Here is a 106,062-nt window from a genome sequence, read left to right on the forward strand (position 1 = left end):
CTTGCAGCAAGAAGGTTCTGGGTTCGATTCCCGGCCCCAGTCTTTCTGCATGGAGTTTGCATGTTCTCCCTGTGCATGCATGGGTTTTCTCCGGGTACTCCGGTTTCCTCCCACAGTCCAAAAATGTGTGCATGGTTGCGTGCCCTGTGACAGACTGGCGACCTGTCCAGGGTGTACCCTGCCTCTCGCCCGGAACGTTAGCTGGAGATGGGCACCAGCAACCCTCCTGACCCCACTGAGGAACAAGGGTGTAAGAAGTTGGATGGATGAATTATTAACCTACAAATAAACTCTGTAAATAATCCATCCATTTTCTTACACCCTTGTCGCTCAGTGGGGTCGGGAGGGTTGCTGGTGCCTCTCCAGCTAACGTTCCGGGCAAGAGAGGCGGGGTCACCTGGACAGGTCGCCAGTCTGTCGCAGGGCAACACAGAGACACACAGGACACACATCCAGGGTCGGGCGGCGGGGGCAGCAGCTTCAGAAGGGAGGCCCAGACTTCCCTCTCCCCAGCCACCTCTTCCAGCTCCACCGGAGGAATCCCAAGGTGTTCCCAGGCCAGCCGAGAGACATAGTCCCTCCAGCGTGTCCTGGGTCTTCCCCGAGGCCTCCTCCCGGTGGGACGTGCCCGGAACACCTCACCAGGGAGGCGTCCAGGAGGCATCCTGACCAGATGCCCGAGCCTCAACTGGCTCCTCTTGACGTGGAGGAGCAGCGGCTCTACTCTGAGTCCCTCCCGGATGACCGAGCTTCTCACCCTATCTCTAAGGGAGAGCCCAGCCACCCTGCGGAGGAAACCCATTTCGGCCGCTTGTATCCGTGATCTCGTTCTTTCGGTCATGACCCAAAGCTCATGACCATAGATGAGGGTGGGAACGTAGATCGACCGGTAAATCGAGAGCTTCGCTTTTTGACTCAGCTCTCTCTTCACCACGACGGACCGGTACAGCGCCCGCTTCACAGTAGACGCTGCCCCAATCCGCCTGTCGATCTCCCGCTCACTTCGTCCCTCATTTGTGAACAAGATCCCCAGATACTTAAACTCCTCCACTTGAGGCAGGTCGACCCCCCTGACCCGGAGAAGGCACTCTACCCTTTTCCGGCTCAAATACAAATAAAAAAATAATAATAATGCAAAAATATAAAGTAAACTAAGAGTAAATTCATAAAATTCAAATTGATAAAAATATATAAATAGCTCCAAAAATGCAGCCAAAAAACCCCACTTAGCTCTCAAACTTTTGATAAAAACAGTTGTATTTTTAAATTGGTGTTTCCATTACGTGAATTTATTTTCAAAATGTCAAATTGCGCAATTATATTGCCAATAGAAACACAGCTAATGAGGTTTGTGGTTGTAACTTGACAAAATGGAAAAAGTTCAGCGAGCCATGAAGACTTTTGCAAGGGACTGTATTCCCTCTATTTATACAACAAGCCGTATCATTTGCTTTATTGAGTGTCTGTCTATAATCCGCGTCATGGTCGGACAATAAACAGATAAGAGGAAGGAGCTCACTCAGCCGAGAGGCCTCATATAGGAGAAATGTTATGTTAGCTGCGAGCAAAGAAAGAAAAAATCCTCGCCTGAGACCTGGATTTTGTTTTTTTCTTTTATTTTGGTGAGTTCCTCAGAAAATGCTGAGTGGGGAGGAATGCATCTTGCAAGTGAAGCCAAGTTTTTCCTTCAATAAATGTCTCTGTGTCTTCATAGTTAATAATAACTGGAGAAACTTTGAAACCATATAAAAGCTGAAAGATCAGAGTCCATACCCCGATGGGAACAACAAGAACTCATAATATTGGGGCTTATCTTCAGAGTGCAGTAGTAATTAATTACATTTTCTCTGGTACATTTACATGAGTAACAATAAATAAAATAAAAAAGCTTTTTGGAGTATTGTTACAACTTCTACTTCAGTAATTTTATTACGAAGTATTTCTACTCTTACTTGACACCAGACACAGACACACTTGCAGGTTTTGTTAAAGTTTTATACGTTTTATATGAAAAGAAACAGATTTGGATATTTTGTAATTGTGTATTTTTATGAAATATTTTTATTTAAAATAACATTTCCAAATAACTTCATATTTTGCTCCTTTTTATTATGTAATTTTTAAAAATATTAATACCTAATTGTTATTTTCAAAAAGTTATTTTATTACTTTTTGATTCTAGACTCATATTGTCCTTCCACCTCACAACCATTGGATTTTGTAGTTATGAAATTTAAAAAATTGCTCTAATATGTACCTACAAACAGAAAATACACTTCAGGTGAGCCTATGATTTCATATCTGCAACACAATAATCTGGAAATGTAAAATCTCAAACCAAAGATAGTCATAAAACCTAATTAATCTTGAGCAGCTGTGGGAAAATCTATGTAACGACTGATTTTAACCAAGTTCCTGCCTTTCTGAACTGCAAATTGAAGCCATGTGCAGAATCCTCCCATGTTTTCCGTCCAATCACAGCTGAGGTGGAGCAGCAACGTCCTTCCCTCAAAACTAGGTCAGCAGGGTGAAAAAGGAGTTTGTGTTTTTCTTTGTTTTTATGGCCACAAATACAACTGTGGATGTGAGTTTGTTGTCTCTCCTCCATTTCTCTGTGTATACAAAACATGCTGCTGCTGCTAAATGGACATGAAATGCAACATAATAAGCCGCATTTTAAGAAACATGCAACACAGCAGCAAGCAAGAGACACGTAAAAGCAAAAATGTTTTTCAAGGAAGCGACATGTACGGATCTGCAGTGGTTATGTAAGGCGCAGAAAACCGCCATCGAGTGTTGCAGCATCATAAATCAACTGGAAATGTTTCTGAAAGTTTTTAAAAAGTACAAAGATTTTCCTGCTTTCAAAAGTATTATCGGACAAGATGTGCAAAAAAGTGTTAAATTAAATATTTGCAGGAGTTCATCGATATTTATTTGGTAATTGTGTCTCAAGTGCACAAAAAGTATTTGTGTGTAAAGCATCAAGACAAACTGTAATAAACCAACATTTGTTACAGTTCATGGCATTATGGAGGTTTTAAGTAAGAATATGGTAAAAATGTTTTTCAGCAGACAGTATTGAGAAAACCAGAACTGATGGTTAAAAAAATAAAGAGATTTAAATTAAATCTGTTTTAGTTTAGTTCCAGCTAAATCGATTCTACTGCAATAAAAAAAATTCAGTTTGTTTTATATTTTTACTAATTGCAAACACTGGTATAGTATTTTAAGGTTTCCAATTTCATTTTTGTTTTTCAAGAAGCAATGAATGTTCAAGATGAATTGTTTGGAATTGACAGAGTGATTGTTTTCTTGTAAATCAGCAAACTAACTGCAGAAATCGGCAGATTGTGGTGAAACCAGAAATATCTCACTGTGTCATTTCTTAATGTCTGGGGATAAACATTTACGTTGCTCACTGATGATCCACATTAGTCAACTTAATCATGTTTGTGTGGGTAACAGCAGGGAAATTACCACTGAATGTGACAAATAGTTCCTTAAAAGACTTTAAGTTGATCACATTAAGTCAATGTGAACTTTTGAAACCCGGCACTCACCCTCAGATCAGCCGACTCTGCATTTTTACATGCAAAGTCCAGATGAAGCAGAGAATCATTAATATTTAATGATTTATTAGTAGCTTTATTTCAAATCTGACATTACCAATTTCATCAATGAGAAAAATTACACTATTCTAGAGTTAGACTGAATAATCATGTAAAAGTGCTGCTTCAACATATTTTCACTCAAGTGGTAAAAATGTATTTGTTAAAAAGGCAAATCAAGGTAACTGATCAAATCATCAATCACTGAAAGTGACAACATGTGAAAACGTTTAATATCTCCACCGTCGCCATCTCTGTCAGAACAAAGATGCCTTCACTGACACAAATACATTTCTGTATGTTCATGTGACCTTCAGGGGGAAACGCACAGCCAGATCAAACAACTCCCAGCCGGAGTAACAGTGTCTACAGACTGCTTATACATGCGGCACCATTCCAGATAAATGCCAGTTTACTCATGTGTCAAACGACTTGATGTCGGAGCTGCAGCACAGCAGAGGCTGGTCTCTCTGAGCTTCCCATGTTTTATTACAGACAGCGTTATTCTCTGTCGTCTTTCTGTAACCTTTGCTCGTGGTTGTCCCTGATGAAGTCCAACTACTCCCACAAACCTTTTGAAGTTTATCCATAACATTAAACAACACTTTGCTTTTGTTTCTTTTCTCTATTTTACTAAGCAACAGATATTTTTAAGTCATAAGTAGAGTTGCAAAACTTTGCACTGTAACTACTGAACTACAGTTCAGTAGTTAAGATTTATCTCAACTTAAATTGATTTAAGTTGAGATAAATCAACTTAAATCAGTTTAAGATGATTTATCTCAACTTAAATCTATCTTATTTAAGTTGAGATAGATAGTAAAAAAGTCTTCTATTAGCTGCATTTCTGCTACAAATTTGCGAAAAATATCAATATTCCGCTATTGTCGAAAAGAGCAGAATTTTGCAGTTGTTCATTTTCTTCTTCTTTGATTTTCCTGGCGGTTGGTAAACAGCTTTGAGTGTGCATTACCGCCACCTACTGAATCGAAAGCTTAACGTCTATTATACTGAAAAGCTCTGATTTTACAAAAATGCCTGACTTAAAATGTGATTTGAGTATAAGCGAAGTAACTCTGCTAAATTAAATTGTAATTTTTGCTAAAAAAAAAAAAAAAATCGAATTTAAAAATTGAATACGTTTGTTCACTCAATAAGTCATTAGAAAACATGAGGCGCCAGCCGTCACCCTCCAACTACTTCTTGTCTTCTTCTTCGTGGGTTGCGCCAGCAGCAACATCCGGTTGTTGATCACGTCACTTGCCACACAAGTTACATGTGGCATCAAATTAGTGGTTATTTCCCTGCTTTTAATCACATAAACATTTCCATTGCAGTTTTGCAAACTAAAACAATTTTGATACGGTCAGAAAAAACAAACAAACAAAAAACTAATCCTAGCGGCAAAACTTTTTTATGAAGAAACAAGTTTTTTTTGCTAAACTGGCATGTTTCCATTAAGCGGGTTTATTTTCGAAATGTCAAATTATGCAAACTGCAAAAATTGTCTGAGACCATTGTTTATGAAAAGGTTGTCATTTTCACCTTGTTTAGCACAGAAAAGTCTCTGGTTTTAGATTATAGTACAAAGTGGACCAATCACTATGTGGTGAATCTGGACCATTAAATGGTGAATCACTAAATCAATCAGCCGCAAAGACGCCTGGAGCCACAATCCAATGGCAAAGAGTCAAACACTAACAGGGACGAATACGTTTTACCTTCTCTCAATAAATAGTGAAAGTTGAAAGAACTGCAGCTGGAATCCTGCAGAAGATTTTATGAGAAGAAAAGTAAATAAGTGAGGTGAGCAAAGTTCCATAAAATGAGGGCAAAAGGAACTGGGATAAAGGTGAGTGGACTGGTGAAAATGAACAGAGATGAAGTCAGTCAAAAAGATCAACAGGACAGATAAACAGATCAATGCTGGGGATTCATGTGACCTGAAACCTCTGGTGCACAACTGGGACTCAGACTCAGAGTTAAACCAGCAGATTCGCTGGTTCTTGTAGGCTGCATAAACGGTTGTAGAAATACAGTTTACTTCTTAAGGCCTTTTGGGTCGATCAGAGCAGAACTCATTGATTAGACTTGGATTGTAGTCGACCACAGCTGAGCAGAAACATAAACATCATCTGGTGTGAAAATATCTGAAGAATGTAAAGATGGTTCACCAAACATTCATGAATGCTCTAAGAGATCCTGATTACATTCATTTATCGCCACAGCGAGGATTAAATCTCAGGTCTGTGGAAGAAATATGTCAAAACTTCCAGAATAAAACAAAATCTGAGCAAAACGATAAGAAAAATACATTGATTACTTGTTTTAAATGAGCATTTATATGTGAATTTGGTCGGCCCCCCCCGATCTGAACTCGAGTGGTGTTCTGTTGTTGGACTTTTGTACTCATCACGGATTGTCCGTCACGAACACCATGTTCAAGCATATGGGTGTCCATATGTGCACTTGGCACCCGGACACCCTAGGCTGTAGTTTGATGATTGATTTTGTCATAGTTTCATCGGGTCTGTGGCCGTATGTCTTGGACACTCGGGTGAAGAGAGGTGCGGAGCTGTCCACTGACCACTACCTGGTGGTGAGTTGGCTCTGGTGGTGGGGGAGGAAGCCGGTCAGACCTGGCAGACCCAAACGTGTAGTGAGGGTCTGCTGGGAACATCTGGCGGAGTCCCCTGTGAGACGGAGCTTTAACTCCCATCTCTGGCAGAACTTCAAACACGTCCCGGGGGAGGTTGGGGACATTGAGTCTGAGTGGACCATGTTCCGTGCCTCCATTGCCAAGGCGGCTTATCGGAGCTGTGGCCGCAAGGTTGTTAGTGTTTGTTGCGGCGGCAACCCTCAAACCCGTTGGTGGACACCTTCGGTGAGGGATGCTGTCAAGCTGAAGAAGGAGTCCTATCGGACCTTTTTGGCCTGTGGGACCGGCGGGTGAAGCGGCATGCGGCTCTGGTGGTTGCTGAGGCAAAAACTTGGGCGTGGGAGGAGTTTGGAGAGGCCATGGAGAAAGACTTCTGTACGGCTTCGAGGCGATTCTGGTCCACCATCCGGCATCTCGGGAGGGGGAAGCAGTGCAGCACCAACACTGTTTATAGTGGGGATGGTGTGCTGCTGACCTCAACTCGGGACGTTGTGGGCCGGTGGGCGGAATATTTCGAAGACCTCCTCAATCCCACCAACATGCCTTCTGTTGAGGAAACTGAGTGAGCCTGGGGACTCTGAGTTGGGCTCTCCAGTCTCTGGGGACGAGGTCGCTGAGGTGGTCAAAAAGCTCCTCGGTGGCAGGGCCCCGGGGGTGGATGAGATCCCCCCAGAGTTCCTTAAGGCTCAGGATGTTGTAGGGTTGTGTTGGCTCACGCGACTCTGCAATATTGCATGGACATCGGGGACAGTACACCTGGATTGGCAGATTGGGGTAGTGGTCCCCCTGTTTAAAAAGGGGGACCGGAGGGTGTGCTCCAATTACAGGGGGGTCACACTCTTAAGCCTCCCTGGTAAGGTCTATTCAGGGGTTCTGGAGAGGAGGGTCCGTCGGATAGTGGAACCTCGGATTCAGGAAGAGCAGTGTGGTTTTCGTCCTGGTCATGGAACACTGGACCAGCTCTACACCCTCAGCAGGGTCCTGGAGGGTGCATGGGAGTTCGTCCAACCAGTCTACATGTGTTTTGTGAACTTGGAGAAGGTGTTCGACCGTGTCCCTCGGGGGTTCTTGTGGGGGGTTCTCCGGGCGTATGGGGTACCGGGCCCTTTGATACGGGCTGTCAGGTCCATGTATGACCGGTGTCAGAGTCTGGTCCGCATTGCCGGCAGTAAGTCGGGCTCGTTTCCGGTGAGAGTTGGACTCCGCCAAGGCTGCCCTTTGTCACCGATTCTGTTCATTACTTTCATGGACAGAATTTCTAGGCGCAGCCCAGGTGTTGAGGGGATCCGTTTTGGTGGCCTTAGGATCTCATCTCTGCTTTTTGCGGATGATGTGGTCCTGTTGGCTTCATCAGGTTGGGATCTGCAGCTCTCGCTGGAGCGGTTTGCGGCCGAGTGTAAAGCAGCCGGGATGAGGCTCAGTGCCTCCAAATCCGCGGCCATGGTATTGAGCCGGAAAAGGGTAGAGTCTATTCTACTGGGTTAGGGGGGTCGTCCTGCCTCAAGTGGAGGAGTTTAAGTATCTGGGGATCTTGTTCACAAATGAGGGAAAAAGGGAGCGGGAGATCGACAGGCGGATTGGGGCAGCGTCTGCCCTGAAACAGGCGCTGTACCAGTCCGAAGAGAGAGCTGAGTCAAAAAGCGAAGCTCTTGATTTACCGGTCGATCTACGTTCCCACCCTCATCTATGGTCATGAGCTTTGGGTCATGACCGAAAGAACGAGATCACGGATACAAGCGGCCGAAATGGGTTTCCTCCTCAGGGTGGCTGGGCTCTCCCTTCTGAAGCTGCTGCCCCCACAACCTGACCCCAGATAAGTGGCAGAAAATCTATGGATGGATGTGAATTTGGTCTGTATTTGAAGTTTTTCAGATGTTAGTGTTAAACTTTAGCATATTTGCACAAAGGTAACCTGGATATGAGCTCCATTAAACATCACTCAATCATACATATAAATACATATTCAAACACAGAATAGGCAATTTTTATATTAAAAAAAAATTATAGCATCAGACTTGTCTTCACAAGATGTTTGTTTTTACATTCCTAAATTGGTGTCATCTTACTTAAGCGTGTTTTCAGGTTCAAGGCTCCACTGCAGTCCTACTATCACTAAATATTTATATATAACAAACTTCACTTAGTTATACATTTTCAGAAGAATCCACTAATGCATTTTGAATTTCAAACACCAGTGTGGTGTGATGCATCAGACTATAACAGGCTGAGTGTTGCACAACTGTTCCTGTCCTGCTCAGAAATGCTGCAGCGGTGATGTCTACCAGAACGCTACGAACTAAATATAGAGTGAAAGAATGAAGATGCAGCAAACAGACTTACGATAGATAGATAGATAGATAGATAGATAGATAGATAGATAGATAGATAGATAGATAGATAGATAGATAGATAGATAGATAGATAGATAGATAGATAGATAGATAGATAGATAGATAGATAGATAGATAGATAGATAGATAGATAGATAGATAGATAGATAGATAGATAGATAGATAGATAGATAGATAGATAGTTGTCTGCCATCTGCTGCCATCTGCTGGTCAAATAGCCTCTTTACACGAGTAGTTTAAATGATCAATATTTATTATACTGCCATCTGCTGGAGAAAAGGCTGCATTGACGTTAATTAATTCTATCAAGCTTCATTATTAAAAAATAAAAATCAAATTCTGTCAGAGGTGGATGGAGTCAAAGATAGTAAAACGTTAAGAGTATTAATTTTTATTGATAATGTCTGTTAAAAAAATTTAAAAAAACTCAAGTAAGAGCATCATTACTTCAACATGTTTAAAAGTACAAGAAACGAGTCAAGAAAAGTATTTAATCAGATCAGAAGTTACTCAAGTACTTCTGATCTGAAAGTCGGATTTAATATTTAAAAATGATGCCATCAGTCAGACAAAAGTATACATTTATATTTATATGTATAAGAAATAAAAGTTCATATATAGTAATTCTGGTATAATTATACCAGAATGTATTAATATAACTACCAAAATTGTGTAAATTCTGGTATATTGAAGACTAAAATGAGACTAAAATGAAAATTTTAAAAAGTAGAAACGCTTCCATCAAAATGTTTTCATATAAAATTAATAAAACTAAAAGCACATCATGTCTCTCTAGCACAGAACTTACAAGATACTTTTAGTGGCAATATGAATATAATGTTTACTGTATCTTTCTTGCAGTTGACCTCAAAATGGAGCCATTTTGAGGTCAACAAAGCTGCTGTATGAACAAGAAGTCTCACTTTGACATAAACTGCAGATCTGTGTCTCGTGAAGTTTTGGTAAAAATATGTTTCCTGTTTATTTAGAGAAGTTACTCACAGAGGGCAGAGTATCTAGACATTTTACTCAAGTAGAGATACTTCAGAATAATATTATTAAAAAAGGGGAAAAGTACAGTGCTGTCAATCTACACCTAAAAGTTTTTTTTTGTAAAAATTATTTTGCATTTAGAGTAATTTATAAATAAAATGTTTTTATTGTATCAATTTTTTTCTTTTTCTGAAACCTAAAATTAAATAAACATTTCCAGTTATTTAATTTTGACTATTACACATCAACAATAAGGAGGAGTTGGAAAAACAAAGTAAAATGTGTATTTATTTATTCTTTTAAAAAAGTGCAAAAATGTTTTAGTTCATCTTATTTTATTTTATAGAATAAAATAAAAATAATCCTTTATTTGGGGAAAAAGTCTGAAAGTAGGTTCACACAAAGATAAAAATATAAAAATAAGAAATAAAATGTAAAATATAAAATATTTGTAATTTATGAATTAGAAATCTACTTTTGTAAATTTAATTTGTAAGTTTTATCATTTGTTATATACAAAACTGTTAATTCAATTTAATCATACTTTATTTTATAAAATATAAATCTCCTTTATTGTTCTACAGTCGGGAAAATTCAGCAAAGTAAGTTGACACAAAGATAAAAATATAAAATAAACATTCAAAACAAAATCAAGAATAATACAGTGAGAGCAAAATTGCAACATAAAAACTGCAGTTATGAAAAATAATTAACTTTGATCCAAATAAATGTGCAACTGAGTATAATAATAATAATAATAATAATAATAATAATAATAATAATAATAATAATAATAATAATAATAATAATAATAATAATAATAATAATAATATACAAAGTAAAAGCACAAGTGTAATGTTATTTAACTTTACAGTTTTGGTCCAAAATGACCAAAATCTGCTGTGTCAGTTGTACAATGTGTAACATAATTCATTTTTTCAAGTTTTTTTTAATTAAACTTTTGTTTAATGAATAAAATATCAAACACATTAACTTTTTAAACATAAACAAGTTATCATTTTAAAAAATCAGTTGCATTTTTCTTTTAAAACAGTTTTTTTTGTTGTTGTTTTGTTTTGTTTTTAATTTATGACAAAACTGTGCTCCTAAAGTAAAGTTACAAGAAAAAGGTTTATAATCTGTCCCATTTGAATCCATCCTGCGTGTAGCAATCCACAGAACGCCTCAGACGTCTCTAGATATTACTGCGCGATCCGGGCGGCGGAGGGATATCTGGACCTAATTACCGGCGGTGAAATCAGAGTTTATTGAAGCGCAGCTGTGATTTTGTTGTTTTTTTTATATTAACTGCGCTCAGACGAAGAAGTGACGAACCGAATATCTCCCTGTCAAGTGTGAGGTAAGAGTTGTTAATGTCTGCGAGTTAACGTCAGCTGCTGACTCAATATGAGATAAAAGTTGTCACAAAGTGAGTTTAATTAAGCGGAGCGGCTTATTGAGTCATTAGTCACCTGCTGCTACCTGTCCGAGCAGAGGAGAAATGAAGCAGAATGACTCAAAATGTTGAGCTCATACTCTCTTACAAAAATGACAACTTGTGATTTCCTTGTAGAGGTTGGATTTGAGGCGGAAGACGTTTTGTTCCCCAGAAAGATGTTTTTACTGTTTCAGCATTCAGGATGCAGATTAAGCATTTTCTAAGTTAATTTCTGCTGCAAACCGCCAACATCTGGAATGTTTTCGTTCAGTTTTTTTCCTGCTTTGCGCCAGACTAATGAAGATAATTTACATGTGTAACTTATTTCCCCAAATAACTGTTAAATTAAAGCTTATTAATTTAACAGTTAACTTGAATCTAGACATTACTTGGCGATGAGAGATTCCCAAATAATGAATGCATAGTTCCCTTAAGTCTGAGCCGTAACCGCCATCTTGGTAGGCAATAGCAGCACAAATCATAAATGAACCGAAGCTTTGAGACCAACTAAAATAAATTATAGAAAAAAACCCAAAAGTTTAAGATTTAGTATTTGTAATGTACTTATGTTGCTTATAAGTTAGGAACAGATTGTTGTCATAGCATCTGTCATGACGGTTAGTTATGGGTGACTACTAAGATGGCCGTCAGCTACAAAGTTTCATGTGCAACGTCGCATGAGAAATATGTTCTGATTTTTTAAATTATTTTTAAAATAATGAAATGTAAGTTTTGTTTTGTTTTTAAAGTAGGTTCTTTTATTACAAGTTGTTTTAGGATCCACTTGAAAACGAGACCTGGGTCAAAATACACCAATATTAGCAACAGCAAATGATATTAGCAACAACAAATGTAGCACTGCAGTATGTCAGAGGGGGGCGCTCTACGAAGTAACAAAGCTGGAACATCTTTGTTTTTTATATCTCTAAAATCATGACTGAGTATTTTTATCCCCATTTGCATCAAAGCGTACGTCTAATGGAGAATTGGCAGATTCCAATTTCTTCCAACTGACTGGTGCATTTTTAAAATGTTTTTTCTTTTTTTTGTTTTGAAAATATCAGTCTTGAATGCTTGTTTGCCAGTCAGAGATGTTTTATTAACACCAGCAAGTTATGAAAAACAAATGTAAATGTTGTTTTTCTAAGTGTTTTTAAAAGTTGAACCACAAGAAGCTGATCTGTTGGATGGGAAAAACAGCTGAAAGGATTTGCATGGACAGGAAGTAATAAAACATAATTTATTTTGTTTTACCAACAAGACTGAAGATTTGATATCAGCCAAGTTTATATGTTGGAGAATCTTAAATGTTCAAGTGAAACTTTGTATTTTCCTTCCAAGATGTAATCGGGTTGCAGATTCTTTTAGAGCCTGTCTTTATTTTCCGTTTAAACAGATGAAATCCATCTGAATACTTTAACAGATGTAGCTAAAGTGAGCTGACCAAAGGGTGAAGGATTGGCCGGATTGCGTAGGACGCTCATGTCTCCTTGTGTGAAGTGTTGGTTCCGGTTTCAGAACCAGATGACTGTGTGAATGTAAGCGGACTCATCCTGTCGTCTTCGCAGTGAGGCTCTGAGTCACAAATGCTGATGATGTCAAGCTGCTCGTGGTGTCTGATCTGCAGGTCGCAGCTTGAATTATGGGCTTGAATTACAGCTCAAAAGTTTGTTTCGTTTGTGCACAGGTGGACCGGTTTGAATGTGTGCGATTTCTTGTAATTATTCTCATATAACTCCGTCATAAACTGGCAGGTAATCAGGGAAAATCAAAGGTTTCTGTGAGTTTTTTAAAAGTAATTTTGGTAGGTCAGCCGAGGTTGGGCGATATATTTTAAAAGATTTCTTTTTTTTTTATGTTTTTAATTTTACAAAATCAGGATTTTTTTTTTTTCTCACCAATACACTCGTTGGGTTTTGATAGTACAGAGTGATGTCATCGCCCCTGTGGCGGCCATCTTGTTTGACCAACATGTTTAACAGCGTCTGTTTGTATGGACTCTGAATTCAGGTCAACTCTGACAGAATATTAGGGAAACTATTTTTTTAATTCAGAGAATAAAGTCTCACTATTGGAACACAGTCGTAGTCATACAATAGTCAAAATGATGTGAGAATGAAGCATTAAATTGATCAGAATAAAGATTTAAATTTGGAGAAGGAAGTAATTTTGAGAATTTCTACATGAAACAACATGAATGACGAATATTAAGCATCTTGTGAAACTACGTTTGGTATCGGTTTTACAGTTGAGGTAATTTGAAAACGAGAATCGAATTATTTTCAGCAGTAAGATTTAGAAACCGCATTTCAAATGACTATTACACCTCAGATCCTAATGAAGCTTTTTGTCCTCATTAAAGCAACTTTTTTCTCTTAATTTTAAGAATTTTTTTTTCTTTCTGGGGAAAATTGCATCTTTATTCTGCTAATATGACTGTTCTTGTAATTAAACAGAAATTCCTGTAACCTGGCCCTATTTCTCCATCGTACAACTCTTGAGAAGGAATTGAATTAAAAAACACTTCTTAAAACTATCTTCTGGAATTGAAAGCAGAGGCGAAATTGATTTGAAATATTTTTGTCTTTCCTGTTAAACACCGTACTGCTCAGCTCTAGCTAGGAGTTGGATGATTGTATCTATTATCTCTTTTTGTTTTTGTTGTTTTGACTGAAATGGGGGGAAACATTTTCTCATGCTTTCTTTTTATGGTGAGAAAACATAAAGTCTGAATCTGAGATGAACCATCGCTAACTTCCTGGTTGTTTTTTTTTGTTTGTTTGTTTTTTGACATCATTCACTGTAGAGTTAGAAGTGAGTTTATGTACAGAGGCGAAATAAAGGAGATTCTTGCGTCTTCATGAACTGCCTCTCTGCACTTTTCTCTTGTTTTGCTACAGCTTCAGAACAAAAAAGAAACTAACGTTGCATTTCTTCCACTTGAACTCGCCTCCACCTTTTGGTTTGTCACTTACAACTGAAACCAAGAGTATCGTTTTATTGTTTTTCCTTCTTGAGAATTCCTCAAGAATCCTGCAGGCTGCAGTGTCCGGGAATTTCTGACAGTTTTTTCCTTCCGACTCGCAGAGGAGTCATGTGTTTGGGATTAAACTCTCATATTTAACACTAATGGAGCTTAAAGACTCCAGAAGCACCACAGGATTGATGCTTTTATCAGTCTGATGACTTACTTTCCTCCTGTATGTGATAATTATGGCTAAAAATCAACAGGAAGTAGTTTAATAATAGTTTAATCCGCCTGATGGAGCACATGAAACGTGTAACTTTTGGATTATTGCTGAAACGATGCATTGTGATGAATCCATTATTGAAATGATAAACTAATTTGGTAATTGATTAACTGGAGCACAGACTCGGTCGGTTTTCTGAAAGAACACATTCAAACCGGTAATTAAGTCAAAACTGTACAAAAACTGTACACACATTTTGTATTTTAAATGTAAAAAATATAGTTTTAGCTTCACCTGGTTCCATTTCTTTAAATAAAACAAAATTTCATAACTTGAAGTATATTGTATTCTGAAAAAACAAAATGATTAAAAAAACAGCTGACCAAATGTACTGGAGTTTAGTTTAGGTTGCTAGGTAACGGCCTGGGCTTTTCTAGGGTTGCTAGGTTACAGCACACTCCCCATGAACTGAAAAGCAACTTGACAACTGGGAGGTTTTTGAAACTACTCGTTTTCCAGACACCAGAAAACGTTAACTTATTGCTAAAGAATGGCTGGATGTTTTCTTTTAGGCGCTTTGATTTTTGTTTTAGAAGCAGTTGAGACCCAAATGGCAACATAAAAACATTAAAAATGTGATTTTTTTTTTCTATCAAAGGTTCAGAAATGGTAAATATTCTGTAAAATTATTCTGCAAATGAATTTTCTTTGTTAAAACGGATTAAATTTATATACCACCGAGCAAAAACAGCCTAAAACTGCCAGTTATTTCCCCCTGGTTTTTGGTTTTACAGATTTTCTTTTTTTTCTTTTTTTCCATAATGTTGAGGGAGGATCGTCTCTGTGTTGAGCAATTTTGTGATTGCTCATGATTTGACCCAACTCGTCCTCCTCTTTGGTGAAGTCAGGCGGTGTTGTGAGCGAGTCACATCCTGCAGACTGTTGACCCTGTGAGAAAGTGGCAGCCAGGATTCGGTCGGCTTCCTGGAATCCACAGTGGGATTCCCCCCTCCCAGCCTCCCACTTCCCTCCTCCTCCTCTCCACTTCCTGCTCCACTCGGGTCTTTGTCGCTGCGCCGTCTGCTCGTCGCGCTCCCTCAGGTCATCCTGAATATCAGGGGGGAAAAAAAAAAACACCTGTCAGGTGTAAGGGGTGCTGCTCTCCTATTGGCTGGGAGGAGTTTACGGGGGGAACTCGTCATATTTCCCTTTAGGGTCTGAAGCGCTGGTTAAAGCAGCGGAGGAGGAAATGTTTTAGATCCGAACCGGTGATCGGAGGGAGAAAACCGTCAGAAATAACCTGAGGTAGGTGGATTTGTTTTAGTATTTAGCAGCTGCTGAACATGGAGTCCGTTTGTTTCTTACCTGCTGCTTTGTTTATAATCTCATTCTGACGTGAATCATTCACAAGATTATCTGACTTCATTTGTGTGTTTTTTAACTGTCAGGAGCTTCAGGAAGAAATTTACTTTGAAACTTGTGACCGACTTTTGCACTTTCTCCTGAAACGCAATGATTTCAGAAAATAATTTAATAGTAAGTTGGATTTGAAATCGTCAGATTTGGGAAAAAGGCTCAACATAAAGGATCCCAAAGCATATGGAAGAATAAAAAAGCTGCTTATTATGAACAGAGATGCATGAAAAACCGTTAAGATGATGTTTAAGAACAAAAACTAATTAATCTGACTTGTCTATTCATTCTGAAGTCGATGTTGATATAAGAACATTTTTCTAATCCTCAGTATAAATTTTTATTTTCTACTTTTTCTTTGTAAATTTCTATATTTGCAATAATTTTAAAATGTTTAATTTCTATATTTACCGGGAAATTCATATTTAAACTTTCTATTAAATTATTTAAAGGTATTGAAATATCAGGGTGTTCATCCTGAAAAACGCGATTTATTTATATTAGGTTTATTTTTTAAACAATTTTCTACAAGCTGGAGGGAATAATGAGTCTGAGCTGCTGTCTAGTTTGCTCTTCAGATGTTTAGTTTAAATGTTTTACGGATTAACTAATTTATTTAATTAGTAGATTTAAGATAAAGAGCAAACAGACATGAATTTTAAATGTTCAAACCCTCAGTTCATATCAGGAAGTTTTTCATTTTTTCTTTGCATTTGATATGAAATGAATCTTTATTTTCTCAGCCTACAACATGTATGGCACATTAAATTGGAGCATTTCCCTGAATAGTTGACCTGCTGAGTGACTGTACCGGTACCGACCCGGTCGGCTCTGTAATTTCCGGTCTCATTGTTCGCTTCATCACTTTGCGTAAAACTCGAGCGATGACGGTTAGCTACTGAAATCTGCGTGCAGTTGCTTGCCGGCGCCCTGCAGGCTGTTGCAGACGAGGTGAAAGCAGGCCGGGACTCGTTTCTTTCTTTTTTTTGTTTTTGGGTCTGGTGAAGGTGTCGGCAGGTTGTTGTTGTGACGCAGCAGGAGGTTCTGCTGTCTGGCCCAGGTTCGGACTGTGTGCTGTCACACAGGGAACAGATGGTCGCTCCGCGCTCTCTATTGACTTTCTGAGCCGGGCGGCGGGGGCCGCTGCAGGCGAATACGGAGTCTGGTTCAAGGTATTGATTCCCCACATGAAAGTCCAGCGGATCCTGTTGTATAAAGCCCAGTTTAACCTCAAGAGGAACAGCAGCTTAACGATGTGAACACATTGGTAAACGTGCCACCATGGAAAACTCTATAGTGAAACATAACTGGGAAATAATTGAGTTTCAGGCTGATTTGGTCAACCAAAAAGATTATTTTTTCCATTTCTGATCTTTTTTTGGTAAACTGATGCCAAAAAACGCCACAAAAATGCCAGCTTTGACATGTAAATGGGACCTATTGTGCAAAATTCACATTGTGCACATTTTTATACTTTTTTTACAGCCCAAATACTTAAAAATTTATATATCTGGCCAGATTTTTTTTGGCAATAAGTTAATGTTTTTTTTTGTGTCTGGAAAATGAGCATTTCCATCCTAAAAAGTTGCATAATAAGGGCAACCTAGCAACCCCAGCAGAGCTCTGCCTGTCTCCTACCAACCTGAGCTGAGTTCCAAGACGTTTACCGCTGTGTGCGCTGTACAATGGCTGCTGGGTGAGACAAGTGTTTTGTTGACTTGCCATCCAGAAACCACCTGCTGCATTCTTGTCATTTGTGCAGGAGGCCCTACTAATGCTTTTCAAAGATGTACAGTTGCAGAACTGCGCATCTGTTTGTGGCTATTTTCACATGAGTGTAAATGTTGGGTTAGAGGCGTGGCCAACAGCAGCTTTTTTGCATTTAAAGTGACAGGAGGCCCTAAAACGGTTGATTCTGAATAAAATCTCACTATTTGGGAATGATTTTGTCCAGAAACGTGATGAACATGTTTTGTATAGCCAACAAATCCTAGCCTGTTCAAGGAATGTTGAACTTTTAACAGGTTGCTCTGTTTTCCTCCGGTTCAGCACTTTTTCCTGGACAGACTACAAACATGGCCTCCGTCGCGCCGTTCAGCCGCAGGCAGTGGGCATCGCAGTCACTCAAGGTCACGGCCAAAGAGCTGTCCATCGTCTCCGCCCGAGGAAAAAACACCGCCATCGCAGAGCGCTTCTCCAAGTAAGTCCTCCTCATCAGACTTTTTCCCCACTTTATAAGGGAATTAATCTGCCAGTGGAACTAGAACATTTCAAAAGAAGCTCCTACCCACTGAAGTTTCATCTTATTTCAAGTTTACTAAGATATTTGCTCTAAAAATTAGGCCAGAAATACTTGGCAAGGTTTTGTGTTTTTGCAGTGTAAACGTCTGGTTCTGATCCAGGAGTTTAATAATTCACCAGCAGCTGAACCGTCACGTCGCTCTGAACTCATCAGCTGCTGAAACTGAATCAGATCCTGCTGCTCGGCTGCTTTCAGTTCTGTTCGCTCAGTTTTACTTGGGGTTCATCAACACTTTCTATTTAAAAAAAAAAATTGGGTTTCCTTGTAGATATTTTGATGTTCTGTATAATATAAATATGGCACCATTTAAGCTTCTCCAGCTGCAGGTTGCCTCCCGACCTGCATGTTGGCGTACGAATGAGAGCATTTATGTTTTTTGTAATCAATCAATCAATCACATTTTATTTGTATAGCACATTTCAGCAGCAAGGCATTTCAAAGTGCTTTACATAATTAAAATAAAAACAGAAATAATCAGTGAGAAAGACAGATTTAAAAAATAAAAATAAAAACAAAAAACATTACATCATTAAAACGTCGAAAAGAAAGAAGAAGAAATTAAAAACATTAAAGACATAAAAACATGGAAGAGTAATGAGGAACTCCAGACACAATAACGCAATGTTGAAACGCCGGTTAAATGAGAAATGTTGAACATCTTGTAGTCATACTTTGGTATCAGTTTTATGAATAAGAAAATATTCAATCTGTTAACACATCAGCATCAGATTATGTTTACTTTGTCTCGTTTAGTTTTTTTTTCTTGGCCTGGCCCTAATGTGTTGCCTTTAGGACCAACTATGTAGCTAAATGTTGAAAGGTCAATATTTGGCTACATATTGAGGTCAAATATTGACCATAGCATGTTGTTTTCCTCTGTTCCTGTTTTTCTGGTTTCCTCTGGTTTCCCAGTAGCTGCTGCATCAGTTTTCATGGCGTTTCCAAAGAACTTGACATGTTTAACACTTGAGATGCTTAAACTCTCAAAAAGATTAATGGAAGACTTGACATGAAGGAAAACGGAAAAGTCCGGAAAATAACTGCTATTAACACAATAATATAACTATTTTGTCGTGTTCATGAATCAACTGATCTGCATAAATATGTAAACAAAGCAAAACTAACTTTTATTGTCTAAAAGTTGTAAACATCTTTATCTGTTTATTCATCAGTTTGTTTGTCTCTTCGGTCTGGTTTTTGCAGATGCAACATTCAGACATTTTGTTTATATATTTGAAAAAAAAAATGGGGTAAAATGTCGCAACTCTGGATATTTTAAATCGGGGAATGCACTGAAGAGACTGGAGCTCCAACTTTATCACAAATATATTTAAGTTTAACTTAAGTTTGTTTATTAAATAATTAATTGGATTACTTGTGACCAATTAATGCGATGGATTTAAGTTTGACTACGTGTGTTTTGTTTTTTTTTTGTTTTAATTTGTGAAATGATTTTGTGTGCGTTTTAGAAAATCCAGTTTTCTGTTGGGAGAGAAACGCATCATTTTCTGACTATATTTCCGTTACCAGTGTTTATCCAGACCTGGAAATTACTTCAGGCGATTTTTAAAAACTTTTCCGTTATTTTAAAAACGTGCCTACCAACCGGTTGCTCCGGTTTTCCACAAAACTTTATTTTGTAGAAGTGCTTCCTGTTGGTGCTTAAATTGGCTGCAGTTTCTCCTTCTTACCACTAGGGGCCAGTATTGATCTGCTTGCAGACGCAGCAGTTTGCATAAAACCACCCGACAAACTGTTGCTTTAAATATTTTTATTGCTTCGTGAGCAGATTATAAGACATGGAAGGTGCATTAATCATTTGAGGGCATTTAAAGTAATTTTTTTTATTCTTCTAGTTTTTAAAATGTTACTTTTTAAACGGTAAAGTCTTTAAATGATTCCTTCAAATGTGAAACGGTTCTAATTCTAGTAAAAAGGTTAGCTTCTCAAATATTTAAAGTTTTTTTTTTTCTGGCACCAGTGGTCTTTATTTGCAGTATTCAGACCGGAACATGTCAAGGACTTTTGGTTTCCATTTGAATTTAAAGCAGTTGGTGAAACCAGATATTCCTCCATGTTTCTGGGGAAAAAGGAAAATAAAAGCTGCTCAGTCATCCACGACATTCAAAAAACCTCCAAAATGCATCTGCTCATGGAAACTCTGGAAGAAATCTAAACTAATCAAATAGAAATGTGCAGAAAAACAAAGTTGGCTGGGGAAAAAAATCTTAACAACTGTCAAGTAATGTAAATATTGGCCACATTCGCTAATAAACAGTCCAGATGACGTCTTTACGATAATAAACATATAAATTCCCTAATAGTTGCACAATATATTCAACAAATTTTCTTTAGTTTATCGATTCAGTCATCTTAAAGTTGCAGTTTTCTTTTTATTTCTTTTTATTTGGATGGCACCTAAAGTCTACATGATCTGTGGATCAGCTGGTTCTGGTCTCCATGGTCCATTAATGTCCGCCATGTTGCTTTTTTTCCCCTCCAGGTACCAGATGGCGGCAGAGGAGGGAAACGCAGAGAGGAAAAAAACGGTTGGTGATGAGCTTTATTTTTAATCGACACACATCTTTTGGACCTTTGTAGCTTTTTGGAGTAAAAATATATCAAAGCTGCAACTGCAGTGAATAAAAAGACAAATGGTGCCGACTTTTTTTTTAGATCAGGGATTCCCAAAAAGCATTAACTTCTGGTTGGAGACCAAATTTGTAAACCTGCAGACAATAATGCAACATGTTTAAACTATCAACTTTTTTTTCTCACTGTTCAATAATTATTACATTTGTTGAGCATAAATGCCGCCTCATACCTTCTGATTTTAGTCGAACATGAGTTATGGATTTAAAAAAAATAAAAACTCGTCTTTTTTGCACTACACTGCAAAAACACAAAATCTTAGCAAGTATTTTTTGTCTAGTTTTCAGTGCAAATATCTTATTATACTTGTAAAAAAGACAAATTAACCTGGAAGAAATTTTTCAGCTCATTTTAAGTAAATAATTCCTCATTTTTGACAAAAAGCACTTGCTTTATTGTCAGATTTTTTTCACTTTTAACAAGGAAAAAATGTTGTTGCAAGTGAAATAATCTGCCAGTGGATGCATTACTTTTTCATCAATATTATTCAGTTAAATCAATTTCTGATATCTTGCTAAAAAGTTACTTATAAGTTTGTTTTACTGCAAGTGTATGAAGATATTTACACTAGAAACCAGACCAAAAATACTTGGTGAGATTTTGTGTTTTTGCAGTGTAACTTTGCACAAATATGACTGGCAGCCAAACGGACAGATAAATAATTTTATTTCTTACATTAATTAAAATACGGATTCTATTTTATAAGAAAAGAACGTTATAATTAAATGAAAAGTGGAAAATTGAACTCAATTTGACACTAAATGGCAACAATTTAAGGAGTTTTTTTTTTTGCTTTAATGCAAACCCCCTTCATTTTTTTCTTTATTAAAAAATAGTAAATATACTAGTTTTGCATGTGCTTTTTGTTCTCAAACATGCATCATCGAGTTCATTGTGTATATGTTTGTTTTACCTTTGTTCTGTATGCAAAAATATCAATCAGAAAATCTATTTCTGTTATATCTTCCCTCTTCTGAGGGCCCCACTTCGAAAACCTTTTTGTTTTTAGATGACTGATAAAATCCTAACCAATGCAGCTGCTTCAAAGCAGCTGATAACGCTCAAAGTTCAACGACCCCAGAGTCGCTGACTCCTAAAAGCTTTTTCTTCATCGACGTGAAGCGGCGTTTCTGCAAACACAGGCTGCACTCAGTTTATGCTCCCACCGTAACAAGATGGCCGCTTCCCTCGACCTCTGTGTGGTTCTGACTCGGCCCGGCTGATTCGCATCAGAGTGAAATCCGTCCTGAAACGGATCAGGTTTTGCACGTCAGCTGAGCCACAGTCGGCACGTCGTCGGGTCAGCTGAGGTTTCATCTCACAATCAAATCAAATCAAATCAAATTTTATTTGTATAGCACATTTCAGCAGCAAGGCATTTCAAAGTGCTTTACATAATTAAAATAAAAACAGAAATAAACAGTGAGAAAGAGAGAAATTTAAAAAATAAATAAAAATAAAAAAAAACAAACTCCCGTTGTCCTTTGCGGAATTTAACTAACTATAGAGGACTCCGCCGTCCTTTGCGGAATTTAACTAACTATAGAGGACTCCGCCGTCCTTTGCGGAATTTAACTATGTCATAGAGGACTCCGCCGTCCTTTAGCAGGGGACGCCGCCGTCCCACACAGAATTTAACTAACTTAGAGCAGCCAGTTGAACGGTTTTGTTCTGATGGGTGAAATTAACCAGTCGGTTTTAGTTATTGCTACAAAACTCTTGGGCTTCAAAACAAATCTTAAAATACCTTTTATAGATCAAAGTACCACAGTAGTTGTAGATTATTTCACTTGTTATAACTTATGAAATGGTACATTTTCATCAATATGAAGGTATTGTGGTCACACTTTATTTGAAGGGGTGCATAAAACATGACACTGTCATAAATATGACGGACTTTATGAATGGCTGATTGTTGTCATGAAGTGTCATTCGGTAAGTAAAGACATTTTAATGCAAAATTGCTTTAAAAATCCCATATTTGCATTAAAGCGTCATTTACCAAATAATGCAAAGTTGACACTTTTAAAGCAACTTTGCATTAAGTGTCATTACTTACCGAATGACACTTCATGACAATCAGCCATTCATAAAGATTCATGTTCATGATGGGCGTATGTCATATTTATGACGGTGTCATGTCAGTCTTATGCACAACCCGTCAAATAAAGTGTTACCTGTATTATTTATTCCAAACAAGCTGCTATATCTTACTTAAAGTTACTTGTAAGCTAGTTTAGTTATTCCAAGTGTGTTAAGATATTTGCACCAGACACGAGACCAGAAATACTTGGTAAGATTTTGGTTTTTGCAGCAACTATGACGACAGCTCTCCAAATATTATCTCACAACCTAAACAAACATAAATATGAACAGGAAGACTCCTTAGAACCTGATTTATCTGCACACAGTTATCAAAACAACTTCAGTTTTAAGTTTTTGGTTTCAAATCTTGAAATGAGTTCAGATTAACTCGGTTTGTGAGTTATGCATGCTCATCCTGTTGGAGTTTGAAGAAGTCAGAGATGGGATGTTGAATTTTTATTTTTTAAATAAAAGTTTAGAAAGCTGCAGGTTTTCTCCATTTCAACATGATCTGTCTAATCTCACAGCTACGTTCATTTAGAGGCCTAAACAGGAAAGGTTTGCTGCAGATGTTCATTCATACGGCTGTCATTGTTGCGTTTAAGTTTACGTTTGTTTTCTGGCATTTCTTCCGTCCGAATCCATTGTGTTTAAATTAAATAATTTCCAAAGGAGGATTATCAAACATCCAGGTTCAGGATCTTTGCTGTTCTTGGAGTTTTTCTGCTGTTTTTGTTTCCCTCCCTCCAGGTTTCCAGCGTTACCTTTTCCTCATTTCCTGGACTTTTTTTTTTCCCCTCTCTGACTGTCTCTGTTTCTGATTTTCTCCCCACCGCCTGCCTTCACCTCCCCCGCGCTTCAGTTTCCTTCTTCCCTGCGTGTTGTAGGGGGTGGGCGAGTTGCTTCACGCTGCTTCATTCTGATCATTTCTCAAGCCTTTCACATCTGGGGCGGCTTGTGGCGTTTTCCTCCCACAGACACGGCGTTTTACACGACCGCGCGTCGGCAACCGGACAGCCGGGGCGTCTGCATCACTCGCAGGTTTTTACATCTCTGCTTTCCATCGATTAGAAAGTTTTTCTCCTTTCCTTTTTTTTCTTAATAAGTCTTGCAGCTGCAAAATCATGCTGAGCAGCTCAGCTTTTTTTTTTTTTCTTATTTGACTTTTTAGTTTGTGGTTTCTGTTTCCTCTTCATGTCTTTTCCTCCTCTGCACACTTTCTTTTTCGCAAACCGACTAAAGTTTGAGCTGCTTTTAGAGAATCAGGTGGTGAAAGTCCAACGCTGATGAACATTATTGATCGAGCTGAACCCCGACGCCTGGATTTCTGTCTACAAAGGTTTGGGTTGATAATGAGTCATGATGGATCGTTTTGTTTGTTTAGCTGGCAGAGAAAAATGAGCCTCTCTGCTCCGTTTGAGTGTGTGCGCATCTGAAAGTTGTCTTTTTAATGCTGCACAGCTGTAATTTGAAGCTGATATGAAGATGATATCTGGTTTTGTTGATCTAAAAGATGCTGCAGCGTCATCTATTCTCCACATCTGCAGGCAGAACGTCTTTGTGCGACATACTGAGAGGAAACAATGCAGACTATTAGCTCAGTTAGTTGCAGAGTAAAACTATTTTAACGTTGCTTTTCTGCATGGTCATTACACACGGCTGCAGCTTTTAATGGCGTCCAGATGAGCAGGGGAATTAAAAAGGCCAATAAAAGAAAGCGGGAGCATGTTGGGGATGTTTAATTCTCGCTCATGTTGCAACACAACCTTCAATGAGTTCTCAGTCGGGGTTTTATGGGACCAGACCAACACCAAGTGGTGCAGACGTGTGAGGTGGAAGTCTAATTATGCATGGTTTCTCCAGCAATCCGGCGCAACAAATTGCGCATTTTTTAATCTCGATTTCGATCCAGCTGTTCTGAGGAAATGGTGGAGGATGGGAAGAGTTTGATACAGCTGCAAACCAAAACCGAGTGCACCAGTCACCGAAGCAGTCCCGTCTGTCCCGTCTGAGCTGTGGACCTCTGCAGCTCCTCCAATCTGTTGCCATGGCAACTATTGGTCATGAACGCCACACATTTGGTGTTTTTTATAAAAAGAGCAAAGGAGAACCTTAACCCCTCCTATTGTAAAACATGGCGGTGGCAGCATCATGATGTTTGGATCAGGGCTGAAACGATCGGATTCATTAGTGACTTTATTGAAATGATCATAAACAAACTTGGTAATGGATTAATTGTTAATTGGAGAATACAGACAAAAAAAAGCTATTTACTGAAAAATCAGGATAGTCAGAGCATGTACAAAAAAATTAACATTTTGCATTTAAGAAATAAAATATTTGTAAATGTTCTTAAACTCCTCAAGTAGCATTTTAGCTTCACTTTGTTCAAAATCTGTTAATTCCCCTATTAAGCACCTTTTGCTGTCTGATTATTTAATCCAAAAAACGATAAACCGATCATAAATGCACTGTATTGATGAGTTGAGCAGAAGAAAGGGATGAAATTTTCATGTAAAAGTATTTTATTTTATTTTTTTGTGCAAATGCAACAAAAATAACGCCATGTTTCGATTTAGGCATTTTTTTAAATGTATAAATAAGGAACTGAATTTTGTTTCTAAATGCATGATAAATTCAAGTTTACTTTTAATTTTTCTAAAATCTAGAAATGATATTTGGAGCTGCATCTAAATGCATTTCTAATAGTCTAAAATAAGCCTAAGTGGTTAAATGTGCCATTTTCCCAATTAGAATAATTGATTAGTAAGGTAATCTTTAGCTGCGGCTCTAGTTTGGATGTTTCTCTCCAGCAGATGAGCTGGTTGGAAACATGGACGGAGCTAAATATTGACTCCTTCCAGCAGGACGACAGCCAGAGCTACTATGATGGCCTTAGTTTAGGTTCATGTCAGGTTTATAAATGAACTTTCAGCCTCTTTGCTGTGATGATCTCACCGGGTTCTGGTAAAACGTGTGTCGACACGGTGGAGATCGGACAGAGATGCAGATTCTGGTGAAACATTCTTGGATGATGGAGTTTGAGGGCGAGTTGCAGCTGGTCTCAGGCATTTTGTTCCTGATTTGTTTTAGTTGATGGGAAACTTTGATGGAAAGTTGTTCTTTTGCACTTTTCCATTAAACTAATATTGATCTGGTTTTTTAAAAAATGACCCTCTAGTTGGATTAGGTTTGATTCTCCAAGAGTTTGACCTAATTCACGTTTTTCTGCTGATTCACTTCAGAGTTGGATGATACGACTTGAAAAGGTTTTGTTTTTAAATCCATATTACATCAGATTTTAATTGTTTTGGGGTTTTTATTTCTTTCCAAAAAGCTTACAAATGACACTTTTCCAAAAGTGTTTTTATTTCAATCATCACTTCTGTTAATAAGACCAGAATATTGCAAGAATATAATCATATTAACAAATAAAGTTGCATTTTTACCAGAACAACATATCTAAAAGTTATTTTAATAAGAATTCAAGATCTTGTGTTGCCCCTTTTCTTCTAAATAAACAATTCTTTGCGCAATTGTTTCAAAATCCTGATAATACTTTGATGTTGATGTGTTTCTATTAATAATCATTGTTTGTAAAACTAATAACTGCACAAAATGCTCAACATTCCCAATTTTTAGCTGATTTTTTTTGAGTTCTCATGAAATTACTACTTTATTCTCTGAATATTACAACTTTATTCTTGTAAAAACTAAAAATCTTGGCTTGACCTGCTTCAAAAACAAACAAAAAAATCAATTTAATCTCTTGTTTCTACAACCTGAAAGTTTGTTAGCAGAATTAGGATTAAGTTTTTGTTTCAGAAATGATTTGGTGTACCGTCGCTGCAAAAACGCAAAATCTTAATTATATTTTGTCTACTTTCTGGTGCAAATATCTTGGCTTTGTTTTATTCCAAGTGTACTAACTTACAACCAACTTTTCAGCAAAGATGCAGCGACTCAATTTGAGTAAATGCTTCCTTAAACTTGTTGAAAATGTGCCGCTTCTGCTGGCAGATTATTTCATTTTTAGAGATATTTTCCCGTCTTCCAAGTGAAATAATCTGCCAATAAAACTAGAACTTTTTCATCAACATCATTTACTTGAATTAAGCCGCTAAATCTTTGCTGAAAGTTACTTGTCAGTTAGTTTTGCCTTATTTTACGTCTACCAAGATATTTGCATCAGAAACTAGACAAAATAACTTGGTGATATTTTGTGTTTTTGAGGTCTTGGAGTTAAATGGTTAAATCAGATGATGCATAACAAGGTGATCTGGTTGAAGTGGATGTTTTGTCGCTCTCTGCAGGTTGTGGAGCTTCTTCCATCCTCTCTGTCTGGTGGAAATCTGAGTGTTTTAAAGAAACGTTGGGAGCAGCAGCAGCCGTCCGCGTCCCGGAGCCCCTCATCGCCGCTCGCCAAACCCACGTCCCGTTTCCAGACCCAAACGAAGGTCCTGAGAGCTGCAGGATCGTCTCTGGAGGTTCACCCCGAGCACAGAACCGACCCGTTGACGGAGGTGGCCGAAGACCCGATGGAGATGGAGGCGAAGCCCGGCAGAGACCTGGAGGTGGAGGAGGAGGAGGCCGCAGCAGCAGCTGAGACGCCCGTCATCGAGAAGCCCAGCGTTCCCATCAACAGTCTGAAGATGATGTTTGAGGGAGGAGACGCCCCCGACAAGGCGAGTCACTTTCCCTCAAAAGTGAATCTGAGTGCGCAGTGAGGCTGACGTGAGCACGTACATCCAAAAGGTGACCTTTTATGGTCAAAACATTTTAATGTCATTATTTTGTACAAAATTATTCTTGGATAATCAGATTTTAATCTGGTCCATTTATATTTACACTTGTATAGTGGCGTGCAACTATACAACAGTATGCGTTTGAAAAGCGTAAGTAGAGTCTGCTGCACAACCAACAAGAATGCAGCAAGTGGTTTCTAGATAGTAAGTCAACAACATGCTTGTCTTTTCCATCAGCCATTGTACAGAGCAGACGGCAGGAAAACCAGCTGACCAAACGTGCTGGATTTGTGACATAGCATTCAGAAGGTTTTTGAAATGGCTCCCCCCCCCCCCCCCCCCCCCCCCCCGCCAACATAAAAACCATTAACTGTTTTATTTAAGTATTTGGACTGTTTCTAGAAGCAGTGGAGACCAAAATGGAAGCTCAAGAAAGAAATGTGGTTAAGCATACGAATGTTTGTTTTATTTATTTGAATTTCACACACTTTTCTTGAGTGACTATGTAACATATAAAATATTTTAGTTTTATGTTTAAATTTAAGAGAGATCCATCCATCCATCCATTTTCTTACACCCTGGTCCCTTAGTGGGGTCGGGAGGGTTGCTGGTGCCTCTCCAGCTCCGGGCGAGAGGCGGGGTCACCTGGACAGGTCGCCAGTCTGTCGCAGGGCAACACAGAGACACACAGGACACACAACCATGCACACACACACTCACACCTAGGGGCAATTTGGAGAGGCCAATTAACCTGACAGTCATGTTTTTGGACTGTGGGAGGAAACCGGAGTACCTGGAGAAAACCCCCCATGCACAGGGAGAACATGGAGACTCCATGCAGAAAGATCCCCGGCCGGGAATCGAACCCAGAACCTTCTTGCTGCAAGGCAACAGCTCTACCAACTGCACCACTGTGCAGCCCAATTTGAGAGAGGCCCAGTTAAAACAGTTCAGGTCCCACACGCTTTAAAAACAAATGCTGCACCACTGATTCAACCCAAAACGGATCAAAACTTTATTCTTGTCAGAGCAACATGTTACAGACGATGTAATGACGTAAAGCGTCATCCGGCTTTCAAACCGGATGTAGAAGAGTCGACAGGAAGCGATTTTAAAAAGTGAGTCGAGAGGCCAACGTTTCACGTTTTCCTGAAGCTAAAAATACAGTTTAACTTATAGAAGCATTGCTACTTTTTTGTCAGAGGTCTACTGTTTCCGGTGCGTTCATGCTTTCGGTCACATGGTGCAGACTCGCTGCATGCCCCTCTGCTTGAACACACACACCCTGACCCGTCTGACAGCCAGTATCTCAGGCCGACTCCTGCTTCACGCTCCCTCAGGCCGCTAATTGTTGATTGTTGAGCATAAAAAAGGAGGAATTTACCATCCGGTCATGTGTTTTCTTCAAGGCATTGCAAAATGTTATTGCATTAGATGTGAAAACGTGGTGCAACGCTGGTGGTTTGTCTAACTTCTGCAGCCGGTCGGCGGTCGCTCAAATACAGTCTTGATTAACTAATCAGATAAACGATACATGATCTTTAATTTATATGCTAAGTCTTTCCTGGACGTTTTCCTTTAGCTAATTTGTCTTTTAGGTGTATTATAGCTGCAGGTCACACGGTTTTCTGAACTGGAAAGTCTGCAAAGTTTTAGTTAATGTTTCAGTTTATTGCTAATCCAACTTGGTTTGAGATATTTGTGGTTTTTTTCCCCCTCTAAACCTTAATTTGTTGAAACCTTTTCTTTCACCTGTCAGCTGTGAGCATTTCCACTGCAGGGTCCAAAGTCAGGCTGATTCAGTAGATGGCAGAAGGTTTGGAAACTGATTTTTTCCTTCCAGGCAACAGCAGAATGTGACTAAAATACAGGGAGTTAGGCCAGGTTAGCCTTAATGTCCAGTTGTTTTATAGCAGTTATGGTTTAAAAAGAAAGTACTGTCCCTCCAGACTGTAGAAACGTGACACTGGAATGTTTTCTAAATCATTTTCAGTGTTTTTTGTTAGAAAATAAAAAGCTACGGCTACAGAAATGACTTTAACCCTCGACTCCAACACAATGGTTAGTCTTTATATCTTGGGTAGAGTCACTCCAAACCAGTGGTAGGACCTGTTGGTTGCGCTAACACTAAAGAACTAAACGTAAAGCGCTATACGCTAGAAACATTGTACTTAGCTAAAGCGCTAGCACCCACCATGTATCGATAGCTTGTGTTTCGTCCTCAAACATGTCAAACTTACTACTGCATGCGTTTCAGGAAGTGATTCTTTGGAACAGGTACCTTTCACTCGTGATTTCAGTTTCATAGTGTGTATTGCTAACTGTCAATTTTGCAAGCAGCACAATAGTAGATTTTAATCTGGAAACTGAACAGTCTTCACCCTCTTCAAAATAAAAGCATGAATCTAAACCTCTTGAATAATTAAGTCAATAACAAAAACATTTTATCAAGTTAAAAGCAGTCAGGTAAATTGTCACTTTAGAATTGGAGCAACAAATAAAACCTTTCAGTTTTAATTGGAAAAAACTTTACAAGTTTTGGCCCCAATGGATTAGAGTATATGCAGATGATACTTTAGTCTGGCCATAATTTTCTCTTCTGTCTCCTGTTTTTACTCTCCACATCCCACCAAACTCCTGTGAAGGTTTCTGAAACATTAGCTGGGAACACGCTGCGGGGTCTGGGAGGCTTTCTGTCTCTTTTGGACTCCATGATCCAGATCAGCGTGTGCGATCCACACAATGGCCTCCACTGTATGACCGAACCCCTCTGCCGCTTTGTTGAGCTTCAGAGGGTGGATGATGTAATGCTGCAGGCTCATGACTGCAGACAGCTGATCTGTTGCCTCTTCAGACCATCTTCCTCCCCCTCCAAAGGCCAGAAAAGCCCCTCCTCCTCCTCCTGCTCTTCATCATCAATCACCCCAGAGCTTCTCTCCCTCCTCGTCACTCTAACCCCTGTTTTTCCTCCGGCCGTCCCTCCCTTCTGGTGCTGCTTTTGGTAGCACCGGAAACTCTTCTTTTCCATCTGGTCTTGTTGAATCAACCCATCGGATAGATATGAGAGCATAGTGGGGCTTGGAAGTAATACTTGAATTAGGAGAATAAAGTTGTAATATTGTGAGGAAAGTCAAATATTGCAAGAAAAAAGCTGGCAAATTAAGTTGTGTTATGAGAAAAGTCATGTTATTGGAATAAAATTGTGTAAAAATAATACAGATGTGATGAGAGTTGTTGCCATATTACTAACGTAGTCGTGTAATGTTACAGAAATGGTTATATTGCAAGAGTAGTCATAAGATTGTGGGAAACTAAACACGGAAAGTCGTAATATTACTGAAGTGGTGCGATAATACGAGAAACTCGATATGAAAATATTTTAATACAAGTCAATTTAATTCTCTTTGGTATCAATAAAATGTTTTTTTTAGAAGAATATAATGAAAATAGTTGTAATATTGCGACTTTTCTCAGTAACAGCAGAACCAGTCGTAATACAAGAATAAAGTTGTACAAACATTAGTATAAAGAATTGGTTGTTTTATGACGACTCCTACATGAAATACATTTGAAAAGATTAAAATGTGGCACATAGTGAAGTTATTTTATTGGATTTCTGCATTAATCTGAACACATTAGTCTATCAAATTATCACCAAACTATTGGCAGCAGGATTTTGAAGCCACTGCACAAAAAATAGTTTTGAAAGAATCACGTCCGTTCTTGGTAGCTAAGATTTTATTTTCTAGTAATTTTATAACTTTCTTCTGGTCACATCGTTTATTCAGCTAATAATACAACTTTTATTCTGGTAATTTAAAACGAGCATCTTAATTTGGCTCCTGTCAAACCAGGCTGCAGAATAAGTTTGTTTGGTTTATTTTAATATTTCCAGTTCTGTGAAGTCGTCTTCACCATGTTCCAGTTTAATTCCAGTTCCTCTGATTTTAGTTCGGGTTTCCCAGCAGTTTAAATCCTCCCAGTGGAAATTGTGCAACTTGGCCTCAAGCAAACTGAACACGCTGGAACAACGAAGCTCGGCGTTGAGAAGCGCAACTTCTCTGCAAAGATTAAACGTTTTTCGGGATTTTGAGTCTCCGACGACCTACAAGGAGGGAAAACCACAAAAAAGGCTTTGCTGAAGAAGCTTGTTGATGTCTAAGTATATAAAAAGAAAAAGTTGAGTGGAAGGAAAAAGTGTGGTAGGAAAAGATAACCGCAGCCTTGAGAGGATTGTTCTGCAAAATCCATTCAGGAAGTTGAGACTAATGGTTGTTTAGTTGTTTTGTTACCATAGTTGCAGCTTCTGAGTTGTTTTATTTTATGTCCAGAGGATGGATCTAACAGTGTTTTGTTTTATAACTCTGTTTTAAGCATCTCTGTTTCCCCCTGACCCGTCTGCTTTGTTTTGTTTTCATGACGCTCTCTGTTCGCCAACAAACCTCAGAAAAACAGCTGGGATTAACCAGAACATAAACTGCAGACTAATTAGACTTCTGAAGGAATCAGAACGGAGGAGGATGAATAAAAACACATGGAAGTGCCGTTTGATTTTTATTCTTAAAAGCTAAAATCTATCATTTTTCCTTCCAAGTTGTCATTTTGTTTTGATTTATAATATAAAATCCAAAAAGTACAAACTTCTGTACTTTTTCTAAGGTGAGAGGAAACATTTTAAAAACTATTTACCTGTTTAAAACAAAAAAAGCAACAAATCCTTTTTATATGTTGGATTGTCAGATTCATCTTTTACCAAAACGTGGCTGCTTTATTAAAAATATTGTCTAATTTGTACATTGCTGAAGAGATGAAAGCCTTAAATGTGTTCTCAATTTGACATTTTTGGCATGAAAGACAAAGTTGGAACATCCCAATATTTTTAAATAAAATAATTTTGGTAAGATTTTGTTTTTGCAGCAAGTGAAAGTAGAACTTTTTCATCAATATTCAACACTTATCGACTAAAATGAGCTAATTTCTTGTTGAAAAGTTAAGTTTTGGCCACATTTTAAGTGTGCTCAGATATTTAGCACTAGAAGCTACATTGAGGTTTTGTGTTTTTGCAGTGCGTTTGGTTAAATCAACTCAGTTTGATCCTGGATTTTACAGCTAAGATCTTGTAATCATTTTTGGAGCATTTGGCTTGTTTGGATCCAGACTCTTCGTCTGCTCTCATCTTCCTCCTCTTATCTAAGCATCCCTCTCTCGCCCCTCTCTCTCCGCATGGAGTCGGCAGACGCTCTGAAATTAATTGAGCCTCCTCCCTCCCTCACAGACCCCGTCTCCTCCCCTCCATTACTCCGAGTCGCACCCCGTACCAGCTGCTCCTCCTGTCCCCTCCCCAGTCTGATTCCCTCTAAAGCCGGTTTCATTTTAATAGCACCTCCTCAGCCACTCCCTCCTTTTGAACACCTGCTCCCCCGTCGCCTCTTCCTCCCGGTCCGACGCAGACCCGAACCCACGTCTCCATCAGAGCCTCAGCGACCCGCTTCCTCCTTGCCGCTTTACCTCCTGCTCTGTCTGCGCTGAAGGTAGCTATTGTTTCTCTCTCGGGTTCATGATTTCCTTTCTGTAAAGTTCCTCTGTTGGACTTTATCAATTGGGTTTTTAATCTGGGAGCATTGCTGCGTCTGCAGACTGAACTGTCCTCTTTGTTGTGGTTCGGCTCGGAGTAAACTGTGTGTTTATGGGAGGCGGGGAGCGGTCCGTCCATCCGTCTGTCTGTCTGTAGCGGAGCTTTAATGGGGTTCGGATTAGCATCGGATCCTTTGTCTGGCCGGTGCTGCTTGTTTACACTGACACCCCCCCGTGTGTTTATGCATGCAAACCATCATCAGACCCCCGCTGTCGGCCCAACAGAGCTCCACCCGGGCCTCTGGAGTGGGTCCATTGTTCTGGTGTCGTCTTCAGTTCAATACCTGCTTTAGATCTGTTGTTCTTCAGTCATTTTAAATACACAGCCAAAGAAAACAACGGCTTACTGGGCCATTGTAGGTTGAAAGAGTCAATTTCCACCAAAAAACAAAGACATTTTCTACAAAGAAAACGAGGAAATCTGAGCTCCAAAAGACGGCAGTTTTCTAGAAAACAACTATTTTTTTGGGGAAAAAACAAAACGTATGAATTTCAAAATTTAAAAACATTTTTTAAGAGATTAATTTTAGAAATTTTATGGGGGGGAAAAAACTTGGAAATTTCCGAGTTTCAAAAGTAAAATCTTTGAGAATTGTTGACTTTTGAAACGGTTACAATAATGCAATACAATAATCTCAGAAACCTTCTAGAAAAAGCATTAAAATTTGACCTCCAAAAGGCAATAATTGCCTAGAAAAAATCTGATTAATCTGAAACATTTTCTAGAAGAAAAACTTGGAAATTTTCAAAAGTTGAAATCTTTGAAAATTCACCTTTGAAACAGAAATATCGATTAATCTCAGAAATCTATTTTTAAAAAACCAATGAATATCTGAACCCAAAATGGATAATTTGCTATATAAAACCTAAAATTTTCTTTTTCTTTTTTTTTCTTGATTTCTAAAATTAATCTCTGAATTTGAGATTCTCGTCTTTTATAGAAAATTTCTGAGAATCAAAATATTTGACTTTTTCCCATCTCTCATGTTGTTGTATTTGATGCAGCTGACACAAAATGTTAAATTTAATTTTTTTTGTTTTGTTAGGAGAAAAATAAAAAATATTCTTTCTGTATTGTAGAAAAACGGTCGGTTCTTTTGAGACGAGAAAACACATTTTTAAGAAAATGGCCGCTAATCAATTGCTCGTTAATCAACCGATGAGATCAATCCACTGTAGATTAACTCATAACTTTCTTCCCTTCCTGCTGAAGGTTTTATAAGAACACAGTGTTTATAAAGATGCGACTCTGAAGCCCTTCGTGTTGTTGGTCAACATTCGAAACCCGGCTGATTCTTCCCTGCTGACCTTTTGACCCGACCTCATCAACCTGACAATCAGTCGGACCGACGGCGTCCTGAAACCGAAGCCGTTTGTACTTTTTTCACTGTCGAAGTTTTACTGCTGAAGACGAGCAACATGCTGCTCTGCTCCAGACAAGTTGACGCTCATCTGACTTTGATTATGCAAGACGTACTTTCACCTCCAGCTCATCCATTCCTTCCAGCCTGACACGCCGCGGCCTGCAGACGCCCTCAGCGAGCCGCTCAGGTGTGCAAACCAGAGGCTGGAATGGAGATCAGACGCACAACGTTGGCTCCAGAGGTCAGGGGTCAATCCTCCCGAGCGAGTGTCGGACATGTGATGTTTGCAGACGGAGGATGAGACGCCGGTTTGCTCTGTTGTGTAATCTGAGCTGCAGCGTTGGAGGGAGGCCAGCATGAGCACCTCAGAGTGCTTTAGCCTCACCACATTCACCGTTTCCGTTTTATTAGCAGACCGCTGCATGCTCAGCTCAGCTCAGCTCAGCTCAGCTCTGCTCGTTGGGCGCATGCCTCAGAGACGTGCCGGTTTTTTCCATTAAGTTACACAATAAAAGCGTTTTAATTCATGCGAATCGAAGTCGGAGCGCTGGGGGAAACAAAGAGAATATGCTGTGAAACTGAGCGCATGTATGTAAGCAAATGATCATTTGTGGTGTTTAAGTCTGACCACAAATTTGCTGCAAAACCAAAATCTTACCAAGTATTTTTAGTCTAGTTTCTGGTGCAAATATCTTATTACACTTGAAATAAGACAAAAGTAACTTACAAGCAACTTTTCTGAAAAAAATAAGAGTTTGTTTTAAATCAAAAATTGCTTAATATTGATGAAAAGCACTAGATATAAATGAAATAATCTGCTAGTGGACCAAGACATTTTCCCCACTTAATTGATTCTTCAATATTGATGAAAATGTTCTAGACTTGAACTAGCTTTTATTTCTTGGTGAAAAGTAACTTTTAAGTTTTGGCTTATTTTATGTGCACTAATATTTGCTCTCGACAACAAACCAAAACGATTTTCCTTCTGCAGTGCATTGAGCGAATGTTTGAGACTTAAACCCTCCACAAATGATTGTTTGCTGAAATGTATGCATGCGCTCACGTCAGTCTCACTGCAACTGATTTGCAGTGAAGTTTGGGGTTGAACTAAAATAAAAAATGGTTTAATTTAGGTTATTTGGGTCCATCTCTGGCACAGATGGGGCGTCTGTGTCTCTGAGCTCTTAAGGGGATTAAAGCGGCTTGGTTTGAACTGGACCGGCAAACACTTGACCTCACCTTTGTTGTTCTCGGCTCAACTTTTGCGTTTTTTTTCCTGAATCAATCCGCCTGGAAGGGCAGACGGAGCCACTTCCCGTCCCTTTGCTCAACTGACTGAAACATGTGAGCGTCAAACGGCTGCCGCCGCCGCTGCCGCTCCACCCGCCGTCTAACACGATCCTGTTTTGTTGTTTCAGGGATCCAAAGAGCAGGCAAGTCGAGGAAACGCCAGCGCCTCCAACATGGACCAGCTGCTAGGAGGTACATGGATAATCGTTTTTAATCATCATTATAGTTGGAAATTAGACTTAAGAATTACATTTACCTGTGCTTTTTTTAAGAAAATCCCAGTAAAAGTAAAAGCTGGAGAACTGGAGCAGAGCTTCAGATCTTTGAATGAGCTTCATGGTCCTTAAAATGGCTTTTTAAATTTGTTTTTTATTTATGCTCCTGTAAAATGAATCTTTTCACCTCCATTACTCTTTTCGCTTTGCTGCACTCACAAGTAGAGCTGAAACTGCTCTAAATATCTTTGTGCTTTTTTTTTTTAAGCAAATGACATTAATATTTTGGGCCTGCATTCTCCATTTAATGATTAATCGATTACTAAATTAGTTGATTTTCAATAACAGATTAATCACGACCAGCGAGGCTGAGACGGTTCTGAATATCTTGGTTTTTTTCCAGCAAATCTTTTTAGGCCCGTTTATTCCAGTCGACAATTAATTCAGTTAATTAGAGTCAACAATTAATCCAGCTAATCGATTAATCGTGAACTGGAGTATGCAGATCTAAAATGAGGCCATTTGCTGAAAAAACAACTTTTTAGAACATATTCAGCTCTACTGGCCGTGATGAAGCTGTTATTGAAATAATCAACTAATTTAAAATTGGCTAACTATTTTGATGATCGATTAATCACGACTAATCCGATTAATCGCTCCAGACCCAGTTTCTGTTGAACTCTTTCCAGGACATTTTTATGTGCCTGCAACGATCCAGTGAAGTTCTGAACTCTGTAGAACTTTTTGGGAAATCTGTGCTCTCCTCACTTCCTTTGGATGGATTACATCCTTCCCAAAATTCAGAAGGGGGGTCAGAGGTGACAAATGTTGCGTTGTTATCAGCAGATTGCTTAAAAGTGGGCAGGAAACGGCCCAAAATCCTGCTTTCCCCTGCAACTGCTGACCTTGTGTTCCTGTTGGTGCTGCACTCGGTCTGCACTGGGAGGAAAAACAATATCATAACCTTGTTTTTATCTTGAGCAACATTCCTGACAGGATCTGAACCGGGGGTGGGAGGGGGGAGCAGATAATGTAGAGCTGAATATGTGATGTTTTCCATGCTTGAAAGGGAGAAGCTGGAATGTTTTACTGGTTTAAGTGGATAAAACTGGACATGTCCAAGTGGTCTTAATCTGTTGGACTTTAATGTTTTATTCTTGTGCTTCCCCAGATGGAAGTCTTGCTGAATCCACTCCTCTCCGGGACAGGATGGCCCTCTACAAAGCTGCCATCTCCAAACAGGATGTGAGTTTGCGTATTTATCCTGCTGGTGCCTCCAAAAACTACTGACATGTTGAGGAGAAACGTTTAATAATAATAAACAATAGTATAAAACTGATTGGGGATTAAGTGATAATTATAAGGGATTAAATGATTCACACATTCCTGGTGGTAAAATGCTACTTATTAGTGTATTGTGAGAAATTATTCTGAATATTATATCAAACCAGTCCTGAATTATTACTACTAAAGCTTTGTGACAATTGTTCCAATATGTTCAGCATGTAAAACAAATTATTTGAATTAACTAAACAGAAGCAAGTTTTTTATTTATTTTGTTTGGCAATTACTGGCTGGAAGGTTAGCCACCAGCTAGCTGAGCTAAGGGGGAGTTAGCTATGGGCTAACTGAGGTGAGGGAAAGTTGGCCTGAGCTAGCTGTGTTGATGGGGAGTTAGCCATGAGTTACCTAGGCTAATGGGGAGTTAGCCACCAGCTAGCTGAGCTGAGGGGGAAGCTAGCTGAGCTGAGGGGGAGTTAGCCACCAGCTAGCTGAGCTGAGGGGGAGTTAGCCACCAGCTACCTGAGCTAAGGGGGAGTTAGCCACCAGCTAGCTGAGCTGAGGGGGAGTTAGCCACCAGCTAGCTGAGCTGAGGGGGAGTTAGCCATGAGCTAAGGGGGAGTTAGCCACAAGCTAGCTGAATTGACGGGGAGTTAGCTATGAGCTAGCTGAGCTAAGGAGGAGTTAGCCATGAGCTAGCTGAGCTGATTGGGAAGTTAGCTGACCTGAGGGGGAGTTAGCCATGAGCTAGCTGAGCTGATTGGGAAGTTAGCTCAGTCTTTTCATTCTGATTTTAAAAAATGTTCAAAAACGTTTGCCTAACAATCTTAAAAAAACTCATTGAATGCAGTCGCATTTTGAGTCATTTGTAGCTGAAAGAACTGAGGTTAAGTAGAAAACAAGATTTTTGCCGTTGTTTTACATCTTAGACACAGTGTACATGAAGAGATGTAGAAACTGTGATTAAAAACTTTACAAAAGTGACCCAAAGGGACCATGAGTTTTTACCCCATGTAACCTCTTAGTCACACACATAGTTTTCAGAAAACGTCATGTTCTTTATGATATTTTTTTTTATTAATAAAGCTAAACTCTAGATCACAGCAGTGTGAGAAATGGATGTTTCATGTGGAGTATTTGTTATCTGAACCTCCTCTCACCTTGTTTTCCTCTCAGAGCGATCACCTGGACGGGTTCGGTGGGAAACAGAAGGAGAACGTCCCTCCATGTTCTCTGGAAATGGTGAGATTTCAATCTTTCCTTCACGCTTTAGCTTCTCGCTACACTGCAAAAACATAAAATCTTGCCAAGTATTTTTGTGTAGTTTCTAGTGCGAATATCTTCATACGTTTTAAAATAAAGCAAAACTAACTTACAAGAAACTTTCCAGCAAGCAGTATAGGCTTTTTATAAATAATTACTTAACACATTTTTCCAATGTTACATATTAAGTGAAACAATCTGCCAACAGAACAAGTACTTTTTCATAAATTTTAATTACTTAAAACAAACTCCCACATATTGCTGAAGTTACTTCAATCAATCTTTTTTGTTTGTGTATCACGTCAGCAGTGAGGCAGTTCAAAGTCCTTTACATCTTAAAAACACAAAATCAACAATTGAAACATTAATTTTTTTCAAGTGCTGTCATTTAAACATCAAAATGTTAGTTTTCAAAAGTTTGCTTTGTCTTATTTTAAGTGTACTAAGATGTACTTGGTAAGATTTTATGTTTTTGCAGTGCAGCTCCACTGTCAGTGGATGTTTTCTTCGTTAAAGTCGCTTGTCTGAACAAGTCGTTGTGATATTTATATTTTATTTTTTAGAGTCCTGACTCTGAGCCAAACGGCAGGAGAGTCTTTACCCCAGAAAGCAACGGTAATCCCCCTTCTTTGTTTTGAAACTGTTGCGAAATCTTAAACCCTCTGAGTGAAAATGACGCCCCCGGTGGTCATTTTGACATATCTCATTGGTAAACTGCGTTTCCCCTCAGGCTCTGGTCCAGGGACTCCGTGCTCCGGTCACAAAGACTCTCCTCACTCAAAGCCCCCCAAGGTGAGTCCAACTCGGGGAACGTCAGGCACATAAAACCAACGTGAAGGAATCAAATCAAAATGGCCACCGACTGGATGTTTTCTGTGCGCAGAGCTTCCACCTGCCTGTGAGGGAGACCTGCGTGTCGTGTCAGAAGACGGTTTATCCTCTGGAGAGGCTGGTGGCCAACAAGGACGTGTACCACAGCTCCTGCTTCCGCTGTTCGCACTGCAACACCAAGCTGAGGTGAGGACTGATGGATGAGGAGGGTTTCTGTAACTCTACGACACAGTTAAGGGTGTTATAATCTGGGAAACTCGGATTTAAAAGAAACGGCCACATTCGGACCTACAGGTAGGGTAAAACTACACCTGATGTACTTGGTTCAACATGTTGCATTTTCACTGTCAAAGCTGTTCCCCTCCTTGCCTGTGGGGGCGCTGCACCAAGGATCACTGAAGGAAATGACGCAAAAACGTAGATATTGAGGGCAACCTCCTCCTTCAAATTAAAAATTGGAGTGGCTCAAAATCTGAGGTGTCGTCTCACAAACGTTCAGCTTCTTGAGCAGATTATTATTTTTTTGTTTATTCTAGAAAATTTGAGATCTCAATTTCCGAACTTTTTTTTTTTTTTTTTTTTAATTTCTATTTTTTTTTCTACAGAATTACAGAGTTTTGAAAATTTGCCAGATTAATCTCAGAAATTTCCAAATTGCTTAATCTCACAAATTTTAGACATTTGGAGCTCAGAAATTTCCTTTTTTTTCCGTCAAATTTTTGGGATTAACTTCTAATTTTTCTTGCCAATTTGCAACCTATCAAACTCAAATGTTCTTTTTTTGTTCTAGAAAAGTTCTGAGACAAATCTCCGAATTTGAGGGGGTTTTTTCTAGAACATTTTTAACTAATCAAACTCAGATTTTCTTGTTCCAAACAAGGAAATTTTAGTTTAAGAAGTAAAATTTCTTAGAAATAACAGTTTGAGATTAATCCTAAAATTAAAAAAAATAAATAAATTCTGAACTCCAAAAGTTGAACATTTGCAGATAAAAACGCAGAAATTTTGAGATTCAGCTTAGACATTTTCTAGAAAAAAGGGACATTTCTGAGTCTGAAAGGTTGAACATTTTAAAGAGAAGCACTCAAATTGAGATTAATCCCAAAAATTTGAGGAAAAAAATTTCTGAATTTCAAATGTTGAAAATTGGCAAGAGAAAAGCCCAGAAATTTTGAGGTTAACTTCAGAAATTTACAAGTTTTTCCAAATTTTCACACTCTGAAATTTTCCAGAAAAAACGAGATGATTTCAAAATTTGGACATTTTTCTCATTTTCTAAATTTACAGTAGCCCTATTACGCTGCATAGGTTTTGCATTCTGGTACGAGTCGGTGAAATATCTTAAATATTTATTTTCTTTAATTTTCTTTTCTGCCAGTTTGGCGAACTACGCCTCTCTGCACAGCAACATCTACTGCAAGCCTCACTTCTCCCAGCTGTTCAAGGCCAAAGGAAACTACGACGAGGGCTTCGGCCACCGGCCGCACAAGGAGCTGTGGGAGGGCAAAGGCGAGGCGGACGAGGCCGCCGACCAGCCCAGCCCAGGGACCAAGCCGACGGCGCAGAGCCCGCCGTCGGACCAGTCCAGCCCCAGCGTGGAAGACTCCCCGCTGGCCAAGGTTCTGGTTCTGACCGCCACCATGGAGGCTTTGGGTCAGGCGACGCCCGAGAAGACGGACAAACCCGCGGAAACGCGCCGCCTCAAGATCTCCTGGCCTCCCAAAACGGAGCCAGAGGAGGCGCCGGGCCGCAGCGAGGCCGTCGCCGACACCGCCGCCTTGAAGCCAATCAAAGCAAAATGGCCGCCGGAGGAGGAGGAAAAAGAGGAAGAGGAGAATAGAGGTTCTCCTTCGCTGCTGCAGAGCTCCTCCCTGAAGGAGCGCAGCGCTGCGTTCTCACATGGCGACCGCAGCCGGAGTCCCGCCGCCGCTGAGGATAGTCCTGAAGACAGCTGCGTGGACGTCCAGAGCAGCTCCGGCGAGGAGATGAAGAGCGACGCGGTGGAGGAGGAAGAGGAGCCACAGAAAATGGAGGAGGAGGTGACGGCCGTCTCCTCCCCTGAAGAGGAGGTGGAGGCCAGCCGGTCGTCTCAGGACGTGGGATTCTGGGACAGCGACGAAGTCGAGGAGAAAGGGGAGGAAGAGGAGGCGCTGAGTGTGGAGGAGATGATCAAGAGGAACAGATACTACGGCGAGGAGGAGGAGGATGAAGAGGAGGACGTATAAAGTGATATCTTCTTCTTCTTCTACTCGTCATGTGCCTCGCTGAACAGTCTGAACCACTTCCATCTGAGAAAAACTTCTCATTTTAAAACATTTCTTCAAATCTGGTGAATAATTTTAAAATTTTTGGGACGATTTGTTTCTATTTTCTTAAAATGTTCAGTAATTTGCTTGAAGTGCACTGCAAAAACGAAATATTACCAAGTGTTTTTGGCCTTGTTTCAAATGCTAATGGCTCGGTATACTTGAAATAAAACTCAGTAACTTTTCAGCAAGAAAGAGGAACTTATTTTAAGTCGATCATTCCTAAAATGATAGCAGATTTTACTTTTTAAATTTTTTTTACACGTTATAAGAGGAGCTTCATCAACATTAAGGAATTATTTACTTAAAACAACCTCATATCTTCCTTAAAAGTTACCTTTATGTTAGTTTTTATGTCAAATATACCGGCATATTTTTTCCTTAGAAATTGGACCAAAAACGCTTTAAAGATTTTAAGTTTTTGCAGTGCGTCAGCTCTTATTGTGGCAGGTTGGTCGGCTTCTCAGACTCAGCTTTCTGAATTAGACTTCATCTTTTGTCACTTTGAATCTTTTTGTTTCAATTTTTAAAGATTTATAACTGGATGTAACAATGATGGTTTGTTTTTTTTAAAGCCGGGGGAGAAAATCTCCAACTGTTGCTGTTTAAATAAATTGTTATATACAAAGTCTTTGTGTCCGAGTTCTGATTAAAACATCAACACTTTTTCACAAATTGCAACTTTAATTTGGCTGAACTGGAGTATTTTGGACAGTTCTGCTCATGAATGCTTAACATTTTTTTCTCTGTAGATAAAAGGTGGCAGGCTCTGTGACTCTGAAGATGAGAATATATTTTTATTTTTGGAAAACAAAAACAAATTATCGTGTAACTTTTTAAATAAACCTCTGGACGGGTTTTAATTCTTTACCGGCATGTTGGAAATGCCACTCGTTCAGCGCCCTCTGGTGTACAAACCATGCAGTTACAGATGCAGAAGTTTATTTTATTCTTATTCAATTAAATGTTAAATATAAAGCCAGTTTTTCTAAAACAAATTTTAATACAATGATTGTGATGGGAAGAACTGCTGAGTTCACAGAAAGTATGTTTTCTCTAAAAGAAGCTGTTTTAATAGAAAGTATGGTGGAAGGAAAAAAGTACACAAGCAGCCTTGGTTGTCTTGGAAGAGATTCCTGAAAATCCAAAGTTCAGTTTTTCAGGAACTTAGAATATAGATTCAGTTAAAGCAAGTCGAGGTCTGTGGGCCAAATCTGGCCCACCATAAGTTTTTATGTGGCCCTCTTGGCTAAATATCTTTAAATACTTTGAAGATGGAAAAACAAAATATACATTGAACTTTGGGAACTGTGATTTTTGATTCTTTACTGACTACATGTGAAGTGTAAAAATATTAAACATTTTATTTTAATATTTTTAAACACTATATTCAGCCGATTATTTTTTATAAATATTAAATGTACATTTCTAATGAGAAATGTTTAATTAAAAAAAAATCAAATATTTATTTTAACAATGAAATCAGCCATTTTTATTGGTATTCTGTCAAATTACATCAGTGTAATAACACTGATTAATAGTTTTAATATTTTCTGCTACAATTGGCTGTTTGAAAAATATTTTTGCTCTAGATATGATCTGAAATAAAACGAGTTTGACACTCTTGTTATAACATGTTCATAGAAAGTTAAGTGGAAGGAAAAATTCATTAAATAATTTAGAAGTTCACAGCAGGCAAAATGAGGCTCCAGCATCCAGACGAATCTTTTTAAAGCGTTTCCTTCATGAAGCTCCTGTAATTCTCAAGATGGCCGCCCTCGGCGTGATGACATCACTAAACGATGGAAACACAAGGAATGAGTTGGTGGAAAAATCTCTAAAAATCTTCAAAAACTTCAATTAAAGTCAGTTTATCGCCCAACTTTATACAGAAGTAATATTTGCTCTTACTTTTAATAATGCTGTCGTCCCAACCAATCAGAAGCAGGATCAATAATGATAAAAAAGCTGTTCATATTTGTCCTTCCTAAATGATTTCTGGCAGTGCTTCATGTTCTCCTTTAATACCTTCTCTGCTCAGATTCTTTCCAGTCTTTTTCACAGCACAGTTCTGTGTTACAGTTATTTTATGTTAAAAATAAATTCTGACAATTTCTCAGCTGAGAAGAATTAAAAAACGGAGTAAAGTCCTAATAAGCAAAGCGGTTTTTCAAACAAATATAAAGAATGGCAGCTATATCTTAGCTGACCACTAGATGTCAGTAGTTGCAACAAATTGATGGTTTAATTCTGAAAGCATCAAATTTAGATGAATAAAATCTGAGGTCAGTGCAGGTCAGAGTTACAGTTATATGAATATTTGGTTTGGTCCATATTGTAGAAAAACTTCACAAATATGCAGTGAAAATAGGAAAATAATATTTTAAAGGTTCAAAGAACTGACCAAAGTCATTCCACATGTTAACCGGTGCATTTTTAACCAGTGTTGTTCATAAAATATATTAAGAAAAGTAAAAAAAATTTAGGTGCAAAATCATTATATGATTTATAATTTATTGAGCTGTATTTGTTTATGGACAGAACTTCAATAAATCCTCTGCATCATCATCATCATCATCATACAGCTTTAATTAGTCCATTTTCTTGCACCCTTGTCCCTCAGTGGGGTCGGGAGGGTTGCTGGTGCCTCTCCAGCTGGCGTTTCGGGTGAGGTTCACCCTGGACAGGTCGCCAGTCTGTCGCAGGGCAACACAGAGACAAACAGGACACACAACCATGCACACACACACACACACACACACCTAGGGGCAATTTAGAGAGGCCAATTAACCTGACAGTCATGTTTTTGGACTGTGGGAGGAAACCGGAGTACCCGGAGAAAGCCCACCATGCACAGGGAGAACATGCAAACTCCATGCAGAGGGACCAGAGCTGGGAATTGAACCCAGAACCTTCTTGCTGCAAGGCAACAGCTCTACCAACTATGCCACTGTGCAGCCCGGCTTTAATTAGTCATCCATATTAAATATTCCCCTTTCTGGCCTCATCATAAACAATAAAATGGGGCAGAAACACAGCTAATCCATTTTATGTGCATATACTGTTAAGCTTTCTTCCTAAAGTTTTAGAGACTCTGCTTTTTTAATAACTTAACGGTTTTCAATTTGAGGTGCGGGGGCCATTTGAGGCCCCTGGATTGATTTTTAGGGCCTCCCAACCTCAATTCAAGAATAAATTAGGACAAAATGACAACTTTTAAATCAAAATCTGCTTACTAAAATGTTTGCTGAGACACAAAGTGATCACATCTTGTTTCTTTCCTGTTGTCGTGGTAACCAGGACCACCTCTACTCCTTGACTTTTACTCTAAAGTACATCTTGGTGCAGCCAAATCTGCTTTTAATTGCTGCTAAATACAGCAAAGTGTTTCCAGATCAAGTCTGACACAGATGCTGTTTTTATTGCTGAGAACAGCCAACTATTTTTTTTTCAGTTTTCTTTAATCGAGCTGCTGGATGCCTTTCACATAATAAGAAAAAAAATTATCCTGTTTTTTCATGCCTGGTTTTATTGTTCAATAGTGTAAAAAAAAATTTTTTTTGGTGATTTTAGTTTTTAGAAATGATACTTTTGGTCACCCCTGCTTTAGAGGAACCAATAAAAAACACAAAAAAAATGCAAATTATTTTAAATAACCAGGTTTGAGCACAAAAAAGAGAAAACAAATACATTGTTAACATTAATAAAATGTTTATTCATAATCATGTGAATCAGGATATCATAGTGCAATTGAACAAGGCAGAACTTTACAACAGGAACGACTGCATTTGGAAAAATTAAAATCATGTTTGGCTCCAATCTGAGCGACATTTTATTTCCAGTTTTTATTTGGTCAGAACAAAACCTGACTGATTTAAGCTGAGTTTATTCTATTTTTAAAGAAAATAACAACATAACAGGTAGAAATTGATACGTCAGCAGATGTGATTTCAAAGTTTTACGTCACGTTTTACAAAAGTATTCACACCCCATGAACGTTTTGCACGTTTAGTCATGTTGCAACCAGAAAATTAAATGTTTTTTATTGGGATTTTATGGGATAAATCAACACAAAGTGGTGCGTAACTGCAAAGTGGAAGAAAAAGGGACCCTGGTTGTCATATTTCTTGTAACATTTAATCTGAAAAGTGTGGCATGCATTTGTATTTGAGCTTTTATTTTTTTGCTCCATGTTGTTTACATTTTTTTCCTAAATTTCCCTTTGATAAATGTGGTCGTCTTATTTTCTGTTTAGAATTAGAAATACAAATCTTATAATGGATGTTGCTGAACGTGGGGGAAGCCGAAGCACCCGGAGTGAACCCACACCTATACGGGGAGACATTTCCCACCGTGCAGTCCTGTCTTTTTTATATTAAAATGTCCAATTAACAACAACAGCAGCTCTTTTTTCAATTCCCACCAATCACCCAAAACACACGTAGCCCCAACACCTTTTAAATCTAATCTACTGGGGACATAAGTTGATGTCTGCGCTGTTTGGACTTAACGTCTGTCTTTGAATTGGCGCAGACATGATGGAGTTAAAGCCTTTTGGATTCGCCTCCGCAGTGAAATCTTCTTCCTGGGGCTCTTCTTGTTCAGAGACATTATTCTGTTCAGCTGACTCTTCAGCTGCTTGACTTTGTGATTCTTGAGGTGTTTGGATTACATCTTCGTTTAATGTAGCCTTTATCTGTGGAGGGGATGTTCTCTGTTCTTCCATTACACCACTCTCCCCTTCGGTGGAAACTACAGGAACCTCACCTGTTACATCTTCTGAAACTTTACAAGGTTTTGTCTCTATTTATGTCTGGAGGATCTCTGGTATTATTCCTAAATCAGTTTTTGGTGTCTTGGTGTTTTTCTCATCCTGCTGGTCCCCATTTTGTGGTATTTTAGGGACCATTTCGTCTTCAGTCGCCTGCTGTGGTTTAACCAATCACCATTTCATTTTTATGAATCTCGATTATGACTGCGGCTGTCTGATCCCCAACTGTTTCAGGCACAGAAGCTTCTTGTTTGCCGTTTTTTCCAGAAACTTTGTCCTTGTTGAGGTTTTCCAATTCAGAGGCAGCTTTCATTGCTGCCCGTCTCTTGATCCTCCATTTAGATTTCCTTGATGGCTTTTTCTTATCTTGCTGGTCCCCATTTGGTTGGTTTTCAGAGACAGTTTCTTCCTCGGTGATCTGCTGTACTTTAGTGATCACTGTTTCTTTTGTATGAATCTCGTTTTTGATTGTGGCTGTCTGAACCCCAACTGTTTCCGGTACTGAAACGTATTGGTCACTGTTTTCTCCTGAAACGTTTTCTTCATTGAGGGTCTCCAGCTCACAGGCAGCTTTCATTCCTGCCTTTCTCTGATTCTTACATTTATATTTCTTTGATGGCTTTTTCTTATCTTAATGGTTCCCATTTTGTTGTGATGTGGAGACCGTTTCTTCTTCGATTGCCTGCTGTCGTTTACTGATCACCGTTTCATTTGAGTGAATCTCGTCTTTGATGGTAGCTGTCTGATCTACAACTATTTCTGTTGCTGAAATGTCTTGTTCTCCACTGTTTGGTTCAGAAATCTTTTCTTTTCTGAGGGTTTCCAATTCAATCATTCGACTGACTGGTTTTAACTGATAGAACAGAAACTATTGAATTCTTGCTTTGGCTTCTCTCTGAGAGTCCTTTCCTCATCAGATCTTTCTGATATCTAAGTTTAACATTTAGTTCATGATTTGTAGCGAACATCTCATCAAGCTGTTTTTTTTTAAGTATTTCTGTACTTTGATATATTTCAATGCAGACTCCTTAAATTTGGCAAGACATGTCCACTTTGCTTGACTTGTCTTTTCAGAAGAGTGGGGCAAATTCTGAATTTGACTGAAACACTCTCCTTGAACATCTTCTGGTGATGAACAGGAACCTCAGTTAAATTTTCTGTTTGGATGTTGTCCTTGGGATTACCTGGAGATGGATCTTTCTCCTTTTTGATCCAGAGTCTCCTGCGGTTTGAAGATGGAGTCCTTCTTGGTGACTAGCTGTGTTGAAGAAATCACAGTGTTCTTGGAATAACTTTCCTTTTTCAAGGAAGCCACCTCGTCACGTTCTTGTGCTGGCTTTGAAACGTTTTGGGTTTCAATATTCTCAGCATTAAACTTACACCTATCCGAGGTTCTGACTTGGGGAACACTTTCCAAAATGTCTTCTTTCCGCTGCTGGGCAAAGCTGCCTGATAACTTTGTTTATCAGGCAAAGTTATCAGGCAGTGACATTGATAACAAGCAGAGGACCGTTATCAATGTCACTATTCTCAGTAAGAAACATAAGATCTATGCAAGCGTATGACTCTGGGAAAGATTTCCATAGCAGTGGCTTCTTCTTGATGCGCTTGTCTTTGATGTCTGTTTCTCCCCTTTTTGATCCACTTTCTGTTGTGGTTTGGAGATGGATTTCTCTTCGGTGACCAGCCGTTTTGTAGAAATCACGGGTTCCTCTTTGCAAATCTCTTTCTTTAAGGAATCTTCCAGATTACCTTTTTCAGGCAGAGAAATGTCTTGCTTATTAACATTTTCAGCACAAGACTTAATGAACTTCTCTGCAATATTGATTGTTTCCTGCAGTCCGGAGATCGATGCTTTTTGGTAACTGGTGAAACGTCTTCTGTACCAGTACCTTCAGCTGAAATCTTAAGATCAGCAGGGGCATGTTTCTCCAACCAGATGTCAAACGGTATTTTTTCTTTTTGTTGCGCCTCGTTGTTGGTGGCTGTTCCTCAAACTTAGAGGGCTGTTCCTTCTCTGCTGTATCGATGTCTCCTGCATTCTAGCGGTGGACTCTTCTTCACTGACCAGTGAATTGTTCTGCTTTTCAATGTTTCCTGCAGAAATCTCTTGGTCAATGGGGGCGTGTTCCTCTGACCAGGTTTTAAATGGCACCTGGTTCTTCTCATTGGACTCACTCTCAGGTGGCTGTCTGTCCCCTTTTTGATCCATTATCTCCTGTACTTTGGCAATCGATTCATTTCAATCACCAGTGGAGCATCCTGCTGTTCGATATTTTCAGCAGACATCTTTAGCTCCTAAAGGGGTGCAGCTCCAACCAGACTGCAAATGACACCTTCTTCTCCTTGCGCTTGGGTTTCTTGGGTATCTGTAATTCCCTTTCGATGTCGTCGAATGCAACCTCTTCGACTCTAGGCTGGTCGGACTGCATTGTGACCTTTGCTTGTTTCAGGTTCAAAGATAAATCACTTATCTAGAAACTTTTGTACCTTTTATGTCTTGCCCCTGGCTATTTTTTTAACCTCAGTTCTCTTGCTGTAGTTTGGATGCAGGATTCATCTATCAAGAAAATAGTTTTCAACAAAAATCTTTTGTTTTATTATTGTTGAAATTGAAACTGTATGTTTGACTTTAAGAGCCCAGGAAGTCATCTTAGTAATGTTTGCTGTGATTGGTTCATTGTATTTTCAAGCTGCCAATTAGACTCTGTGGCTGTATCTTAAAGAACTATCACTATATATGCATTTCATTTTAATAAAAAAAAACAATTTAAATATAAAGATGAATTAGTTTTTCTGTGTTTGATTTTTAAGTACTTTTGATTTTTTATAGATTTGCATTTTGGTTCTGATTTGAATGTTTTGAACCGCAAACAGGGATGCCGTTTGATTTTCTTTATGGTATCAGAGTAACAGGGGTTTAATAAAAATGCATACCAACATTTTCCATGTAAAATCTTTAAAAAACTTTATTTCACTTCCACTTCACAGTTTTGTGTTGGTTTATGTCATAAATTCTGTTTAGAAAAGACAATAGGCCTGTCATAATAAGCAATAAACAATTTAATCGCATGATAAATAAAACCTTTTATGCCAAAAACTGGAGGATAAAAGTCTGTAAACAAAACTGTCCTTCAAAAAAAAGTAATAGTTGAGACCAAAACAGAAATGATACATTAAACATAGCTCAATAATTTCCATTAGCATGATTTATAGTTTTTCTCTTTTTCTCTCTCTTTCTACTAAGTTTCCAGTTTGATGTTCTGGTGTAAACTAGCCCTTTTTTTGAAGGACAGTTTGTTTACAGAGACTCCATAATTCATTTCATTTGTTGTTTCTATTGTCTTGTTTATTGATTTTGGATATTTAAAATGTCCTCCAGTTCCAGTGTTAAATATTCACTAAATTTATTTACCTTTTTGTCTTGCATTTTTAGGTCATTATTACCATTATATTACTTGAAAATGGTCTCAAAACAACAATATTATTGTTTATCGCGATAACTTCTGGGATCATTTATCGTCCAGTAAAATTTGCTATTATAACAGGCCTAGTTGGTTTATTTTTACAGATTCGATTATTTTCAGGTTCTTTAAAGTTATGTGGAAACCAGCTCCACCAGACTCATCACAAAGCTTTTGCTGATGTTGGATTCTGCATCACAGCGTTCAGGTCGGCCCAGCAGAACCTGATGTTAGAATTAAACATCACATTATGGGAGATTTTTCCACTCAGGGCTGATTTTTTGAGTGCGGTTCACCGTTCTCCGGCTGACGGGTCGACTGTGGCTGCAGCCGCTGAACTTTGCCTGAAGCTGCCTGAAGCGATCGGGTCGGCAGAGTCGGTGTCCTCTTTTAAATGTCTCAGAACCAGAAAGTCCGTCCTCAGTTCACCTCACGCTACTGATGCCGTTTGATTCCTACGACCCAGAATGCCTCACTGCCCTTGTTAACCATTGATCTGATTGATTTTGTAATGTTTTTGTTGGGTGAATTTGTGAAGTGATTTAAAGTAGCTAACTTGTTTCTTCTGGGCGGAAATAATCTGACTGAGCTATTTTTTTTATTAAAGCTGCAGCAGCTGTAACTTTTACTTAAAAAATTTTTACATCTTCGTTAAAACCATGTTGTGACAGAATGAGACAAATAATCTGTAAAAAGATCAACCTCCTCCCTGAGCTCATGCTTCCGCCTTAAGAAACGATTCGCTCCTGACCAAAAGCAGCCAATCAGAGCAAAGAGGAGGGTCTTAACGCTGCTAATCAACTTCATGTACTCGCTGTTAAATGTGCTAATGGCGGAGAAACAACACACCATTACAGAAAAAACATTTTTCTGCCATGTTAACTAGCTTTAGCATTTACAAAAGGCTCTGCTAGCTGCTAGCAGTGCCACATAGAGGATGATTGACAGCGCTAAGACCCGCCTCCTGGCTCTGATTGGTTGTTTCTAGTCAACACTGAGACAAGGTAAAGGAGAACGATATATTTCATATTATCTGTCTCATGCAATACTGTTACGACATAGCGACAGTTTCGACAAGTTACATACCGCAGATTTAAAATATAAGTATATAAATTTATGACACACTTACACATTGTCCTATTATTTTTTGAGAGATGTCTGTGCCACTTTAAAATAGTTTTGCATCTAAATCTGCCAGGTTATTAATACTTTTGGGCATCAGAGTGTGACCAATCTGGTGATCAGCAAGAGGAGCTACCAGGAGTTTTCTACTGAGGCTCTTGTTTGTTAATTAATAAACTTTAATATCGCTGACGCGTCTCGTTTCATCAAACTTTAATCATTTGAGAAACAAAACAGACTCAACTCTGCAGCTCAATGTAGAAATCTGGCAAAATTTAAAGGGAAATATCAGCCTGAACTTTGTGATGCAGAATTGTTCTTGCCACCCTTCAGTGGAATGCAGGAGACCAATGAGCATGCAACAACGAACATCTGCATGAAAATATCCAGCATTGTTTTCACATTAAGCTGGGAGTCTAAATCCAGTCCTGAGAGGTACAACTTTTAGATGCATTCCTTCTCCAAAACACCTGAACTACATGAATGTGTTGCTATCAGGCCCCTGCAGAGTTGAAAGGTCATCTAGAGGTTGGGGCATAGCAACTCTCAGGACTGTAGTCAGAGATAAAACTGAGCAGATTTAAATCTTTCTTCCAAACATTAAGTCATTTATTTACACTTTTTTATGTGGATTGCATAAATTGATCAGTCAGTATTGGCCTTTGCTCACAGTTTGGATCCAGAATATAAAGCCAAAGTTTATCTATTAAAGTGCTAAAACACACAAATATTCCCTGAACGAGATAAATTCTCTTAAATATTTGATTTTCAAAGATGGCATGTAGAAAATGTTTCTGACCCGTTTTTATTTGGATTTTGGCTGAAAATTGAGCTCTTGGGAAAAATATCCGACGCGGCGCTGCTCAGCAGACGCGCCGAACGCTTGGTTTGTTTCGCAACACTAATTTAAGGAGGACTCTGCAGCTATGAGGAAACGGAGGAGCTCCACGTCTGGCTCTGGGAGAGCAGCATGTGAGGTCCCTGATCGCCCAGAGGGAGGGAGTCCTGTTCCCTGAAACAAACTGACGTTGGCCTCTCTCCGCTTTGCTCGGGGTCGTGACAAATGGGAAAAAGCGAGACCGCGTGAGGGCATTTACCAGCTCAGTGTTTCAGAGACAAAGTGCATGCAGAAGGAGGATGACAGCAGAGCAGATTGCATAGAAGTAACCGTTGCTGCCAGAGCTTGTGGTCTGTTCTTACTGCGATGATAAGCTTTATAAATAAAATCCAGAGCAGTGCAGAGGAAGACGTGCGTGTGTGCAGCTGGATGGTGCGTGCGCCGGCTTACGACCTCTCGGTTCATCCGCTGAGAGGATGCAGGTCCACCTTGACTTTCTCACCGCTGCTCAGCATCCCCACAGTGGGGTACAGACCTCCAGGCGGGACCACCATCTCCCGTCGACCCATCAGCTTCCCGTTCCTGGTGAAAAACACCTAGAGGAGAGCAGAGGCGTAGCAGTGAGAATAAACACACAAACCACTAGCAGGGGTGGAAATTAGCGCCCACCGCTGGCCAAATGCTGTTAATATGATGAAACCACAATACAGGTTAACAATCTGCACACGAGAACCGGGTTCAATTTAACACTTAGCTTACCTGTTACAAGCTAAGTAAGTCATATCAAAACAGAAAGGAGATGAGCTAACGTTAGCCTAGCTTACCCCTGTGAGAGGCTAAATAATCAACAAGTCATCAAAACAGAGAGGCGCTAATGTTAGCCTAGCCTACCCCTCTTCAGTGATGAATAATTAATTAACAAGTCATATCAAAACAAAGAGGGGAAGAAAGGAGCTAATGTTAGCCTAACTCATTCCTGTTCAGTGATGAATAATCAACAAGTTATATCAAAACAAGGGAGCTACCAGTTTTGCAGGTTAATATCAGTCCCAATGATTCTTGTTTGTCAGATTAAAAGTACCTTTCGAAAATACCAACCTTTAAGCAGGTTTTAAAAATAGATTTAATTGTTGGTCTGATGCTAATGCTAATTTTAATATCATGTTGTCATCACCTGTAAAGATAAAATCATCATAGCCAACAGCGATAAAGGCTTTCAAATATCCATCTATGTGTAATTAGTCTATATAATGTGTTTAGTTTTCTAATAAAGTTTCTGAAATAAATGGTCTTTAAATAATATTTTTTGATTGGACATGTCTTGTGTATATAAGCACAAAACTAACTTTTTTGGACATGCTTTAACAAAATATATTTGCACTTGTTCTGATTGTTTGAAGCAATGCACAACATCCTGAAGCATATGCAGATGTATAAGGTAGCAACCAAACTACGGTTGCCTTGATGTAGAATTATTCCTAATTTTTTCCACAGAATTAGGAATAAATGACTACAAGATTTGATTTAATTAGAAAATCTAGATTTTGGGCTAACAGGAACAAATATTGCATTATTTGGCTCCTGTTAACAGAAGATTCAAGGCTGATTTACTGATGTTAGATGGACAGGAAGATGGATGGATAACGGTTGAAGAGATGGAAAAATGAACAGAAGAACAGATTTTTGATGGACTCATACATAACTTGGAAAGACAAATGGACAGGTCACCGGCGGATGGATGGCTACCGATACCAAGAAAAGATGGACAACTGCTTAAATTGTTTAAATAGTTGGAAGAAAATGTTCATTTCCACCCCTAACTCAAGCTTTCATTGATGGTAAAACCACTGAAGGGACAAAAGGAAAGAGAAAATCTTTCTGCCAGAGAGCGCTCGGTTCAGCTACCAGGAATTATGCGCAATTAGGAAATATGGTTGAACAAATAGGTGAGAGTGTAACGTCTGTCGTCTTGAGGGGGAGAAAGTCAATGTTTACAGAACATGTCTCCACTAAATCAGCGATTGATCAAACATGATCCAGCTGTTCCCCGAAGAACATCGCCGCAGCTTTTCAACGCTAATACGGCCGGCTTCTCTCCAAAGTCTGGGGCCAAACAGCGGCACTAAAACAACAACGTGGAGTACCGCCAAGTGTGCGTCTTTGATAAATGAGGCTGAGTCACATATCAAACATGAACTGTGCCACCCACTCCAACCTGTTTAATTACACGCCAGAGAAACGCAGGTCATTAGCTTGAACAACAGCAGAACAGTGCGTGCCGTGCCGCCGCACTGGGACTAATGTGTCCTGCTGAATAAATAAGGACAAATCCCTGGATTATATCCTGGCCCGTTCTGCTCTCTCACCCAGCTGGGTTTCGGTCGGCCTCGCCGCCTCTCACTGACCCCCCCCGGTCTCCGCTTGCACAAGCGTGCAGGCGAGTCTAGACAAAGTCAAAACCTCTGCGCTCAAAACTCCAGCAGCCCCGGGTTCGTTGAAGGATTTGACTGCACAGCAGTGGCGTCCAAAGCTTCAGCCATAAGGGCCAAAATAAGGTAACACTTTATTTGAAGGAGTGCATAAGACTGACAAGACAAAAACAAGAGATAACACCAGACATGAACATGAAGGAGTCTTCATGAATGGGTCTAACTGTAAATAAGAAGTATTTGGTAAATAATGATACTTTTAATGAAACTTTGCATTAAAAGTTCCATTAAATTATTTATAAAATAATGCAAAACTGACACTTTTAATGCATCTTTTAATGCAACCATCATTATAAGTTGCAATATTTACTGAAATATCAAAGTTTACATTTTTAGAGTCATTCTTAGCTCAAGTTTTAAATAAACTTTGCATTAAAAGCATCATTATTTACCAAACGATGCTTCCTGACAACAGTCAAACATTCACAAAGTGCGTGTTTATAACAGCTGTTATGTTTACGATGGTGTCATGTCAGTCTTATGCAAACCTCTTCAAATAAACAAATAAAGTCAGAACCTCTGCGCTTTAAACCTCCATCAACCCGGAGCTCGTTGGAGGATTTGACCGTAAAGCAGTGGTGTCCAAACTTTTTGCCGTTAGGGCCAAAATTGGAAAGTGGAGAAAACATGAGGGCCACATTTTTAAAAAAAAATTAAAACTGAAAGGTTTTATTTCTGAAGAGATTCGTTGTTTTTATTTCTTCAAAACTAAATGGACAATATTTTGATAAAGATATAAAGGGCATTATAAATAAAATCTGCTATTAAAGCAAAGTAGTCTAATTTTTATAGAAAAGGAATCTGTAAATCATTGTTCATCCAAAGTATAAACAAAGCCTTGAACAGCTGATGAATTAAATCACAGGTAAATATATTCCTAAACTTTCTGGGGGTTTATTAGCCATGTTTTTTTGTTTTTTTTTTGCAACAAAAGTTGGGCAGCACTTGCTGGTTTTAGCAAAATGTAATCAAAGAAAACAGAAACATGGTTAATAAAATAAAAATACTTAAATCTAAATAAATAAGCATTCAAAAAGTTAATTTAATTTCTTAAATTGTGAACCAAGGAGCCAAACAAAATCCTTCTTAAATGGTCCCAGGGCCACACTTCGGACATCCCTGCTGTGAAGAAACCTGCAGAGGTCTGGTGAACTGGTGAGTCCAACAAAGATCCAGGTTGCATTAAAAATGTGAAAGTAGGCATTGTGCTGCGGTTCTGGCCTCCAGACTCATATGAAATAATTGGTGCGGTCCTGCTGAGCAGCGCGCTTTGCAGTGGTGCCAGGAAGTCGACAGGTTAAAGGTGTCTCATGAAGGTTTTTAAAGCTGCGCTCAGGAGAACGAGCTCTGTTCCTGGATCGAGGACAACGCAGCAAATGGTCAACAGGTGGCGCCAAAGAAAGGCAGCAAATTGGACATCATCCACCTCTTTCAAGCTCTACCACAGGACAAGAGTTTAAAAAACTGAACAAATTGCTTCCCAAATAAAATACATAAATTAAATTTGAAGAAGCACCAGCAAAGACTGGACCTTCATGCAGTAACTCAAAAAGTACAAACTGTTCATTTCCTAGACGGCCATCTTTCTTGTGTGGTTTGGCTCGTCCACCGGCAGGTTTGTCCAGATTTTCCTGGCACCCATAAGACCCAGAACTGGCTCGGTGAATCCTTTCTGGTGAACACCTTGAGATGATTCCCCCACTGGTAAGTCGCACTCTAAGCGGTTAATGTCCCGTTCGGTTCTGCTCAGAGGAGGGCAGAGAACCCAAAAATTACACTCAAGAGCAGCACTACTTCAACATCCATCCATTTTCTTTACACCCTTGTCCCTCAGTGCGGTCGGGAGGGTAGCTGGTGCCTCTCCAGCTAACATTCCGGGCGAGAGGCGGGGTCACCCTGGACAGGTCGCCTAGGGACAATTTGGAGAGGCCAATTAACCTGACAGTCATGTTTTTGGACTGTGGGAGGAAACTGGAGTACCCGGAGAAAACCCACCATGCACAGGGAGAACATGCAAACTCCATGCAGAAAGACCAGGGCCGGGAATCGAACCCAGAACCTTCTTGCTGCAAGGCAACAGCTCTACCAACTGCACCACTGTGCAGCCCAGTACTTCAACATATTATTACTCAAGTAAAAAGTAAAATGTAGCCGTCAAAGAAATTACTCAAGTCAGAGTAAAAATGCATTTGGTAAAAAGTTTAGTCAAGTACTGATAAAATTATCATTTATTATTTAAAAATTACATAATCAGATTGACCAAAATATCAAGTTAAGTGGAAATGTTGGACCAAAATGACAATAATTTATATAGGTAACAAAAAATTACAAAATCAGGCAAAAGAAAATGTTTCCAAATTAGTTTCTTTAAGAAATAAACTTATGAACCTTTAACAAAAACTGCAGGTGTGTGTCTGTGTTTTTTAATGTGTTTGTTTTCCATTCAGTGGGTAAAAAAACACAGAAATTAACTTAAGTAAGAGTAGAGATGCTTCATAATAAAATTATTCAAGTAAAAGTAAAAAGTACAGTGCAGTAAAAAATACATTTTTCAAAAAAGTAACTCAAGCAAATGTAATTGAGTAAATGTAACCAGTTACTTCTCAGCTCTGGTTCTGCTCCAGTGATGTTCATCACCGTCATCAAAGCTGTGGACTCTGACGATGTTTGCAGCAAACCTCAGTAATGGAGAACCCTCAGGGTTCTGGTTCTGATGGACTCAAACCCAGATTTTTCACTTTGTCTTGTAGAAATTCATGCCTGAGTGAAGTTGCCTCCCACTTTTTTCAAATCTAACATTGGTGTCAAATGCTTTTGCAGAAAAACACTTTTGTTTTAAAGATAAAAAATCTTCAAAGTAAAAGCAGCAAAAAAAATTTTGCTGCACAAACCAGGGCCTGGTTGACCTTTTGACCTTTAAACTTTCATTAATATCTTCAAAACTTCAAGACCGGACCGAACCGGATTGGACCGGACAGACCAGGTTAGAGGCGGTCTAAAGGAAAAACACCTTAAGAAGAATTGAAATGAAACTTTAAAAAAAAGAGATTAAACCTTGGGTAAGTGGGAGGGAGTGAGGGAAGCAGGGAGGGATGGATGGATGGATGGATGGATGGATGGATGGATGGATGGATGGATGGATGGATGGATGGATGGATGGATGGATGGATGGATGGATGGATGGATGGATGGATGGATGGATGGATGGATGGATGGATGGATGGATGGATGGATGGATGGATGGATGGACAGATGTTCAAAAAGCTGATGTATTTATCTCATCAGTCTTTGTCTCTTTCTGTGAATCTAATATTTGCATTTGTTGTTGCATTTCAGATTGTTTTCCTATTAATTAGCTACATTTATTACGGACCTTCTCCTCAGAGTTGAGCTCAAGTTTAATATTCTGTGGTCCGGATGTTTGGGGATGAAAATATGAGACCACAGTTAACCGGTAACAATAACTTTAGTCATCCTAGAATTTGTATATTTTCACATTTTCAAGCCGGAGTTTGTATTTGTGGGTAAAATCTGACTGACGTCAAATAAAATCAGTTTTTTTAAATTAAGTGTGAACCCCCAGAGAGCAGATTTTATTACCTGGACACACCATTGTTCTGTGTCTCACCACAGGAACATTTCCTTCTCAGAACGTGTAGCTGCTTGTGTTTCTCAGAATGAGCGGCGCTACAATGAGAGGAACAGCCTCCAGTTTCAGGGTTCCTTCCTGCTCAACCAGCAGCCAGCTTTGGAGATGAACTCTGATAAAGTCTCCATAACATCCACACTGTTGTGGAGATAGCATTACTTCAGTTCATTATGGTTCGCAAACATCACCTTCAGCATTTCAGCCAAGATTAGGCATGAACTTTGACTGGGCCATTGCAACATGTTGATTATTACCCGTTTCTCCATCCACTGGACGTCGTTGTTCCAGAAGACGTGGGTCATCCAGATGTAAGCTTAAAGACGTACTGTTTCTTTTCCAACTCCAACAAGAATCACTTGCTTAGTCATTGACTTGTTGTCTTATTATAAACTTTAACATCTAAATACCTCAACATTGAGCTGGCTTTCTGATCCTGTCTTTCTTATGGAAAAAGTCCATAAAAAGTTGTTTTTTTGTTGCCAAAATAAATGGGAGAGCAGCTGGAAATCCTAATAATTATCATCATCTGTGTCATTTCTATGAACCAAAGGCTTTAACATTTTAATTTGTTGTGTATTCATCACAAGCCATGCTGTTAAACTCACAGTAACCTCCTTTTTAAAATGTGTTTATTTTATTTTTGTTGTTAGTCATTCTCTTTTCTAATTGGTTATTTATTTTACAGATCAATACCTGTTTTTGTTAGCCTAATTTGTTTGTTTTGTATGCACTAATTTGTGAATAAATTAAAATGTAAGAATAGAAAAACATACAGAACATACAGAATAACTGATGGGAAAAAGCTATCTTTTTTTTTTCTCCAGAAGTTGCTGCTTGGTTGTGAGCTTTTTGTGTCATTTTTATTAATGGTATTTATTTTTGCAATCGGGGAAAAAAAACATACAGAACTACTAATTAACAGAAGTATAACAAAGCGGAAAAAAAGCAAAAATAAACATATAGAACTACTATAAATAAAATAAGACAAAAAACTACAATACATTTTTTTCTGTAGAAGTTTCTGATTGATTGTGAGCTTTTTGTGTAGCTTTTATAATGGTCTTTATTGTGCAATAGAAAAAAACATGCACAAAAAACAAAGACATACAAAAATACTAAATAAGTGACAAAAAAAAATTCTCCTTAAGTTGCAGTTTGAGCTTTTTTGTGTAGTTGGCTTGGTGTGTTTTATAAATTGTATTTATTTTGCATTAGAAAAAAACAAAAAAACTCACCGTCACCTTCTTTCCCTGCTGTTCCTGAGCGACTTCGTCCCCTTCCTCCTCTTCCTCGTCTTCACCATTAAGATACAGAACGTTCTGGACGCCATCTTGACTGGGTTGGCCCTCCAGCCAACCCAAGTCTTCCACGTCAGCTGAACACAAAATGGAGAGTTAAATAACCAAGAGTCAGTAATACCAGAGATTAAGTAAGAAAATGAAAGATATTGACGAATCTCACAACTCTGAAGGCTTCAAAGTAGCTAATGTTGCCTTTGTGAGGATGTTCTACACCCCAAAGCAAACGGCAGCAGACGGATTCAGAGTAAAAGAGAAACCAGAGTAATTCCTGGTACCTGAACCGTCTCCGTCCAGGCTGTAATCACGTGGGAACATGATGCCGCACCCCATGATGTCTCCTTTGAAGCAGCGGGGCCCGAAAGCGTCTCCAACTCCGATGCCGTAGAAGATCTTCCCATCATCTGTCAAAGACACGCGTCTGATTAATTCAGGATCACCTGATCACACGTTCATTTCAGGTCATTTAAGCCCATTAGCTTCCCACATTTTGTCAAACCTCCACCACAAAAATCTATGTATTTTATTTGGACTTCACATGACTTGACAATAACAGTCAAGCTTGTTCCACTGATAAGCAATGATCAAACATACGCTAAAGGAATGTTATGGGATTGCATTTTAGGCAATAACATTTTTATTTCTTATCTTAAAATATGAATTGAAATATTTCTTTATTTGCATCTTTTACTGTATTCCTAACAGTGTGTAAAAAGGTGGTTAAATTAAAAATCTATAGAATGTGCCAATCTTTTAAAATATTAATCGATTAATCATCAGAATAACTGATTGCAAAAACAAGTGTTAGATCTCACTTTGCCAACTTTTTGGTTGTAACAAAATGTGTATGAAAAGGTTTAAATGAAAAATCTGAAGAATTTAATCAATTTAATGTTTAAAAACTGATTAATCGTTTAATCACCAGAATAATTTATTACAAAAACACGCTCTGCCAACTTTTTTGGTTGTAGCAAAATGTGAAAATGTTCTTGAAGATTAAATACTTTTGCAGGACAAAGTAAATCTCAAAAATTGCAGAAATGTTTGCATGATACAAAAAGAAAAACACCTTGAGAAGGAAGGTACTGTGCGTATTTCATATTTTACTCTTTCACAATCATGTTCAGATCTTTGCAATTTTCCACATCAGGTTCAACCCTCTGGGAACGCGACATCCAGAACATCCCGACATTCCACTCAGGCGATGATGAGCAAAAGCCAGAAGAAGCAGGGCTTGTTAAAACAGTCAAGTACAACCAAAATAAAAAAACATCGACGACATCCAAAGAAAATCATCAAAACAACACATCCTACAGTTGTTAGAGACAACAAAGGAGCAAAAAAGAAGAAGAAAAACATTGCAGAGATAGCCTGCAGACAAATGCTCCTCAAGCAGAGCGGGATGGCTGCTGCTTGTAAATATTTATGGAGTTGTCATGGGATCCATCCCCAGCTCAGGATACTGTTTAAACAGCCTCTATCGGAGCACCGGGAGCCAGACAGACACTGTATCATTACAGCTCCCATGTGGGCCCTTGTAACAACAAAGCGCACAAGGCAAACAGAGGGGGCACAGCCCAGCAGGGATAAAAATACGAGGCCTTTTTGGAGCGCGACAAGGACTGAAACTGGAAGTGAGGATGCAGAGATCCAGGTTTGGGTCTGGATGGTGGGAAGTAATGGGGCAGCAAAGGTAGGACGAGCAGGCAGACGTGATCAGATGTCACAGAAGAAGAAATAATTGCCTCTTAAACCAGATGAATCAGAAAAGAGCGATTAGAAGAGAAGTGTTCTGGGGTCAGACCACCCAGAACAGAGGTTTAATCAGTATTTTAAATGTTTTTTCATGTTATTGATGTCCTACTTTGTGGCTATAGGGTTCCTTTTTACTAACACTCATGTTTAGAAGGGTTGTTTCTGTCTCTGTTGATCCCATTTTGGATCCATTTTTAGTTCTCAGGTTCCAGGGTTTCTGTGTTCAGGTGCATCTCCTGGTCAAAAACTGTTTTTCTTTCTCGTAGAAAGTACTCAAAGCCCAGTGCTTCTGGGTTTTCTCTCTCTCCTTTCTGTTTTTCAACTCTAATCCAGACGGAGCAGATGGCTGATCAAAACCGAGCTTGGTGCTGGTTCTGCTGGAGTTTTGCTGGTTAAAAGGGAGTGGTTCTTCTCCGCAGTTGCCAAAAACATCCAATGCCACTGGCTGGGTTTCCTTAGATGTTTTACTACTTGATCAACTGAATTTAACTATACGGTACTGGACATTAATCTACCAATATCACTGGAACATAAAGGAAAGATTCAAGGTGAATTCACACCAGCCCTGTTTAGTCCGCTTTAATCGAACTCTAGAAAATCTGGTTTGTTTGGGGAAGCATTGTGGATGCGCAATCAATTCAAAAAAGCGAACTGTGGTCTGCCTAAAAACCTCGGTCTCAGTTTAGTTGAAGTGAACTCTGGTGCTATTTGAACGCCTATGTCAATGCCAACCGGACCAGAGACCACTCCAAAAGCAAGAAGTGGACTAAAGCGTAGGGCAGTGGTGCCCAAAGTCTGTCCTCGAGGGCCGGCAACCTGCATGTTTTAGTTCTTTCCCTGGTTTAATGGACCTGGATCCAATGATGGCTCATTAGAAGGCCTAGAAGAGCATTGGCATGCTGAAAAGGTTTATACTACCACCAGGAAAGAACTAAAACATGCAGGATGCCGGCCCTCGAGGACCGACCTTGGGCAACCCCGGTGTAGGGCATTATGGGTAAATACAACCAAAACAAACATGCCAGCTTAGTGCTAGCGGAAGATACCAAAGACAAAAGAGAAATCCTACAACCTCTAAAGTGTGACCTCACTCCATTTTTGATTACATTATATGAAGAAGGAAGTGTCAGTGTCTTCCTCAGAGGTGTTCATGTCATTTCCTTCAGTGATTCTTGGTGCAGTGCCCCCGCAGGCAGGAAGGGGAACAGATTTTTTAAATTAGTTTGGATTGTTTCACAGAATGCAGCGTGAAAGTGAACCGCAGCAACTTAAAATGTATAAAATGTTGGAGTTTTGTTCCAAGACTACGGGGCTAACAGGTGTGAAAACAGCCTCAGAATTAACTGGAACGGCACTAAGAACAACCATTGACTCAAAGATGGCGGCATTGTGATAAGCCAAATACTGCAGAATTAATCAAGCTTACATGAAAATATCACAGTTTGCGCAGAAACATAATATAGCAACACACAACACAAATTGATTTGGGGTTTAGTTACTCTTCAAAATGTTAAGTCTTTAATTAATGTTCAACTCAATTCCAAGTTGCAACCTTAAGAGCCACATTCCTCGGTGCCGTTTTCCTAACTTTGTAGTTAATCATGAGTCTTATGGACTGAAGAGAAAACCTGATTTGGATTAATTGTGGGTCGTTAAGAAGCAAATAAAAGGTCCAGGATGTGATCAACTGGTTACCAAATCAGAACTGCAGACATTATATGGACATGGGCGGTTCTAGCCATAGATACATGAGGGGGCAGCTGAAAATGTTAAGGGGGCATCATTATGTTTATACATATTAGGGGTTGATAGACTTCATGTATTTTAAGGTGGACTATAAAATGATAAAAATCGAGTAGAAGTCGACTCCTCGCACTGACGTCATAGAAACGTAAGCGAACGTCACAGCAACTTAGAGGCTGTATTAAATTCACAGCAAATATTGACAAAAAAAGCCCTTTAAGTCTTTCATGCAGGAATAAACGTATAAGAAACAGAACATCATCCCAGACTTCTTCGTTAGCAGCGGATTAAAGTCTGAAAAGTTGCACAAAGTCAGGTGCGGCTAGGACTGATGATCGCACATGCTGGACAGCTGCATATAGTCAAATTATCACACTGAACAGTGACACAACGGTGCTTTTGGTTTGTGCATCTCAACCCAAACTTATTATGAACGGATCATGTTTAGTTACTGTTAAATTCAGCGCCTCCACCTGCTGCTCCTCCACCCCGATGCGCAGCAGGACGCTCCGCTGAGTCAGCGCAAAGAGCCGATCTCAAATTAGTTTGGACCAAATGTATGCACAACAACCGGGTGACAACAAATCCAATAACAGAATATTCCGTCCGTAACTGTTGTTTTTTTTCTGGCTTGATGTTTATTTTGTGATTACTACAAGTAAACACAGCGGGGTTCATAACTTAAAAACCTGCTCCACTGATGCTCTGTCAGAGTTAGTGTGAGGGTCGCCTTATAAACGGAACCGAAACACACCGAACTGCGCAGCACAACAAGGTTGTTGAAGTCAAGGGAACATAACTGACCTACTTCCAGTTCCCTCGATATTTTTTAAAATTGAAACCTTTTACTGACCTGTGAAACTTCGGGGCTTGTTTTGTAGCTGTAGTGTTGGAAAAACATTGCGCTCCTTTCGTGCACATTTAAGATTTAGACATCTTGACAGATAAAGTCGCCATCCTTAGCAAGCAGGTTTGCTAGCATGGAGGGGGATCTCGCTCGCGTGAGGCTCGTTTGAATACTGAATGCTGATTGGCTGCAGCCTGACCGCAGGCAGACAGGTGAAGAACCGCGCAGCACGGTGCGCAGCAGAACCTCGGATAAAGGAGACATTCCGTTATTTGTGGCAAGTTTCATTTGAGGGGGCACTGCCCCCTTTTGCCCCAGCATATAGCCGGCCCCGCATGGACAGCATGTCGTTTCCATCCATCCATCCATCCATCCATCCATCCATCCATCCATCCATCCATCCATCCATCCATCCATCCATCCATTTTCTTCCGCTTATCCGAGGTCGGGTCGCGGGGGCAGCAGCTTCAGAAGGGAGGCCCAGACTTCCCTCTCCCCAGCCACTTCTTCCAGCTCCTCCAGGAACCCCAAGGCGTTCCCAGGCCAGCCGAGAGACGTAATCCCTCCAGCGTGTCCTGGGTCTTCCCCGAGGCCTCCTCCCGGTGGGACGTGCCCGGAACACCTCACCAGGGAGGCGTCCAGGAGGCATCCTGACCAGATGCCCGAGCCTCAACTGGCTCCTCTCAACGTGGAGGAGCAGCGGCTCTACTCTGAGTCCCTCCCGGATGACCGAGCTTCTCTCTCTAAGGGAGAGCCCAGCCACCCTGCGGAGGAAACCCATTTCGGCCGCTTGTATCCGTGATCTCGTTCTTTCGGTCATGACCCAAAGCTCATGACCATAGATGAGGGTGGGAACGTAGCTCGACCGGTAAATCGAGAGCTTCGCTTTTTGGCTCAGCTCTCTCTTCACCACGACGGACCGGTACAGCGCCCACTGTACCGCTGTCCATGTCGTTTCCACTGAGGTGAATAAGTTTTCATGACATCAACTTCTATGAAGGATGGGGATCAATTTAGATAAAGTGCCCCCTTTAATTCTTATAGAACTATGTTATCCGAACCCCTGAGCCCTGATAGGTAAGAAGGCATCGTTCTTCTTAGATAACATGTTGCTATTGGACAGCTGTTTTTGGAGACGTAGGTCAGATTAGAGCATGTCGCTGATGGAGAGCACTCAGGTTAGACTGAGCACTTTATCTGCGGCTGCATGGGGGCGACGGCGGTCGGGAGGGACAAACCTTCAGCTGCGGGCGTTGAGTCACAGCAGAGCGAGTCAAAGATGAGAGGTTTTCAAAAGGTTAACGGCCCCATGACCCGCTAACCTGCACCAGGCAGAGCTGGGCAGAGTACCAAAAATCATCAGATGGACCAAAATATAAATTTAAGTGGAAATGTTGTAGTGAAAATAACAAAATCAGGGGAAACGAAATGGATTTGGGCCACATTTTAATGCTGTGTGGATGTCATAATAGCATTACATTGAGTCCAAGTAAAGAGCCCTTGCAATTTAAATTTTTATTGCTATCAATATGAACCCCAGCATCTGCTACGAATAAAAAGCACTACAAAAACACCGTTTTATAAAACACTTGGTTTAGTTCCTAGTACAAATGTCTTAGTACTCTTGAAATTACAACAAACCATCTTAAAAGTAACTTTTAAACAAGAAATAGTAGCTTGTTTAGGTCAATAATTCTTTAATATTGATGAAAAAGTTCTAGCTATAAAATGTCTGGTGCCACTGGGAGATTATTTCACTTATAACTTGTACTTTTCATCAATATTAAGGAATTATTGTCTTATAATAGCTCCTACTGAAAACTAACTTGCAAGTTAGTGTCATTTTTGTGCAAAAAAACAAAATATACTTTTGTTTTTGCAACAAATGGTTGAGATTAAATGCACACACCACAAATTATTTGCTTAATAGATATACACGCTTAAGATCATTCTCTTAGACAAAGTTTTAGTAAGATTTTTTCTTTGTGCATGTATATTTAAGTGAGCTATAATTTGTGGTGTGCGCTTAAATCAGTCAAAAGTTTCACTGGCTGATTATTTCACTTATAAAATGGGAAAAATGTAACAAGTCAAAAAAATATCTTAAAACAAGCTCCTGTATCTTACTGAAAAGTCACTTATAAGTTAGTTTTGTCTGTTTTTAAGTGTACTAAGTTATTTTAGAGACTAGACCCAATATACTTGGTGAGATTTTGTGAGTGAAACACAAACACATGTGTTTTTTAGCAACAGCAGACAGAAAATAAGGGAATTAAAGTTTTAATAATCTCTTATTGAAGCATGCTGTGGTGATAGGGCGCTCTGCGGTGCGTATAAAGCTGTTTTTGCATTAGGTATTTGTCACCCCCCCTGCCAAATAATGTCCACATGCGATTCCTGAGGTTGCTGGGCTGTAAGCAGAGAGGAGAGGAAGGAGCCGCCGGACCGAAGCTCTCACCGTATCCCGAGCATGGGAAGACAAACCTCTTACACACGGCATGGAAAACCACACGGATCATTTTCAGTCACTAACAAATAAGATTAATGGCGGCTCTGCAGGGGCGTGCGCATATCTGTGGCGTCCAGCAAGCAGCGGCCAAGCCAGACGGACCGCAGTGCTGCAGCTCTGGCACTGGCACGGTCAGCCTCTAAATGACTGGTCCTGTCTGTCACTCGGCACGAAGGCATCATCCGCAGACTCCGGCAGGACGTCCAGCATCAACTGTTATTACTACTAATGCATCCGGAACCATAACTGCAATCTGCAGTGGGATATGGCGGATTTAAGACCATAAACTTGAACTAAAAGCATGCCGGGAATGCGCAGAGTGGACGGGAAAATGTTCCTTGATTGCTGATCCGGACAACAGATGCGCCCTCCAAAAATAACGTGGCAAAAACCAGCAAACAGAAAGTGACTTTTATGCCATTTTTAGAGTAGAAGCAACAAAAAGGAGCTGGAAGAAGTGGCTGGGGAGAGGGAAGTCTGGGCCTCCCTTCTGAAGCTGCTGCCCCCGCGACCCGGCCCTGGATAAGCGGAAGAAAATGGATGGATGGATGGATGGATGGATGGATGGATGGATGGATGGATGGATGGATGGATGGATGGATGGATGGATGGATGGATGGATGGATGGATGGATGGATGGATGGATGGATGGATGGATGGATGGATGGAAGCAACAAAAATTTACAGCGAGACAGATCAACAGAGATAAAGTCCAGGTGTCTCCTAAAAGCTCTGGACAGAGAAGGACTAACATGATGTGGCAACGCATTATGAGCAGAGTTGGGCAGTAACTAGTTACATTTACTCAGTTACATTTATTTGAGGAGTTTACGCTGTAATAAAAGTACATGAGTGATTTTATCATAAAATATTTCTACTCTTACTTGAATAAAATTTCTGTATTCTCTACGCACTGAATGAAAAACAAACTTATTTGAACCAAAAGTTCACCAGAGTCAGACACACACCTGCAGTTTCAGTTTCTGATTTGGAAAAAAAATATTTTGCCTGATTTTATTATTTTTTTGCTACTTGTATGAATTATTGTCATTTTCATCCTTAAAATACCAAAGTTTCCACTTAACTATATTTTGTCCATCTGATTATGTAATTTCTAAATGTTAAATAATTGATAGTTTAACAGTAAATTCTTTACTTAAATACTTTTTAGATTATCTTGGATGGATACTTTTTACTTTTACTTGACTACAAATATGATGAAGTAGTAATTCTCTTACTTGAGTATAATTTTTGGGTTTTCTACCCTCCTCTGATTGTGAGATAAAGGATACGAAGAGTATCTTGTTCAGAATAATAACAGCCACCTATGAGGTGCCTCCTTATCAGGGCAGCTAATCTCACAGCTCAGATAGTGAAGGGTGCTGAAGCCTGGGATGGGAAGCTGTGGATGTTTTATTCAGATCCCTACAGAGATAATCTTCAGAGATCTGCAGGAAACGAGAACAAACTCTGACAATACAGATGACTCACGATGGGTTTTATTTACTCCAAGCTTTCCCAGATATGATCATCATCTCAACCTGACAATATCTTTTCTTTTTTCTCTCCAGCTGTTTGTGTTAGAGACCTCAACATTCCTGTGAAGTTGTTCAGTGATAGGATTCCATCTAAAGCGTTTGTGTGCTAACTTTTTGGCTACGTTCACACTGCAGGCTTTAAAGCTCAATTCCAATTTTTTAGTGAAATAACTTTTTTTGTGTGGTCGTTCACACTTCAAAATATTTGCGACTTGTTTGCGATTTCCTGTGTGAACTGCAAACGAGCTAAAAGGGCCTCACATGCGCAGTAGAGGGCGCAATAAAGTCACACTTAGAGAACTCAGAGTTTTACTAACCACCGTAAAAAAAGAAGAAGAAGAAATGCTCAGAATTGCAGAAGTAAATGTGGATGCTAATGAAGGAGCGCATCTTGTTGTCCAACCAGAACCAGCACATTAACAACTTAGTCCTCATTATGGTCCGCCATGGCTGTTTTTCTTCCCGCTTGCGCGTATCAGGGGGCAGAATAGTGATGTCTATTGTGATCGGATGAATCCTGGCCATTCTTTTCATATTTGAAAAGATCAGACATATCACATATTGAAGTAGCCTGGGTAGTAGAGATGTGCCGATCAGGTTTTTTCCTGCCGATTCCGATCACCCATGAGGGCTGATCACCGATACCGATCACATAATTCTTTTTTTTTTTTTTTTTTATCATAAACACTACCGGTTACATTATGTGGAAAAAGGAACCATGAATTCACCTTAATTTAAACAAAAACATGTTTTTAATAACTTTTTCCAAGAAAAAAACAAAACAGGCATTCTGCAAATTGTACTGCTATTGGTAATACTATCTTTAACAGACCGAAAACATATGGAGGCTCTGAAGAGGATAAATAATGCAAAGAGTCAAAATAATGTTAAGTATAAAACTTAACATTCAACAGCAAATACAGGTTCCATTACAATAAACAATCCTGAGTTACTGAATGAAAACTTCCTGTTAGCATGGCGGCTAGCTGATTACTGCTAGTTCTGATTGGCTGTTTCTGACTGAGCTGAGTAATTATGCAGAGCAGAGAGGAGATCGATTATTTTTTCAGAGATTATCTGTCTCATGTTAGGACAGCAAAAGTTTTAATACGTATGTAAAATGTATTTTTTAGGTTAGAAGCTGCAGCTTTAACTAGAGGTTCGGTGTGAGAGTCACTACCAGGTGGAGCAGAAGCGGCGCTCCGTCTGTGAAATATTACTGCCTGTAGCGTAGCAGCGGTTCAACAGCGAGAGCAGAACCAGCGTCTTACATCGCAGCTTTTTGCGAGTTATTTGTTTAGCTTTCTGACTGTCGTGCTAATCCGGGTGAGTGCTTGTAGCAGTGCGCTGCTTTACCTGCTATCTGATCCTCCATATGTCTTTTTTACTGTAGTGAGCCTCGATGTAGCCAAACTCCGTCAAGTATGGCATTGTTTTTATGTCGTATTAGCTTCGTTGTGTTGATGCATTTTGGCCTGCTTCACCCCACGTGCTTAAATTTTCCGCCGCAACACGCAAACGTCCCCATTCACTCGGTGCGTTATAGTTCCACATCGCTTAGGATTTGTTGCTGCGCGTTTGCGCAGAGTGAAGGAAAGAGGAGACCAGCTGCACAGGCAGGCTGCGAAATGAGATGCAGGTGATCGGTTTGTGTGATCAGCGACAAGAAACCGGGATCGGCGATCACCGATCATACACTTTTTCATGGAAATCGGCCGATTAAACTAGATTTGAGTGCACTTAGGTGTCAATGAGTCGATCCAATTCTATTCACTATCAATGTAAAAGTAAACCAGAAAGCTTGGAAAAGATTATCACTTTGTGTTTGTTAGTAGCTTGTGATTTAAAAGTCATAGGTTTGTCCCAATTTATTAATTGTGGAAGCAACAAAATCTACCAGCATCCTCAGACGTTTAAAGTAAGTCTGATTCATTCATTTCTCTTAAGAAGGAAATTCCTCAAGCTGGAAAGAAATCATGAGAAAGTCTCACCTGCATGATAGGCGACGGACCCTCGGCTCCACCCAGGGTGTCTGTTCTTGGGATAATCCTGAATGAAAAACGAAAGAAATGGTCACTATAGGGTTCTGTACCCTCAGAAGAGATGAGAGCGCCAGTCATTTGGCTCCTTCATCATTTCAAACCACCCTTGTATCAATGCATCTGATGCCTGCTTTTTCTGTAATCTACTGATAGTCTGGTAGAAAAAGGGATTATGGGTTTGAAACTAGGCCTGATGGACTCTGAACATTCAGAGCCACATAAAGACAGTTAAAAAGTCAGCCTTCTATCACTTGAAGATCATTTCCAGGATTAAAGGACTAATGTCCCCAGGGTTGCATCTGCTTTCCAGATCTCTCAGGTCTTCTTGGTCTGTTTACAGAACCAAACGTGGAGAAGTAGCTTTCAGTTTTTAAGCTCCACTAATCTGGATTAACTCCCAGTAAACTGAAAAACACCCGAAACGCCGACTTCCTTTAAAACAAGACTAAAAACCTACCTGTTTAGAGTTGAATTTGATTCACAACAACTGAAACACTGATAAATACATTTCATATATATCTCCTAGGTGATTTGGATGACTACATTTTACAAAATGTAATGTTTATTGCTTGTCTCATAAATTATGATTGTAGGATGTTTTTATGATGTGAAGCAACTTTAACTGCCTTGATGCTGAAATATGAAATGCAAATAAACTTGGCTTGACTTAATTTATGTAATTCAGGTGCAAAACATCTAAAATCCGTGGGACTCCACTCCTCGAGGACAGATGTTGAAAACCATCTGCACCATTTGCAAACGGATTTCGGTCTATAACCAACTACTCCGACTCTCAAGATCGCCTTGCTCTGTTTCCATCAAATATATGCAGGATAAGTGCTTCTTCTGTACCAAGAGAAATAACCATCGGCCCACTTGCGGATAAGATCAAGGGATGACTCAGAGGTAATTACCAGCGATTTTTATCTATTTTCTAGGCTGCACCTCTATTATTGTAAAAACACACCACTGAACAAGAGGAAAGATTAACGGGGCAATGACTTCATGATCTTTCATCTTCCATTTGGCCTTCTTTTCTAAATGATTACTTACTTCTTTCCATTGTGTCCTCGCTGTTGAGTAAACTCTACTGCACTTATTTTATTATTAACAGGAACAGGAGGCCTACAAAAGACCTTTCATTTCTGTGTTATGATAAGTCAGACACAGAGGATGGCCAAATGGAAAGAAAATAATTAACAAAACATCCAGAAAAGATGGAAAGTTAGACTAATTTCTCAAAAACAAAGAAGTCAGGTGAAATTATTATTATTAGCACTTGTGTTGGGATGGAAAATCAACAAAAGAGTGACTAAATAACTACAATTGAAGCCGCCAACATTTCAAGGGAACGTTATGGATTTTATCTGACAACGCGGCAGTACATCTGTTAACAAGAAATGGAAATGCAAAGAGAAAAAGAAAGAAACAAAGGCAGAGGAGAGAGTAAGACATCAGTAGACAAAGACAAGATGACACAGGAATGCAGCTGCAACCCTGAAACCTCTTCATCCACCAAGTCTGCTGCTTCTTAACCACAAGCCCGACGAATCCTCCGGCTCGCTGACATGTGGGCTGCATCTCCATGTGGAGAAGAGCAGCGTCTCAGGAGTTTGCAAACTGATTGAGACACCAATATAATCTGTAATTTGGAGAAACGGTACAATAAAAACCAAAAAAAAAGGTTTGAAAATCCGATAATGATTCTGTTCAGACCGCAGAACTCTAACCAGCTATTAAATGTCTGTTTTCATCACCATCATTGTAGTAACTGTTGTGAACATCACTTTACTGTCCTGGTGTGCTTTATGCATTAAATAAGAACTCTCTATAGGTGCAGAAAAACCAAACAACCCAACCAGAAGTTTAAATACACAGAGTTTAAATTGACTTAATTACATAAATTAAGTCAAGTTTATTTGCATTTTTTCCTCAATGCCTGAAGTTTAATCAGACCAAAATTTTCACCAGAATTACTTCCATTTGCCAAAAGCCATAAAAATGAGAGGAAGATTCAGAAGTTTACATACGCTTCCTCAGCAATATGAATTGGATCAAATGTTTTGGGTTTCCTTCAACTACTTTCTCTCAATAGTTTGCTGGAGTTCTGGACTATCCGTCCTGACAGAACCGGTGGAGCTGGGTCAGGTTTGAAGGCCGCCTCGCTTACAAACACCTTTTCCAATTTTCCCACAAGGCTTTGTGATGGCCACACCAGAACATTGGCTTTATTGTCCTTAAGCCACTTTTTAACCACTTTGGCCCGAAGCTGAGGGTTGTTGTCCATTTGGAAGACCAATCTTCCTTTAAGATGTTGCTTCAATATTTACACATAATGTTCTTTCTTCATGGTGACATCTATTTTATGAAGCCCACCAGTTCCTCCTTCAGCAAAACAGCCTCACAATAAGACGCTGCCACCGCCGTGCATCACAGTCAGGATGATAGAAGCATCGTCCTTTTTCCTCTAAAGATAACAATGGTTGTCATGTTCAAACAGTTCCACTTTAGTTTCATCAAAGTAAAGAAAGTTTCCCAAGAAATGAAGTTTCTTTGTCCTTGTGTGCATTTGGAAACCGTAAACTGGCCATGTAGGTACTGGACATGTCTCACTGGGGAATGACACTGTCCCACCGGCTTTGGCTTTTGTTCTGGAGATGATTTGTCTGACACCAGTCCGACACCTGTTTGCTAGCAGGAATGCAAAAGAATGGCAGTCCTGGGTGGCATCCACAGCTTGGTGGAGCAGGACCCCCAATATCAGGTCATCCCATCTAAGTGGAATCTGAGCTTTCCACACTGTGGAAGAGTAAACAGGTCGAGGGGAAAAACCTGTGGCAGTGAAGGTGCGGGCTGAGAGGAAAACCATGTGGAAGGAGATACAAATCATGGACTGCAGCTATCACACTGACATATCACAGAGGGGTCTAAAAATAAAGCTTAAGCCAGGTATTACCACAGACGTGAGAGTATGTTGTGTGTGTGCTGAAGGAACACTATATGAGCGGGTGAAGCAGTGGGTTCTGTTTGTGCGTGCCAAACTTATAGGGGTTGGGCAAGGACCATGTGGAGAACTAATGCAGGTCTGTTTGTTTAGCCTCATGTCATCAGGCTAAAACCTCCAGGCCCCCACAGCATAACAATGACTCTCTGATCTGTAAGCATCTGTGTTGGCGTTTCCCTAAAGTTTTATGGATGCAGGGCGGAAAAAGAAAAACAGACAACTTACTTAATTTGCTCTGCTGCTGACAGGATTGCAGATAAGGATCGCAGGGAAGATTAGGCCGTGTAATTTTATCCAAACTATTGCTCAAAAACAACATCATGTCCAAACACCGAGTACTCTCCAGCTGAAAGCATGAAAGCAAACTTCATGCTATGGATACTACCATTGTTTCTTGTTGTTGTAATGCTTTGAAAAACGTTGTCTCAATGTTGAGGATTGAGAAGTTATTGTGATAAATGCCAATATTGTTGTTTTGAGACAATTTTAAAGTAATACAGTGGTAATAATGGCATAATAAAGCAAGAAGATATTGTCAAAGATCAATCACCAAATAAAAATAAATAATGAAGTCTCTGTAAACAAAAGGAGAGTAGGTTAGTAGAGACCAAAGCACCAGACTGAAGACTTTCATCATCCAGTTTTTGGTAGAAAGAGAGAAAAGAGAAATCAATAAATCATGAAAATGGAAATTATTGAGCTTGTTCTAATTTATTGTGCAATTCATTGATTTATTGCTTAAAGTGACATGCCTACTGCTCAACACTGTATTTTAGTACCAACTTTGGTGCAACTGATGTCATCGTAGTACCATGTCTTCGCTGGTGCAGAGGAAAGAAACACTCAGCGTGTTTTCACACCTAATATTCCAGTAGATCCGGTTCGATTGGAGACCAAAATTCCAACATTTGTTACATTTTCAGCTGCTGCGGTTCTGTTTCACACTGCTGTGTGTCAAACCAATCATCTCTGTGCAATCTGCTCCACCACAATTTTCCAGTCAATCAGTGCCCCAAAAAAACAAATGGCGCTCCTGGATTGTAGTATAGTTTTTTGGTCTAGTTTAAATATCTTAGTACACTTGTAATAAGACAAAAGTAACTTTAACAAAATATAGGAGCTTGTTTTAAGTCAATAATTCATTGATATTGATGAAAAAGTACTAGTTCCACTGGCAGATTATTTCACTTGTAAAAAGGAAAATATATATTGTTAAAAGTGAAATAATCTGCCAGTGGAACAAGTATCTTTTCATCAATATTACAGAATCATTTACTTAAAACAAGCTCCGATATATTGCTGAAAAGTTACTTTTAAGTTAGTACACTTGAAATAAGAGAAAACTAAGATATTTGCACTAGAATCTAGACTAAAATACTTGGTGAGATGTTGTATTTTTGCAGTGTTGCAAGTGCCAAATAAAGGCTACTAAATTCTGAGGAAGCGTATGTAAACTTCTGGTTTCAACTGAACAAATGCGACCTCAGTGCCAAGCCTGCAGCCTCATTTGAAACGCTTAGCGTGCCGTAAACAAAACCCATTTCCACATGGCACTTCATCTTCCTGTTCTGCCTCATGTGCAGCCTCGCTCTTACACAGGTGTCAAAGAGGTATTTATTTATAGCGGAGAGCGGGACCTTCCTGCTGCTTCTCAACGAGATCTGGATGAAACCTGAACTTCTGCATGAGCAAACACCGAGCTGTGGATGTGAGGGCTCAGGGTATTCACACTGCCAAATCATAGAAAGCATCAGGATGTAGTTTATTGCAACTGGAGATATGGAAATAAAATGGGAGAGGTTGTTTTTTTCAATGGCAGGTCATTGAATTATTTCCAATTCCTCCTTACCATACCAAACCCATTTGAGCTGTCAGTTGAGTCCATGAGTAATTAGGCTTTAGGGTGGAGGACTGGGATAGGCATTGTTTGACTTAATGAGTGAAACTGGCTTCAGGTTAGCAGGTATTTGTCAATTTGACAAGATAATGGTGTAAGGAGTGTGAGGGGTGGGGGGAGTGGGTAGGAAAGTCTGGATCATTTGGAGCTTGCTCTGACTCCTGCATGAATGTGTGATACAAATTTATCTGTCAACTTTTGTTGCGATATTTCCAAAGGCTGAGCTGGCCACGTCTATTCAGAAAGTTAAGCAGCAAAAAAAAAATAGGGGAAAAAAGCCTCAAGTCAACATGTCCAGCAGAAACAGCGGCAGGGAGTTCCTGGTTAAATGGAAAGTGATTTGTGTTAATATTCCAGCCTGTATTGTTTGCATGCTGTGCGAAGCGGATTACATGGAAAACCTGGAAACTGTTTTGCGACTTTCACGCCACTTTTCCTTGATGGCTTTATAATAGGAGCCAGATGCAGCAGGAAAAGGACCACGAAAATTAATAAAGTAAAACAGTGCAGAGCTCTAAGCTCGAAGGAATGGCTGCAGGTAACCTAAAGTAAACTTAAAATACAAGGAGTGAATGTGTGTGTTTAGCTTTCAAAGAACAAAGAAGTTGTTAGTGAACATGACAAAAAGCGACATTTCTGTGATTAACTGGGTAACTTCGTAGAAATTACGCGGCTTTGACTTTGAATCAAACACAAAGACGTCTGGTCTGACTTCTAAGAAAGAGTGAACTGTTCCTGTAATTCAAGTGGCTGCTTATTCACACCACTGTTTGCTATTGGCGCAGTTTGTTTTTCTGAGTTATCAGCTACTAATCATTCTTCACTTTAAGAGTAAATACTTTCAGTCGAGATTTATAGAGACTCAGATCTCGAGATATTTCTGCTTTTTTTTTTTTTACAACATTCTGGATATTTTAATAAGAAGCACTCATCTAGTTTAATTTAATTATAAGATAAAAAATTTGCTTCTTGTGTGGTGGTAAAGAGCTACTTCACTGCATGCACATTGATATGCTTGTTTTGTTTTTGTTTTTTAAATCAAAACCACCAAGACAACTAACCTCACTACCCAAAAGTATGATGCTGCCACCACCATGCTTCACTGTAGAGATGGCACTGACCTGTGCCTGGTTTCATCCAAACATTATGCCTGCCAGTCACACCGAAGAGTTCAATTTCGGTCTCATCAGACCCTCAAGTGTTGTCAGTCATTTTTGCACAGAAAACAGAAAATCTTACCAAGTATTTAATCTGCTTTTTAGAACATTTGAAATAAGACAAAACTAATTACAAGTAACTTTCCAGCAAGAAATATGAGCTTGTTTTAAGTCAAAAATTCCTTAATACTGATTGAAAGTACTAGTTCCTTCAGCAAATTGTTTCACTTTAAACAAGACATTTTTTCTGTGCTATAAGCTATTATTTTTGTTGAAACAATATATATTGCTGAAAAGTTACTTTTAAATTAGTTTCGTCTTACTTCAAGTATACTCAGATATTTGCACTAAAAAAACTTGGTAAAATTTTGTGTTTTTGCAGTGAAGACAAAACCTTCAACTAAATAAGTAAGGACATTGTGCAGCTTTATTTTTATTAAGGTAAACATCTTCAACCCTATATCCCAGCTATAATAATTTGTCCTTTTCTGTTTGTTTATTAGAATATTTGAAATTATTTTACAGTTGTAAAAAGAAACTAACTTAAATAAGGAATAAGGCTTTATGAGTATTTTCAATGTGCCGATTTTGGCCCGCGGTGCAAAAGGTTTTATGATCAACATCTTGCCTCCATCAAATCAGCTTTTTATTTATGTGAAAGGAGAGAAAGGAGAGCATTCCATTTCCTGGATATGGAAAGCAAAAATTTCCCACAACGAAGTCTGAGGAAGATTTTACAGTGTTGGAAGAAGAAATGTACATAACTAACCTCCGCTGAGCTACACTGTTTTCACTCTGTTGCACTAAGTAGAAATAAAATGTTGCGGCCAAATGCTAAAAAAAAGGAGAGTACGGAGAGTACCCCTCTGAGCACAGGTGTGTCTGAAGTTATCCAAGCATTTACTTTGACAGCTCACCCTTCTTGCCAAGCCCAAGGCGATGTAGCACTTCTCCCCAGCATCAACTATCTCCACTTCATAGTAGTGGCAGCGGGTGGTGAGCGGCTGGCGGGCCTGAGCCAAACCAACGTCCATGATGCTCTTTCCTTTGCCAACATATTCCAGGAGCTGAGAGAGATGCACAGAGAAAAGGAAAAAAATTTGGTTTTATTTATTTTTCCATAGTCCGGCGCACCAATTTAATACGACAAAGGTTGTTATTATTTACTGTGTTTCCAGTAACCAGAAGCAAGGTCTTCATCTGGAGATTGTAAGTTTTCATTTACAAGGATTATGCACTGCAAAAACACAAAAACTTACCAAGTATTTTTGGTCTAGTTTCTGGAGCAAATATCTCGATACACGTTTCAGCAAGATGTAAAAACTTGATTTCAGTCAAGAATTACATGGGAAAAATGTAATGAAATTTTACAACACTAAACTTTATTATTGTTAGCTTGTTTTAAGTAAAACATTCCTTAACATTTATGAAAAAGTACTAGTTATTAGTGAAATAATCTGTTAGTGGAACAAGATATATTAACTTATAATATGGGGAAAATTTATTTTTTCACTGGTAGATGTATTTATTTTTGAAAAGTTACGTTTAAGTTAATTTTGTCTTATTTTACATGTACCAAGTTACCTATACTAGAAACTAGACCAAAAATACTTGGTAAGATTTAGTGTTTTTGCAGCGTGTACACCAAATATTTCCCTTCTTAAAGCTCTCTGTGGTGGCTGGTTTCTGCAAACCGAGCTCTGTAGCACTTCAACCTGGAGGTCAAAATGTAAACCTTTTGTGTCCAGCATGTGTGTGGTCTGCAGAATTGTCAGTATGTTCATTTGTCAACATGTCCAAAATTTTCCCCAGGAAATCAGGCTTATCTGTTAAACAAATAGTGTATGTTATGTCGTCAAAAGCAACTTAAGGTAATAGGAGTGTTATTTTCCAATGGCGTTGTGTCAGGTGAAACAAAAGGGCAAGGCAGCCAGGTGGTGATGGGAATAATAATCATGTTTTCCCTTGTTTTGAACACAAGACTATCCCTAAGATTCAGCTCATTCTCTGAGTTCAGGTTAAATGGAAAACACACCTGATCAAACTTGAACTTCATGACTTACCTCCTCCTAGGGAACCAGACTGACGCAGAGGATTTACCCACACAGCGAGCTTTTGCAGGTGCTTCCTAAATGAGTGGGCACTGTGATAAATTGAAGCGTCCAAACCCAGTAAAATCCCCACCAAAACGCCTACGGTGACTTACCTACAAGTACGGACAGGGATGTATATCATAATACTGCTACTTTCCAGGCTATTTTAATCTATTTTATTATAGATGGGAGGATTTGGATGAGCAGGAGGGCAGCTGAGCAACCACAAAGCCTTTAGGCTGAGAAATGTTTCCATTCAACATTGGTATTTGAGAGTGAGTACCCAGAAATGAAAACAGCCCCTGGTGAAAGGCTGAGATGACAGATGAGATGGGGGGGTGGACAAAATCGCCGGTATATTACACCTTTGTCTTTCTGAGTGTGCAACCCCACCTGGGAGTGCTTGTCACTAGCCAGACACTTAATGGACACACCCCATGGAAAGAGTTTAATCATCTGGGTTAAAGAAGTCCCATGTTTGACAAAACCTTTACTGAGAAAACCAACTTCCTTCTTTTGTGCAATCTTACCTAAGTAATTGTAAGTAACAGCAACAGTTAAACGACCCTAAAAGAAACATTTTATCACCGTACAAACATAATCATGGCTGGTCTCTCCAAAACCTCACGATATAATGATACGACCGACCTGGTCAAATGACAGCTATACATCCACACCAAGTCATTTTAAAGATCCTTGACTAGTCTCCATTAGAATAAAATGTGTTATTCCGCTTCTTTTATTTTGAAAAAATGGCTAGAAATGCATTCTTAATAAACAATAATGGCCTTGAGTAAAGTGCTACACACTTTTAAGTGCAAAACCAAAAGTTTTAACCTGGGACAGTAAAAGGTACATATCACATAGTCAAAGGAATCAATCGCACAAAATTCAAAATGTGATTTTCACTAAAGTGAGCTGATCAAACCTGGAGTAGTTATTTGCGAGTCACTGCAACTCTTATAAGATTACATTTTTAATCTTATCAGAACCTCTTTGCACTTCTCATCACTGAATACAATACAAGATATATTTTGCACATTAAAAACTCACAACTTGCACTCTGTCTCCCAGCAACCAGCCTATCTGTGCAAATTAGAGGCGTGTGTGCTTCTCCCAGCTGGGAAGCCCAGCTCAGGTGCATCTTTCTTGGCAAAGGGTCATCATGGCACTGTATTTACTGCTGTGAAGTTCATGGATGGCTCATTTCAGCTGCTTCCTTTTAATTATATCCGCAGCAGGAGGAGGAGATGCGTAATGCAGCTGCACCGCTAAGAGCAATAAAACAAGTTACTTGGAGCACTGTGACCTGGTTTAATGAGGTTGTAGTCTCGGCATGAGCCAACTTTGGTCTTTTCTTTCTTAAATTCTCTGACGCCAGTCGGCATAATGGAGAGCTCCTTCACTGCTCCATCCTTGGTGAACAAAGGAGCGTTACAGAAGATTCTTCCTCCCAGCAGACCTGATTATTTATAACCATCGCTGCTCCAAACAAACTCAATAAATGTTAACGTCCCTGTAGTTTTTCTCATTTCTTTTAAATAGTCTCTTTTATGCACATACACCTGAGTATTTTCTACATTTTCAAATGTATCCTACTTAGCTGCACATTTTTTTTTAAACCAAAGTGTTTCATACAAATATTTTGACATGATTTAAGCCCTAAGGGGAAACCAGTTAGAGAACCTTGACATTTAAATGATCACAGCTTATGTAGAAAATACATATACAGTAAAGTGACTTGGCCTTACAGGATAATTGCGCCTTATAATGATGATAATAATAATGCCTTCGGCTACAGTTACATAACTCTATTGGCCACAACTTGTCTCTCTTGGTGCAAAAAAGATACAAACAAAATCTCAACAAAGTAAAACAGGTCATTTATGAGCATTAATGCATTCATTTTTTGGACAAAAAGAGATCTTAGGGAAATTTTATTCTCTTTTTTTTATAGATCATAATAAAAATGGAAGAAAACCCCAAAAAACAGCAGCCAACTAGATTTCACAATATCACAATTTAATCATTTTCTCTGCACAAAAATTTAATCTTTTCACATGTTTCAACATTATCCTCTGCTTTTCTTGTTGCAGACTGCCCCTTTCGTATGTACCCATGTGTCTCCTTAACCCGCTGTACTTTCATGCCTGGACAACTGTTTTTCTTTAGGGAGAGGAGAGAAGAGTTTCAGTGTGCTGAGCTCTTAGTCACACCTTTCTTCTTTACTTCTCGCTGCTGAGTAACAGAGAGCGAGACCAGCGAGCTGAAAGAGAGATGTAGCCTTGAGCGAAGCATGCCTCGCTGGTATAGCCAACAATCTCGCTCCCTCTCTTTTTCTATTGCCGTCTCGCTCCTTTAATTTTGACAAGTGAGAATCGTGATGGTAATGTGCAAGGCCTTGTTTTGTTGAGCTGCTACCTGGGAGACAGATGCAACACCCAGAGAGAGGTCCTGCTGGTTTCCTCTCACACCTATAAAGTCTTAAAGGAAGGCGAAACTAAAATTAGGAGACATACTCCCTTTTGCACAGATTTCACTTAAACAAAACCTTTTGCTTAAGCAACAAGTAATATTTTTTAATGATTTCTTTTGTTGTTGCATTTACATGGCACTCCAAAACACCAAAATGTTTTGTTTATAATTGAAAGTCATGGAAACAAAATCAGTAAATCCGAAAAAATTATTTGATCGTCTGCATTTTGACGACTAAATTTTTAATAAAAACTGCAATGATAAAACAAGGATTCATAAATGTTAATAGAAACATTAATAAATGCAAGTAACTACTGCAAGATGGCCTCAGGGATGCTCTAAAATTAAACCAGAAGGTGACTTGAAATGACCGACTTTCAGGCTGACCAGAGTATCCAGTAAAAAGCTAAACGGATTTTATTTCTGGTTTGTGAACGTGTTATTAGTTTGTCCTGGAAAAAGAAGTCTTTAATGACAGCTGTTACTGAGAGAAGACTCAAAACTTTAAGAAGCTGCAGCACAGAAGAGTTGTTTCTATGAATATAATTAAGCATCAAACATCCAAAATGCAACTTAGGGCTGATTTATCCGAGAGTGGACCAATTCCATTTTTTTTTTTTTTTGCAGAGCTCATCAAAAATATCTCAGAGTTTAGGAAGCTGAAATACGAAAATGTAATGCTACTAGACACACTACTGACTGGTGTCTGAAAAATAGCAAATTTAAAAGCACCATTTATTAAAGCTAATTAAAGTAAATATGGCGTTAGAACTTTCAAAGTTGGTGGATTTAAGAGTTTCTCGACGGTGTCTCAAGCTTTAACAGATTTTACCTGTTCACAGGCAGCTTTGGTTTATTTTAAAAAAAACAGTGAAAGTTGTAACTGTCTACTTAAATCACAATGACTATCCACACATGGTGTGATGATGCCTCGCTTCCTAAAACTGCAGGTATAGTTTCCCGGTCATTATTGAAACATACGCGACACGCGTCTCTAGAAATAAAGACATAAAAGTTACGTTGTGTAACAACTCCTTTCACGTTGCTAAAGGAGCTACAATAAGGTAAACAATTCAACAACGACATCACGTCGCGGTCTGACCAAGCTCTACTACATTTTTGAAGATACAATGTTATTGTCAAAAGCTCATCCTGTTTTTTACACTTTTCAATTAATATTTATTAATAAAATCCCAAAGAGATGTTAAGTATTCACATTAATAGAGCTTAAAATAAATTAATAGTGCAATGCCTCCATTCCAATTTACTTTAAAGTTTTGTAAATACAAATGGAAAGTATGTTTTCTTTAGTACCTCTTTGACTATGCAGCAAGGTCAGTGAATTTTTAGGTGATCAATGCCAAGACCATTATAAAACAAGGTTAATCTCCACACACCTCTATGGAAACATGGCTCACAATCACCTGTGTAGGAGAAAGTGGAAAGCAAACAAACTGAAGATTTGAAACTGGAACCTCCACCACAGTGCTGACTATGAATACAAGGGAATACCTCCAGATGACAGACTGTGCAATGGGATAAAGAAAGACAAGTGTAGGCAGAACAGCGTTGCAGTTCTGTAATTTGTTAATACATGCAAAGGGAATCAGATTAACAGAAGGACTTTTCCCTGTCATTACTCCTGGTCATATAACATTACCAAAAACAGTTAGCTTGGCTACTGAAGAAATCAATTAGCAAATCTCTCTGCTTTTCAAACTTTAAACTCAGATATGGTTACATTTGGTCCAACATCCCTATCAAATCCAAGTTTAAACATCAGAAGTAATTTAACACAGCTCAGGTAGCCACCAGTAGCTGTTCCCGATTCACTGTAATCCTATGCGCCACAATTAATGTAATATTTACCTTATAAATCATCATTTCTAAAAGACTGTGAGTAGCACAGAAGACAGCCGACTGGTAGCTGTGCTACAATTTTAAATCCAACAATCTAAAATGTTCTGAGGTTCACAAACAACTTATTTCTTTCACTTGTCAGTTGTGCACAAGTTAAACAAAAGATTTCTGCTCTGACATAATCAAACATTTTTTATTAGATTATGATGATTGGGAATCATTGGCAAGCAGTTTTAAAAAACTTTTTTGCAGCAGCTTCAGTGGAGTATGACGTGCCATCAGCCAGTGAATCTCCGTTGCCAGAACAAGTTAAATGGTGGCTGCCCAGCAGGTTGCAGAGGCAAGTCTTCCATAAATCAAACTTTACTGCAGCGCTTAGTCAAATCAAGCCTCAAAGGGCAGCTTAAGAAAATAATCAGAGGCACCAAGAAAATTTGATGGAATATGTAGCAGTGTCTTGTAAAATACCTGAACTCACAATAACGGGAGGGAAAGTAGGCATAATCAAACCTTTGACAACTTAATCAGAACAAGAATTGACAGAAAACAGTGGGAACAAGGCGTCAATTTTGTCTAATGGGTTGCAACTGAAAAAAACTATTCATGGCACGTTAGAAGAACATGACAAACTTGCAAATAGCACCAAATCCACCCTCCAAGCTAACCGCATCTCAATACAATAAATAATCTCCAGGATGCGCTGGAACATGCCACACGAGAACCACGCCTTAACCCACAGAACCCAAAGAGCCGCTGCCAGCACCGCTGCCAAACACCGCAGGACATGCATAGAGGTCCCGCGTTCATGTCTCGACACATAGCACCCATTACATTAGAATGACGGCTACCATGTCAAAATGATGCTGATGGCTTTCATGTTGTTACTGATTGAGAGATGCAGGTTGATGCCACAACAAAGCAATGACATAATATACTTAGATACAATTCCTGTGGGAAACAGCAAATCATTTCCTGAGCACTTATAGTTTGACAACATCAATGAGGTTTTTTCTGGTGATAAAAGAGGTAATAGTTTGGGGTCTAGTAGAGCTCAAAATGTCAACAATCTTTGGGTTCTCTACTTACCTCTGCTCAAAAGGTATTCGAAGAGAGTCTTGGGAAACTAGATTGGTCAATATTGGGATTGCGCCATACTGTTGTTAGAAGATAACTTTTGACTCTTGGCTTTAGTTTTTACACTGATGCAGCTAAAGAATGTTTTTTTGTCTGTGTTTGAGTCTAAATGGTTCCTGGAAGCTAGAAGAGCCGAGATGTTCCACAATATGATATTAAAGATGGAGAGAAAGGGAAAGAGAAATGAAGAAAACCGTCTAACTGGTTTTGACAATATAAGAAAGGAAAGAATGAAGGAAGGAAGGAACAAAGGAAAAATGATAAGAAAAAGAGACAGAAAACAAGAATGTTAGGGAGGAAGGAAAGGAGAGAAAGGATGAAGGAAGGAAGCAAAGAAGCAAGGTAAGAAAGAAGGAAGTAAGGAAAAATGCAAGGAAGGAAATGATGAAGAAAATGGGTGCAAGGAGGGAAGGAAAGAATGGAGGTTATGAAGGAAGGAAAAATAGGAAGGGTAGGAAGAAAGGAAGGGACAAAGGAAGGGAATGCAAAGATGAAAGGAAGGAACAGAAGTTAGGAATGAAGGAAGAAAAGATAAGATTGAAGGAAAGAACAAAAGAAAAACAAACAAATGAAAGAAAGAAGGATGAAAGGAGAGATGGAAACAGAAGGAACGAAAGACAGATGATGGTGTCGACAGATCAGCTGATGTTCTGGTGAAGACCCTGCCGTATTATCAATACATCTCCTCCTTTCATGAGAGACCAGACGATCTCCTAGACAACGACCTGAACGGCAAGACGTTTCACTCCCAGGCCTAAGGGAGCCACAGAGAGGAACGGATGCTCAAAAAGCAACGACTGGATGACTGGGGAAACAGACAACTGCAGCCTCAGGTGGCGTCCACTTTACTTATCGGCCCGCTCATCCGCAGCTGACGGGATTAAGTTGGTGGGCAGAGGGACTGCTGTGACAACAGGAGGCGGAGGGACTGCAGGCTTGTGTTCGCAGTGAGCCGCACGTACGCAGTGGAACGCCAGCCAAATATCTCCTCTCAAGAGAAACGGTGAGTGAAACAGCAAACAGGGTGGCGAGCTGAAAAAGCCTCATTAGGTGGACTATGACCAAACACAAAGGTCGTGTTTGCATAGGAGACCTTTGTCTTGAGGAGTCATGATGAAGGTGGAAAACAAATACGTGGATCCAAGTGTGCAGGAGTGAACTTAAAGAAACGAAGGAGGCCGATCACATTCAAGGTTACACGTAATTGATTGGTGGTAAACTCTGAGAAGCCTTAAAACCCAAACCAAACAGATCAGTCAAAGGTTTGAGAAGAGGGAGAGGCCTCCATTGTTGGAAAAGAAGTGGAATAAAGGAGGCTTTTTAATTTATGTGTTTTCTGTCTGTCTAGAAGTCTCTTGGTACACAAAACAGCTAGTTGCATTTTCTAACAGTTTAAGGCAAAAGGAACTGATTTGGGTCAAACTTTTGACATTATGATCATTTGAGCTATGATTTTCATAGAGTGAATGATGAGATATTAATGATTTTAATATGATTTGACAAACGTTTTACTACTACTTGGTTTTGCTTATCATATAACTGGGGATTTCCAGATAAAGGTTTCTTGACTGGATTCAACTCAATAATGGGATTTCCCCGTCAACTGCCCGCAGTGCATTTGCTATAACATGTGACCCGTTGTAATAAGCAATAAATCAATTAATCACACGATAAATTAAAACAAGCTCAATTTCTATTTGCATGATTTATAATTTTTTCTACCAAAAAATTGGTCTCGATTAGTTTTTTTGTTTTTAGAGATAATTTTGTTTCGACTTCATAATTAATTTTTTTTGTTGTTATTTCTGTTGTTTTGTTTATTTATTTGGGGTATTTAAAATGTCTTCCAGTTCCAGTGTTAAATGTTCATTAGAATTTAAAAGTTTATCACTGCAAAACACAAAATGTTACCAACTAGTTTTAGTCTAGTTTCTAGAGAAAATGTCTTAATACACTTGTAATAAGACAAACTTACTTAAAAGTGACTTTTCAGCAAGAAATAGGCGCTTGTTTTAGAAAAACAATTCCTTAATATTAATGAAAAAGTTCTTGTTCGATTGGCAGATAAATTAACTTATAATGTGGGGAAAATATCTTGCTAAAAGTGGTTTCCTGGGTCTGTATTTTTCTCTCTTTCTGCAGACTTCAAGTGTGTCTTCTTCTGTTCTCCATCATTGTTTCTCCTCTATTCTTATCTCCCTCTTTCCTTTTTTAGTTTTCCCCCACCACTCCGCCGATTTCCTTTTCCTCTTTCTTTTACATCTATGTGTCCATTTCATTTGACATAAATCCAAAACAATTTTCAGTCGAAGCTAAAGAGCTTGTCTAAAAATAATCCACTTGATTCAAGGAGCATTATTGCAGTTGCTTCCTTGGGAGAACAAAGAAAAAAACTGGAAAGTCAAACATTTTTCAATACTAATTTTAAATTGGGTGCAATAAAAGCAGCAGTTTTCTTGTCTGCAGGATCTTTTTGATGCAGAGATGAAGAGAATGATGTTAAGCAGCCGTTCTGCTCAACTAATTCAGTCAGAATGACAGAGTGGTACCAGCTGCCCTGTTGTCGTTAGCGTCTGCCCCCTGAGCTCAATGAGATTACTGAAAGGTCATTTTGTGGCAGAGCTGGAAACACAGTGCAAATTAAGTTTTTGTGATTGAGTTAATTTTCATCAACTCTCATTAACTTTAAATATACAATAATTGCATTTAGCTGGATCATTCGTCACAGCAATGTGGGATTAGACATCAAGAATGCAGTGAACTTAAAGCTCACAGCTGTAGTGGAGCTCGATCTCGATCACATTAAAGCTCAAATATGACCAATTTTTAAGGATCAAAATGGAACGGAAGAGCAGAAGTGGAGGACAGTTTATAGTGAACTCTGCATCAAATTGAGATGATAAGCACAGCAGTAGAGAGGAGGTACGGGTCGGTTTCTAAGCTAGCTATTTGCAACTTTTGTAAATAGCTATGAGCTCCAACCAGGTGTGTTACGCTCACAAACAAATTAGCTTGACTCAAAGTAGAAACCATAAATAAACTGTAGAAAATAACTTGGGAAAACTCTTTCAGTCGCTCTGTTCAATATTCCCGTCCCTCACTTCTGAGGTCAATCGAATGATTAAATGACATAGTTGCAAAGGTTAACATCTTGTTGAACTTGTATGTTAGTTTTGTCTTATTTCAAGTGAAGAAATTAGACCAAAAATACTTGGTAAGATTGGGTGTTTTTTAGTGTGGGAAGAGTTGTTTGGCAACAATGCAGATGAATTTTGGCTCCAAAAAGGAGCATCCATCCTCTGTATCGTAATGTAAACTGTTCACAAAAGCAAAGACTTAGCTGTAGACAAGTCACTACCATCACTACTTTACTCTGTGTTTTTTGTGCCTTTGAACGTGTCAGTGATGCCTCATCAAAAGCATACCAGTCAGATTTGCTATTTATCTTCCCGTCAACTTGCTCCCCATTTCTTAATTTGTAAAGATGGCCATTATACGGAACAGCGATTACATAAACAGGAACGTGTAAAAACTCTTCCACGGTTTAGGCCAAAGATTAAAGAGGCGCTGCGGGTGAAATCACAGCAGGAGCTTAAGAGATGCAAAGCATCTACTGCAACCAAACGACAGATCGGTAATTCCACAGAAACCACAAAGGCTGGAAAAGTGCTGCATGCACACGCGCGAATCAAAATAGGGAAATGTTTCCATGGTCCCTAAGAACACAACAAAGCAAAAATACTTAATGAAATCTGCACCGGAGATGAGACTCTGCTCCTTTAATCCTATTTGGAATAATTTTGAATTCATATTCAACTTAAAAAAGCTTGACAAACTCACCTTGAGGCTTTTTTTTTCCTCACATAAAACCTTTCCTGTATAGTGTTATGATCACATCTTCAAATGTTTAGTCTGAATATACACAATTATTAGCAAAATTACAGTGCTAAAACTAAAATGCAGATCATTTTTACGCAAATTATTTTTATATTTGAACAAAAATTTATTCATAGGCATTTTTCATCTTTAAAACAAACTATGTGGCCAGTTAAACGAGAATAAAAACCAAGACTTCCAATATATGGGAATATTTAAAATTATATACAATTAATACAGTTTTTGGTGTACAACATCAAATAAACACTATCATTTAATCAATATCCACATAAAACCAAACAATATAATGAATTGGCTTTTAAGTCAGATTGTTTGCAGACATTATAATAGTGAACTTGAATGGTGATACAAGTTGATTGACAGCACAACCAAGATCACGATACATAAGACACAAAGTTTGTTTTTATGCAGCCAAATAAATGTGTTGCTATTTTAACAATCTGATGGTATTCATGTAATGTTTTAAAGCAGGATTCTAATGTTGCAGCTGTTTAGCATACAGATCATTTTTATTGTATATAAAAACAGTTTTTCAGTTAAATTTGATCATTTTATTTTATTTTTTTCAATTTACTTCATAATTCATTGTTGCTATTTATTGGTTTAAAATTCATTTGTTTCAGTAAATATTGTTTATGACCTTTTTTTCAGAATTTTTACTTTTTTCTCAGAATTCTGATTTTTTTTTCTCAGAATTCTGACTTTAATTTCAGAATTTTTACTTTTTTCTCAGAATTCTGATTTTTTTTTCTCAGAATTCTGACTTTAATTTCAGAATTTTTACTTTTTTCTCAGAATTCTGACTAATTTCAGAATTTTTACTTTTTCCTCAGAATTCTGACTTTAAATTCTGAATTTTGACTTTAATTTCACAAAAGTATTTTTCTCAGAATTCTGACCTTTTTTCTCAGAAAAAGTCAGATTTCTGAGATTAAAGTCAGAATTCATTTCAGTTACTAAACTCTGTGATTAAATGTGATTTAGCATTATGGTGGATTAATGCTCCACTTGTGAAAGTAAATCTTTTGACAATCAGACAATAATTATTCAGTCACACTGCTGGACAGAAATGATTAAAATCCATTAAAAAAATAAAGGAAGTCCAACCGAAGGCGTTTTCTGTTTCCTACCATGCCGCTGACTCTGACGTCATGGAGCCGTCCCCAGTCATCTTCATGGCTGTCAACCATCATCATGGTGTCATCCTCCTCTAAGAGCCACTCCGCCCGCAGGTCGACCTTCACCTCCTCCCCCATGGAGTGCATACCTACAGCCGGGTAAAGGCCCTCAGACGACACAGGAACCTCTATTGAACCCACCTGGACAAGACAGAGGAAATAAACTTAAAAAATGTCTGATAGATCAATAAAAACAACCGATGTATAACAAAAATGTGTATTTATTACTTTTTTATTTTAGAAAATTAAGCATTAAATGTCTTCTTTGAAATTTATTCTAATTTTAATTGTCTGGTATTTATATTGTCTGGCTTTATTATTAATATTCTGATCATTCTATTTGACTTTATTGTAAAATACATCTTATTGTGTGATATTAAATACATATTTTAGAAATTAAATGAGATAACAATATACATTTATGAAGGGAAAACATTTCTAAACCAAAACACCTCCTGTCTCTCTATCTGTCCCTTACCGTCTTTCTTTCTCTCTGTATTTTCTTGTTTTTTTTTTTTATCTATTTGGTGTTTCCACACCTGTTAGTTCAATAGATTCAGTTCGATTGGGAAACAAAATTGCAACATTTATTGCATTTTCAGTTGCTGTGGTTCACTTCCACACGGAATTGTCAATAAAACCAAACTATTGAAAAACCTGTTCCCCTCCTCACCAGTGGTGGCGCTGTACCAAGAACCACTGAAGGAAATTACACAAAAACCTCTTTCATAAAATATAAATCAAAACAGAGTAGCATCAGATTTTAGTGGTTGAACGATTTTTCTGTTGTCTTTGACAAAAAAACCACGAGACATTTCTCCCGCTGGCGATAGACGCATTTATTTGTTTTGGTTGTATTTACCCAGAATGCCAGAAGTCCATTTTCTGTTCACATAAACATTCAAACTGCATCAGAGTTCACTTCAACTGAACCCAGATCTGGGTTTGTAGGCGGACCAGAGTTCACATTTTTGGTTTGCATCAGAGTTTGATTACGCCTTAATGAATCTGAATTTCTAGGCAAACAAACTAGAGTCGGATTAAAGTGGATCAAAAATGGTAGCTGTGAAAATAACATAACAAAATCAGGAAAATAAGAGTAAAGAATATAGATTCTCCTTTAATATATAGTTGGTGTAAGCTAAAATAGATAGAACCGTCTCTTTAAGGCGTTTACTTATACCAAGACAGTATAATTTAGTAATATTTAATGTTCATTTGTTTCATGCAGACATTGCAAACATTGAAAGCCTTGGGGGAAACTCACCTCTCTGCCATTTTTGGTGAAGAAGACAGTAATAAGACCAGCTTCTGTGTTTTCTGAGTGTATGCCGCAGCCAATGCGGTCACCACGAGCGCATTTTGGCCCAAACTGCTTTCCAACAGGGTTACCATTATACAACCTGTAAGACAAACACATTAAATAAATAAATCCAGTTAAGAACAGAACTGATAACTAATTCTGGTTCTCATTTTACATGTAAAAGCTGACTGAAAAAAAACAAACAAGGAAGCCCAGCAAATAATTGAGGGTTCAGAGCCAGACTGATAAGGAGGTTTTAAAACAATTGGGTACTCTTTCATCTGTATTCCTATAATCTTCTGTTGCATGTGGAGGATCCGTCATGAGTCAATGTCCCCCGTCTGGTCTGGACAGACTGCTCATAGATCATTACAAGGAGCTGCTTTTCACCCTACAGCTGTCTGTGCCAGAAAAACAAGCTTAGTTTTCAGTTCTACACAACGGCTGCCAAACTCTGCTAACATCACAAATCTGACTAAGCTCTCTAATAAACTGTGAAGCACCTCAAACTGCAAACAGCTGGTGGGCCACAGAGGTTTAGTCTCTGTGGGGTCAGACAGGGTCATGAAACTAGTCTGCATCCAACAGAGGGAGAAAACACTAAAGCTGCAACTGACGATTATTGTAATAATCGATTATGACACAAAGAATTGGCACATACTGCAGATTTTTCATTTAACCACTTCTCCTTGTTTATACAATATACAAAATCCATTAAAATATGCAAATAAACAATTCAATTACTTTTTAAAATAAGAAAATAAACTTTTGTTCTTGGCTAAAAAGCAACAAGGCATTCCTTTAGCGAACTCTTGATCATTTGTAACAAAGAACGAATCTGCGTCAAGTCCGTGGTTCTTTCCTCAAAACAATCCTGCTAGAAATAATAACTTAATCCTTATGTGTTAAAAGATTAAGTATGTCCTTTGTTGTAAATCCAATACCAACTATAATGGCACAAAATGGTCAGTAATCCTCATTTTAACATAGTTTGGCGTTTATTCTCGTACTAAAAATAAACAAACAAACAAAACAACACTCTTAGTCTGGCCCTAAGCCTATTTAAGGTGAATGCAAAATTATTTAATCTCTTCCAACATGGAATATTGTTTTACATTTCGCCCAAACAATGTTAAAAAGCTATATGCCTTCTGAAAAGTAAGAAGCATAAGAAGCTCATAAGTTACAATTGCTTACAATTTTAAAAAGTTTCACTATGAATCATTTGCACTTTAAAATCACACAGACTGAGTAGTTTTGATTAAATGTTACTAATACAGTTACAAAACTGAAGTTGGAAATTGTTTTGAGACTTGATTTTTGAAATATTAAAAATGAAAATCAACATTTTGATGTGTAACAATAACACTTGACAAAATATAAAGATTCAGTTGCTGACTGTATGTTCTGAGACTTTGTATTTTTATGTTTTCATGATGTAAAGCACTTTGAACTGCCTTGTTGCTGAAATGTGCTACACAAATAAACTTGATTGATTGACTTAGAACAGTAAATCAATCTGCAATAACTTAATGTTTAAGTTGTTGCAGCTCAATTTATTAATCTGTTTTAATAATCAGGTCATATTATGCTGGTGCCAGTGGATTGTACAGATAAACCATTAAACATTATGAGATTCTAAACAGTATTGCAATTTATGATCCCTTGGGGAGGCATGGCAGAAAATAATTGAGCAACATCGGTTTAGAATGACAGCGTCAAAGCGCTGAAGGATTACTGGTGTATTTTTGTGGATGTACAGCAGGAAAATGAGTTTGTCTAAGCTGATGCAGGAACCAAATGCTCCTCCGCTGGGTAAGGAGATCTGCGGTTGACTTACTTGCCGTTGTCAGCATGGTAAGCTACAGAGTATGGCAGCCAGCCAGGCTGGTGGTCCAGCCTGTAGAATTTAGGCACCAGGCCCACCGCGATGGTTCCCCTCACTCCTGTGTCCACTATTGTTACCTACAGATGCACGAAAAGATGGCACCAATTAAAGGTCATTTATTTCACAAATACAATTCAGACTTGCTTGCAAACAGTTGGAAACGGATATTTACATACAAATAAGACACAAAACCAGTTCTCTTCTGTCTTTCTCAAACCATTTCCATTGGTAAAACATTAGAATAGAGCTGCAATTATTTTATTTTAGTTATTGATTAATCGGATAAAGAAATTTGCTCATGTAAGCATTTTTTATACAACATTAGATATGCATGGAAAGATGCAAATAAACAAATAATTAAATTCCACTTTTAAATAAGAAAATAAACATTTCAATGTTCATTTCAAATGAACATTTGAAATGAATAATGAATTAGAAATGAAATGAATAATAACACAGAATTATTTTAGGCAATAATTCTGTGTTATTGCCTAAAATGCAATAACACAGAATTCCTTTAGTGTCCACTTGATTATTTGTAGCAGAAGATGCATCTGCAGCAAAAAAAAAAAAACTTATAATATTAACGTATGAAAAGTTCAGACCTTTCTGCTTGACTTAATATCAATTCAGTGTATTTTTAGGATTAACTGATTAACAATTGAGTAGCAAAAGGTGCTTATTAGTAGTTTTTAATATACTCCAGTTAACAATTAATCAATTATTGAATTAGCTGATAGTTATTTCAAGAATTGATTAATCATGATAAAGCCGATTATTTGTTTTAGTTCTCCATCATAACAATTTCTATAAAAATGGTAGAAATACCTTTCACACTGTGTAAATTGCTTTCAAAACAAGTTTCTTAGTCTAGTAGATTGCTGGAATTTTGGCCCATTCCTGACAGATCTACCGTACTTAAATAAAGGTCAAAGGTCACACCTTCTCAACTCTGCCAAGACACTTTCTATGTGATTAAAATCATGGCTTTCTGATGGTCAAATGTAAAAACAAAATAAAACAAAACAATTTTGTGTTACAACTTTAATCTAAAAGTCAGTGAGATTCAATGTAAGCTAAACAAAGAAGCGCCATCTTGGAATCATGAAGTCTCCATTTAGCTGAGTTTCTCGGTTTCTCATTCGTCCTCTGGGTGTTTTCACACTTGATAGTCTGGTAGACTCGGTTCGATTGAGGAAAAACGTTGCAACATTTGTAACATTTTCAGCTGCTGCGGTTCACTTTCATACTGCACTGTTTCAAGCAGGCCAAACCCTTTGAGCAACTGTTCCCCTCCTCGCCTGCGGGGGCGCTGCACCAAGAACTACTGAAAGAAATGACACAAAAACCTCTGAAGAAGACACTGAGTGCAACTTCCTTCTTCACAAAATGAAAACAAAAGTCATAAGATTTTTCTTTTTCTTTGGTAAAGACCACATACCATTTCTCCTGCTAGTGCTAGGCTAGCTCGTTTGTTTTGCTTGCATTTACCCAGAATGCCTTGCGTTGTAGTCCATTTCCTGTTTTGGAGCTGTCTCTGGTCTGCTTAACGTTCAAATATTCACTGGAATCGCACCAGCGTTCACTTGAACCGAAACAAGACCGAGGTTTGTCAGACCAGAGTTCGCTTTTTTGGTTTGATTGTGCATTCACGCCTCAAACAAACCAAACTTTCTAGGAAAACAAACTAAGAGTTTGAGGTTTTTTACGTATCTAAACCATGGACCAAAAGGTTTGGTGATTGCAGTGGCGCAAAAAGTGGGTATGCAGCGTATGCAACGCATAGGGGCGCAGCACCAGAGGGGGCGCCAAAACCCAGTGTTTTCCCATACACTTCAGCGCGCCTTACGCTCCTTCACCCCGCGCACATAATAAAGTAAATGTAGCGAGGTTTACCCTTCACGTATCGTCGCCTCAAGGGAAAGAGGGGTGGGGGGGGCCGAGTGAGCGTCGCTCCTTCAACCAGACATTTGACATTCCTTCCAGGGTGGGTGGGGGCGCCGATTTATGTTTTCGCATCCACCTAAATAATGTGTAGTTGTGCCACTGGGTGGTTGTTGTATCTAAGATAATTTCATTAGTAACAACATTAAGAATAAGCTACCCAAATTTACAGCCAAACACTAATATCTCATGTTCACCTTGAGAGAAACCTTGGTTTCATGGAAAATATCTCAAAAATGTATCACATGTTTGGACCTTTTCTGTCTTCACTTCTTTATTTTCAGTTTGGCACTTGAAAGAAAGTATTCGGCACACCCTGTCATAATATTTCCTTTGTCCGTATGATTTAAATAAAAGTCACAAAAACATGAAATCAATCACATACGGCGCAGGAATTTGCTGGTAATGTGCCATTAGGTTAAAATGAGCGGGGGGAAAAAACTATTAAAACAAGCGAAATGGAGCAGCTGTTCAGCAGGAATCAAAGCCTGAAGACCTGAAAAAACCAGAGGAGTACTGACAGCCGGGGTGAAACGGATTCCTTGTGAAAGCAAAACAAGGAGAAATGAGGGAAGCAGTGACGCATATGTCGACAGAAGTCTGACCTTTAGCAAAATAAATGCTCCCAAATTTCAGAGATATCTTGGAAACTGACAGCATGTGCGTCACAGAACGGAGAATAATGTAGCACAACCTCTGGGTTATGACCCAGGTAAAATCTACTTGTTCTAAATGTCAGGGAGATCCATGAAGCTCAAAATGAGACAGTCGTTTCTTATCATCGTTATTGTGGGGGAAATTTGACATGTATTTAATCTACAAAAAGGTTAAATGTGACATAATAAGAGCAGTGTGTAGAAAAGATGCACAACGCCCAGTCACGAGTTCTCCGTCTGGTCCAACTACCACTATTGAGTCAACTTCAGCTCTATTTTAAGGTCAAAGAATCCACAGTCAATATAAATAGTTTTTCTTTTCTCTTACCCAAACATTACAGGGATGCAAATAATTAATGAACTTACAATTAATCGTCGATTAATGGTTTATTAGATTAAATTAGTTTCAAAGGACTAACTTATAATGTCGCTTACGTCTTCTTTTTATGTTGTAGTTTGGCTGCCATCCAGCAGAGGGCGCCGCTGGTCATCACTAGGCAGAGCCAGTTGACACAAGATGGCGGGCGCAACAGAACGGTAAAAACAGAAAATGTGGGTTGGAAAATGCGCTTTATGCGGTTCTGTTTTGAAACTTAAACACTCGACAAGCTCCTTAATAGCGCTCATTCAGCCGAGCTGCGTCTCTGTAAGTGTTTCATATATTTTATTCTTTCATCTTTTATTTTTCTATTCAGCTGCTAAGAGGCCATGCTTTAATCGTGTTAATGTGAGAAAACCACAATTTTATGTTGTCACTGTTTAATATAACTGACACAAAACTATGATAAAAGCTAATGTTTTATTAATTATTAATATTATTATTATTATTATGAAAATATAGGACGGTTGGCCCTCTTCGTACAAAATTAAACTCAGGTTTTTGAGTAATAATAATCTAGTGGATTAATTGATCAACTTTCGATGAACTTATTAATCGATTAACGTATTAATCAATAACTTCCATCCCTATCTGTTACAGAACCGATTTCAGTTTCAGGGCTAGACATATATCTCGTTTTGGCTTAACTTGAAGTTCACATCAGTGTTAATGGAGGTCGATCCGGTCAGGGTTTCCTATGATGCTCCAGACATTTCAGACATTACATGAGATGCCTTTTTAGCCACGAAATGGTCAGTGAGCGTGTGCATGAGTAATTTTAACTAAGCAAATTACAATAAAACATAAATCTCACACTCGTCCATACCTAATTTGGGGTAGTGGTTTTTCAATGGTGAGCTTAAACTCCTGGGGGCTACTTTAAATTTAATATAAAGCTGAGGAAAAAATGCCAAAAATTGGACTGTAATGATTAAAATTGCTGGTTGGATGGAAAAGCATTCCTGGGCATAACCAGGGATGATGGTGTGGGGAATGTGGCTCACCATACCATGCATCAATTGGAATTACAGCAAATTAAACATAAACTAAAGTGATCAGTTCACATCTGGCAGCTCAGTCGCAACACATCAAGGTGCCTCACCTCAAAGTAGCAATTTCCCTTTGATAAAGGATGGCCAGCCACATAGCAACCCACTTCCTCTGAGTTCCCTTGGTAACTACAGGGAGAAAATTACAGGTTAACAATAGGCCCAGTTTCTGTTTGAGCTAAACATCAGCTCACTGAAAACCCTTGATTGAAGTATATTCACCAACATGGTAGACAGATGTAATGAGAAATGGGTCTAGGCATTATTCACCAGGATGCTGATTTTAAATAATAGCCAAAAACATATTTTTCACAGTCTGTTTGAAGCATTTCTTTTGCATATTAGGATTTACTGGTCTACCGTTGCTGATTTTAACTTGTAAACAAGTATTACATTACGGCAATACAGAATAAAACGTCCACTTTCTATTTTAGAGCTTCTTAGGTTTCCAGAGACTCAGTTAGGATCCTCAGTCGCTTAAATCAGAAACCTTAGGAGACTGCTGGAGTTGTTGTTTTTTTTAAGAGAAATTCATGAAAGGTGTGTTTCACAAGGATTTAAAAATAAAACACCATTATTAAAACAGGAGTTTTCATTCATTTTATAGTCATTGTTACTGTTTGCAGCAGACTCTTTAAGACTTATAACCAGTCCCTTGTTCCAATGTTTTTGTTTAGCAATTAAGCATTTTTGATAACTTTGACAAAACTTAGTGCACTTAGCTTTCCCTAGATAAATTTTTCCAAATGCATTCTAAAGCGTTAATCTAGAGATTTAAAATAAAAGCTGAAAAGCAGTAACTTCTAAGATTTATAATTTTACAATAATTGCAGTGGCACTAGGATAAAATAAAATAAACCTTAGGAAGAAAAGGAGGAACACATGGGAGTCAGAAGATTCAGTCAGTTCCTTCTGATCTCTTTCCAAAAGTGTTATGTTTCTCTTGTTTATTTTTTGTCCCACCATGTTTGGACGCCCAAGGACAACTACACAATCCTTCAAAAAGGGTTTCAGTTTTATTTACCAATGCAAAGCAATAAAATTATAGGTCCAGCCAATGGCCTCCATCTTTTGTAAAAATATGGGCTCCAAAGTTTGGAAAAGTAATTCCTTAAACATGACCAAATGGGTAGAGTGGTGTATACTTTTGATAGGCCAAGTAAGGTCAGCATGTTTTAAATGTTTCTTGAAACAAATCCTGATCACTATGTAAATGGCTATCATTAATATTCTTTAAGAAGAGAGGATTAATGACCATGAAAATAATATGATTAAATCTTGACAGGGAGGCTGACCTAAGTGTGTCTCCATCCTTCTGCAACCTCATGCATCGATCCTGCGCTGGGTGACCATCTTCTATGTCTCGAATTCTACGCCTCAAATTGAGAAGGCATCTGTGGTGTAAAACATTGATGTCATCCATCTGAATGAAGACCAAAGGGGAAAAAAGAAGAGAAAAACAATCTGTCAGGGAGCTAGCTTCGAGATATCAACAAGGTTCATATTTCTCAATATTATTCCATAATTTTCCAGGTTCAAATTTCTAGATATTTTTTCAGCATTTCAATAAAGTCTGGACATTTGATTATAAAGCAATAACTTTGAACCTGCCTGAATAGTAGTGGAGTCTAATTACCTATAGGTTCTACAAAAACTGAAACAGCACTGTTGAAACCGTCAGCTTTATTTAAAAAACTGTTTGACAATTGAAAGAAGGAACAGAATATCCTAGGCAAAACATAGATTCTCTAATGCAGGTTGTACACTTCTATACCTTAATAAACATTTTAGTTTTAGTTTATCAACTTACTTATAGTACAAACATGTTGTAAAACGCCCTTTTAGGAGGAAAATGGGACAATAGAGCAAGTAGAACTGTTGTTGCAGCAAGAAGGTCCTACTTATTCAAAAGTCTAAATTTTGAGAAAAAAAGAGAAAAAAATTACCCACCTTCCCACCTCCACCCCCTTCAGAATTTAGATTGTAATCTCAGAAATTTGGCTTTGTTCGCAAATTATTATTTTTTATTTATATATATATATATATATATATATATATATATATATATATATTTTTTTTTTTTTTTTTTTTTTTTTTTTTTAAAGTCTGACTTAATTGTTTTTTTCAGTGACCCTAATCCTCTTCCGTAGTTTAAACCCTCCACAAATATTAACAGTGGAAACGTGAAATTTGACGGTGAGAAGGGGGCGTGTCTCTGTTTACGTCCGACAGCCAGCATCCTCTGCCAGCTGACCATCAGAAATAAAAACACGACAATTTATATTTAGTCATCTAACACCATTATTCAACCGGATAGCATCTCAAACAGACAGCTAACGGCTCTTCGGTGGAGGAAGAATGGAGAACTTAGTGAAGCTAAATCCGGGTTAGCATCGTTAGTGGTTAGCATGGTGCGGTATGGTTCCCCGTAAGAAGCCAAAATTACAGATAAAATATATCCAAAACAGGAAGCCGTTCTCCACACCGTCAGGCGTTCGGGTAACGGTGAGTGTGTCGCTTACCTATGCGCGGTTAATGAGGACAGAGACTCACTGCCGTCCATCGGCTAACCTTAGCATCACTCTAAACTTTGGAAACTGGAGTTCGGCGCTTCCCACTGACGTCACGGTCTCCTTCTTTTCAACGGCCAGTAGGAGCACGAGTTGAGAAACGGTGTGAAGGGTTTGACCAATCCTGACTCCCGGATGAGTGTGTGTGCGACACTCTGGGTTCATCCTGATTTCATCTGATGGAGTCAAAAAATCCTGATATTTATCACTATATTATGAATTATTTCCTTCACCATATTTTTGTTTCGACTAGTTTGCTTCAATAATGGCATTTTATGATCACTGGATGTTTAATTACCTTAAAATGCATTATTAATAAAGCAATTATACCAGTAATTGGGGTTGCTTTAAACCAGATGGTTGGAGTGGGGATTTTTTATTTATTTATTTTTTAAACAGAGAAAAGAAATACTTTTTGAGCCAGATGGGGTTAGACTGGAACCAGAGAGAGACTGAGCGAGGAAGAAAAATGAATAATCCAAAGCAGAGTGGAAAAGAAGGCCCCTGCTGGTCTGGCAAGAACCGTGGAACATTCTCCTGATATGAGCCCTGCAGAAGCTTGAGAACTGATGGGAACACACGGCGGCAGGTGATTTGTGCACTCCGTGCCAAACACAATGCGGACACCGGGCGGCTGATGGTGAGGCAGATTTCATCCCCATGGAGCCCAGCGTTTCAGCAGGAACAGGTCAGTCACTGAGTCACTGCGCTCTGCTGGATCCATAGGACCAACGCCTGGCATCAAGTCTAACCCTTAACTTTCAGAATGTTTTATTTTCATGCTGTGTCACAGCAAAGCTGCTTAATACAGGGTGTTACTGCCAAAAGTTTGTCAACTTTTCCTTTCGAGCATCATAACTTTAATATTTTTAACTGCAGAACTTTTACCGTGTAACAAGGATATTTGAGACGGAAATATCTTGGCTGGGCTAGAAATCCAGCCTCAACATTTTACTGCAGCAGTAAAACTTTTCAAATTATGATACTGCAAATGTCATGCAAAATCTTTCTCACAAAATCGCAATTGATTTCCAGGTTTATTGTGAAGCAGAGTTTGTGTCTTTATGCATCAGATAAGAATCCTGCTGTATGTCAGTTTTGATGCAGTCGATCTATAACTGCATGGCAGATGAAAGAGTCAGGATCAGTTGCTGCAGGATAAGAATCTGCATTAAAAACTGTGTGTACAATCCAAACTAATTGCTTTGCATGTTATTGTTTTAAATTATCTCATGTACATTTTTGCAGAAACGACTCTGCTTTCCTATTATATTTGGAGCTGTAGCTGTATATGAATCAGATCTGTTTGTTTTGCATGGTGCTCTGGGATTATAACTGATGTAAATTGGCAGTATATAAATAAAACAGCATTGAATCCTTTTAATTCTGCTTTTAGCTGCAGGGGACACTGCTGTTTAAAACTCTGAAGCTACATTTAGTGGTTTGCAAAGCTTCACTGCTCCCCAGGATGCATTTAATCTTCTCGATTACAGTTTAAGAGTTAACTTATATCAGTACGTGAGCGTCTGAGTCGTTAAATCAGTGTTCTGTAAAGTCCTAAACATAAAGATTGTTAGAGATTATTACAGTTGTGGAGCTCAGTTACATGTTTAGACAGGAAATCTTACAGAGGATTCCACCGCGGAAAAAAAAACTTAGAGTTGGATATGCATTTTGCAGTGGGGGAACAGCATTGCAGTGGACGCCCATGTGCTGAACATTTATATTTGTTACCATGGCGAACCTTCGAGATGGATCTTTGACACTGAAATTAAAGTACACAGAACTGACCAAGTGATTCTGGACGTGTTGACGGAGCAGATTAGCTTGAATGGTGATTGGGTGGAGAGATTCTGATAATTTCTAAAAGGAATATAATCCACCCTTCCTTTACTCCCCCCTCCTTCTCTCTCTCTTTTTCTCTCTCTTCCTCTCTCTCTCTCTTTGAGTCCCAGCCCCTGAAGGTGTCATAACTGTGCTCTCTCTCTCTCTCACTCACTCACTCCCGATCACCGCCTTTCAGATCTTTAAAAGCTGGCGCTTTGCTGTGTCTCTCTCAATCTCCATTTGTGTCCTCTGGCACTGCAGGGGGACTCAGCCGGCAAAGCGCCAAGGAAATCTACTGTTTTAGGAGCAGGAAACGGACGCAGGAAAGCAGGGGGGGAAAAAAAAGACAAGAGTGATATACATCCAGAAATAGCATCGGCCACATTTAACTGACAGGGAGTGACAGTGTGCAGAACCTGAGACCTGAACAGAAGATGCCTCTCCTTTCTAACTTAACGGCCGTTGTGTTGCTGCTGATTGCCCACTGCGGATCCTGGGCCGGGGGAAGCCGCTGGGGGCCCTTCAAGGTCTGTCCCTCCTGCAAGGACCCCCTGGGGGCGGGCCGGCCCCCGAGAGACCACAACGTCGCCGGCAGCACGACAGTTTTGGCCCAGGGGGAGCCGTGTGGCGTGTACACCCTGAGCTGTGCCAAGGGGCTCCGCTGCGTGCCCCCACCCAGGGAGCACAGCCCTCTGCAGGCTCTGTTGCAGGGACGAGGCGTTTGCGCCAAGCACATCAGAACTAGTCCCACCGAGAGGCCCCACCCCACAGGTAAGACACAAGTGCATGAAATCACATACAGACTCAGCTTGACATTTAGTGTTATATTACGATGGATACTGCATGCGTTTCTGCAGACTCGCTCTTTTATTGCATGCATGTGATGCTGTGTCACCAGTTAGTGTCTAGCCAACGCATCTCTGGAATCACCATAGATAGAAACTCATTCATGATTCTGCTGCTTTGCAGAAACTATTACACTCTTGGTTCAGTTTCAGCATCAGTTTGCCTGTAAAGATGTAAATGCTTGCACTTATTTAAATGATTTCAGTTTTTTTTTTTAGCTGTAACACATCCAGATGTATTATCCATTGCCATGCCAGGGTTCATCACAATGATTTGTCCTACAAGTCAGCCTCTCCGTAGGGAATTCAGATGGAATGTGAAACTGTCACAGTGTCACCTACATCCTGATCATGCTGCTATTTATTGCATTGATCACCATCTGCTGTTCAAACTGAGATACTGCGATTAACCGGCATGAAAAAAGAGAGCGTACTGATGGTAATCAGTGCTCAGTCACAGCTGGAGGTCTCCAGCAGACTTGTTTAGCGCAAAGATGCAGCAGTCCGTCGCAAATTGTAAAATAAATTGATAAATGGAGAGCGCTGCTGTTTTAATGTCACATTCTCATCATGGCGTTTCCTTTCCTCCCAGGTCCACATCCCTCACACTTTGGCGACCTTGAAAAAGTAAGTTTAAGCCCTTCTGTTATATCTCTGCAAAGTAAAAAAAAGAAAAATGAAGGATGCAGTGCAATTCATTTCCTCACGGATCCGCTGCTGTTCAGGGTGTTGCAGCGACATGTACACACGCTGCTCACACGCCATGCATTATGGTGCATGATGTGTGTGCTGCTATGCGGCAGAACTAATTGAGCATGATGTGAATCGGGAAAGTTTGGACTCGACTGCTGCAGCCACAGATTTATTTCAAACAGAAGATAAGTCTGTATGTTCAGAAGTGGTGTGTGTGCTGCTGAAAGAGATGACACAGTCACATTTCACACCAGAAAAATGCACAGTCATTTCTGTGATCTGAAAAGCTGAAGCATTGTATAACAAAACGTTATATAATGTGACACAATATCTGACATCTGATACACATAAATGATCCTGCTTGTCACAATGCAAAACGGCTGCTAATCTAACACCGACGAAGGATTTCTGAGGGGAACCAGCAGCTTTTAAATGCCACCCAGGTTCTGTCTTTGCCTCCCTGGGGCTTTTAAAGTCGCCCTCTGCATTGCTCTTTTTCCAGGCACCCTGTCGCAAGCTGCTCAACAGCGTCCTGAGGGGACTGGAGCTGACGGTCTTCCAGTCTGACCGCGACATCTACATTCCCAACTGTGACACCCGAGGCTTCTACAGGAAAAAGCAGGTAGAGGTTTCTAGGTCTCTGTTCAGTGTTGCACAATTTGCATGAGTGGATGGGGGATTTTTTTGTTGTTGTTATTTTACTCCTTTTTACCCTAATTAAAATCCAGTAAAACCATTTATATGTGTGCAAACATGGTAGTTGCAGCATCATGCTGTGGGGGGACGCTAGAAATCCTAAACAAATTAAAATAATGGAAATAACTACATTCATGTTTTGGAAATGGCCCAGTCAAAGTCCAGACCTAAATCCAAGTTAGGTAATGCTTTAAAAATGAGTATCAACACAGAGGTTCCAAACTTTTCCATGTAATTTCCCTCAAAACTGCATTAGCTTCTAACTGGATATCCCCTTTGCAAATCCACAGACAGTGCTACTGCAAAATATTTAAATTAACATCAATTTTCAGAATGCTTTGTTCCTCACTTTTATTCACTATCTGTTTAATGCTGCCTCATATCTTCTAATTTTAGTCGGCCGTGAGTTATTGGGGGGTTTTCCAGAGGTGTCCTCCACAGCAGGACTGCTGAACGGTTCCTTCTGCCTGTTTCTTTGCTTCTTTGTTTCTTTGTTGCTAAAAATGTGCTATATATATATAAAATTACCTTACCTTACCTTTCTTGTCAGAAACTTTTCCATTTCATGCTGTTATGCTAGCTGGAAGAGCAAAGCAGCTTAATTTTGAGCCAGTCGGAAGGATACGCAATGAAAATAACATTTCAATGTTATTTTAATTTACATTTTATAATTATGATTAAAAAACTGGTTAGACCTTATGGTTTCAAAAATTATAGGTGACCCTTCAACTTTCTGAGCTTATCTAGCGCCCTCTTGTGGCCCAACCTTGAAAAACAAAAATCATCCAATGGAAGGAAGGATGGGAGAAACACTGCAGCATTGATTATACAAAGTGTTGACTCGGACAGGCTTTACACAACTGCATGCCACACTTTTAAGATTTTCCATTGCTTTTTTGTCAGACTGTCAGGTAAATCATCATTAAGTTTCATTTAAAAAGTCTTAAATTGTCCTATATTCATTGAGTAAAAAAGGCTTTAAATACGTTATTCATAGCTCAAGTGCTTAAAAAAAGTCATCCGGCTGTTTTTGTTTTAGTTTATGTTTTTTTAAGTATGGAAAACAAGCCGTTTCAAAAAAACCTTCTGATTGTTGAGTCATACTGCGCCGTTACCTAGCAACCCCAGCCGAGTTCTGCCCATTACCTAGCAACCGTATCTGAGCTCCAGCATGCTTAGTCAGCTGGTTTCTTAACCACTGTATGGTCTGGAAAATGGCTGTTGGAAACATCTTGGAAACCACCAGCTACATTTCTGTTGATTGTGCAGAAGGCTCTACTAAAGCTTTTCAAAGACAGACGGTTGTAGTATTGCGCTTCTGTCTTCAGCTATTTTCACATGAGAGTGTAATATGTTTTGTATAACTTATAACTGATAGACCTGTTAAAGGAAGCCACCATTAAATGTATTTTCTAATGGCCTTAATAATTGTCTTAAAACGTCTTACACTTGATTTGGTGAAACCTTCAGAAACCCTGTAAATTCCAAAGAAAATACATGAAAAAGTACATTTTTGTGTCCATTTCTTTCTCTCTCCTCGTAGTGCCGCTCCTCCAAGGGCATGCAGCGTGGCCACTGCTGGTGCGTAGACGAACTCGGCGCGCCCGTGCCTTCCCGTGCCAGAGAGGACGGCACTTTACCATGCGATGGGGAGTGAGGGACGCGTCTGCCCGACTGCTCTGAGCCTGGAGAAGGAGAAGAAGGAGGAGGTGATGGTGGTTGATGGGTGGAGGAGCTGGAGCACCGGGAGGAGAGGGCGGGTGGCTTTAGCATGTGCTAGACACTGCCTGGACAGGAGGTAACAGGGATAAACCACTCCCTATGGGGAAAATACACATTCATGCCCTCTCTTTCGCTCTGTCTCTTGTCTCTTGCAGCAAGATACTCTCTTTTACGGTCAAGCATCAGCATCAGCAACATTCTGCCTGAATGTCAAACAGCTGCAGCAGCGTCCTCTGCCTCGTCTCGGTGACATGCTGCATGCTTGTGTTAATGCTCCGTGAACTGCCTCAGTGATGATTTAAAAACAAAACAAAAACAGTCTCCGTATTCCCTGACTCTTGTCCCGGCTATTCTCTTCTTTTTCTTCCTTTTTCACTTTTTAGGGATAGCTGACACTGCCTGTGTTTGTTCTGATCTCAGTGGGCTGAAATACTGTTACGCAGGTGATGTGACACAAAAACATCTGGAAAAAAAATTTTAAATTAAAAATGTGTCTCCCTCAACGTCCTCTCTCTCCCGCTCTCCAAAGATACACTGATATCGCCATAAATGACAGAAAAATACTTCTTTTTTTATTATTAACTTATTTTTGAGTATGTATTGCCATCAATTACTGCTTGAATCCTATAGTATCAAATATATATAGATATATAAATACATGTCAAGTCGGAAAAAATATCTATAAGAGTGCATCGGTTCATTCTGACTGCCTATCAGTTGTTTCTTTGTACATATGTTTCATTTTTGTGGTGAAGTGGCAGACAAGAAGCTTACAGCTGTTACTCTTTTAAAAAAAGTTGTAAGGCATATTTTTCTACACGTCAGTATAATATTTTATATATATAAATAAATATATATATATAAATTGTTGATTTATTTAATGAAGCTACAATACAATGCCATGTATTTTTATATTGTCAGCAGTTTCTTATTTAAATACAGAGATTATTTTATTTCATGTTGGGGTGAAGACGCCGTTTTGGACCACAATGCATTCATTAGAGCTCCATTCAACTGCTGTACATGACATGTAAAGGTTATAACTCATGTTTATCTCTTAATTTTGTACTTTTATTTATGTTTTTTAAGAGGTTAAGAATGAGAATGATCATTCTTTGTTTTATTTCGGCAAGTCAAAACATAATTTTTTATTTCAGTACAAGAAAAAATCTGAAAAAAAAAGAAAGATTTATTAGTGTTATGGTATGTCTCTGTTGCATCCTTGCAAAAGTCCCCCAAAATCTGTGTGCTACTAAATGAAATTAATTCTGTTTCTGACCAATCTTGTTGTGCCAGTGTGTGTGCTGTGGTGATAGGTCTCTGCACAGCGGACCTGTAAAACGTTTGCAAATACAAAAATAAAACATGACAGTAAAAATGGAGAAGAATAAACATATATTAATAGAACGTAAGGTGTCAAGTGTTTTCTTTCTTTTCACCAAAGCTGAGCCAAATAAAACAGCATCACTACTGTAGCTTAACAGAAACTACAGTAGAAATAGAGTTGCAGCAATATCGTAAAAAATGTTTGTTCAAAGTTTCTTCACATCAATATGGGGTACTGATAAGGTCGTAAACAACAATTCTGAAGTGAGTAAATAATGCCACGCTGTTTAATTTTATTTAATTACATGCATAATACAACTACTATCACATGCAGTAATGTTAATATCAAATAAATTCAGAAACAGTTTATTGGACCCTCATAATATCACCAAGAAAAATCCTTTCACTGAACTGGAAATCAGGAACTTCACTATGTTTTTAGTCTGTGCCCTGAGTTATTTATAGCTTGTAAAACTAAATGTCAAAGTTATGACGTAGAAAGTCAAAATTATGATGTTGAAAGTTGAAATCATGTAGAAAGAATTATTACTTTGGAAGTCAAGCATATGTATTTTAAAATTGAAACTATAACTTTAAATCTCAAAATTATAACTTTGAAAATCATCTATGATGTTGAAAATTGTAATTATGACTAAAATTCAGAATTATAACTGAATGTCAAAATTATAAAGTTCAAAGTTGAAATTATGATCAAAAACCGAAATTTTGACTTTGAAAGTCTAAATTATGATTTTGAAAGTCAGTGTGATTTTGAAAGTC

The 106,062-nt window shown here is 38.9% G+C and overlaps 3 protein-coding genes across 6 annotated transcripts; 2 read left to right on the forward strand and 1 right to left on the reverse strand.

The window, feature by feature from the left end:
• The first annotated feature begins 10,705 nt into the window (after positions 1 to 10,705).
• Positions 10,706 to 42,252, forward strand: lima1a (LIM domain and actin binding 1a). Of its 3 annotated transcripts, none has more exons than XM_008414624.3 (11): positions 10,706 to 10,974; positions 17,706 to 17,856; positions 20,462 to 20,507; positions 27,009 to 27,380; positions 35,857 to 35,920; positions 37,115 to 37,188; positions 38,401 to 38,466; positions 39,051 to 39,102; positions 39,218 to 39,279; positions 39,371 to 39,504; positions 40,697 to 42,252. In XM_008414624.3, exons 2-11 carry the CDS (start codon positions 17,732 to 17,734, stop codon positions 41,541 to 41,543), a joined length of 1,842 nt encoding a protein of 613 aa, XP_008412846.2. In that variant the 5' UTR covers positions 10,706 to 10,974; positions 17,706 to 17,731; the 3' UTR covers positions 41,544 to 42,252. The 3 variants fall into 3 exon arrangements, with proteins under 3 accessions (XP_008412846.2, XP_008412847.2, XP_081465421.1); XM_008414625.3 differs by lacking the exon at positions 10,706 to 10,974 and adding an exon at positions 15,077 to 15,548; XM_081609295.1 differs by lacking the exons at positions 10,706 to 10,974; positions 17,706 to 17,856; positions 20,462 to 20,507 and adding an exon at positions 23,869 to 24,034.
• Positions 42,253 to 45,315: 3,063 nt separating this feature from the next.
• Positions 45,316 to 98,277, reverse strand: spryd3 (SPRY domain containing 3). Its single transcript, XM_008414629.3, has 11 exons — positions 98,126 to 98,277; positions 96,899 to 97,026; positions 95,657 to 95,732; positions 91,528 to 91,652; positions 89,652 to 89,787; positions 88,337 to 88,525; positions 76,665 to 76,814; positions 69,639 to 69,696; positions 59,534 to 59,659; positions 59,193 to 59,332; positions 45,316 to 52,415 (listed from the first exon to the last, which is right to left on the reverse strand). The coding sequence occupies exons 2-11, from the start codon at positions 97,024 to 97,026 to the stop codon at positions 52,281 to 52,283; spliced, it is 1,263 nt and encodes a 420-aa protein (XP_008412851.1). The 5' UTR covers positions 98,126 to 98,277; the 3' UTR covers positions 45,316 to 52,280.
• A 9-nt stretch (positions 98,278 to 98,286) lies between these two features.
• igfbp6b (insulin-like growth factor binding protein 6b) lies at positions 98,287 to 105,363 on the forward strand. 2 transcript variants are annotated; one of them, XM_008414627.3, is made up of 5 exons: positions 98,287 to 98,861; positions 100,262 to 100,771; positions 101,438 to 101,472; positions 102,041 to 102,160; positions 103,778 to 105,363. In XM_008414627.3, exons 2-5 carry the CDS (start codon positions 100,435 to 100,437, stop codon positions 103,889 to 103,891), a joined length of 606 nt encoding a protein of 201 aa, XP_008412849.1. In that variant the 5' UTR covers positions 98,287 to 98,861; positions 100,262 to 100,434; the 3' UTR covers positions 103,892 to 105,363. The 2 variants fall into 2 exon arrangements, with proteins under 2 accessions (XP_008412849.1, XP_008412848.1); XM_008414626.3 differs by lacking the exon at positions 98,287 to 98,861 and having other exon boundaries at positions 98,896 to 100,771.
• Positions 105,364 to 106,062: the final 699 nt, after the last annotated feature.

This window comes from Poecilia reticulata, chromosome 7, assembly GCF_904066995.2.
Source record: "Poecilia reticulata chromosome 7, P_reticulata-male-v2, whole genome shotgun sequence".
NCBI classification, from domain to species: Eukaryota; Metazoa; Chordata; class Actinopteri; order Cyprinodontiformes; family Poeciliidae; genus Poecilia; species Poecilia reticulata.

Bases quoted from the DNA above. Each gene is read 5' to 3' on its own strand.
- lima1a (XM_008414624.3), top strand. From the start codon at position 17,732: ATGGCCTCCGTCGCGCCGTTCAGCCGCAGGCAGTGGGCATCGCAGTCA. The intron at 37,189-38,400 runs GTGAGTTTGCGT...TTTTCCTCTCAG, and splicing joins CTGCCATCTCCAAACAGGAT to AGCGATCACCTGGACGGGTT. The intron at 39,505-40,696 runs GTGAGGACTGAT...CTTTTCTGCCAG, and splicing joins CACTGCAACACCAAGCTGAG to TTTGGCGAACTACGCCTCTC.
- spryd3 (XM_008414629.3), bottom strand. From the start codon at position 97,026: ATGGATGACATCAATGTTTTACACCACAGATGCCTTCTCAATTTGAGG. The intron at 95,733-96,898 runs GTCAGCCTCCCT...TTCTCCCTGTAG, and splicing joins AAGGATGGAGACACACTTAG to TTACCAAGGGAACTCAGAGG. The intron at 76,815-88,336 runs GTAGGAAACAGA...CATCTCTCTCAG, and splicing joins ACGTCAGAGTCAGCGGCATG to CTCCTGGAATATGTTGGCAA.
- igfbp6b (XM_008414627.3), top strand. From the start codon at position 100,435: ATGCCTCTCCTTTCTAACTTAACGGCCGTTGTGTTGCTGCTGATTGCC. The intron at 101,473-102,040 runs GTAAGTTTAAGC...CTCTTTTTCCAG, and splicing joins ACTTTGGCGACCTTGAAAAA to GCACCCTGTCGCAAGCTGCT. The intron at 102,161-103,777 runs GTAGAGGTTTCT...CTCTCCTCGTAG, and splicing joins GCTTCTACAGGAAAAAGCAG to TGCCGCTCCTCCAAGGGCAT.